The sequence below is a fragment of the Petromyzon marinus genome, unplaced genomic scaffold (genome assembly GCF_048934315.1).
Source record: "Petromyzon marinus isolate PM22_M1 ecotype Great Lakes invasive population unplaced genomic scaffold, UKy_Petmar_22M1.pri1.0 PM_G_Scaffold_4, whole genome shotgun sequence".
Taxonomy (NCBI): Eukaryota; Metazoa; Chordata; class Hyperoartia; order Petromyzontiformes; family Petromyzontidae; genus Petromyzon; species Petromyzon marinus.
In genome coordinates, this window is record NW_027422983.1 from 2,972,181 (window position 1) to 3,104,444 (window position 132,264).

The 132,264-nt window shown below is 45.1% G+C and overlaps 1 protein-coding gene and 1 long non-coding RNA gene across 4 annotated transcripts; one reads left to right on the forward strand and one right to left on the reverse strand.

Annotated features, from left to right (window-relative positions):
- Nucleotides 1-17,235: 17,235 nt before the first annotated feature.
- On the reverse strand, nucleotides 17,236-60,341 carry LOC142916601 (uncharacterized). Of its 3 annotated transcripts, XM_076061737.1 has the most exons (14): nucleotides 59,943-60,341; nucleotides 57,625-57,665; nucleotides 51,739-51,913; nucleotides 46,458-46,674; nucleotides 41,143-41,374; nucleotides 36,657-36,745; nucleotides 35,835-35,900; nucleotides 29,751-30,093; nucleotides 27,070-27,120; nucleotides 23,608-23,758; nucleotides 23,313-23,434; nucleotides 20,215-22,748; nucleotides 19,600-19,713; nucleotides 17,236-18,735 (listed from the first exon to the last, which is right to left on the reverse strand). In XM_076061737.1, the coding sequence occupies exons 3-12, from the start codon at nucleotides 51,900-51,902 to the stop codon at nucleotides 22,651-22,653; spliced, it is 1,533 nt and encodes a 510-aa protein (XP_075917852.1). In that variant the 5' UTR covers nucleotides 51,903-51,913; nucleotides 57,625-57,665; nucleotides 59,943-60,341; the 3' UTR covers nucleotides 17,236-18,735; nucleotides 19,600-19,713; nucleotides 20,215-22,650. The 3 variants fall into 3 exon arrangements, with proteins under 3 accessions (XP_075917852.1, XP_075917853.1, XP_075917851.1); XM_076061738.1 differs by lacking the exon at nucleotides 57,625-57,665; XM_076061736.1 differs by lacking the exons at nucleotides 23,313-23,434; nucleotides 23,608-23,758; nucleotides 27,070-27,120; ... (6 more) ...; nucleotides 57,625-57,665; nucleotides 59,943-60,341 and having other exon boundaries at nucleotides 20,215-22,646.
- An 11,276-nt stretch (nucleotides 60,342-71,617) lies between these two features.
- LOC142916534 (uncharacterized) lies at nucleotides 71,618-75,482 on the forward strand. Its single transcript, XR_012936536.1, has 4 exons — nucleotides 71,618-71,686; nucleotides 71,980-72,045; nucleotides 72,659-72,758; nucleotides 73,121-75,482. It is a non-coding gene; the product is annotated as an uncharacterized LOC142916534 (long non-coding RNA).
- The last annotated feature ends 56,782 nt before the right edge of the window (nucleotides 75,483-132,264 follow it).

Consider the following 132,264-nt stretch of genomic DNA (forward strand, 5'->3'; position numbering starts at 1 on the left):
CATTGACCAGAGTGGTGAAGTATGGTCAGGTCACATTGACCAGAGTGGTGCAGTATGGTCAGTCCACATTGACCAGCGTGGTGAAGTATGGTCAGTACACATTGACCAGGGTGGTGAAGTATGGTCAGGTCACATTGACCAGAGTGGTGAAGTATGGTCAGGTCACATTGACCAGAGTGGTGCAGTATGGTCAGTCCACATTGACCAGCGTGGTGAAGTATGGTCAGTACACATTGACCAGGGTGGTGAAGTATGGTCAGGTCACATTGACCAGCGTGGTGAAGTATGGTCAGTACACATTGACCAGGGTGGTGAAGTATGGTCAGGTCACATTGACCAGCGTGGTGAAGTATGGTCAGTACACATTGACCAGGGTGGTGAAGTATGGTCAGTACACATTGATCAGGGTGGTGAAGTATGGTCAGGTCACATTGACCAGCATGGTGAAGTATGGTCAGTCCACATTGACCAGAGTGGTGAAGTATGGTCAGTACACATTGACCAGGGTGGTGAAGTATGGTCAGGTCACATTGACCAGCGTGGTGAAGTATGGTCACTACACATTGACCAGCGTGGTGAAGTATGGTCAGTACACATTGACCAGGGTGGTGAAGTATGGTCAGGTCACATTGACCAGCGTGGTGAAGTATGGTCAGTACACATTGACCAGGGTGGTGAAGTATGGTCAGGTCACATTGACCAGCGTGGTGAAGTATGGTCAGTACACATTGACCAGGGTGGTGAAGTATGGTCAGTACACATTGACCAGGGTGGTGAAGTATGGTCAGGTCACATTGACCAGCGTGGTGAAGTATGGTCAGTACACATTGACCAGGGTGGTGAAGTATGGTCAGTACACATTGACCAGCGTGGTGAAGTATGGTCAGTACACATTGACCAGGGTGGTGAAGTATGGTCAGTACACATTGACCAGCGTGGTGAAGTATGGTCAGTACACATTGACCAGGGTGGTGAAGTATGGTCAGGTCACATTGACCAGCGTGGTGAAGTATGGTCAGTACACATTGACCAGGGTGGTGAAGTATGGTCAGTACACATTGACCAGAGTGGTGAAGTATGGTCAGTCCACATTGACCAGGGTGGTGAAGTATGGTCAGTACACATTGACCAGCGTGGTGAAGTATGGTCAGGTCACATTGACCAGGGTGGTGAAGTATGGTCAGTACACATTGACCAGCGTGGTGAAGTATGGTAAGGTCACATTGACCAGCGTGGTGAAGTATGGTCAGTACACATTGACCAGCGTGGTGAAGTATGGTCAGTCCACATTGACCAGCGTGGTGAAGTATGGTCAGTACACATTGACCAGGGTGGTGAAGTATGGTCAGTACACATTGACCAGCGTGGTGAAGTATGGTCAGTACACATTGACCAGCGTGGTGAAGTATGGTCAGTACACATTGACCAGCGTGGTGAAGTATGGTCAGTACACATTGACCAGCGTGGTGAAGTATGGTCAGTACACATTGACCAGGGTGGTGAAGTATGGTCAGGTCACATTGACCAGGGTGGTGAAGTATGGTCAGGTCACATTGACCAGTGTGGTGAAGTATGGTGAGTACACATTGACCAGGGTGGTGAAGTATGGTCAGGTCACATTGACCAGGGTGGTGAAGTATGGTCAGTACACATTGACCAGGGTGGTGAAGTATGGTCAGTACACATTGACCAGAGTGGTGAAGTATGGTCAGTACACATTGACCAGCGTGGTGAAGTATGGTCAGTCCACATTGACCAGCGTGGTGAAGTATGGTCAGTACACATTGACCAGGGTGGTGAAGTATGGTCAGTACACATTGACCAGCGTGGTGAAGTATGGTCAGTACACATTGACCAGCGTGGTGAAGTATGGTCAGTACACATTGACCAGCGTGGTGAAGTATGGTCAGGTCACATTGACCAGGGTGGTGAAGTATGGTCAGTACACATTGACCAGCGTGGTGAAGTATGGTAAGGTCACATTGACCAGCGTGGTGAAGTATGGTCAGTACACATTGACCAGCGTGGTGAAGTATGGTCAGTCCACATTGACCAGCGTGGTGAAGTATGGTCAGTACACATTGACCAGGGTGGTGAAGTATGGTCAGTACACATTGACCAGCGTGGTGAAGTATGGTCAGTACACATTGACCAGCGTGGTGAAGTATGGTCAGTACACATTGACCAGCGTGGTGAAGTATGGTCAGTACACATTGACCAGCGTGGTGAAGTATGGTCAGTACACATTGACCAGGGTGGTGAAGTATGGTCAGGTCACATTGACCAGGGTGGTGAAGTATGGTCAGGTCACATTGACCAGCGTTGTGAAGTATGGTCAGTACACATTGACCAGCGTGGTGAAGTATGGTCAGTACACATTGACCAGAGTGGTGAAGTATGGTCAGTACACATTGACCAGCGTGGTGAAGTATGGTCAGTTCACATTGACCAGTGTGGTGAAGTATGGTGAGTACACATTGACCAGGGTGGTGAAGTATGGTCAGGTCACATTGACCAGGGTGGTGAAGTATGGTCAGTACACATTGACCAGGGTGGTGAAGTATGGTCAGTACACATTGACCAGAGTGGTGAAGTATGGTCAGTACACATTGACCAGCGTGGTGAAGTATGGTCAGTCCACATTGACCAGCGTGGTGAAGTATGGTCAGTACACATTGACCAGGGTGGTGAAGTATGGTCAGTACACATTGACCAGCGTGGTGAAGTATGGTCAGTACACATTGACCAGCGTGGTGAAGTATGGTCAGTACACATTGACCAGCGTGGTGAAGTATGGTCAGTACACATTGACCAGCGTGGTGAAGTATGGTCAGTACACATTGACCAGGGTGGTGAAGTATGGTCAGGTCACATTGACCAGGGTGGTGAAGTATGGTCAGGTCACATTGACCAGCGTTGTGAAGTATGGTCAGTACACATTGACCAGCGTGGTGAAGTATGGTCAGTACACATTGACCAGGGTGGTGAAGTATGGTCAGGTCACATTGACCAGGGTGGTGAAGTATGGTCAGGTCACATTGACCAGAGTGGTGAAGTATGGTCAGTCCACATTGACCAGCGTGGTGAAGTATGGTCAGTACACATTGACCAGCGTGGTGAAGTATGGTCAGTACACATTGACCAGCGTGGTGAAGTATGGTCAGTACACATTGACCAGCGTGGTGAAGTATGGTCAGTACACATTGACCAGAGTGGTGAAGTATGGTCAGTACACATTGACCAGCGTGGTGAAGTATGGTCAGTTCACATTGACCAGTGTGGTGAAGTATGGTGAGTACACATTGACCAGGGTGGTGAAGTATGGTCAGGTCACATTGACCAGGGTGGTGAAGTATGGTCAGTACACATTGACCAGGGTGGTGAAGTATGGTCAGTACACATTGACCAGAGTGGTGAAGTATGGTCAGTACACATTGACCAGCGTGGTGAAGTATGGTCAGTACACATTGACCAGCGTGGTGAAGTATGGTCAGTACACATTGACCAGCGTGGTGAAGTATGGTCAGTACACATTGACCAGAGTGGTGAAGTATGGTCAGTACACATTGACCAGAGTGGTGAAGTATGGTCAGTACACATTGACCAGAGTGGTGAAGTATGGTCAAGCAAATCGCTCCTCAACCTCTCACCGGGAGACTAGCATGATGTTTTGTGTTTCTCACTCGTGATGGGACTTTGTAGTATCAACGCTGAGATGTATAAGGGGCACCGAGGGGTGATCAATAAGTTCTGAATTACTCATTGGTTTTGTCGGTAAAGTCACGTATGTAGAAATATAAAATTATATTAAAACAAAAAAACACAATCACGACGTTTCGATCACAACGCAAGCGATCTTCATCAGGTGTCAAGAACAAATCGCGGAGGTAAATACAGCAAAAAGATGAGAGACGAGAATTCAACAAACCTGAAAAACCATTATGTGAAGCACATCGAGTCAGGCCAACGACACAGTTAGACACTTCCTGGCAGACCACGAATTTCAGAAGAGTGTTACATTTCGTGTTCAACCTTTGGATTGCACATACCACCTGATGAAGATCGCTTGCGTTGTGATCGAAACGTCGTGATTGTTTTAATATATTTTTATTGTATTTCTACATACGTGACTTTACCGAAGAAACCAATGAGTAATTTCATGCAGTCACGAAAGCTTTAATACTTTATTAAGTTCTGAATTGGCCCGTAGTAAGGTAGGGGCAACTGATGAGCGGTTGACAGCTGCGCCATCGAGAGGGAATCTTGATGGTGACGGTGTTTGTCTTTGTGGGTGAAGGACGCCAGTGGGAGAGCCTCGCCATGGACACGTCAGGTGGCGAACTTGGCCGTGGTGGCAGCAGCAGCAGCAAGGCCGCTTCTGACAGCCGGTGATGGCTCTGTGGTGATCGTGATGGGGTTGGTGGTGGTGATTGTGAGGGTGGTAGTGATGGGTGGTGATCGTAATGATTGTGGTAATGGTGGTGATCGTGAGGGTGGTTATCGTGATGGGGTTGGTGGTGATCATGATGATGGTAGTGATGGTTGGGGATCGTTATGGTGAATGTGAGGATGGTAGTAATGTTCATAATAAAGGTTTTTGGGTTAGATCGCGTTTATTTATGAATGTGTCGTAACCCTCCACCACCCGACATGGCCAATCAGCAAAAAAAAAGTGTGACGTTGACAAAAGACAAATAGTTCACTACTTTAGCCCACCGGTGTGTTGAAGAGTGAATCCACATTTACAGTTTGAGTACGACGTTTCGCTGGTAAATACATCCAGCATCATCAGGCAATTCGCCAGAATGGTAAAGCCCTCGCTTGCTCACGGTTTTATATAGAGCAGCAGGGTGACGTCATCACTTAACTCATATCAGGTGCAGTGATTAGAGGCGGGGGGGGGGGTATTGTAATTATATAATCGATTAGTAATCAGTCATTGGTTATGATTAGTAATGAGTTGTAGATTAGTAATTCTTTAAATCAAAATGTAATGTGTATTATTTAATAATACGCTTCCAGGCCGCACTAAGCCGGTAGCTGTCAGAGCGATTAAAGTTATTCTTGTTCCTCTCAATTTCAATGGATTCTCTAATTAGTCTTTGCCAGTAATAATTAGTTTTACACACCACTGCAACATTGTCAAAATCAATTGAGTGTCCTTGTTGACAAGCATGTTCTGCCACTGCCGACAGTTGTGTTTGAGATAATTTAATATTTCTCTGATGTTCTTTTAGTCTTACGCTATGTTACGTCCCGTCTGCCCAATGTAGCAGCTGCCACATGAACAATTAATCCGATATACACCTTCTGTTGATAGTTTAGGTAATGCGTCTTTAGTGCAAGATACTAGTTTTTGAATTTTGTGTACTGTACCAAATCTTACTGTAATGTTTTGCTTTTGCAAAACACGGGCTAATTTGTCAGTTACTCCTGAGATGTATGGAATTTTTATTGTTTTAACAATCAGGTCGCTTTCAGCAGTATTGCTTTGCGATCGTGATTTGGCATTCAGTGCTCTGTTAATTTGAGCATTATTGTAGCCATTCTGTCGTAGTGCGTCTTTAACGTGTTTAATCTCTCTCACTAGACTCTCACCATCTGACACTGTTTTAGCCCGATGTCAGATGGTGAGAGTCTAGTGAGAGAGATTAAACACGTTAAAGACGCACTACGACAGAATGGCTACAATAATGCTCAAATTAACAGAGCACTGAATGCCAAATCACGATCGCAAAGCAATACTGCTGAAAGCGACCAGATTGTTAAAACAATAAAAATTCCATACATCTCAGGAGTAACTGACAAATTAGCCCGTGTTTTGCAAAAGCAAAACATTACAGTAAGATTTGGTACAGTACACAAAATTCAAAAAACTAGTATCTTGCACTAAAGACGCATTACCTAAACTATCAACAGAAGGTGTATATCGGATTAATTGTTCATGTGGCAGCTGCTACATTGGGCAGACGGGACGTAACATCAGCGTAAGACTAAAAGAACATCAGAGAAATATTAAATTATCTCAAACACAACTGTCGGCAGTGGCAGAACATGCTTGTCAACAAGGACACTCAATTGATTTTGACAATGTTGCAGTGGTGTGTAAAACTAATTATTACTGGCAAAGACTAATTAGAGAATCCATTGAAATTGAGAGGAACAAGAATAACTTTAATCGCTCTGACAGCTACCGGCTTAGTGCGGCCTGGAAGCGTATTATTAAATAATACACATTACATTTTGATTTAAAGAATTACTAATCTACAACTCATTACTAATCATAACCAATGACTGATTACTAATCGATTATATAATTACAATACCCCCCCCCCCCGCCTCTAATCACTGCACCTGATATGAGTTAAGTGATGACGTCACCCTGCTGCTATATATAAAACCGTGAGCAAGCGAGGGCTTTACCATTCTGGCGAATTGCCCGATGATGCTGGATGTATTTACCAGCGAAACGTCGTACTCAAACTGTAAATGTGGATTCACTCTTCAACACACCGGTGGGCTAAAGTAGTGAATTATTTGTCTTTTATATTCTTAGTTTTTTCGGTAAAGTCACGTTGAAGAGAAACAAAAAATATATATAAAACAATAAAAAATTCTCACGACGTTTCGACCATAACTCAAACGGTCGTCTTCAGGTGTGTTGGTTCGCATAAATTTATTTTTAAACGGCGCATTTATTTATTTATAAAAAAACGTTAGCGCCACACGCAACGATTTGGCAGTTTACCCAGGACTAGTCCATCTATATTCTGAAAAGAGGAGGGGGGAGACGAAAATTTTTATAATGTATGCTGTCTGAAAGCCACTGTAAGCATGAACAATCAATTATAAATAAATAAATGCGCCGTTTAAAAATAAATTTATGCGAACCAACACACCTGAAGACGACCGTTTGAGTTATGGTCGAAACGTCGTGAGAATTTTTTATTGTTTTATATATATATTTTTTGTTTCTCTTCAACGTGACTTTACCGAAAAAACTAAGAATATGAATTACTGCAGTCACGAAAGCTTTAAATCAAAATTTATTTGTCTTTTGTCAACGTGACACTTTTTTTTTGCTGATTGGCCATGTCGGGTGGTGGAGGGTTACGACACATTTATAAATAAACGCGATCTAACCCAAAAACCTTTATTATGAATAATATTGGTCGCGAAAGCCTACGTGTTAAACTGATGGTAGTAATGGTGGTGATCGTGAGGGTGGTTATTGTGAGGGTGGTTATCGTGATGGGGTTGGTGGTGATCATGATGATGGTAGTGATGGTTGGAGGTCTTTATGGTGATTGTGAGGGTGGTAGTGATGGTGGTGATCGTGAGGGTGGTTATTCTGAGGGTGGTTATTGTGAGGGTGGTTATCGTGATGGGGTTGGTGGTGATCATGATGATGGTAGTGATGGTTGGAGATCTTTATGGTGATTGTGAGGGTGGTAGTGATGGTGGTGATCGTGAGGGTCGTGGTGATGGTGGTGATTGTGAGGGTGATGGTGGTGATCGTGATGATGGTGGTGATCGTGATGGCGATGATGTTCATGACGATGGTGCACGTGATGGGGATGGTTATGATCCCGATCGTGGTCATCAGGGCCATAGAAAGTCATAGACGACAGTTAGGCAATACAAAAAAAGATGTATTCCTGACCAGGGAGTATACATTTTGTGAAGTATAATTACCTTCTCAGGGAGTATAATTTCCAACAGTTTTGCACTATTGGACATTGTGCTCCCTAGTTGGATCGTATTCTCCCCGTACAGAAATTCACGATCACATTGTGTCTCGTACATTTTCTCTCCCACCTGTCACAATCCCAACACCAGGTACGATTCCAACACCAACTATGACCCTTCCACCCAATTATCTTCAGCCGCCGAGGAAGCCTCGACCCTGCTCTCAACCCCCTTGGGCAGGCCCACCTCTGACGATCTGACAAACGAGCTGGAAGCACTGGTGCAGGAGATTAACGATAAACGCGCCAGGGACTTGGAGATGTTGAACGAGTTCCAGAATTCACTATTATTCGAGGTGAGAGGATGTTACTACGACCCAGGGTCGCCTTAATCTGGCTCTCTTGAGCCTCTGGGGCTTAACACCTGGGTCCTTAGGCGCCCTCATTCTGGCTTTGAAACTGTGCGAAGGATTTATGAAACAAGCCTCAGAGTTGTAACACTGAACCTGACGGGGAGCCTTCAGACCAAATTGAACGAGGGCCATTTTCAGGAAACGGTTGGCAAAAATCATCAATGATGATTGCATGTGAAAGAAATGCTGTATCTTTTAAAAAAACGGACTCAAATCTGATGACTTGATCTCCCTTTTGTACATTTGGGTAAGCAACTTCCGTTGAGATCTTAGAAGTCACCGTTCTTGAGGTGCGCTCTTCAGATACCCAGTGGTCGCTCATGGAACCCAAGTAGCAACAAACTCGTTTTTTTTTACCAGCTAGACCAGGGGTGGGCAAATTTGTTGACTCGCGGGCCACAGTGGGTTCTAAAATTTGACAGAGAGGCCGGGCCAGGAACAGATGGAGTGTTTGTGTGAACTAAATATAAATGACGTTAAAAATCATTACGTGAAAGGATTTGGCCTTTAACAGGTAGCAAAGCATTCGTTTGCAAGGCAATTTAACAAGTTGCACGAATATAAACAATACAAAAACATAAATTTTGATTTAAAGCTTTCGTGACTGCAGTAATTCATATTCTTAGCTCTTTCGGTAAAGTCACGTTGAAGGGAAACAATAAAATAATAAAATATATATAAAACAATAAAAATTCTCACGACGTTTCGACCATAACACAAACGGTCGTCATCAGGTGTGTCGGTTTGCAGTAATTTACTTATTTTGAAATATATTTCATTATTTTATTGTTTCCCTTCAACGTGACTTTACCGAAAGAGCTAAGATTATGAAATACAAAAACGTGTCGTAACTCGCGGTCAAAGTGCGCCATCTAGTGGGAAAATGGGGGCATTACAGGAGAAGGAAAATTTAATATAATAATATTTGGACAAGTTCGGCGGGCCGGATTAAAACGCCTGTTGGGCTGTACACGGCCCACGTCTGAGCTAGACACAACTCTTTCACCATACGGCAGGATTCCTCACGTTGGCTATTAGGCCACGTGACATCACGCACGTTATCTCTGTCTTGGGGGAGCTTGGCTGCAATCTCGCTTTATCTCTTATCTCCAGCTATTTAACAACAACAAAAACACTCAGTGGGACACTCCAAGAGCATTTGACTTACAGCCCACCGGTTGCGCATTTACTTACCGTAACAATGTGTGTTTCCCTCAAGTTTAGTTCAAATAAATGTTTAACGAGGTGAGAACTCAAGGGACCAGGATAGTCTCATTATTCAAAATCGATCCCCCGAGTCCAAGGTTGACAAAAGAGTAAGCAACAAAGAAAGTACAGAAATTATCAAATAAAAAATCGGAAGAAAAAATACAACAGCCGCCATTCACCGCTCCGCCACTAACTGGTGGTAATGTCACCAAATAGCTTGCGCCTTTGAATCCATGGTGCCCGTTTCGAAGGCAAGAGGTCATTGGACAGGCCCAGATCATTGTGGGTTAACTGACAGAGGTAAATGGCAGATGCACGGCCTGTGAGCCCCACTGTGCCAACTTGTGTGTTTTAGCCACCCACTGCTCCACTCTTGAGCGTCGCTCCTCCACCCTATGTTGATGCTTGCAGAGCGACTGCCTCCAACTGCCCAGTAGCATCCTTCATGAGCCTCCTCCACAGAGGCCGATCTTGACAACGCTGGTACCAATCCTTGGCAAGTCCAATCAGCTTTATATTCTCCTGTACCACAGCAGCCCCTGTGTTCTGTAGCTTGTACCATGACCATTCAGTCCCTTCTATCTGGCTAGACAGAAACTGATTGGGCATGCGGTGGCTGGGCATGTGGGCTATGTGACCCAGCTAACACACAGTCTAGCCTCATTGAGGAAGTCACTGGTGTGACTTTGTCCAGATCTTTCAAGAACATGTGAGTTCCTCACAACACAGCAGGGTGGATTGGAGGCAGGCCAGCCTGAATGTTTCAAACCGATGCAAAATGTTCCTTTAAATGTGTTCAGTTCCACGAAAACAAAACACGATCATATGAGGAATTGAAAACATTTCCCTCCATTATTGCTTGTAAAATTGCCCTTTCGCCCCCCCCCTCCCCCCACTGTAGGTGTCTCAGGTGTGCGATGCTATCTGCTCCTCCATCATGTCACGTCACGAAGGCTACAATATCCGCTTGACCATGCAGTTTGGGGAAATGGTGACGGTGCTGCAACAAGCTCGACAACAAGAGGTAGCCCTCGCCACCTCGTGGCAAGCCCTGGACTCAATCATGCAGTTACAACAGAGGCCCTAGAGGGCATCAGTAATGGTCGTGTCAGACATGAGCCCTGGGGTGTTTATTTACAGAGAGAAAAAGCAACGTTGGAAGTTCACAACGCCCATGGCGGATTAACAACGGATTTGTTGGTTAAGTCACGTAAAATAGAAATAATAATAAAAGGAAATGAATAAAAATAAAACCTACGACGTTTCAATCGTAGCACAAGCGGCGATCGTCATCAGGGTTCATATTGGCCATGCCATGTTCTGACTGAGTTCGTACCAGATTGAGGCTTCACTTGAGCCTAATGAGGTGCAGAGTAATGGGAGAAAACTGGCAGAGGAAAAAAACCCTATAGAGGAATCGAGCCGGAGGACTCCACCATTTGTGGAGGTGCAGATGTGCGTGTTTGGCAGGGGGATTACACGAGGCCAGTACTTAAAAACATTCATATGCCAGGTTCCAAAACTTAAATACAAATTGTTGGCTAATCCTTCACGCACAACGCTCCTCCACACATGGAATTATATCACATTTGTATAACATCTAAACATGATCCTGGCCCACTTATTTTTTTAAATTATCAAGTCAAAGTTGATTTCCTGCTCAAATGTGCAATGGTGTTGTGTTTACAGCCCTTAGCCAGTGTTAGAAATGTCACATTTCAATGATGGGTGTGAGTCGACCCATAGGACAACCACTGTTTACTTCCGTACTTAGTGGTACTAATTGTATTGGCCCTTGAGGGCTCATAGGCTGAGTCAACCCCCAACCTTAGGATTTTATTTGTTTTTAATAAGCTATTAATTCCATAATTGGATGTTATAAATTTGAGCGCTTTTCAGATTTGTTGCATAGATAGTATGAGTTTTCAGATTTTAGTTAGACCTTTTCGGCAATGTTAATTGTAAAATGTTGTGAAATGTATTCTAATATATTCTTAGCTGTTACTGCAACCGCTTTTAAAATTGCTTTGTACTTGCTGTGCTTTCGTGATGTTTCATGAGTGTTGACCCAGGGCTCACTGAAATAAAATACATCGAGACTCTGGGCTTACACTTGGTTATAAAGTTAATACTGGTAGGAACCTCCTGGTTATTACACCACCAGCCCACAGGGGATTATTGTTGTGTCAGTCCGTCGTGCATCCAAAAATGGGAGGGGTGTGGCTGGGTGGAGATGGGAGGGTGGGGAGGGGCTGGGTGGGGAGGGGAGGGTGGGGAGGGGAGGGTGGGGCTGGGTGGGGTGGGTAGTGGAGGGGCTGAGTGGGGTGGGTGTGGCGGGGTGGGGAGGGGAGGGAGGGGAGGGTGGGGCTGAGTGGGGATGGGTGGGGCTGGGTGGGGAGGGGCTGGTCACCCCGTGGTGCCCTTATAAAACTCAACGTGTAACCTACTCACGCCGGCTCATGCCCGCCCTCACAGAATCAGGCCAGCAGCAGATGGGAAGAAACTGTTTTTATGGCGTGAGGTTTTGGTCCTGATGGACCGAAGCCTTCTGCCGGAGGGGAGTAGCTGAAACAGAGAGTGTCCAGGGTGGGAGGAATCGGCCATAATCTTCCTCGCTCGCCTCATGGTCCTTGTCGTGTGCAGGTCCTCGAGGGTTGGTAGATTGCAGGCAATTACCTTCTCAGCAGTGTGGATGATACGCTGCAGTCTGCTCTTGTCCTTGGCAGTGGCAGCAGCGTACCAGACGGTTATGGAGGAGGTGAGGATGGATTCAATGATCGCTGTATAGAATTGCACCATCATTGTCTTTGGCAGGTTGAATTTCTTCAGCTGCCGTAGAAAGTACATCCTCTGTTGAGCTCTCTTGGTGAGGGAGCTGATGTTCAGTTCCCACTTGAGGTCCCGGGAGAGAATAGTGCCCAGGAAGCGGAAGGACTCTACAATTTTGACTGGGGAGTCTAACTGGGTGATGGGGGGGGGGGCTGTATTCTTCCTGAAGTCCACAACCATCTCAACTGTCTTTAGAGCATTTAGCTCTAAGTTGTTCTGGCTACACCAGGTCACCAGGTTTTCAGCTTCCCACCTATAGTCAGACTCATCCCCACCAGAGATCAGCCCAATGAGGGTGGTGTCGTCCGCAAACTTCAAGAGTTTGACGGACAGATGATTGGAGGTGCAGCTGTTGGTATACAGGGAGAAAAGCAGTGGGGAAAGGACGCAGCCCTGAGGAGTTCCGGTGCTGATGGACCTGGAGTCAGAGATTTGTGTTCCCAGCTTAACGCACTGCTTCCTGTCAGACAGGAAGTCTGTGATCCATTTACAGGTGGTGTAGGGCAAGTTCAGCTGGAAGAGCTTGTCCTGAAGCAGGGCAGGGATGATGGTGTTGAAGGCAGAGCTGAAGTCCACAAACAGGATCCTGGCGTAGGATGCTGGGGCGTCCAGATGCTGTAGGGTGAAGTGGAGGGCCATGTTAACTGCGTCGTCCACAGACCTGTTGGCTCTGTAGGCGAACTGAAGGGGGTCCAAGAGAGGCTCTGTGATGGCTTTGAGGTGTGCCAGGACCAGGCGCTCAAAAGACTTCATTACCACAGATGTAAGGGCGACCGGTCTGTAATCATTTAGTCCTGTTGGCCTTAGCTTTTTGGGCACAGGGATGATGGTGGAGGACTTGAGACAGGCTGGTACATGGCATGTCTCCAGGGAGGTGTTAAAGATGTTGGTGAACACCGGAGACAGCTGGTCAGCGCAGTGTCTAAGGGTCGCTGGAGAGACAGAGTCCGACCCGGCTGCTTTGCGTGGATTCTGCCTCTTGAAAAGTCTATTAACTTCTCCCTCCTGAAAGGAGAGAATCGTCTCTGTAGTATGGGTGGGGGGTGGGGCCTCTCGGGTGGGAAGGGGTGGTTCAGGATAGTCCAATTGTCTTTCAAATCTACAGTAGAACTCGTTCAGGTCGTTGGCTAGACGGGAGTCGTTAGTGGTGTGGGGGGCTCTGGGTTTGTAGTTGGTGATCTGCCTGAGCCCTCTCCAGACAGAAGCAGCGTCGTTAGTAGAGAACTGGTGTTTTAGTCTGAGTACAGTCGTTTAGCCTCTCTCACCGCTTTGCTAAACCTGTTCTTCGACTCCTTGAATCTGTCTCTATCCCCACTCCTAAACGCTTCCTCCTTCTCCAACCTCAACCTTCTGAGCTTTGCTGAGAACCAGGGCTTATTGTTGTTAAAGTTCACCCTGGTACGTGTTGGGATACAGCAGTCCTCACAGAAGCTGATGTCGAGCATATTTACGGAATACACCACGTGGTGGTGCCGCCGTTGACCCTGGCCATTGACCGAGCAGCCCAACGTTCCTACTACCAGCTCCCTCCGCAGGAGAATGTGTTATGTTATCTTATCTCACACCACGGTTAATGGTATGGTTTACAAAATGGAGTATAATAGCGCCTCGCAGCTGTCTCTCACCCCTCCTCTGTTCCGACCATGGATGAACTCGTCCGTCTGAACGGGGCCCGTAGCTATCCGTGGTGCTAAAGTTGAGGGTAAGAATCCACCCATTTTTTCGCCATATAGCATTGTGATATATAACGACTTATTGTTGGTAGCTTAGCTGATTGGAGAATATAGAGTTTATTGATAACATTAAGGTAATTTATATTTTAGTTTTTTATTGGTTCACTATATAGTACTGTGAATAGCTCGGATGTGTAGGCCTTGACTTCAACATAGTCATTTCTGTGACCAGTCACTAGCTAATCACTCAGTTATTTCAATGCTAAATTCGCCTAGTTATTTCAATGCTAAATTCTCCTGTTTGATTTGTACTAAGTGCCTCGGTGAATGTGTATGCTCTGACTTTAACGTAGCTATTTCTGTGACCAGTTACAAGCTAATCACTCAGCTATTTCAATGCTAAATTCTATGCTAATTCCTTTGTCAAGAGGTGCCTCTGCGGATGTGTATGCTTTAACTTAGATATTTCAATGCTAAATTCTATGCTAATTCCTTTATCAAGGGGTGCCTCTGCGGATGTGTATGCTTTAACTTTTAACATAGCTATTTCTGTGACCAGTCACAAGCTAATCATTCAGCCATTTCAATGCTAAATTCTATGCTAATTCCTTTGTCAAGGCGCTTTGTTTCCTCTCACACAGCTTAAAGGTCGTGATCTGAACGTGGCTCTTTCACTCCAGCGCTGTCCTACCAGACAGTCTCGTCCCTTCACCTGATGAAGGCCGCTTGTGTTGTGGCCGAAACGTCGTGAGAATATTATTGTTATTTTATTTTATCAATTTATTATTTTATTCTCATTCTACGTGACTTTACCGAAAGAACCAAAGAAGAAGTATGTGTTAGCTAGAGTAGGTCGGTGGTCACCACCTTATGTGCAGTGTTATATTACTTACCGTTCTAATAAATCAGCGTTGCCTCCCAAGGAGTCGTGTGTGCACCTAATTCGCACCCACTACAAATGCAATACTACTGTAGAATTCAGTGGTAAATGCAATACTACTGTAGAATTCAGTGGTAAATGCAATACTACTGTAGAATTCAGTGGTAAATGCAATACTACTGTAGAATTCAGTGGTAAATGCAATGCAACTGTAGAATTCAGTGGTAAATGCAATAATACTGTAGAATTCAGTGGTAAATGTAATACTATTGTAGAATTAAGTGGTAAATGCAATAATACTGTAGAATTCAGTGGTAAATGCAATAAAACTGTAGAATTCAGTGGTAAATGCAATACTACTGTAGAATTCAGTGGTAAATGCAATACTACTGTAGAATTCAGTGGTAAATGCAATACTACTGTAGAATTCAGTGGTAAATGCAATACTACTGTAGAATTCAGTGGTAAATGCAATACTAATGTAGATTTCAGTGGTAAATGCAATACAACTGTAGAATTCAGTGGTAAATACAATAAAACTGTAGAATTCAGTGGTAAATACAATACTACTGTAGAATTCAGTGGTAAATACAATAAAACTGTAGAATTCAGCGGTAAATGTAATAAAACTGTAGAATTCAGTGGTAAATGTAATACTACTGTAGAATTCAGTGGTAAATACAATAAAACTGTAGAATTCAGTTGTAAATACAATACTACTGTAGAATTCAGTGGTAAATACAATAAAACTGTAGAATTCAGTGGTAAATGCAATAAAACTGTAGAATTCAGTGGTAAATGTAATACTACTGTAGAATTCAGTGGTAAATGCAATACCACTGTAGAATTCAGTGGTAAATGTAATACTACTGTAGAATTCAGTGGTAAATGCAATAAAACTGTAGAATTCAGTGGTAAATGCAATACTATTGTAGATTTCAGTGGTAAATGCAATACTACTGTAGAATTCAGTGGTAAATGCAATACTATTGTAGAATTCAGTGGTAAATGCAATAAAACTGTAGAATTCAGTGGTAAATGCAATACTACTGTAGAATTCAGTGGTAAATACAATACTAATGTAGAATTCAGTGGTAAATACAATACTATTGTAGAATTCAGTGGTAAATGCAATACTACTGTAGAATTCAGTGGTAAATGCAATACTGTAGAATTCAGTGGTAAATGCAATACTATAGAATTCAGTGGTAAATGCAATACTACTGTAGAATTCAGTGGTAAATGCAATAATACTGTAGACTTCAGTGGTAAATGCAATACTATTGTAGAATTCAGTGGTAAATGCAATACTATTGTAGAATTCAGTGGTAAATGCAATACTGTAGAATTCAGTGGTAAATGCAATACTACTGTAGAATTCAGTGGTAAATGCAACACTACTGTAGAATTCAGTGGTAAATGCAATACTGTAGAATTCAGTGGTAAATGCAATACTACTGTAGAATTCAGTGGTAAATGCAATACTATTGTAGAATTCAGTGGTAAATGCAATAATACTGTAGAATTCAGTGGTAAATGCAATACTACTGTAGAATTCAGTGGTAAATGCAATACTACTGTAGAATTCAGTGGTAAATGCAACACTACTGTAGAATTCAGTGGTAAATGCAATACTGTAGAATTCAGTGGTAAATGCAATACTACTGTAGAATTCAGTGGTAAATGTAATACTACTGTAGAATTCAGTGGTAAATGCAATACAACTGTAGAATTCAATGGTAAATACAATAAAACTGTAGAATTCAGTGGTAAATGCAATACTACTGTAGAATTCAGTGGTAAATGCAATGCTACTGTAGAATTCAGTGGTAAATGCAATAATACTGTATAATTCAGTGGTAAATGCAATAATACTGTATAATTCAGTGGTAAATGCAATAATACTGTAGAATTCAGTGGTAAATGCAATACTACTATAGAATTCAGTGGTAAATGCAATAATACTGTATCATTCAGTGGTAAATGCAATAATACTGTATAATTCAGTGGTAAATGCAATAATACTGTATAATTCAGTGGTAAATGCAATAATACTGTAGAATTCAGTGGTAAATGCAATACTACTGTAGAATTCAGTGGTAAATGCAATAATACTGTATAATTCAGTGGTAAATGCAATAATACTGTATAATTCAGTGGTAAATGCAATAATACTGTATAATTCAGTGGTAAATGCAATAATACTGTAGAATTCAGTGGTAAATGCAATACTACTGTAGAATTCAGTGGTAAATGCAATAAAACTGTATAATTCAGTGGTAAATACAATACTACTGTAGAATTCAGTGGTAAATACAATAAACCTGTAGAACTGCACACGCTCTTGTGTGCCGGTTACCTAACATTTACAAACGGAAGCACAGTTAAATAAACATCCCCAATATCTGCATTACCGTATATGTTCAACAGTATGAACATGCAACTCTTTGTCGCTTAATGCAGATACTCTGCAATGGGTATACGGCACAGCGCTCGTACGTGCTGGTTTCTGTATGCACCGACACACAGGGCATAAAACGAAACAGGCTGCATCAAGTGTTTATTCGTATATCAACACGAAACGCATCATTAAACCTCCAAAATGTAAAAAGGGACAAACGCTCCCAACATTTTCTATTGAACACATGAGTACAGTATAACGTAATGGACACATCTTCCATTTTCTTTGGTTCTTTCGGTAAAGTCACCACCACGTACAATGAGAATAATAAAATAATAAAATAACACGATAAAATTCTCACGACGTTTCAGCCACAACGCAAGCGGCCGTCTTCAGGTGAAAGGAACAGACCCGTCGGGACGACAGAGCTTCAATGAACGTTGTTAAGATTCGAAGCGACTTTTTAGCTGGTTGGGGGAAGTGAGGCACCTTGACAAAGGGGTTTACATATCAAACAGGAGAATTTAGCATTGATATGTAAACCCCTTTGTCAAGGTGCCTCTCTTCTCTAAACCAGCTTAAAAGACGCCTCGAATCTTAACAACGTTCGTTGAAGCTCTGTCGTCCCGACAGGTCTGTTCCTTTCACCTGAAGAAGGCCACTTGTGTTGTGGCCGAAACGTCGTGAGAATTTGTTATTTTATTTTGTTAATTTATTATTTTATTCTCATTCTACGTGGTGGTGACTTTACCGAAAGAACCAAAGAAGATGAATCCTTGCAGTCACGAAAGCTTTAAATAGAAACATCTTCCATTCTTTCTTAGCTTTCTTCTTTTATATACGCGAGGGATTTGCCTCTCGAACGGTGGGGTTCACGTCGAAAAATATTTGACGCCTGGCACGCCCTAAGCCCCGCGGTGGGAATAGGCTATTCCTTTTTCACGTCCGTCACATTAAACTTTGGTTTTTGCACCACAGGTTTTGACTTCAGCATCGGTCCAAACGGACAGCTGTCTTCACCTGATGGTTTCCTCTGCTCGTGAATGAGACTGGGACTTCCCGGTGCAGTTCCAGTGGTATTTGAAACTGTGGGAGGCTGATGGAAAGGACTTGCGACCGCGGATTTTGGAGAACTGAGAACGGACTGAATTTGAGACGAGTTAGACGCTGATTTTACATTAAAAGGGTTTCCACTACTTGGTTTAGGACTCCCCGGAGGTGGTGACTTGACAGGAAAAACGGCGTTCTTAGTCTCTGAATGACTCGACGCCACACTCACGCTAGATGGCTCGTCATCTTTGAACAAGACGCTTGGGAAACTGACTGGTCTGAATGGTTTCGGCTTCCACTGGTGAACTCGTGGTGGCTCAGTTACAATCACCTTCTTAGGCATGCCAGCACAACTGCCAGATCGGATGGCATCAAGCATGGCCAGACGTGCATCCTTGGGCCTACGCTCTGTACCTGTGGCCCCGTTACCCACGAGGATGACAGGAGGTGGTGGGGCTATGGGGACTGGAGGAGAATGCACAGGTGCAAGCCGTGGCCGCACTGTGGCTGAGTCGCCCGAGTCGGCTTCTCTCAACTGCTGAGACACCAGTTCTTCGTCTTCTGCTGCTGCCGCTGCTGCTGCAGATGGGGTCTATGGAAACCAGAAGACAGTAGAACACAGCAGTCAACGAGACACCAAGACTTGTGCTACCTGGGGTAACAACACTTCAAGTTCAGACAAATCACGCCATTGTTCGATGCCGTGCAAACGTACATCCTCAAGCTCAAAGAAAATTATGTTGAAGGACGTTTTTGTTAATGTATTAATGGGAGCAAGACAAATAGGCCCTAATATGCGTGATTCGTGTAATTTGCAACAGCTGTCAGGTTCACAAAAGTTCCATTATCCACGGCCCTATTCTTCCTATTATCCTCGATTATCCCCGACTTTCTCATTAGTCATTGCGGAATGGCTTCCTATGATCTGAGATTTTTGAAGGTAAGTGTCCCACGCGGGCACATACATCCCTATCGTACAGAAACTTTTAATTAAAAAAATCACTTTGGCCAAAGCAAATGAACGGATGGCACTTGCTTTGTTTATACACTGCATGGGAAATCAAAGACACAAAGACGAGACACACACACACACGAGACACAAATATCCCCACCCTCCCCCACCCTGTACAGCTGTCACTGACTCTTGGAGCAAGTGATGTTAGCACGTGCTAATGTTTACACACCGCACCGGGTACTCATTTGAGGCCGAGTCACGTAGAAGGGAAACAATAAAATAATAAAAAACAAAACAAAATTCTCACGACGTGAAAACCACACCTGATGATGATTGCTTGTGTTGCAGTCGAAACGTCGTGAGAATTTTATTGTTATTATTCATTGTTTCCCTTCTACGTGGTGGTGACTTTACCGAAAGAACCACGAATGTGAATCCCTGCAGTCACGAAAGCTTTAAATCAAAATTAAATACACAGCTGTCACTTGCATTCCCACTTACTTTTCTCAGTCGTTTCCCTCCTGCGCCTGATGGAACAGCGACAGAAATGCGAGCATCTCTCTCTGCCTCACTGTCTACAGCTGCCAGCATTGCCTGCAGATGTTCACCCGAAACCTAGAATATAACGGAACAGCGACCAGAACATTTACGGAAATGTTGTACAACGTTTCACGTTAGCAAGGTAAATGTTTAATATAATATTGTTAGCTCTTTCGGTAAAGTCACGTTGAAGGGAAACAATAAAATAATAAAAAAAATATATATAAAACAATAAAAATTCTCACGACGTTTCGACCATAACACGACCGTTTGTGTTATGGTCGAAACGTCGTGAGAATTTTTATTGTTTTATATATATTTTATTATTTTATTGTTTCCCTTCAACGTGACTTTACCGAAAGAGCTAAGAATATGAATTACTGCAGTCACGAAAGCTTTAAATCAAAATGTTTAAGATAACTTTAATTATACATGTGCAATCATGGTTAACAATGCAGGTTCTACAAATACTTTTTTTTTTAAATAAACGAATCACATTTAATTTAGGCTATACACAACATTTTCCATATTTATTACAATATTTTAAATGTGACGATGTAGACAAAGCAGGCTGACCTTTCTCAATGTGCCCACGTTGTCTGTAGACTGAAGCGCTTCCATTAGGGAACCATGTGCATTGTTATCCTTCACAATTGGTGTTTGCACCACAGGTTTTAACTTCAGCATCGGTCCAAACGGACCGCTGTCTTCACCTGATGGTTTCCTCTGCCCGTGAATAAGACTGAAACTTTCCAGTGCAGTTCCAGTGGTATTTAAAACTGTGGGAGGCTGATGGAAAGGACTTGCGTCGGTGGATTTTGGAGAACTGAGAACGGACTGAATTTGAGATGAGTTAGTGGCTGATTTTACATTAAAAGGGTTTCCACTACTTGGTTTAGGACTCACCGGAGGTGGTGACTTGACAGGAAAAACGGCGTTCTTAGACTCTGAATGACTCGACGCTACACTCACGCTAGATGGTTTGTCATTTTTGAACATGACGCTTGGGAAACTGACTGGTCTGAATAGTTTTGGCTTCCATTGATGGACTCGTGGTGCCTCGGTTATAATAATCACCTTCCCCGGGTCACCTGGAGCATTTGGAATGTTGGCATTTTCTTCCGTAGAAAACTGTGGTGGTGGTGGAATCGTGAGCTCATCCTGTTCCCAATTTACCTGAATTGGTGGCAAAGCATGTACAGGTGTTGTATTTGTTGTGGTTGTGCCACTGTAAGTTTCATTCGGAGCATCAATGGCCTTGTAGGCTGTTCTCTTGGCAATGGCAGATGCCACGTAGATGCTGGAGGCCCTCCTGCCGGGACGGAAAAATGCATCTTGCTTTGAGCTCGATGGTGGTGGTGGTAGTGGTGGTGGAGATGTGGCAGTGCTGGCAAGTGGCTCGGTGGCAGAGTGTTGCTGAGATATTGCCTCCGTAGTACACTGGAGGGAATGGGACCTCTGGAATGGGCGAGCCACAATTGAGAGCCCTGATAAATGAGGAATCATTGGTGGAGGAATCACTGGTGGGGGAATTAATGGTGGAGGAATCACTGGTGGAGGACTTAATTGTGGAGGAATCACTGGTGGGGGAATCAATGGTGGAGGAATCACTGGTGGGGGAATTAATGGTGGAGGAATCACTGGTGGGGCAATTAATGGTGGAGGAATCACTGGTGGGGGAATCAATGGTGGAGGAATCACTGGTGGGGGAATTAATGGTAGAGGAATCACCGGTGACTGATGTGCTGTATGCTGTTGTGGATTGGTTGTAATGTCACCGATCTTCGCTGTTGAGTAGTATTTCAACGTTTCTTTGATTTCTTTTGTAGCATTGGTTGCAGTAGCATTTTCAGTCTTGCCGGGTTCTGTTTTATAAGCTGGTAGAAGGAATGGGACATCAGCTGTTCCAGGTTTTGGTCTTATGACTGGCTTGGAAGGAACAATTCTGTAAGTGGTCAATCCCACTTTAGGAAGGTAATCTCTGGTGATTTCATTTGTGGACCTCCACCGATCTGAAGGCTGCTTACAGACAGGAAAAACTGGAGAAGATGTTTCAGCAGAATGATTTTGACATTCAACTTCAGGTGCACGTCGCTCTTTTGAAATTGATCGAGTCTTGTGAAAAATTCTGTTTTGCATCGAAGCCCCAGGCTCATTTGACTGGTCCATTACTGGCTGTGAAGTTTCATTTATTTCGGATACTTTTTCACTTTTAGTTAGCCTTGCTTCTGCAATAACCTTGCAAACTTTGTCTGGCTCAACTATTTCTTCTCTAGCGCCGGCAATTTCTTGACGGATTTCCACTGGCTGGATCAATACAGACTCTTCCACGTGCGTCTTGTGTTGGCGTGTTACCAGTTGTTCCGTATGCTGTTCGGATGATGCATCCTGTCGCTCCACAGGTATACTCTTTACTTGCTTGTCCACAGATTTGGCATGCACTACGGGGATTTTCTCCACGTGCGCATTTAGACAGGTTTCGTTTTTAACGGGCATTTTATCCAGGCACTTTAGACTTCCTCCACCACGCCTTCCTGCCCTGCTTAACTCACTATTGGGTTTGGTGGACGTGTCAGGGAAAGCCACGGGTAACCTTTTACGTCCGGGGTCTTGTTCACCCACGACACAACCAGACACTTCTGCGGTGGCCCCAGTAAAAGACCCACAAAGGGCAGGTTTGGATTTACGGTCAAGTTGCTGGGCCAAGGCAGATTCCCGAACCTTGGCAAGGAAGTCGACTTTCGCTTCATTACCATTCTTTGTCTGAGTAACGGGTGGCTCGGCAGAAACCTGCGGCGCGTTTCCAGCCTCGTTTCCATCGGCTGCTTCCATTCTTTGCACATCATCGCGAGCTTTGAGAAACTGCAAAGGTTTTTCTGAAGGTCCTCTGTTGACATCTGTTGCCACATTGGCATTTGTCTCATCGTTCACGTCGACTTTATCAGTTTTATCGGAGCTGCTGTCCGCAGTGGCTTTCATCACTGTTGAATCTGGAAGGGCTGGTTCTGGCTTTTAAACCGGCTCTACAGTAGAATCAACGTCAGCCTCTGTTTTATTTATTTTTACAGTTTCCACGTTGCGGGGACCACTCTTAGACCTCGAGTCATCATCTGCAAACAAGACAAAAGCATATTTTTTACATAATGTTTAAATCACAAATGCCACACCCCAATTATTCCACGTATTTTTTTTTTAATGGTGATATTATCACTCATTTGCTTTTCGCTCATTGCACGCTTTATGAAACAACACTGAATTTTATCACACGTTAAGTAGTCTTCTTTGGCTCTTTCGGTAAAGTCACCATGTAGAATGAGAATAAAATAATAAAATAAAATAACACAAAAAATTCTCACGACGTTTCGGCCACAACACAAGTGGCCTTCTTCAGGTGAAAGGAACAGGTTTGTTTTGTTCCTTTCACCTGAACAGGTCTGTTCCTTTCACCTGAAGAAGGCCACTTGTGTTGTGGCCGAAACGTCGTGAGATATTTTATTGTGTTATTTTATTTTATCATTTTATTATTTTATTCTCATTCTACGTGGTGACTTTACCGAAAGACCCAAAGAAGATGAATCCTTGCAGTCACGAAAGCTTTAAATCGAAATTGTTAAGTATTGTGCTACGTTATTCTTATTTCCGCGACTAACCGTTTTGTGTGTGAAAGCGCTCACCCGTCGTCAGCCCCATTTCAAGTTCATCAATTAACTCGTCCAATTCAGCCGTTGCTGCGGCACCGGCGTCAGCCTGCGCCAGGTCTGACGGGCCTCCTTGCACCGCGTTATCAGCTACGGCCCTGCGCCGACATTAACAGACGGCACAGACCGACGTGGGGAACGTGTTCTTTTAGCGTGACAGGACGCGTGACGTGGCAGCGTTTTCAACGCATCTAAATTAAAATGAAAGGAGTGTGTCGCGTGTAAAAAAAGAGCAAATCTGCCCGAAGAGGAATGGGTTGCGACGCCTTACCCAGCTTGTTGAGATGTGACGCAGAAAGTCTTCTGCGTCTCAGACTTGGCGGTGGGTCCTTGTTCGAGCGTACGGGGCGACGACGCTTCGGGCTGTTGCCTTGTGACATCGGGATCGCCGCCCATTCCAGCACCCTCGTTCAAAGATGTTTCTGCGGCGGTAATCAACGTCCAACGACGTAGATGAACGAGGTCCGTTAAACATTGCGGATATGAACACCGTGACGTACTTCAGAACGTTGAGCAATGTTTTTTATATTCTTGGTTCTTTCGGTAAAGTCACGTTGAAGGGAAACAATAAAATAATAATATATATATAAAAAATAAAAAAATGTTTTTATAAATACACCGTTTAAAAATAAATAAATTTATGCAAACCGACACACCTGATGACGACCGTTTGTGTTATGGTCAAAACGTCGTGAGAATTGTTTTTATTGTTTTATATATATTTTATTATTTTATTGTTTCACTTCAACGTGACTTTACCAAAAGAACTAAGAATATGAATTACTGCAGTCACGAAAGCTTTAAATCAAAATTTAATGTTTTTTTATTTTTTTCAACGAGTGACGTGAATCCATTTTCTCTGACAAAATCGTTAAAGTTCGCGCAAACTATCACGCTGTGTAAGAGCACTTGGGGGGTGAAAAAAAAATCGGGTTCTTTTCATTTACATCTTCAACACCACAAAGATGTCTTATTAAAATCCACAAAACGCAAAGCGTAGAGTAATTTTTGAACGCGGACGAATGGCACTCTTTCGCCGTGCTGTTCGGCATCTCCACGAGCAAGCAATTTGCAAACCAACGGATTTTCTCCGACGTGAACGTGTCATCAGTGCGCGGGTTGCTTCGAATAAAGGCAAACAGCGGGGCAGCGTTTACACTATGAGACCTCCTTTGCCAGGAACAAGATATAGCAATAGGTTTTACCCTTTTAACTGGCACAAAAAACTGACACCTGTATTCAAGGCATCGTGTCTGCAATAACCACAACACAAGCAGTCAAAATGCAAACAAAAAAGACAACTCTGAAAATAATATTGGCACTGTCCTTGAAGTTGATTGGTCCACACCCGAGACGGCTTTCTTTAGAGCCTAGTCTCCACTGGTATTGTACGCCTTTTGGCGTCTTCTGGTCCAACACCAGTGGAGACTAGGCTCTAAGAAAAGCCGTCTCAGGTGTGGACCAATCAAATTCAAGGACAGTGCCAATATTATTATCAGAGTTGTCTTTTTGTTTGCATTTTGACTGCTTGTGTTGTGGTTATTGTAAACATGATGCCTTGAATAAAGGTGTCAGTTTTTTGTGCCCGTTAAAAGGGTAAAACCTATTTCTATAGCGAGGCAGTATTTATACTGCGAGGCCGTGGGGCTCCATGAATGAGGAGGCATAAAAGGCGTTCCCATCGTGATCTCAGGGCATCTGCTCTGGGGGTTTCGTGTGAAGTTTTTGTTCAACAAAAAGAGCTTTTGGCCAAGTGTGCTGTACAACAACCAGAATAAACACCGTGGCCAATGATGACATCTGGTCACCGTTACATTGCATTTATGGCTTTTATTTTGGTGATTTCGAAAAGTTTTTTTTTGTTTTGGCCATGTTTTTGTTTATTGTAGTACGGAGTTAGACTGATGGCCTTAATCTAAGTTGTCTTGTGGTTGTTGTTGTTGTTTGACTTGCATCCCACTGGGATTTTTGCACACAGCGTTGGTGGTGTACGGTGCTATTTCAGGAATATTTTGATGTTTTTTTCCTGGATTTTCTGTTTGCAAAGTCACACACAAAGTCACTTTAAGATGTTTTCTTGTTCATGTTTTTGTTTGTTGCGGTTGCACCCGATTCAAGAGCCGGATGGCTCACAGGGCTATACCACATAAATGAAACTATGGAACTAAATGAACTATGGAGAACAGACTTGCTGAAATGTACAAATTGTGCATGAAAAGAGTCAACTTATACGAACGGTAAGCAAAAGTACGAGTCCAACATTGGCAGAAGAAATTGCTTGTGAGTTTTTTTGACGTAATAAACATCAACTTGTATGCGCATTTGAAATTTAAATTTGTGCAAGCTTTCAGAATTTACGTGTATTTTAAATCAATAATGCTTCCATCAAAAGCGCAATTGATTAGCACCTCACATTATCACGTCTGGCTACGTACGGTGCGAAATAATTGCAACATACATACATTAAATATTGTTTGGATTCAAACAGAACGTCACGTTAATGTCAATCACGTATGGCTACGTACGGGGTGAAATAATTTCAACATACATAGATTAAATATTGTTTGGATTCAAACAGAACGTCACGTTAATGTCAATCACGTCTGGCTACGTACGGTGTGAAATAATTGCAACATACATACATTAAATATTGTTTGGATTCAAACAGAACGTCACGTTAATGTCAATCACGTCTGGCTACGTACGGTGTGAAATAATTTCTACATACATACGTTAAATATTGTTTGGATTCAAACAGAACGTCACGTTAATGTCAAACATACAATGCTTGACCTGTTTGTCCATTGGAAATCCAAATTCCAGTTTTACAAAACATCATCAACAACCAAACAATAAGGTAATGGTGTCGTTTAGAACATAGGTAGCCAATGAAATAAAAAATAGAGCACTTGGTGGAGTATCCAAGAGCTTTCATTCCGAAATCTATAACGTACACTCACACTACCACTTTAAACGAGTTGAATATGTTACGTTACAAGCACCACAACTGCCCTTTAAACAAAGATTCACAGCTCAAACACAGGTTGAAAACATAACATACGTACGTGTTCAACATATGTATGAGCAGTTGTGTAAGATGATATATCTTATGAGATTCCACAAGAGATGTTTGACAGCCAGTTATATGTGCCAGCCAAATAAAAGATTTTAAAAAAATCCAATTGGTTGTCCTTGTTAAAGAGCCGCTGAGCTCAATTGGCTTTGCCAGCTGGAATAAAGTTAGTCTGAAATTGCATGGAACATATGTAAATTAACAATATGTAAATCACTAATTCGAATGTTTTTTTTGTTGGTATTTTGGCAGGCTGTTTGCTCCACAGCCTGTCAACATTTTCGTGGAAAAATGAGGACCGGGAAGGTTAAAGGACTTTCAAAAGATCCTTCAATTAATCCACACACTTTCAAAGGAAATGGTGCCCCTGCTGCAAGGTTATGCAGTTGTTTTACCTTGTAAGCATTATTCTGCAGTATGAAAGTCAATTTTATATCTGAATTAACATGCCCTAAAAAAACTCTTAATAAATTACATATTTTATCAAAGTAGCGTAATAATTAGCCAATTGTCGGAACACGATTACAATTTTGATCACAAGATATCTAAATGAACAACCATTTAAAGAAACAGTTTATTGGATTAAAATTACTTCTGGCCTCCATACTGCTTATACAGAGCCATCTATTCCAATGAAGCCGTGCATTTTACAATATTTACCTTCTTCATTTTCATCCTTTAACGGTAAGCGCCCAGAACTTTGAGCGGAGGCTGAGAAACACAAAACAACATTTCCATACATGTGAATGCCATTCATTAGCATCAGCACATTTGACTTACCCATAACCGGTCAAGTGAATTCTTTAAGGTTCAAACAGCAGCTGGCTGTTAATATAAAACATGTTCGTCACATGCATGCACGCACACACACATACACATAAGTACTCACATACACTCACTCACAATCAAATATATACATATACACACTATGTACATGCTCACTGGACCAACTTGCTCACTGATTGGATGACTGTTGGATTGTGATGCCACCTGACTAACAAGAACACAACTGACAGCATGCAACTCCCATCACAACACATTGCACGGTACGATGCCATAGTGCGGCACATTTCTGTGTAATCTATCACAAGACAAGATTTAATCCATATAGTAATAGGTTTTACCCTTTTAACTGGCACAAAAAACTGACACCTTTATTCAAGGCATCATGTTTGCAATAACCACAACACAAGCAGTCAAAATGCAAACAAAAAGACAACTCTGATAATAATATCAGAGTTGTCTTTTTGTTTGTTGTGGTTATTGCAAACAAGATGCCTTGAATAAAGGTTTCAGTTTTTTGTGCCAGTTAAAAGGGTAAAACCTATTACTATATCTTGTTACTGGCAAAGGAGGTCTCATAATGTAAAATATTTCATCCCTTTTACTGGTCATCTGTGAAAATGAGCTTCACAGTTCATCAGATTTCTCCAGTCTAAATAAAGATTCTGATGGCACCCCAAAATTGCAAAATGTCTCTCTTCACAATAATAAAAAAAATAATTTCGTTTGGTCGATGAACAATTCATCCCGGCCAAATCTCTTAAACATAATTCACTATTGCTTCGCGAGGACATTAAACCCCGGAAACATTACTGGGTTAGGCACTTTAACATTCCACGACTTCAACCCTTCATTAAGCGTAACAATGATGATACATTCTGTGTTGATGTCCTCAAAAATAAGTCGCCAATTAAATATTTCACCTTGTCATCATATTACAAACGGTGCTTTGACTGACGACAGACATCGTGGGGCTCATAGACTCTTTGTGTTTCTTCGGTAAAGTCACGACGTAGGTAAAATAAAATAAATAAAACAACTACATTAAATCACGACGTTTCGGGGGCAACACCAAGCTTCCGTCTTCATGGGGAAACCGTCACGGCAAAATTGCTGCATCAACTCGATACATAAATTCAGGTGGAAACCGTCACGGCAACATTGCCGCATCAACTTGATACAGAAATTCAGGTGGAAACTATCACGGTAATATTGCTGCATCAACTTGATACAGAAATTCAGGTGGAAATCGTCACGGCAACATTGCTGCATCAACTTGATACAGAAATTCAGGTGGACACAGGTCACGGCAAAATTGCTGCATCAACTCGATACAGAAATTCAGGTGGAAATCGTCACGGCAACATTGCTGCATCAACTCGATACAGAAATTTAGGTGGAAACCGTCACGGTAAAATTGCTGCATCAACTTGATACAGAAATTCAGGTGGAAACCATCACGGTAAAATTTCTGCCTCAACTTCATACAGAAATTCAGGTGGAAATCGTCACGGTAAAATTGCTTGATACAGCTGTGACGGTTTCCACCTGAAGAAGGGAGCTTGGTGTTGCCTCCGAAACGTCGTGATTTAATTTAGTTGTTTTATCATTTATTTGTTTTTTAACTACGTCGTTACTTTGCTGAAAAAGTGTGGTGAATCCTTGCAGTCACGAAAGCTTCAAATCTGGAAATAGTGGGGCTCACAAGGTAAATGTGTAGCAGCAGAGGTCTTGTTGAAAGAAGACAGTTGAAGCCAAACAAAACCGCATGCACGATTGGAACGTGTTCGCTTACCGTCTCCCCTGTGTAAACATGATGTTGACAAATCGGCTAGGTGATGATACTGTGTAGGAACCTCCTGGTTACTACACCACCAGCCCACAGGAGATTATTATTGTGTCAGTCTGTCGTGCATCCAAACATGGGAGGGGTGGGGCTGGGTGGGGAGGGGAGGGTGGGGAGGGGCTGGTGGGGAGGGGCTGGGTGGGGAGGGGAGGGTGGGGAGGGGCTGGGTGGGGAGGGGCTGCGTGGGGGGGTGGGGCTGGCTGGGGAGGGGCTGGTCACCCCGTGGTGCCCTTATAAAACTCAACGTTTAACCTACTCACGCTGGCTTGTGCCTGCCCTCACAGTCGGGCATATTTACGGAACACACCACGTGGTGGTGCCGCCGTTGACCCTGGCCATTGACCGAGCAACCCAACAACGTTCCTACCAGCTCCTCCCTCCGCAGGAGAATGTGTTTAAGTTTAGGTATTGTGCCTAAGCAGTTCACTGCACTAAAAGCAATGGAATTTCACTTTTTGCTCCCCGAGATGCTTGCAGGTTGTTACCAAGACGAAACGAACAGAAGCTTTTTTTAGACATACTTTTTCGCTTAAATCAAAACGTTTGCCCGATGGCACAGCTTAAATTCCCGCATTTTGAACAGGGCCAAAAAGCGCCGCTCCGTCGTAAAAAAAAAAAAATCGGCCTTGAATCGATAGAACTATAAAGGGCACTTGATAAAAATAAAAAAAATGGAAAATGTGAGCACGTGAGAGCCCTCTCTCTCTCTCACGTGCGGAGCTGCTCCGCCTTCGACGCTCGTTCTCCACGCCGGGCTGCACAGGAGGAGTGGATCCAGGCTGCGACAACAACAACAACGCCGCCGGCCGCGCCTGTTCTGGGGCAGATCTCGGAAGCGGAGGCGGCGGCTCGGGGCCGGCAGCCTGCGTATCCCAGGCGGTGGTGCATGGGGGGGGAGGAGGAGGAGGAGGCGCACGGGGCTTGGTGCGACGCCGCAGCGTGCCGAGCGGCGACGTGGCTCCAGCGGCCCGGGTCGAAGGCGAGGCCAACGGTGCGGGAGGGGGTGACCGGCTTCTTCCGGTCTCCTGTGCGAGGCGCGGCTGGCCTGGAGGGCTCTGAGCAGGAGACACAAGGTTTACATCGTTAGACCTCCTTTGCCAGTAGCCAAAATGTAATAATAATAGGGGGTTTTTCAACCTTTTTTCTGGCAACAAAACTGAAACCTTTTACATTATGAGACCTCCTTTGCCAGAAACAAGATATAGGAATAGGTTTTACCCTTTTAGTACGCCTTTTGGCGTCTTCTGGTCCAACACCAGTGGAGACTAGGCTCTAAGAAAAGCCGTCTCGCGTGTGGACCAATCAAATTCAAGGACAGTGCATATTATTATCAGAGTTGTCTCTTTTGTTTGCATTTTGACTGCTTGTGTTGTGGTTATTGCAAACATGATGCCTTGAATAAAGGTGTCAGTTTTTGTGCCAGTCAAAAGGGTAAAACCTATTCCTAAAACTGAAACCTTTTTACGAGGATTCATGTCGCTGCATTAACCACAATGCACGCCTTTTGGCGTCATCTGGTCGAGCACCAATTTGGGTCGAGGCTCAAAAGAAAGCCGTCCCTTGGCGTGGACCAATCAGTTTCAAGGACAATGCTACATATTATCATAGTATTTTTTTCGTTTGCATTTTGACTGCAAGTATTGTGGTTAATGCAGTAGACATGAATCCTTGTTAAAAGGTTTCAGTTTTGTTGCCAGAAAAAAGGGGAAAAACCCCTATTAAAACACAAAGTTGTTAAGAGATATCCACCAAAGCCAAACCTATCTCCGGCACAATACTGTACAACTATTTAATACATTTTGATTTAAAGCTTTCGTGACTGCAGTAATTCATATTCTTAGCTTTCGGTAAAGTCACGTTGAAGGGAAACAATAAAATAATAATATATACAAAACAACGTGACTTTACCGAAAGAGCTAAGAATATAACTATTTACTAATGGTGGTGTGTTATGTAACAAAGAACTTTATTGAAATCCAAAAACTAATTCGTTGAATTTTTTTTTTTTACAGCTATTGGCCAAACATCCCTGTGCAGGACCCTCTTGAATAGGAGTCTTCAGACTCAGTGCAACTTTCCTGAACATGTAATTATTCTTACGGGTGTAACACATTGCCATGCTGGTCAGTGGGAGATTGTTGAAGTATGATTAACTTAAGTGCAATTTTAATTTTTGAATGACGTGAAATATTAGGTAAAGAGGTATATAAGAAATAATCGATTTCAAGGAGCATCTTCATGATACTCAGCTCGAGTATCATGCCAATAATGGAAACTATTTATATTCCAGATGCTACGTCATTGGTTGGCTATGCACGATGTGAAAGACGTTCAACATACTGCCAATGCATTAAACATATGCAGTATCACAATAAAACAGCATGTAAATGCCACAAAAACTTTGAAGGAGCCTGAAAAGGCTTCATAATTTTGTTTTTGAAGTGTGGTTGCTATAACAATTTTGTTAACAAAGAGATTAAGTAACCAAAGCCTTAGGTTTATTTTATCTCCATATATATGTAAAAGACAAAAAGGTGTGAGTATGTGTCTGTTCAAAATGTTTAGCGAACTTCCCGACATGCAACAAACTTTAAATTTGCCATGTGGGTACTTTACAGACTGTACACCGTGCAAACCTTATACAAATACACTTTTGTTTTAGTTTTTTGGTGGGGGGGGGGGGGAGCTCAATAATGTATTTGTTTTTGCACGGCAAAACATAAATGCTGTGACGTCAAATCTGTCACGTGACCCGCGCATGTGGAAGCCTAACGCATTGTAGTGTAGCATAGCCTGGCACAAGCGTCGTGGTGACGTCACCGCCACTTAGTGGCGAATGGCGGTTGTTGTTGTTGTGTATGTGTGTGTATGTGTCTGTGTCTATGTGGAAGCGTAAAGCATTGTTGTGTAGTGGTTAGCGCGCTGTGTATGTGTCTGTGTGTATCTGTGTATGTGTGTGTGTCTGTGTGTATGTATGTTTGTGTGTGTGACTGTATGTCTGTGTGTGTATGTGTGTGTGTCTGTGTGTCTGTGTATGTGTGTGTGTATCTGTGTGTATGTGTGTGTATCTGTGTGTGTCTATGTGTGTGTGTGTGTAAGCCTAACGCATTGTAGTGTAGTGGTTAGCGCTACGCCGCGCTACGAACCCGGCGACCCCCAGTTCGATTCCCGCTCACTGCCACCGCCGGCGACGATTATTTCAACCGCTCCTGGGCCTCCCCTAGGTCGACTCAGCCTCAAACGAGTAACTGCCGTGTTGTGTGTGTGAACATCGCCACCGGGGAGACAAAGGCGGCCGGGCGTGGTGGACCCAAGTCCCGGGCGAAGCCGGCTAGTGACAGCTCAGCCCGTGACGTGTATATCCATGCCGTGACCGTACAGCTCATGCAGGCCAACGATGCCATTACCCTCTCATATCCCGACCTGCATCGCGTTGGCACAACGGTGCACAGTAAAGTTCACGCCAAAGGCCCCTCGTGACGCGGTGCTGCCCAACGGGCGTTTGCCGATGTGCTGCTCCACCCATTCAGTCGCCTGCACGTGTTCACCTACACGTGTTCACCTACACGTGTTCGCCTACACGTGTTCGCCTACACGTGTTCGCCTACACGTGTCCGCCTACACGTGTTCACCTACACGTGTTCTCCTACACGTGTTCACCTACACGTGTTCACCTACACGTGTCCGCCTACACGTGTTCACCTACACGTGTCCGCCTACACGTGTCCGCGCAGCGTCAGTAGGCTCCGAACGTTACTGAGCACGACATAGGTTGCAGTATTGAGAGGGGGGATATTGTTGAAACAGCACAATAAGTTGTGTCACGCTTTCTACAGGGTTGGGTGTGGGTGGGGTTGCACGTTCCTCCAGGGATTCAAGCGCTGTTCGTTCGGCCAATGCACACGGTGAAAGCAGACAAAGATACTGCTGCGCACTGCACTTCCATTTACTTCCTTTAGGTCACCGTCGAAAAAGTCTTGCTGGAGGGCAAATAAATAAAGAGGTTTCGATTTTAACCGAACATTAAACTAATTTTCAATGGTACAGTATCTTTTTTCCAAGTAGTGGTATCCCAAACTTTTCGCGGCTGCTTAAATTCCCTTTTCACACCATCGATATGTAAACTCCCCCTCGCCCCCTCGCCGGTCTGCACATGTTCACCCTCTCTACACCGTTCATCGTGCTAAGTCTGCCAATTAAATGCTAAATTCTATGCTAATTCCTTTGTCAAGGCGCTCTGTTTCTTCTCACACAGCTTAAAGGTCGCGGTCTGAGCTTGGCTTTTTCACTCCAGCGCTGTCCTCCAGACAGTCTTGTCCCTTCACCTGATGAAGGCCGCTTGCGTCGTGGCCGAAACGTCGTGAGAATTTTATCGTGTTATTTTAATTTATCAATTTATTATTTTATTCTCATTCTACGTGGTGGTGACTTTACCGAAAGAACCAAAGAAAATAAATGAGAGGCGTTTTTATTAACGGCTCGCAGCATTTAACAAAAGTCAGCTCACAACTCATCTATGGGATGTAGGGAAATAAAGATTCCTTTTCTGCTGGTGGACCCGTGCACGTTTTTTGTTTACAACCTTACTTTTAAGAGCAGCGCAACTGTAGCGTAAGGTTATTAATAATTTCTGGAAAAAAAAAACAGCAAAGGGCTATCACTTAAAACGGTTCACCACAATGGATGGTACAAAAAAACCTTGATTGAAAGCTTTCGTGACTGCAGTAATTCATATTCTTAGCTCTTTCGGTAAAGTCACGTTGAAGGGAAACAATAAAAAAATAAAATATATATAAAACAATAAAAATTCTCACGACGTTTCGACCATAACACAAACGGTCGTCATCAGGTGTGAAAAAACCGTTTGTGTTATGGTCGAAACGTCGTGAGAATTTTTATTGTTTTATATATATTTTATTATTTTATTGTTTCCCTTCAACGTGACTTTACCGAAAGAGCTAAGAATATGAATAAAGAAAACCCTCATTAAACAAACACTTAACGTCATATAAATCGACAACAAAAAGCTTTAAGAACAGGATTTGCCAGTGGTCAGCGATAACATCGACAAAAATATTACTCACCAGCTCACTTTATTTTCCGATGGGTGTGGAGGGCAAGCGGCACCTGGCCACGTGGTCCCTACCCTACAACTCAAGTGCCAAGGCCTACGTGCTATGGTGTAGCGCGCAGGGAGACGTGCCGCTAACAAGTCTCCTGCTTTTGAACTAAATACGAGAGAGTAAGTTCTAAGAGGGGCAGAGTAACGGCAAATTCAAACGTGTGCTGAAATTTGGACCTAAAACCGCACCGGTCTCAGTCTGTGTCACGTCCTGTAAATCACAAACTGGAGAAGCCACGTTGATCTTGGCATTAAGCCTGCACACGCTTCGAATTGAAATGTACATTGCACTGTATGCACACAACATTACACCTGATGATGACCGTTTGTGTTATGGTCGAAACGTCGTGAGAATTTTTATTGTTTTATATATACATTATTATTTTATTGTTTCCCTTCAACGTGACTTTACCGAAAGAGCCAAGAATTTGAAATACTGCAGTCACAAAAGCTTTAAATCAAAATTATTGGTGTTTTGTTGCTGCAAATATGGCGATGGGGTTCCTCCCCTTGCACATGATAAATGTATCACGCACGGTATTCATGCCACAGCCTGCACCCCGCTTGAAAGTTGTTTGTGCTTCCCATAGAGGGGCATACTTCCCACCCCCCGGGTTGAGAACCACTGTATTAACTTTTTAAATAGTACATTGTAATAACTGTTAACATATATACGCAAAAAACATGTCGCACCAACAATTTAAATGTGTATTGAGTGACACCTACAGCAACCACGATACATCTGCATTAAAATAAACTGATACATTTGAATTTAAATATTTCAAAAGTAAATCAAGGTATGTGATAAATATAAACTTAAAATCGGCTGTAATTTAATCATTCAACAATCCAGTTGTACAGTGATCACTGAATTAACAGTACTTACCCTGAATTTGATGATTCTCAACATCAATGGAATCAGCATGAATCATACTATACAGCTAAATAAATCGCTAATGCTTCCAAAAGGGTGCACTGTCAGCTAAATTGGTCTAAAACATGTTTTACCAGTGAATAATTTCTGGAAAGTTGTTGTTTTGCAGTTTACACCTACACCTGTACAACTTATTCCACCAAGATAACTTACACAAATTCTCAAAATGGCATTAACTGATTTAGTTGATAGCTAAAATTATTTTCCAATACGATTCTAACAATAAAGTGAACCAGAAAACAAAGATAACGAACTATAGGACTACACTGCATAACACATTGATATTTTTGTGGGGACCTTATAAGCTCCCCACAAAATATCAATGCCACATTTTAAAATGTAAAAAGGGTAATTACGAGTGTTGTATTATATTTAAAAAAATGTCTTTCACGTTGAATTATAAGGTCGGCATGACGGAAAATTATCTTTTTCAACAGTTTGATGTGCAAAAAAATGCGTAACATTTTAATGACACAGTCTGCTTTAGCTTTGAAGCTATGAATCATGTTGACAGGTTTCAAGGTTTTTTTGCCAAAGGCAAGCTTTAATTTGAATCATAGCACCATAATTCAAGACAGTTCTTCAAGGGCAACTGAGTATTAAAAGGGAACGGGGTTAGCGCTAAAAAGTGATGGGCCTGTGCGACATTTACCGCTGTGAGCACAAGCATGAGGAATTATTTTCTGTTTAGCACTGCCGTTAGTATCGTTAGCGGGGCTGTAAACAGAGTTAGTACTTACGTCTCTGCTACTGTCACCATGCATTGAGCTGTTGGAACCACGCTCGGAAACATCATCATCATCACTCTGGGAAAGCCACAGCAGCAGAATGAGGACATGACACGCGGGTAAGCAAAGACAGCAAATACTCAACAATGCGCACGGGGGGAAGTTGTTAGAATAACCAAAACAGCTAGAAGTAGCTGGTTGCGTGTGTTAGTATCAACAGCAAGAACATGTCCCAACAGCGTTCAAAGCAAGCTTCTGCACGCAACGTGTTAGTATATTCAAATATAAGCGGAAATATAAAAATAAAAAGCAAATGCCTCCAGAATACATTTGAACTATAAACACACCGACTTGTTACAAATATATATTTTGTTACTGGCAAAGGAGATCTCATAATGTAAATGCTCACCCCGAGCCCTCAATACTCTGATGGTGCGCTGTTTTTGAGTTGTACGCCTTTTGGCGTCTTCTGGTCCAACACCAGTGGAGACTAGGCTCTAAGAAAAGCCGTCTCGGGTGTGGACCAATCAAATTCAAGGACAGTGCCAATATTATTATTATCAGAGTTGTCTTTTTTGTTTGCATTTTGACTGCTTGTGTTGTGGTTATTGCAAACATGATGCCTTGAATAAAGGTGGCAGTTTTTGTGCCAGTCAAAAGGGTAAAACCTATTACTATATCTTGTTACAAACATGTCTCCGTGTATCTACACATGACACTCCTCTCGACAAGAGAATAACACACCGTTTAATGAAGTCACAAGAGAACACCACGGCAAGAAAAAACACCGCTCAATTTCAAATACGCAGGGGTGCAAGTGTGTCACGTACTGACCTTCTTTATCTTTGGCCGCAAAAAGCTCCAAAGCCCTTTGTGTTTTTTCTCCGGGAGGTCTGCGTTGTCGTTCAGGCCATGGCCCAGCTCTGTAACGCAAAGAGAGCCACTCAATACATCCACAGGGTACTCTTTGGTTCTATTCGCTAAAGTCACGTAACAAGCAAAAAAATTAAAAATTCTCACAACGTTTCGGCCACAACGCAAGCGGCCTTCATCAGGTGAAGGGACCGTGCTGTCATGAGGACAGCGTTGGAGTGAAAACAGCCAAGCCCAGGTCGCGTACTTTAAGCTGTGTGGGAGGCTGTTTTCACTCCAACGCTGTCCTCATGACAGCACGTTCCCTTCACCTGATGAAGGCCACTTGTGTTGTGGCCGAAACGTCGTGAGAATTTTTAAATTTTTATTTTGTTGTTGTTTGTGACGTGACTTTACCGAATAGAACCAAAGAGTACGGATCCTTGCAGTCGCGAAAGCTTCAAATCTAGAACATCCACAGGTGAAGGTTTACATTACCTGAGCGTTAATGTGCATATAGCAACAGGGATGACACGCAGCGAATTCGCTTCACAGTGAACGGTCCGTAGTTTTTGCAGATGCAACACAAAGTTAAATTATCATTAGACCTCCTTTGCCAGTTCCAAAATGTAATAATAATAGGGTTTTTCCCCTTTTTGATGGCAACAAAACTGAAACCTTTTTACAAGGATTCATGTCTTCTGCATTAACCACAATACCTGTGCACCAATCAGTTTCAAGCACAATGCACCATATATTATCATAGTATGTTTTTTGTTTGCATTTTGACTGCAGGTATTGTGGTTAATGCAGTAGGCATGAATCCTTGTTAAAAAGGTTTCAGTTTTGTTGCCAGAAAAAAGGGGAAAACCCAACTATTATTAAAGTTAAATTAATTAAGCCTTTCAATACGTGGTCTATTTTTTTATTAATTGTACGACGCTTGAAACCCAAGAAACTTCAAATTGCAAAAGGTGTACTATTTTCACGCACGTACCAAAATTATCAAGGTGTTTATTAAATGTTGATATAAACATGCATATTACACCATACTTGTGTATATATATTTTTTTAGGTACACCTCTACGGAGCGTTCACATTGTTCATTGTAACAATACTTCTCCACTAGATGGCAGGATTGTAAAAAAATTAAAATATTTTACACTTACATTTCGATTTAAAGCTTTCGTGACTGCAGTGATTCATATTCTTGGCTCTTTCGGTAAAGTCACGTTGAAGGGAAACAATAAAGTAATAAAAAAGATATATCAAACAATAAAAATTCTCACGTTTTCACAACTGATGATGACCGTTTGTGTTATGGTCGAAACGTTGTGAGAATTTTTATTGTTTTTATATATTTTATTATTTTATTGTTTCCCTTCAACGTGACTTTACCGAAAGAGCTAAGCTTATATATTTTACACTTCTTCAATTTCCCACCGGGTGGCGCTGGTGGCACACAAAATGCAGCAAAGCGCGCAGCAGAGAACGGCGCTGGTTGTGCCAAGGGGTTGAAACTTGCAGCCCGTCACGGTAACCATGGAGCTGTCCAAGCACGGACATTCTAAGCCTCCCAAGCCATTATTAATGCGGCCAAGAAGTCAGTTCACCCACATGGTGGCCGCACACGGGACGTGTGAACATTCCGTGCTCGATTCCAGCAGCCAGCAAGCCCAAACATGCAGCTCATAAACTCGCACGCACGCACGCACAAACAAATAACACGAACAATCCTCTGCATTAGTAATAGGTTTTACCCTTTTGACTGGCACAAAAACTGACACCTTTATTCAAGGCATCGTGTTTGCAATAACCACAACACAAGCAGTCAAAATGCAAACAAAAAAGACAACTCTGATAATAATATTGGCACTGTCCTTGAATTTGATTGGTCCACACCCGAGACGGCTTTTCTTAGAGCCTAATCTCCACTGGCGTTGGACCAGAAGACGCCAAAAGGCGTACAACTCAAAAACAGCGCACCATCAGAGTATTGAGGGCTCGGGGTGAGCATTTATATTATGAGACCTCCTTTGCCAGTAACAAGATATAGTAATAGGTTTTACCTTTTTAACTGGCACAAAAACTGACACCTTTATTCAAGGCATCGTGTTTGCAATAACCACAACACAAGCAGTCAAAATGCAAACAAAAAGACAACTCTGATAATAATATTGGCACTGTCCTTGAATTTGATTGGTCCACACGCGAGACGGCTTTTCTTAGAGACTAGTCTCCATTGGTGTTGGACCAGAAGACGCCAAAAGGCGTGCAACTCAAAAACAGCGCACCATCAGAGTATCGAGGGCTCGGGGTGAGCATTTACATTATGAGACCTCCTTTGCTATGCATGGGTAGCCAAAGGAACGACAGAGAAATCCAATCACGGCGGCTTTAGGTTCGAAGCCAATTCATGCGCTTTGCCTACTGACACAAATTAGCACGAGGCAGAGGCGACTAAATTTCGATTTGAAGCCTTCGTGACTGCAAGGATTCATCTTCTTTGGTTCTTTCGGTAAAGTCACCATCAATAAAATTCTCACGACGTTTCGGCCATTCTACGTGGTGGTGGTGACTTTACCGAAGGAACCAAAGAAGATGAATCCTTGCAGTCACGAAAGCTTTAAATCGAAATTTAACCTCTACGGGGAGGGATTTCACACAACCTTAAGCACCTGAAGACGGCCTCTTGCGTTGTGGCCGAAACGTCGTGAGAATTTTATCGTGTTATTTTATTATCTTATTATTCTCATTCTACATGGTGGTGACTTTACCGAAAGAACCAGAGGCGACTAGACCGAGAGTGAGCAGACTGAGAGAGTTTGCCGGGCGGACTGATTTCAAGCAATGCTCACATCAGCATCTAACTAGAGATATTTGAGCAGGTGCCACGTGCACTATTTACTTTAAAAATGCTAGCAGTTATGAACACTGTCACAAAAGTAGGCACAGCAACTAGAATATACTTGTAAGAGACCTCTACGTGGATAGCAAGGCTATTTATTATAGTGGAGGGGGGGGGGTATCAAAACTGAAAGTCAGATGACCAGGGCATATTTCCAGGACGCTGACAAGTAAAATACCTTGAAACCCAAAAGATATACCGATGTCTGAAAACTTTAGAGGTGAAAAAATGAGTAGAATATCAAAAAATTAAAACTTCAGAAGGTGCACACGGTTTGAACCATCACCACATGGGGGTCCGCGATTCCAAATGAACTGTAATAATGATAAAAGTACGTGAAAGGAAGACAAGTGTCATTGCATTTGGAATCTCAGAAAAAAACCATAAACAGACCATAGACTATTCTTAGCTCTTTCGGTAAAGTCACGTTGAAGGGAAACAATAAGATAATAAAATATATTTTGTTTAAAATATATTTTATTGTTTCCCTTCAACGTGACTTTACCGAAAGAGCTAAGAATATGAATTACTGCAGTCACGAAAGCTTTAAATCAAAATTTAGACAATAGACTGTACATCAGAACGATTGAAATGAGAACAGAATTATTTCCAGGTATATCAGGGTAGTGTGGAAGGCATCAAAATGAAATGTAAAAAAAAATGTATTGCATGATGATATAAGAAACATTTTACGCGTTATATATAGGCCTGTAATGTACAAAATATAGTCGCACATGAACACATACACACATATATACAGACGTCTAAAACAAATTGTTATCTTAAAAGTCATACCGATAAAATAAACAATTCTAGGTCAAATTTCGATTTAAAGCTTTCGTGACTGCAAGGATGCATCTTCTTTGGTTCTTTCGGTAAAGTCACCACGTAGAATGAGAATAAAATAATCAATTAATAAAACACAATAAAATTCTTACGACGTTTCGGCCACAACACAAGTGGCCCTCTTCAGGTGAAAGGAACAGACCTGTCGTCTGACCTTTATTGTGTTATTTTATTTTATTAATTTATTATTTTATTCTCATTCTACGTGGTGACTTTACCGAAAGAACCAAAGAAGATGAATTCTAGTCAATAACCAGGAGGTTCTATTGACAAGTCTAAAAGAAACTGCAGGGAAGGTAGGCTTTAAGCCAGCCTTATAAAGGACCGCCATGATAAAACGAATTTTTTATTCTTTGGTTCTTTCGGTAAAGTCACCACCACGTAGAATGAGAATAAAATAATAAATTGATCAAATAAAATAACAAAATAAAATTCTCACGACGTTTCGGCCACAACACAAGCGGCTCCAGCGCTGTCCTCCAGACAGTCTCGTCCCTTCACCTGATGAAGGCCGCTTGTGTTGTGGCCGAAACGTCGTGAGAATTTTATTGTGTTATTTAATTTTATTAATTTATTATTTTATTCTCATTCTACGTGGCGGTGACTTTACCAAAAGAACCAAAGAAGGATGAATCCTTGCAGTCACGAAAGCTTCAAATCGAAACGAATTTTTTGTTCTTTTCCATCAGCTCAAAAGTAACGTTAAAACAAAACCTCTGCTCCTGTCGACGGCGTACACCTCCTTGACGCCGAGCTCGGACAGCGAGCACGACGTATCGAGCAGCTCCGTCTCGCTGGCGTCCCCGAACAGCGCCGTGTGGTGGACGTCAAGCTCGCACTTGTTGCAGATGTCGGGCAGCAGCGCTTGCAGGGCCACGCGCGGGCTCGCCAGAACTACGGTCTTCTTACGTGCTCGCGAGTAGTTCACCGTCAGCCGCACCGTTTGCTGAAAAACAAATTAAGTGATGTAATACTCTTTGCTTCTATTCGGTAAAGTCACGTAGGTAAAAAAAATCACGACGTTTCAGCCACAACAACACAAGTGGCCTTCATCAGATGAAGGGACCGTGCTGTCACGAGGACAGCGTTGGAGTGAAAACAGCCAAGCCCAGGTCGCGTCCTTTAAGCTGTGTGGGAGGAAGCAAAACGCTTTGACAAAGGAATTAGTATAAACATGAGCACGATGTACGTAGGAGGTGCATGGGCCATGACCTGAGCTTGGCTGTTTTCACTCCAACGCTGTCCTCATGACAGCACGGTCCCTTCACCTGATGAAGGCCGCTTGTGTTGTGGCCGAAACGTCGTGATTTTTGTTATTTTATTTTTTACCTACGTGACTTTACCCAATAGAACCAAAGAGTATGGATCCTTGCAGTCACGAAAGCTTCAAATCTAGAATTAAGAGATTTAAGTAGAGGATCGACGAATTGAACGCTGTCGTTAACAAATCCCCTCTTCGTTTACCCTCTTAGGATCCAGCTGTCAACGTTCATCAAATTTCTCAATTTAAAAATGAAATACTGGGCTAGGCTGTGGATTAAGGGGGACTAAAACTGGGTTACACTTGGTCTGAATTACAGTATAAAACCTCACGATGTGCTGTAGTGGAGGTTCAATGGGACAGGAAGCCCACCTCTTCACACAAATAGCAATGTTATTGTATTTGTCTCTCAGCCAATGGGGCCTCTGCCTTTGCAGGAAAACTCTGCACCAGTTTCGACCTTGTGGATTGCCCTTTTAAACAAATGCTGTTTCCAGCTGTTGAGAACAGCAGCACCATTAAAGCTATGGTGGATTTAGCAGCAGAAAACAGAAAAACTATACACAAACTCAAGTTTGTGGTGGAGGATCATGGGTAATGAATACATAATACACAGACTGTAAAATTATGTTTTGTCTTTCTGTTCCCCCCCTTGTACTGTGACTCTGTACTGGGCTCATGCTCAGTCCCAACAAAAACCTTTTTGTAATGATGTTTCATCCATTCTGCCTATGGACCTTCCAGACCAATATTTTCCAGCAGTGCAGACAAAGCATGATTTCAGAAAGTAAGCTGGTTTCGAATTTCTGGATCACATCACCAGTATATAACCTGCTTAACAAATGATGCTGTGTAATATTCCATATATCCTGGATGACAGGATGCATGCATTTGTACCCCTGGGGAGAGCCTCTAACTAAGCAAATTCATCGTGTAACTTGTATGATTCACGATAAAGGTTTTTGGGTGAGATCGCGTTATTTATAAATGTGTCGTAAAACCCTCCACCACCCAACATGGCCAAAGCAGTAAACATGTGTCACGTTCACAAAAGACAAAATATTCTAGATTTGAAGCTTTCGTGACTGCAAGGATCCATACTCTTTGGTTCTATTCGGTAAAGTCACGTAGTAGGTAAAAAAATAAAACAAGAAAAATCACGACGTTTCGGCCACAACACAAGCAGCCTTCATCAGGTGAAGGGACCAGCCTGTCTAGAGGACAGCGCTGGAGTGAAACACAGCCAAACTTAAAGGTCGTAGTCTGAGCGTGGCTGTGTTTCACTCCAGCGCTGTCCTCGAGACAGGCTGGTCCCTTCACCTGATGAAGGCCGCTTGTGTTGTGGCCGAAACGTCGTGAGAATTTTATTGTTTTATTTTTTTACCTACGTGGTGACTTTACCGAATAGAACCAAAGAGTAAAAGACAATTAGTTCACTACTTTAGCCCATTTGCGCGTAGAAGAGTGAATCCACAACATAATTTACAACATTGTGAATACGACGTTTCGCTGGTGATTAGATCCAGCATCATCGGGCAATTCGCCAGAATGGTGAAGCCCTCTCCGCTTGCTCCCGGTCTTAAATAGAGCAGCAGTAGGGTGACGTCATCATTTAACTCATATCAGGCGCAGCGATTAGAGGTGGATAGGGGGAGGGTATTGTAATTATATAATAGATTGGTAATTATTCAATTGTTATTAATTACTAGTAGTTTCCCCTATAAGGAATTGTAGTTGCAATATATTTAATTTAACAATAAGGGTTACGACACGTTTATAAATAACGCGATCCAACCCAAAAGCCTTTATTATGAATGATATTGGTCGCGAAAGCCTACGTGTTAAACTTGTAAGATGAAAATAAATGCACCAAAGGTTATCGGTCTGTATCCAGCTATATGCCTCTGTGTCTAGTATACAATAAACAACCATCACAAGATAAAATCTAAGACGTTTTGTCATTTGGTAGAATATCAACTAATGTACCATGGCCTCTGGTACAATTGGGCTTTCACAACATTTACATACTCGCTAAACATTCTAAACTAGCCCCTGATCCTGGTGTACAATGCAAAGCCACCACAGGAGAGAAGATCAAGGCCTTGTTCACTGATCCCCAGGATTAAAGCACCTGCAGTTGCTAAGCATGCTTAAATTACATTTCAGACTAAACAATGCAGAGTAGAATTGGAAATACGTAATAGATTTGGATATCATGGAAAACACATGTCTCTAATTACCAATATCTATCCATATCTCTGTTTAAGAGCATTTCATTATTGTAATTTAATTGTACTTGTGTTGGTGTCAATAAAGTAGGAAATATGGAAACAGTTGCATAAAACTATGACAGTATAGGCTGACCTGGCTATAAATCAAAAGTAAACGCATCTATGCCTCTATGTAAGGAACGAGACAGGAAGACTTCTCCACAAATCTGGATGTCGCCTGATGAAGCTGGTTGTAATTACTGGCAAAACGTCGTACTCAGATTGTAAATGTTGTGGCTTGGCTCCCCAACACACCGGTGTGCTGTACTAGTACACTACACTATACACTACACTATACACTACACTACTATACACTACACTATACACTACTAGACACTACACTATACACTACTATACACTACACTATACACTACACACTACACTACACTATACACTACACTATACACTGCTATACACTACACTATACACTACTATACACTACACTATACACTACTATACACTACACTATACACTACACACGAGTGCTGTACTAGTGACGAATCGTCCACGTTCTGTTTACGCGACAGCCCTTACTAGTTGGCTGTGTCGGGTGGTGGCGGGTTTTCACGACACAACATTTATATATTTATACGCGGTCTAACCCAAAAACCTCTATGATGGATATTGGTCGCGAAAGCCTGCTACGTGTTAAACTGACCAACTCCAACTCTGCCTGACCACCACAGTCCTGCTTAAATAGTCACACAAAGTGGCTGCATCTTAGCCCTTCGTATTATTCATAAGACTGCCGGTCTCCTTTTACCAATTGAAATCTTACTCCAACCATTCACATATTTCCAAGAGGAAATTTGACTTCCTCATTACTACCAAGTAACGAGGCAGTCAAATTTAAAAGATTTAACAACAAAAAGCATCGTACGCTTTTCGAAGCAGACTTCAACTTTGCACAGAAGAACGGAACGGTCCAACTCTATCTTCTCAATAAAGCCAAGTATGGCGCGTAAATACTTTGATCTAAAAGCAATCCATCCTTTTCACTGAATGCAAGTGATAAATATAATCACAGCCGGTGAAGTGACGAGAGGGAAATATTTTCCTTTAAAATTAATTAGGTTGCAATGTTTATACAAGATGCTTAAAAGTAAAACATTTTTAAAATAAGAATGTTTGCATAGCATATTCCACCCATGGATAAGTATTATCATCATCATCCGCATCATCATTCAGTATAAATTTTCTACTGGATGAATGCTAAGTATAGCCTGGTAAAAACATGATCTGCAGGCGAACTGAGCCAAAGCAAAATGTAGTTACTCTTTGTTTTTTTATCAGTAAAGTCACGTATAAATAATAAATAATAAAATAACATAATAGCGTACGACGTTTCGGTTGCAACACAAGCAGCCATCATCAGGTACAGAAGAGCTAAGTTTACGAGAGAGAGGGGAGACACAACCTCAGATGTATACACAGATACCCAAGTAGGGGGGAACTAACACAGATACAACAGGGGACACAGAGAGAGAAGCATACCAGACAAACAGGGTTTAGCAACATTTGGAAACCATATAAAGCAACACAGTCAGTCGGTCAAAACACAATCAACGCGTAGTCCGGTTGATCACGCTATTTCAAAGATTGATAAATTGCAAGTTGTAAACTGGCGGGTAACACCAACCGGTGCATCCAGTGAGGCATGATGTGATAATGGCATTTCATCATGTTTCATTAGTCAAGATACCAAAATCCAACCAAATCCAGTCTCACAAATATTTCCATTCATAAGTAGATTTGACCCGAAGGGGTCAAGGTTTCCCGATGATAACTCATCGCGTGACGGTGTAGTCGGCAGCATGCGTGCAAGGTTCAGAAATGAATCCGGCACATTATCACAAAGGTCAAATCGGAGAGCCATGTATATAACATGGTAATCCACAGATGGACCCTAATACAAAACTGTACAAAATCCTTTTACCTGTAACAACACGTGAGACTTTCTACAAAGTGTCAACAAGCACGACACGGCCGAGGAAATGTGTGAAAGACGCCTAATGCAGAAGCTAACCAATTGAGGCAATGACGTCTAAAATGTACTTAAGGAGAATTTAACTAAAATTGTGTACTGACAATGTACACACATGCTGTGTTAACACACACCCATAGCCACACCTAGCTCAAAGTGTAGTTTCAAACTCTTATAATTCATCTAATAATAGTTATTTGCATGTACGCATGAACCGGGCCACTTTGCTTACACGTCCATTTTTCTAATCAGCTTTGTCACTCCGAGATCTCTACGCAGGTTTCAGCGTGTTTCGACTGTACAAAGTCTTGTCTACGACGAGGCCGCGTCAGCGAATCAACGCTTTACCTCCGGGACAACGGGCTGCATCGGCTTCCTGAGTCGGTCATCAGTGGCGGGCCGAGGCTTTTTAGGAGGAAGGCCGTCACTCCAAGATCTCTACGCAGGTTCCAGCGTGTTTCGACTGTCAAAGTCTTACCTACGACGAGGCCGCGTCAGCGAATCAACGCTTTACCTCCGGGACAACGGGCTGCATCGGCTTCTCCAGTCGGTCATCGCCGGCGGGCCGAGGTTTGAGGAGGGCCGTCCCAGCACCGAGGGCCCCCAGCGGTGTGCTGGGCCCGTACTGTAGAGGCGATGCATCGTCCCTCGATAGCAGCTCCAGGGTGTGGCCGTCAGGGCTCAACCGGTAGGGACCGCAGAGTTCAACCAGGAGGTCCGTCACCGTCCTGCTGCTCACACAGCAACACGTGGGCAGCAGCAGCAGCTCCAAGTCAACGTCAAAGTGTGAGTCGTGCGTAAGGACATTTGTTGTTCCCGACTGAGGCCCGACTCGTAATTTAGAAACCAGAAAATTGTTCAAAAGATGCAGCGTGATATTCTTACAGCATGGCTATGAACGCTCGCGGATGCGTTTGTGTCATGTTTACATTCGATGTGTGGAGTGTAATTTAAATTACTGTTTACGGGGCCGTAGCAATGAGTATGGAATGTAAGTAAAAAATTGTACACAATGCATCTTCAAAACACTCACCATCCTAACGTATTACAAGGAGGGGGATCAATCATACGTCTTGTTCACACTCATGGATTTCAAACACGGCTTAACAAGTTAAAACGTGTTGCATGGATACAAAATATACTTTTAATGTTGTATTCAAAATGACCGTAAATGTTTTCCAAGAAATAAAATGGCGTGTTTATTATATCCATAGCGATTATTTGCGCATTTAACAAATCCCAAAAAAAATAACACACCGGCAGATGCAATCACCCAAAAGATGACCACATTACAGACAACTGGAAATAGCTCATTATAAAATTGCTTGCAAAGAGGGCAATTTGACCTCGCGGCCATGAAGATTTATGCTTCGTGAAAATAACACATTTATTTTAATGCATTTAAAACCACTCTCATTAAACTCCACTCACCACTCTTATTAAACTCCACTCACCACTCTTATTAAACTCCACTCACCACTCTTATTAAGCTCCACTCACCACTCTTATTAAACTCCACTCACCACTCTTATTAAACTACACTCACCACTCTTATTAAACTCCACTCACCACTCTTATTAAACTCCACTCACCACTCTTATTAAACTCCACTCACCACTCTTATTAAACTCCACTCACCACTCTCATTAAACTCCACTCACCACTCTTATTAAACTCCACTCACCACTCTTATTAAACTCCACTCACCACTCTTATTAAACTCCACTCACCACTCTTATTAAACTCCACTCACCACTCTCATTAAACTCCACTCACCACTCTCATTAAACTCCACTCACCACTCTTATTAAACTCCACTCACCACTCTTATTAAACTACACTCACCACTCTTATTAAACTCCACTCACCACTCTTATTAAACTCCACTCACCACTCTTATTAAACTCCACTCACCACTCTTATTAAACTCCACTCACCACTCTCATTAAACTCCACACACCACTCTCATTAAACTCCACTCACCACTCTTATTAAACTCCACTCACCACTCTTATTAAACTCCACTCACCACTCTTATTAAACTCCACTCACCACTCTTATTAAACTCCACTCACCACTCTTATTAAACTCCACTCACCACTCTTATTAAACTCCACTCACCACTCTTATTAAACTCCACTCACCACTCTCATTAAACTCCACTCACCACTCTCATTAAACTCCACTCACCACTCTTATTAAACTCCACTCACCACTCTTATTAAACTCCACTCACCACTCTTATTAAACTCCACTCACCACTCTTATTAAACTCCACTCACCACTCTTATTAAACTCCACTCACCACTCTTATTAAACTCCACTCACCACTCTCATTAAACTCCACACACCACTCTCATTAAACTCCACTCACCACTCTTATTAAACTCCACTCACCACTCTTATTAAACTCCACTCACCACTCTTATTAAACTCCACTCACCACTCTTATTAAACTCCACTCACCACTCTTATTAAACTCCACTCACCACTCTTATTAAACTCCACTCACCACTCTTATTAAACTCCACTCACCACTCTCATTAAACTCCACTCACCACTCTTATTAAACTCCACTCACCACTCTTATTAAACTCCACTCACCACTCTTATTAAACTCCACTCACCACTCTCATTAAACTCCACTCACCACTCTTATTAAACTCCACTCACCACTCTTATTAAACTCCACTCACCACTCTTATTAAACTCCACTCACCACTCTTATTAAACTCCACTCACTACTCTTATTAAACTCCACTCACCACTCTTATTAAACTCCACTCACCACTCTTATTAAACTCCACTCACCACTCTTATTAAACTCCACTCACCACTCTTATTAAACTCCACTCACCACTCTTATTAAACTCCACTCACTACTCTTATTAAACTCCACTCACCACTCTTATTAAACTCCACTCACCACTCTCATTAAACTCCACTCACCACTCTCATTAAACTCCACTCACCACTCTCATTAAACTCCACTCACTACTCTCATTAAACTCCACTCTCACGCCTTTCCAAATTGACATTTCAATGCTTGTGTAGCACCACAGATGGTACTACGGTACCACGTAGTGTAACACCACAGATGGTACTACGTAGTGTAACACCACATATGGTACTACGTAGTGTAACACCACAGATGGTACTACGTAGTGTAACACCACAGATGGTACTACTAGTGTAACACCACAGATAGTACTACTAGTGTAACACCACAGATGGTACTACGTAGTGTAACACCACAGATGGTACTACGTAGTGTAACACCACAGGTGGTACTACTAGTGTAACACCACAGATGGTACTACGTAGTGTAACACCACAGATAGTACTACTAGTGTAACACCACAGATAGTACTACTAGTGTAACACCACAGATAGTACTACTAGTGTAACACCACAGATAGTACTACTAGTGTAACACCACAGATGGTACTACGTAGTGTAATACCACAGATGGTACTACGTAGTGTAACACCACAGATGGTACTACGTAGTGTAACACCACAGATGGTACTACGTGGTGTAACACCACAGATGGTAATACGGTACCACGTAGTGTAACACCACAGATGGTACCTCGTAGTGTAACACCACAGATGGTACTACGGTACCTCGTAGTGTAACACCACAGATGGTACTACGGTACCACATAGTGTAACACCACAGATGGTACTAGGGTACCTCGTAGTGTAACATCACAGATGGTACTACGTAGTGTAACACCACAGATGGTACCTCGTAGTGTAACACCACAGATAGTACTACGGTACCACGTAGTGTAACACCACAGATGGTACTACGGTACCAAGTAGTGTAACACCACAGATGGTACTACGGTACCACGTAGTGTAACACCACAGATGGTACTACGGTACCACGTAGTGTAACACCACAGATGGTACTACGGTACCTCGTACCGTCGGGGTGAAGGGCTACGGGGCTTCTAGGATCCCAGACAGCTGAGCCCCTCACTGGGCAAGGGGCATCAAAGGGGACCTCCCCCAGCCGATCTGGGACCAGTTGAAGACCGAAGCCGAAGACCGGTAGCAGCCAGACAGGACCCTGGGGCCCCTTGCAAGGGCCCCGGGGACGCCGTGCGGGCCGGTGGTGAGACTCTGGGCCGGTGGTGGGACTCTGGGCCGGTGGTGGACTCTGGGCCGGTGGTGGGACTCTGGGCCGGTGGTGGGACTCTGGGCCGCTGGTGGGACTCTGGGGCCAGTGGTGGGACTCTGGGCCGGTGGTGGGACTCTGGGGCCAGTGGTGGGACTCTGGGCCAGTGGTGGGACTCTGGGCCAGTGGTGGGACTCTGGGCCAGTGGTGGGACTCTGGGCCGGTGGTGGGACTCTGGGGCCGGTGGTGGGACTTTGGGCCGGTGGTGGGACTCTGGGCCAGTGGTGGGACTTTGGGCCGGTGGTGGGACTCTGGGGCCGGTGGTGGGACTCTGGGCCAGTGGTGGTGGGACTCTGGGCCAGTGGTGGGACTCTGGGCCGGTGGTGGTGGGACTCTGGGGCACTGGTAGTGGGACTCTGGGCCAGTGGTGGGACTCTGGGGCCAGTGGTGGGACTCTGGGCCAGTGGTGGGACTCTGGGCCGGTGGTGGGACTCTGGGGCTAGTGGTGGGACTCTGGGCCAGTGGTGGACTCTGAGGCCAGTGGTGGGACTCTGGGCCAGTGGTGGGACTCTGGGGCCGCTGGTGGGACTCTGGGGCCAGTGGTTGGACTCTGGGGCCAGTGGTGGGACTCTGGGCCAGTGGTGGGACTCTGAGGTCAGTGGTGGGACTCTGGGGCCGCTGGTGGGACTCTGGGCCTGTGGTAGGACTCTGGGGCCAGTGGTGGGACTCTGGGACTCCCCGGCCCTACGCCCTTATAAGGGCGAGGTCAGAGGAAGCCAGAGTGTAGACCCTGGGTCGGGGTCAGGGGTCAGCCCCCCCTTAGGGTGATCACAGCGGAGGAGCCGAGAGCGTTGCCAGCGTCACGGCACGCCGGGAGTAGGCCGTGTCCCTAGGGCTGTAGCAGCCCATCAGGACTGTCGGGGAGCGCTGTGTTGTAATAAAGGAGTTGTCTATACGAAGGTGTGTCTACGGAACCCATTACGCCTGTGCCAAACTTGGGCGGCCATAAAATGCTTACCCATCCATCGCTTGATCCCCGCAGGAATGGAATGAGTGTGCGTGTGTGTGTAGCGGTTAGCGCTACGCTGCGCTATGAACCTGGCGACCCGGGTTTGATTCCCGCTCACGGCCAACACCGGTGACAATTATCTGAACGGGTCCCGGGCCTCCCCTAGGTCGACTCAGCCTCAAATGAGTACCTGGTGCGGTGGATAAAAACATTGCCACTGGGGAGACAAAGGCGGTCGGGCGTGGTGCTGGCCACCCACCCCCTCGTGTACCGTTCCGGCCTTCATAAGTGCTCACTAACAGCACTTGCCCAACAGTCTGTTAAGGCTACACGGGGGATCTTTGTCTTTGTGTGCTGCTCGCTAACAGCACTTGCCCCTACAGTCTGTTACAGGCTACACGGGGGATCTTTGTCTTTGTGTGCTGCTCGCTAACAGCACTTGCCCCTAAAGCCTGTCACAGGCTACACGGGGGATCTTTGTCTTTGTGTGTGCTCGCTAACAGCACTTGCCCCTACAGTCTGTTACAGGCTACACGGTGGGGGATCTTTGTCTTTGTGTGTGCTCGCTAACAGCACTTGCCCCTACAACTCTGTTACAGGCTACACGGGGGATCTTTGTCTGTTTATCTTTGTGTAAATAATCCAAGTGCACGACAGGCACCTCCCGTCGACTCGGGCCACGTGGTGCACCCCGCCCGGCAGGATGACGTTGAGCTCCACATTGTCCACTGGGGGGCCGTCGCCACCGTCCGGTGGGTCTAAGCTGGGGGTCCCAGTCTGGGACTGGGACCGCATCAGCGGTGGTACCGGCGCACGGGGCTTCATCTTCCGGGCTGCTGCGGAACGACAACAAAATAAAGAGCAGTGGGACGTTGCGCTGCTAGGCCGTTTTAAGGATTTATATTGTTACATCAACAAGGGGGGTTGGGTGTGCAGTCAGCGTTGATGCAGGTACATTCGTTAGGTCAAGGCGAAGCCACTCATTCTCCAACGTCGGTGGACTGGCGTTTTGTTAGGAACAACGAATGATCGGCCACTTAAGAGATCACAAGGCAATGGGGATCAATGCGTCAACATTCAACCCTGACTTAAAACTGCAATTAATCAAGTGATAGGCGTGTGACCGCCCTTACACACATCACTTTCAGATCTCGCATGGCCACGTGCACCTATATTCACAAATTGAAAGGAAATTAATGTATTCATTTAGTGGTTAGCAGCAGTAATGGATGATCATGATGCTTTAAATAAATAAAACATTTCATAAAAACGAAGCAGATGGAACCATTATATTACAAACACAGTAGCTCCATGTGATGCTTATGTAAAACGCAATATCTACGTAAATGCAATTGCCAGTTCAACGTAACACGTTTGCTACTTTGTTGCATGCAATTTCACGTTCACTTAAAATTGGGCAGTGCTCTTTGAATACATCTTGCACTGACTGTGCAAGCCCTGTACCGCCATGAAATTACTACACAGAGAAGTGATATTAAATCACTCTTGACAACAGGATGTTGATGAGTGATTAGCACGTGATGAGTCATTCATTGATCCGTTCATTTTTTTTTAAATCATCTATCAGTATGGTGGGGGGGGGGGGGTGTGGTCACTCCGTCAAGTAACCAGTTAACATTATCAAGACACACCTTAGTACATGACTTAAGTGAGTTTAGGGGTGTGATCAGTACGTACGATATAATTTTTGTTTGGGTGAATAATTATCCCGAATGTTTACGATCTGACCACTTACTGCATTCTTGGCGTAATGCAGTAAGAGTGTGAGTGTGTGTATGTGTGTGTATGTATGTGTGTGTCCGGCAAAACAACCCCCTACCTCCTCGCGGTGCCGGACGGGCAACTCTGTCGTGGACAGCGCTGTGGGGGGAGATCCAATTTTGATTGGCTCCTCCCCTCATGGCATATGTGTCCACCACAGGGGCTAAACGGGGGCTCTGGACGGGTGCGAGGGGCTGGTAACCCCTCCACCTTCAATTAATTACCACGAAACCACGAATTAAACTGAAATATGTAACAACTAAGCTTGTGCCGGAGGCCCCGGGGGGCCAGGCGTCTATGACGTCTCCTGGCCAAACCCCAATTGGCGGAGCCAGGAGATTGAATACCTACCCTCGGGGCTACTCCAGAAACAACGAAAAGCCACTACGGGTGGCCACGTGGAATGTTCGAACGCTCACTGCAGAGGAGAGGCTGCCACTCCTCTGTCGGGAGCTGGACCGGTACCGCCTGGATCTATGCGGCATTCAGGAGGTCCGGTGGACCGGCTCTGGCTCCTGCCACCATGAGGGGTGGACAGTCCTCTACTCGGGGCAGCAGACTGCCAAACAACAGGGTGTGGGTCTTCTTTTGAACAAAAGAATGAAGGGGGCGTGGGAGCGTGGCGGTGAGGTGTGGGAAGCTGTAAGCCCCAGGCTACTTTGCGCTCGCCTTCCCATCAACCGGAGGCGAGGAATGGTGGTCGTGGTTACTTATGCCCCCAACGAAGATGAACATCCGTGGAGGGATGCAGGCAAAGCCGATGAGTCAGATGCCTTCTATGACCTCCTGTCACAGGTGCTGGCTAAAGTGGCCCCTCGGGATAGAGTCATCATGTTGGGTGACTTCAATGCCCGAGTTGGTCATGATACTGGCACCTGGTCTGGAGTGATTGGAGGGCATGGGCCAGATCAGCTCAATAACAACGGTAGGAGGCTGCTAGATTTTTGTGCAGCCCATGGGCTTGTAATTACCAACACGCTGTTCCGGCATCGGCGCATCCACACAACATCATGGATGCATGCCGGGTCCAAGCAAGAACATCTGCTGGACTACATAGTGACGGACCAGCGAATGCGAGCCCATGTTCTTGACACCAGGACCTACCGTGGAGCTGATCTGCCCTCTGACCATCGACTAGTCATCTGTAAGATGCGCCTGCCATTCTTCCACTCCGGTGGTGGGTGTACACCCAGGACCCCATTCCAACCTAAAGTGGCCTGGTCTCAGTTATCTGATGAAAGTTGCAAGCGAGAATTTCATCATCGCTTGCGGCTGGGATTGGCATCGTCCCCGACTCCTCCTGATGTCGAGGGTAAATGGGCGAGGTTTAGGACTGTGACTCATGCAGCTGCAATGGCTGCTCTGGGTACGTGGTCCAGACCTCCCCAGACACCCTGGATGACAGAGGAGTTGTTCAGGATGGTTGAGAAAAAGCGACAGGCCCACTGTCATCGGCTACAGAATCCCACGTCAGAGAATGAGGAGGCTTACCGCAGCCTTCGCTCGGAGGTTCGGAGAGCCGTGAGGCGCTGCAAGGATGGGTGGTGGTCGCGGGTTGCTGAGGAGATGGAGTCTGCCTCAGTGGCCCGTGATCACAAATCTCTATTTAACTCCATCAAAAAAGTAACCTGCAGCGCCACACCTATTACCATCATTAGGGGAAAAAACGGTGATCCAATTTCCGACCCCCAGGAACAGGTTCGCAGATTTGCTGAGAATTTCTGTGAGGTCCTGGGGGAGGGAAAATCCCTCAGCCAGGAAAACATCGTGGCACAAAGTGAGGATGACCCTGCTGAGGCTGCGGTGCCTCAAATATTGGATGAAGTCACCCCCTGTGAGTGGCTGGCTGAGGTGCCATCTGCTGAGGAAGTATTGAAGGCGATCCAGAGTCTGAGACCAGGAAAGGCAGCGGGCAGAGATGATCTCCCAAGCGAAATGCTGAGGGAGGGTGGCGTTTGTGCACAGACTGCCCTATATGACATCATAACAACAGTCTGGACCACTGGACGGGTTCCGCAGGATTGGAAGGATGCCCTGGTGGTCCCCCTTTTTAAGAAGAAGGGGGACCGCACAGACTGTAACAACTACAGGGGCATCTCACTCCTCAGTGTGCCGGGAAAGGTCCTGGCAAGGATTATTCAGCATCGCCTTGCCAGGCACGCTGAGGAGAGGCTTGCGGAGCCCCAATGCGGTTTCAGGAAAGGGCGGTCCTGCACAGATGCCATATTTTCTGTCTGTCTGCTACAGCAGAGGTGTAGGGAATTCCAACAAGACCTACATCTCTGCTTTATTGACCTGGTCAAGGCCTATGATACCATCAGTAGGCCTGGGCTCTGGGTCGTTCTTCGTGCTTTTGGAGTACCTGACCCTCTGCTCACGATCATTAAGGACCTTCATGATGGTGAGCGGGCCCGGGTAAAACTACGTGGCCGGGAGTCAGAGCCATTCCCTGTACATCTTGGGGTGCGACAGGGATGTCCTCTGGCTCCCACATTATTTAACATCTATTTTGACCACGTAGTTCGTGAAGCCTTCAATAGCTGTACCGGGGGAATCTCCATATGGTACAGATATAATGGGAGGCTAATCGATGCCCGGGTGCGGTCAAGGGATGGCTCCCTATTGCTCAACCACGTTATGTATGCTGATGATTTGGTAATAGCTGCTCAGTCAGAGGAGGAGTTGGAGACGCTGCTGCTGAGACTGGAGCGTGCCACTAAGAGGTGGGGCCTTACCATCAGCCCCACCAAAACTAAGCACCTGCCTGGGTATTTTGTACCATCGGACACTCCACCCCCACAACTCCCAATCGGTGATGGGGCAGTTGTGGAGAGAGTGGAGAGTTTCCCATACCTGGGCAGTGTGCTTATGACTGGCTCCAGTTTAACAGCAGAGGTCTCACTCCGAATCAGTCGAGCGGCAATATCTTTTCATCGGTTGCGTAACGCTGTGTGGAAGCTACCTGGTCTGTCGCTCCGCACTAAGCTTCAGGTCTTCTCGGCCACGGTCATTCCCTCCCTTCTCTACGCTTGCGAGACGTGGACCCCCCTGGTGTAACATCTTCGCCGGTTAGAAACATTTAGGCTGGCCTGCCTACGATCCATCCTGGGTTTAACCAGACTGGATTGTGTGAGGAGCTCACAAATCCTTGAAAGATCTGGGCAGGGTCCCATCGGTGAGCTCCTCCGGCAGGCAAGGCTGCGATGGCTGGGTCATGTAGCCCGCATGCCCAGCCACCGCATGCCGAAACAGCTTTTGTTTGGCCGGATTGAGGGGGCTGGGCGGGCGCGGCACGGGCTAGAGAAGAGATGGAGTGATGTGGTACAGGAGGACGTGGAGCTGAGTGGACTTGCCGATGACTGGTACCAGCGGTGTCAAGATCGGCCTCTGTGGAGGAGGCTCGTGAAGGATGCTACTGGGCAGTTGGAGGCAGTCGCCCTCCAACAACAACGGAGGGCGGAGGAGCGACGCTCACAACAGCGAGCGGAGCGCCGGGTGGCTAAAGCACAGCAGGTTGGCACAGTAGGGGGCACAGGTGGTGCATCAGCCAATCATCTCAGTCAGTCGACCCGTGGCACCTGGGTCTGCCCCGTGACCTCCTGCCAGCAGGCGTTCGACACTTCACGTGGCCTCAGGGTGCACATAGCCTGGCACAAGCGTCGTGGTGACGTCACCGCCACTTAGTGGCGAATGGCGGTTGTCGTTGTATGTGTGTATGTGAGTGTGTATGTGTGTATGTGAGTGTGTATATGAGTGTGTATGTGAGTGTGTATGTGAGCGTGTATGTGTATATGAGTGTGTATATGAGTGTGTATGTGAGTGTGTATGTGAGTGTGTATGTGAGTGTGTATGTGAGTGTGTGTATGTGTGTGAGTATGTATATGAGTGTGTATGTGAGTGTGTGTGTATGTGAGTGTGTATGTGAGTGTGTATGTGTGTATACAGTCTGTTAAGGTAATATGGGGGATCTTTGTCGTTGTTGTGTATATGAGTGTGTATGTGTATGTATGTGAGTGTGTATGTGAGTGTGTGTGTATGTATATGAGTGTGTATATGAGTGTGTATGTGAGTGTGTATGTGTGTATGTATGTGAGTGTGTATGTGAGCGTGTATGTGTATATGAGTGTGTATATGAGTGTGTATGTGAGTGTGTATGTGAGTGTGTATGTGAGTGTGTATGTGTGTATATGAGTGTGTATATTAGTGTGTATATGAGTGTGTATGTGTGTATGTATGTGAGTGTGTATGTGTGTATGTATATGTGTGTATGTGAGTGTGTATGTGAGTGTGTATATGAGTGTGTATATGAGTGTGAATGTGAGTGTGTATGTGAGTGTGTATGTGAGTGTGTGTGTATATGAGTGTGAATGTGAGTGTGTATGTAAGTGTGTATGTGAGTGTGTATGTGTGTGTGTATATGAGTGTGTATATGAGTGTGAATGTGAGTGTGTATGTGAGTGTGTATGTGAGTGTGTATGTGTGTGTATGAGTGTGAATGTGAGTGTGTATGTGAGTGTGTATGTGTGTGTGTATGTGAGTATGTATGTGAGTGTGTATGTGTATGTGAGTGTGTACATGAGTGTGTATGTGTGTGTGTATGTCAGTGTGTATGTGAGTGTGTATATGAGTGTATATGAGTGTGTATATGAGTGTGTATGAGTGTATGTGAGTGTGTATATAAGTGTGTGAGTGTGTGTGTGTTTGTACAAGGATGTTGCAACCTGCTGTGTACGGTGTACACTGAAGTTATTCTATGTGTAAGCACCTTGGCAGGAGTTTCAAAGGGGGAGGAACAACAACAACAACCTGCTTGCACACACACGGACACACACGGACACACACACGGATACACACACAGACATACACACACAGACACACACACACGAACACACACACACGGACACACACACGGACACACACACACAGACACAATACAACAATGAGTACACACGTGTCAGCCAGAGTGAGCGGACACTGCTCAGATGGATCAACGTTTTCCATCATTAGACCTCCTTTGCCAGTACCAAAATATAATAATAGTGTTTTTTCCCCTTTTTTCTGGCAACAAAACTGAAACCTTTTAACAAGGATTCATGTTACTGCATTAACCACAATACCTGCAGTCAAAATGCAAACAAAACACATACTATGATCATATATGATGCATTGTCCTTGAAACTGATTGGTCCACACCAAGAAAGCCATCCCTTGGTGTGGACCAATCAGTTTCAAGGACAATGCATCATATATTATCATAGTATGTTTTTTTTTATTATCATAGTATGTGGTTAATGCAGTAACATGAATCCTTGTTAAAAGGTTTCAGTTTTGTTTTGCCGAATCGATTGTTAAAAAGCCACTCGCCATAACAATTACGTCATCCATTGTGATTCACAGCATCTCAATACTACATTGTTCAAGCGTTATGTAACATGCCCGTATTTGTATTCAGCAAGTTATTTAAACATGCGCTTGAGTGTCATAGATTTTACACGTATGTAGAAAATGCAAAGAAATGTGTCAGGCATATTATCACACGTCCTATTAAACCGCTCCCACCGTCTGTACACACACACGGTGGTGGTGGTACTTTATACTGTAAAACACAGCACTTATAATACACCTTTATAAATGACCGCAGTCGTAAATCGGCCACGTGTATTAACCACGTGGAGCTCATTAACACAGCCACGTTAGCCACGAAAAATCAGACACAGTCGTTCACTCGTAACTTAGAACTTGTAAAATCTATACACGTTACTTTTAAACTACGAATAAGAGTACTGTAATTACGGCAAAAATACATTAGAGGTGCTGTATATCAGAACAATAAATCAAACAATAACACAGCCACGTAAACCACAAACGCCAAAGGCCCCGTTCACCACCACAACTTGTGCTAAAATATTCTTGGTTCGTTCGGTAAAGTCACCACGTAGAAGGGAAACAATAAAACAATAAAAATATAAAACAATAAAATAATAAAAATATAAAACAATAAAATTATTATTCTTGGTTCTTTCGGTAAAGTCACATAGAAGGGAAACAATAAAATAATACAAATATAAAATAATACAATTCTCACGACATATCGACTGCAACACAAGCAATCATCATCAGGTGTGAAAACCACAACAAAATATTCTTGCTGTGGTTTTCACACCTGATGATGATTGCTTGTGTTGCAGTCGAAACGTCGTGAGAATTTTGTGTTATATTTTTATTATTTTATAGTTTCCCTTCTACGTGGTGACTTTACCAAAAAGAACCAAGAATAAGAATCCCTGCAGTCACGAAAGCATAAAAATCAAAATGTAACTTGTGCCAAGTTATCAGAGTTACTCATCAATCCGACTTGTTCAACGTATAGCTGCTACGGCTTCAAAGATTATCACAAACAACAATCATTAAACATAAATAAGGGAGCCCAGAACACCCCACCACCAACAACCACAACAACCACGCCATCATCAACGTATAGCTGCTACGGCTTCAAAGATTATCACCAACAACAATCATTAAACATAAATAAGGGAGCCCAGAACACCCCACCACCACCAACAACCACACCACCATCAACGTATAGCTGCTACGGCTTCAAAGATCGTCACAAACAACAATCATTAAACATAAATAAGGGAGCCCAGAACACCCCACCACCAACAACAACCACACCATCATCAACGTATAGCTGCTACGGCTTCAAAGATTGTCACAAACAACAATCATTAAACATAAATAAGGGAGCCCAGAACACCCCACCACCACCACCAACAACCACAACAACCACACCATCATCACGGACGACATAAACTTGTTTACTTCACACCACGCAACAACTTTACAAACTGTTGTTGTTGTTTACGAATGCGACCTCGCAGAACCGCAAGAGTTTGTGACGCTGTGCAAGCAAGCAGCAGCATCACCATCTATTTATAATTAATATCGTGAACAAAACAAGTACAAACTTCTCCGTCTCTCTCCACTTCCACACTTGCAACCAACCCCACTTCCTCCACGTGCTGCTGCTGCTCACACAGACAGCGACAACAGCAGCAGCGTGCGACAAAAGGTAGCCATTACCACGTGCTGGTGATCACGTGCTGGTGGTGGTGGTGCTGGTCACGTGGTTGTTTGTAGTCGTGGATTTTGTCTTAACGGGGTCTCCAGACAAAACCTTGTAACTCCACAGGCTGCTGGCTGCTGCTGCTGCTGGCTGCTTGCCGTCTCTCACTCCTCCCTGGAAGCCGGGAGGCGGGCGGGCGGGGCGGGCGGGAGCGTGAACAGAACTCGACGGCAGTGTGGCCGGGACCTCGGTTACGGTCGGTCTCAGACGGGCCCCGTCACCGCTGCGTAGTCCCGTCGTCGTGTGCGCGAAGGGGCCCACGGAGCGGATGAGCGAGAGAAGGGGAGAGAGAAGGAGAGAGAGATTATGGGAGCTGTGAGAGAGAGAGCGAAGTGGAGTTGATGAGAGCGGCAGGAGGAGGGGGAGGGGAGGGACGAGGAGGGGGCGGTGCCGTAGTGGGCGGGGTCACACTACGGCACCGCCCCCTCCTCGTCCCTAGTGTGACCCCGCCCACTACGGCACCGCCCCCTCCTCGTCCCTAGTGTGACCCCGCCCACTACGGCACCGCCCCCTCCTCGTCCCTAGTGTGACCCTGCCCACTACGGCTGAGACTTGAAGCCAACTCGGTGTGTGGGGGTGGGTGGTTACTAAAACAAACATTCAGATTTATTAGTGCAGCAAAGCGCTTCATAAACTCAAGCCGTGTTTAATTTTACCAGGGTAAGGCTCACTGGGCTCTGTTAAATCTGCTTTAATTTATTTATCTTTCCAGAAGAGATCTGCATATCGTCGCAAATGATGGGTCAACCAAATTGGCTTATCGTGGGTAAATTTGTAAGACGCTAATGCAGGGTGGTTTAAAAAAATGTGGACCCAATTTCAAAGCGGTATATTTCACGATGGCAACAACACGTTACAATTACACAACAAGTTACAAACGTAACAGTAGGGGTCTTCCCCCTTTTTTCTGACAACAAAACTGAAACCTTTTTAACAAGGATTCATGTCTACTGCATTAACCACAATACCTGCGGTCAAAATGCAAACAAAAAACATACTATGATCATATATGATGCATTGTCATTGGTGTGGACCAATCAGTTTCAAGGACAATGCCACATATATTATCATAGTATGTTTTTTGTTTGCATTTTGACTGCAGGTATTGTGGTTATGCAGTAGACATGAATCCTTGTTAAAAAGGTTTCAGTTTTGTTGCCAGAAAAAAGGGGAAAACCCCTATTGTTACATTTTGGTACTGGCAAAGGAGGTCTAATGAAGTTACAAACGCTTTAATGAGTTATCAAGATTTACTAACCATTTTATAAATTCTCTATGTGCCCTCCACCAACATCGAGACGATAGTTGAATTCGTCCCAAACGCCTCTCAAAGCGAAGTCTTCTCTCTAGCGGTTATCATTTTAAACTCTATGCCCCGCCGTTTCAAGTGGTATTGCCCGATGACGCTGGATGTAATTACCAGCGTAATGTCACAGTACTAATCAAACTGTAAATGTTGTGGATTCACTCTTCAACCACCACCGGTGTGGGGCTAAAGTAGTGAACTAATTGTCTTTTTTCAACGTGACGCTTTTTTTTTGCTGATTGGCCGTGTCGGGTGGTGGAGGGTTACAACACAGTTATAAATAACACCATCTAACCCAGAAAACCTTTATTGTGGATTATTATGAAGAGTTCGTGGTTTGCAGAGATGTAGCGATTTCAAATCGGGTCAATGTATTTGAAACACCCTGCTCTAAAATCCTGACCCGAACCTTAATAACAATACGATTGTATTAAAACATTATAGCAATGCATTGATTAAAATTACATATTTACAGTGGTGGTAAATATTCAACATGCAAAAATAATGTGCGGTGCTTCGAAAAGTATTGCATTTATATCTTCCGGCATAATTATGAAGACAACCTAGACTGGATCAGCCCATCATCTGTTGGGGGTAGATACAATAGGTAACACACTGTGGAGGAGAAGTCAACAGTGGTTGCCTTTATGTGTTTACTTGCCCCCGCCATAGTAACGTCGAATTTCCACCACGTGGCTCAGAGCTCTTAAACGGGAGATGAGCACCGCCTAAATGCTCACTTTGTAAAAAAAATATTTTTGAGATCAGAACGCATCAGTACAAATACAATATTACAGTAGAGTTCACATTACAGCAGTACACAGACAAGTCACAATCATTCATTGTTATTATTTTATCCAGGCGAGATTGCAGGATTTAATCCATGCAACCTATCTTGGCCACGGATCAGTAACGAAGGGATGGGGAACCTTACGACTTCGGCTGATTGTTGATCCTTCAACAACAGCCTTGTGCCATTGTAATGTGTTTTATTTAACGTAAAGGCATTTATAATGTTTTTTAACTTTATATCTTGAAAAGTAATGTCCGTTTGTGTTGACCCTGCAACCACAGCCTTCCGATTAATTATTAGACGGTTGGATATTTTATCATTCGTTATTTTACGATAATTAACTTTACTTCTGAACAATCACTTCGCTGTCTCCTGTAAATCGTTCATTGAATGTTTTTGATCTTTTTATTCTGAATCTGCTCGTATAAAATCGATGTTTTCATTTTATTAAAAAATTTGAGCGATGCATCAATGCGTTTGTTTTTGTCAATTTCCCCGTGTCTAATCGGCACCAGTAATTCTGTCAAATTCGCTTCAGAACGATGGACCCACAAATCAACTTTGGTTACAGCCTGCTTTGTCGAGTCTTAGAAGATGTGCAGTTTGTGGATTAACGCTCCACGATTAATTGGTGATGTACAGTGGGATGATGTATGAAGAAATATTTCATACTGTGGGAATTGCAGGTTAAACTTCAGAGACTGTACCCAGTCTTTGGGGGGTAGGGGAGGGAAAATGTCCTTCCTTGTTATAGTAATAGGTTTTACCCTTTTAATTGGCACAAAAACTGACACCTTTATTCAAGGCATCATGTTTGCAATAACCACAACACAAGCAGTCAAAATGCAAACAAAAGCGACAACTCTGATAATAATATGCACTGTCCTTGAATTTGATTGGGTAAAACCTATTACTATATCTTGTTACTGGCAAAGGAGGTCTCATAATGTAAATCTTTCCTTGTTGTTAAACTCCAACCCTCGCTGCGACCCTGTTGAAGCAACGCTGGATGGCGCCCTATTCCCATTGTAGATCCTGAACTCGCGCTGTGCAGAGTGGTCCTGATGTCTTGTGACTCCCAAAATTAATTGACCCCTAACATATTTGTCATTTGCATGTTAAATGTTGGGTTTTAAATAAAGCCTCCCATTATAATATTAAGCTTTAGAGAATTCAATTGAGAACGCGAGACATTTGGACCACCCTGTATCTGTAGCCTGGAATTCCACGTTGCTGATGGTGGCCAGTTTACATTGGTTGGCTTCTCACAAAGTGATGCTCAATATACACAATAAATATGAAAATAATGGAAGATGAAAACATCTCGCATTCTGAAGGATTTCAGCTCAAAGTTCAGCTTTAAATGTGACCTGTTTTGCTGCCAGAAAAAAATGGGAAAACCTATTCTCATATAAATCAGCTAATGAACTGTCATTCCACTGAATTTGTATCTGAGATATAGACAGGGTTTTCATAATAAATTGATGGTGGATAAAACCAGCAAGTGGCAAATTCCGCAACAGGTTACTTTATAAATTTCTATAAATCTCGGAATGAAATGTGTGTGTGTTGCGTTTTTTTCTGTTTAATTTTTGTTTTAAAAAAATTGTTACTTATTAACTTTGTACCCAGTGGTGTTGACAAGAATCAATGATCAAAGTTAATGACACACCCACAAATGAAAAAAACGGCTGATAAGTTAAAGAGCCAAGCTCCATACTCTTTGGTTCTATTGGGTAAAGTCACGTAGGTAAAAAAATAAAATAACAAGCCAAGCTCCATTGGAAGTCGACAGTGACCAGTCATTTTATTGTCGAGATACGTTACGCAAGTGCGCTACTTGGCGGGCTGCAGGCCAACAGTAGCCGTTCAAGATGAGATCAGATTGCTTCATTGATGTTTTGTTTCATCATTAGACCTCCTTTGCCAGTACCAAAATATAATAATAGGGTTTTTCCTCTTTTTTTTCTGGCAACAAAACTGAAACCTTTTTAGCAAGGATTCATGTCTGCATTAACCACAATACCTGCAGTTAAAATGCAAAAAAAACATACTATGATCATATATGATGCATTGTCATTGGTGTGGACCAATCAATGTCTATGGGAACCTTTAACATTGAAGTCTATGGGAGCCTTTAACATTGAAGTCTGTGGGAGCCTTTAACATTGAAGTCTGTGGGAGCCTTTAACATTGAAGTCTATGGAAGCCTGTAACATTGAAGTCTATGGGAACCTTTAACATTGAAGTCTATGGGAGCCTTTAATATTGAAGTCTGTGGGAGCCTGTAACATTGAAGTCTGTGGGAGCCTTTAACATTGAAGTCTATGGGAGCCTTTAACATTGAAGTCTGTGGGAGCCTTTAACATTGAAGTCTATGGGAGCCTTTAACATTGAAGTCTATGGGAGCCTTTAACATTTAAGTCTATGGGAGCCTTTAACACTGAAGTCTATGGGAGCCTTTAACATTGAAGTCTATGGGAGCCTTTAGCATTGAAGTCTATGGGAGCCTTTAACATTGAAGTCTATGGGAGCCTTTAACATTGAATTCTATGGGAGCCTTTAACATTGAAGTCTATTGGAGTCTTTAACATTGAAGTCTATGGGAGCCTTTAACATTAATGTCTATGGGAACCTTGAACATTGAAGTCTATGGGAGCCTTTAACATTGAAGTCTATGGGAGTCTTTAACATTAATGTCTATGGGAACCTTTAACATTGAAGTCTATGGGAGTCTTTAACATTGACGTCTATGGGAGTCTTTAACATTGAAGTCTATGGGAGTCTTTAACATTGAAGTCTATGGGAGCCTTTAACATTGAAGTCTATGGGAGCCTTTAATATTGAAGTCTATGGGAGCCTTTAACATTGAAGTCTGTGGGAGCCTTTAACATTGAAGTCTATGGGAGCCTTTAACATTGAAGTCTATGGGAGCCTTTAATATTGAAGTCTATGGGAGCCTTTAACATTGAAGTCTGTGGGAGCCTTTAACATTGAAGTCTATGGGAGCCTTTAACATTGAAGTCTATGGGAGCCTTTAACATTGAAGCCTATGGGAGCCTTTAACATTGAAGTCTATGGGAGCCTTTAACATTGAAGTCTATGGGAGCCTTTAACATTGAAGTCTATGGGAGCCTTTAACATTGAAGTCTATGGGAGCCTTTAACATTGAAGTCTATGGGAGCCTTTAACATTGAAGTCTATTGGAGTCTTTAACATTAATGTATATGGGAACCTTTAACATTGGAGTCTTTAACATTGAAGTCTATGGGAGTCTTTAACATTGAAGTCTATGGGAGTCTTTAACATTGAAGTCTATGGGAGTCTTTAACATTGAAGTCTATGGGAGTCTTTAACATTAATGTCTATGGGAGCCTTTAACATTGAAGTATATGGGAGCCTTTAACATTGAAGTCTATGGGAGTGTTCTATGTTGAACTTCTTTCGCTCCGTACGTGGCCAGCCATGCAAACCCGCTGGCGGCATTCACAAAACAGACTCAACTCCCGTACCTCTGATTAGCACGGTTGGCCACGTAGGGTGCGAAAGAAGTTCAGGGCACGTACACATACAGAGAGTCCCACGGACACCCAGATCCACGGAGGCACAGATTAGCACGGTTGGCCACGTAGGGTGCGAAAGAAGTTCAGGGCACGTACAGCCCTCGCGACAGGGAGCTTCGAGGCGCGATGACGGAATGCCGAATGAACGAGGAGCCTCTTCGTCGTCAGGGCTGTCGTTTGCGACATGGCCGGGTAGCTTCTGAAAAACAGCTGCACGGCTCGGTGGGCATCAGGCGGTGAAATAAACAAAAAAAGTCTCCAGCGAGCGGAGAGCGAGAGGAGAGGCGGAGAGGGACGGACGCTCAGGCGCGGCGTTCGGTCTCACCACAGGATGGTGGCGGGCGGCCACACCGAGCACTCCATGTACACCGCCTCTCCCTCTCTCGCCCTGTACATCCTGTCTGGCTCCGACAGCATCGATGGGGGGCTGTGTTGTATATATAGGTGTTATGAAAATTGATGAAAATAATGAAAATTAAATGAAATTTGAGATTTGCATAATTTATCCGAAATTATGTTAATCAGTGTAATTATGCACATAAATTATGCTGCTTTGAGAGATAATCGTTTTAATTTTTGCGAGTGGGCGTGGTTATGATAATGCAGGTCGTTATGGATTATAAGGTCGAGCCTCGGTGACGTGGATTGTGTTTTGAATTGGAATAACGCAATTAATCGTATGCAGTGACGCAGGCGTTGTGAGCGTGAATGAGAGAGAGTCGATTCGACTCTGCTCTTTAATTCCATATTATCGATAAGGATACGATTACTCTCGATTGAACATCATGAATTATGTGTGTTATGGATTATGTGTGGTGATAGTGTGCTTATGATAGGTCCCCAGGATTCAGATCTCATACGCAGAGCAATATTATGCAGAATTTCAGGAAGAATCACACAAACCTTCTGCTTTGATCAATTTCATTTTCTAGCTAACTTTAATTTTTGGATAATATGAAAACTCAATCTCGGGATGTTGGAATTTCAACACAGCGTTAACATGATACCATCACGATTGCGTTGTTTCACCTCGATAGTGGCACCTGTGGTTAATTCCCGACGCGTAACGCAATCGATCGGTTGTTGAGAGAGAGATTAAAAACAAGCGAACTATTCTATCAAAACCTTAAACTTATAATATGCAAACTCGTATTCTTGAATGATTACACAACACGGCACTTGGTCTTTGATTCGTATCCAATCCTTAACACATTCTGATATGCGAAATGATTATGCTTGAAATCGTCAGCACAGTACCACGGCGATGTTCGTTCATTGATTTATCAACGATTATGCAATTAAAGTGTTCGACTGAAATAATTCTGATTGCCTCATCAACGTAACTCAATGGGTGGCGATGTTTTTCGTTATCAGCTAATAGTTGACGCAGTTATCATGAGTCTTGTATGTTTAATGGGAGGGTTGTTGATTTCTTGCGTTGAGCAAACGCCTAGGTTGATTTCCTTGTCAAAAATTTTTTTGTTCGTTGTGTAGCGGTGGGGGAGTGAGAAGGGAGTGTGGGGGAGGGGCATACAAACGACTGCCAGTTTCTGTTCACCGCTGGCTGGATGAGTCAGCACGACGCTCGCCGTCGTCGCGCCGATGGGTGTTGAGTGCGGGGCCGCTTCCCTCTCAGCCCTGGTGACGCGAAGTTGCGTGCTGTAGCACGCTGGTGGCGCACTGTTGGCACGCGCTGGTGCTGATGCTGGTGCTGATGGCACGCTGGTGGCGCGCGCTCCCTCTCCTTGAAGATGCGCGAACGCGCCCGTGCTGGTTCGCTGATAGCAGTTTCTCTCCACTGCTGGCTGAGCTGCTGCACGCTCTTGCTTGGCGTTGCTGGCCGCGCTCTTTCTCCTTGAAGATGCGCGAACGCGCCCGTGCTGATTCGCTGACAGCAGTTTCCTCCACTGCTGGATGAGCTGCGCCGGTGCGTGCTCTTTCCGCTGCTGTAGTATCTGACGCTGCGCTCGCGGGCGACAGGTCAAGTTTTTCTTCTGCTGAGTGAGCCGAGTCGCACGCGCTCTCTTTGTTGAGGTTGTTGGCGGCTCTCTGACAGCAGGTTTCCTCCACTGCTGTATGACTCAAGTCGCACGCGCTTGGTCACTGGTTTGCTGAAGTTGTTGGCGGCTGCTCGTGCTTTTCCGCTGCTGGTTGAGCCACGTTGCACGTGCTTTCTTTGTGGAGATGCTCGAGCGCTCTCAGCGCTGATTCGCTGATACTTTGTTGGTGGCTGGCCAAGCTTTTTCTTCAGTTGAGTGAGTTGAGTCGCACGTGCTCTCTCTGTTGAAGTGCGCGAACGCGCCCGTGCTGGTTCGCTGACAGCAGGTTTCCTCCACTGCTGTATGACTCACTTTTGTTGATACATCGCGACTCAGCGATCCTCGCTACTCAGCGAGGCTCGGAGCCAGCCGCTCCATGCGACTGCTCATCCTGTGGACGTCTTGACTCGCTGATCTGTCTTGACTCTTGACTTAACTTCACTGACTTTTGAAAATGCAGCTGACCTTATATTCAAAGACAATTCTCTCTTGCGCAGTGGAAAAGGGGGGGGCGGGGTCTGTGTGTGTGAGTTCGTGTGTGTGTACAGATGGCTCCTGCGATAACGATCTGTTTGCCCTGGCGTGAAATTCCTCTCTCGCGCTCTTCGGGAGAGACAAAGGTGGTCGGGAGTACCTATCTCTTTATACTTTCGACTTTATATTTCTCAAATACCATTTGGTCCCATGTTCGCCAAGACTCGTGTTTGTAACTACGTCCTCCCGACACCCCTCTTGGGTTACCGAGGTTTGCATTGATATGATGGAGTTATTAGAAAGAAAAATAATTTTCATCCTGAGTTTAAGAGGTCCGTTTCCAGATTGTTGGAATCCATATCCCTTGGTTCTGTAAGGTTCTATAATGGAATATCGTTTAAGGTTAACACGTTGTTATTATTAATATTATATTGCAAATTTCTTTAAAACTTTGTTTGCCTGGTTGCCATGTGTGGGGTGGGGTGTGTCTCCTCATCAAACCCGGCTGGCTTTTCCAGATGGCCCCTTGTGACAAGGTGTAATTCCTGCTTCTCCGCGCTGTGAGAGAGACAAAGGTGGTCGGGGTTGCTTGGGATATTGTTTAAACTCTTTCGTAAGTTTGCCCGTTCGCCTCATTCCTTCTCGATAACCTTTGATGTGACTCGGTATTTTGTCTCCAAGCTTTGTTTTAACAGTAAAAGTATTAAAGGTGAAAATCATTTGATAGCGAATTAATTATTGGATAATAATTCACTAATGTATCTGGTGGCCTGGTCTTGATTGGAGTGAGCGCGAGGACCGCTAACTTTAGCTTATTCTTGATATTGCATTTTAAATTTGAACCGTTGTTTTAATGACAAAGGGAAAAAATATATATGGTTTAACCCGTGGGTGTCCTCGTTTCTGGCTTGCGGAGGGCTTCCCTCTGCGTGACCTCCCTTAGGGCACATCAAACTCTTGTTCATCTGGAGATCTTCGCAGATAGCTGCTAACATCCTCGCCTCGAGAGTTTTATTATTTCTTTATTTTTTAATGGTCTGTTTATGATCGACATCTGGTTTTTCGTGTGCCTGGCTTACGGGTTTTATTGATTATTATTTTTGTTTGTTAAAAAATATATATAACGCAAATATTATTGTTAATATCAATTTTGGAAAAGGCTCATATACTACAATAGAGCCCAATGCATATCCGACCTGGAACACATAGCCAGTGAACTCAAGCACGTACACCAAGCTCTTAAGGCTAATGGTTACTCCGACTACACAATCCGCAAAGCTATCACTCAAACCATGAAGAAGGACCCTCTTGAGGAGCTTTTCAAAACCATCACTTTACCCTACATTGCGGGGATCACAAAAAAATATCTCCAAAATCTTGAATAAACACAAGATCCAGGTCCGTTTCAACACATTACATAAAATCCGTGATCTGGTTCCGTCTGTAAAAGATGTGATTCCGGACATACAATACCCTGGTGTCTACAAACTAAGTTGCCTCTGTGGTAGTAGTTACATTGGAGAAACCAAACGCCATGTCTCGGACCTCATTCGTGAACAGAATGCAGACCTGAAACACGGTAGGACCAACACCTCGACCGTGGCAGATCACTGTTATAATTCAGTAGGCTCACATGGCATTGACTTCTCCAAGACGGAGGTTCTTTGCAATCCATCTGGCTACCATGAGAGATTCGTTCATGAGGCTATCCACATATACAAACACAGAGACAATTTCAACCGAGAGGAAAGAATTCTGGCTTAGCAATCATTGGAAGGATTTGATAAACCATTTCGGGTCTTAATTGATTGTTCACGCTTACGGTGGATTTCAGACAGCATACATTAATTTTTCGTCTCCCCCCTCCTCTTTTCCAAACATAGATGGAGTCGTCCTTCTAAATAAACTGCCAAATCGCTATCCGTGGTGCTGACGTTTAAAAATAAATAAATACAAACCGCCACTTCTTTAAAATGTTTCTTGCTGTTGGTTTTCACACCTGATGATGACTGCTTGTGTTACAGTCGAAACGTCGTGAGAATTTTATTATTTTATATATTTTTTATTGTTTCCCTTCAACGTGACTTTACCGAAAGAACCAAGAATATAATTCATTGTTTGTTATGTTCGTGTTACATTTTAAACAGAAAATGTTTACGTTTGCGGGACCTCTTTGGCCCAGAATTAAAATGGTGACAGAGAAAGGGACGTGGCGTGAACACCTACACACAGTCATTGTACACACACACACAGAGTGTACACACACAGAGAAAGGGATGTGGCGTGAACACCTACACACACTCAGTGTACACACACACAGAGTGTACACACACAGAGAAAGGGACGTGGCGTGAACACCTTCTGCCTATAAACAAACAGCAGCAGCAGCAGTGGCTGTGAAGGTGTTGATCTGACTGGTGTCAGAACATCACAACAACAACCACCACCACCAGGGTGATGGGGGGTGGTGGTGAAGGGTGGTGGTTAAGGGTGATGGGGGTTGTGGTGGGGGTTGTGGTGGGGGTGGTGGTGGGGGTTGTGGTGGAGGGTGGTGGGGTGGTGGTGGGGGGTGGTGAAGGGTGGTGGGGGGGGGGAGGACTCCCCGGGACTGCCAAGTGTACACACACACACAGTGTATACACACACAATGTACACACACAGTATACACACACACAGTGTACACACACACAGTGTACATACAGACACTATACACACACACAGTGTACACACAGACACTGTACACACACGGTGGACACACACACAGTGTACACGCACACAGTGTATACACAGTGTACACACACACAATATACACACACACAGTGTACACACAGTGTACACACACACACAGTGTATACACACAGTGTATACACACACACAGTGTACACACACACAGTATATACACACAGTGTACACACACACAGTGTATACACACACAGTGTACACACACAGTGTACACACACATAGTGTATACACACATAGTGTATACACAATAATGTCCACGTTGTTGTTGTAGCTGAGCCCACGCACCCAAGGGAGGGAGCAATGGAAAATGAATCTAAATCAACTTAAACTCCAATCCCGCTCTGTGACGTCACCACTCAGCATTACTTCATCGGCGTGAACCGCCAGGGGGAGGTGTACCTCGATAGTGACGTCATGTCACCAAGGTATTCACCCCTCCCCTGTCCACCGCGCTCCTGAGCATGACGTCATCTCCGCGTGGGTTACTGCCGATATCGTTCCAGTGCCAATCCTTATTTGGGCAAAGCTACGCCCAGTAACTGGCGGCTCATTAACATAATGTGTTCGTTAAAGCCGTCGCGAGTTTATTGCGACGGGTTCAGCACTCACGACGTAACGGACGGCCACATTAGCATAATTTATTCATTCTTTAATTTATTTATTTACGGAGCTGCTCATTGTGGGAGGAGCGTGTCTCGTACCCCGAAAGTGACGTCACGTCACCTGCTGCCGCGTGACCGCACGAGGTAACAGGAAGCTATCGCTTCCTGCACTGAAATCCGATGTGAGAAATTCTCATTGCGATTGTGGTTGTTGTGGTGGTGGTTGTTGTTGCTTACCAAGGTAGAGCCTCTCTCTCTCAGGGATGTCAGTTGAGTAGCAGCGAGCACAGGAATCGATGTCCAGGTTGGAACTTTACAACGCGGGGCCTAGCCACGCGGGGCCTTGCCTCTTGCCCTCGCCTGATTGCGTTTACTTTAATTATCTCGCTTAAGTTTAATTTGTCTTCACCCGGCTCGCCACTTTGTAACTTTGTTTTATTGTCAATATTCACGCAGTTTTTATTTTTTTCACCAGGCCAAGCCCGCTTGAGCTGCTATACCGCTCTTGTTATCAGAAGCAACCTGCCCACAACAATACAAGGTGAGGCTTTGTCAACGTGTGTGAATGTTTTGACTTAAAGCTTTGGTGACTGCAGGAATTATTATTCTTGGTTCTTTCGGTAAAGTCACGTAGATAGAAAATTAAATATAACAATAAAATAAATGAATAATTCCAAATAAAGAAAAGCAACTCACGTCGTTTTGATCGCAACACAAGTAGTCTTTATTTAATGTAATTGTATTATCAGTTATTGTTATTTTCTATCTACGTAACTTTACCGAAAGAAACAAGAATACGTGTGTCAATGTCTATCGGTCAAAGACGCTAAACGGAGTGACGCGCAAACTCCAAATATACAGCAGGCGTCAGGGTCGGGATCGAACCCACGACTTCCTGTTTACCCGGTGAGGTAGTTAACATCTCACCAGTTAGTCTCGGCTATGTTCATTGATCCTCGATTAATTACTTGGTGTAGTGAGGAAGCATTAATGCCGAGCAGATGAAGGTGGCCAGAAATGATTCTAGACACGCCACTGCCAGTGTGTGACAGTGTCAAGTTTGTGTTTGAAGTAAAGTCTATTAACTCTATTGAACACGGAAGTTATATCAAAACAATAGTTTATTTTTGTTTTCCTCTGGAACTCTTTGTAAGAATGGAAACAGGATGTGAACACAGAACACACATTCAGCTGAAGTCGGAACTGTTCATCCCCAGCATTCAAGGACATCTGAGCCTGGATTCACACCTCTAAGTTGCGATTGAACATTAATTTATGCATAACACAAATGGTATTGTTTTCAACACCCTTTGCTATGTCAGCTGAATTTAGCTCTTATAAATATTCCTTTTGTAGCCAGACAGCCAAAATTGTGTACTCGGAGTTTTGAGTTAACATTCATTTTGAAGATACGAAGACTTCCAGGCATGTTTATAACCATTTTCCCTCTCATTGTGTGCCATAACAGCCCTGTGATGAATTTGGGAAACTTTTTCACTACATGAATATATAAATAAGTATAGACGTTTAAGTCACATGTGACTGTATATATGCATTTCTCTGTGCCTTGATACTGACGTGAAGATGGTGTGGATATTCTTATTTTTTGTCTGCAGCTGACGCTGGTCTGATGGAGCAAAGGCCCTCAGCACAGCAGCTCGGTACGACAAGTCAACAATGCGACCAGCGTGCATACAGCACGGATCGGACTGGAAATTTGACACAGCACCAGAGAACTCACACAGGAGAGAAACCCTTCAAGTGCACTGTGTGTGACAAGGCATTTTCATGGCCATCAGTTCTTGAGACCCACCAGAGAACACACACAGGAGAGAAACCCTTCAAGTGCACTGTGTGGGAAGGCATTTTCACAGTCACCTACTCTTGTAAAACACCAGAGAACACACACGGGAGAGAAACCCTTCAAGTGCACTGTGTGTGGGGAGGCATTTTCACATTCATATAATCTTAAAGTACACCAGAGAACACACACAGGAGAGAAACCCTTCAAGTGCAGTGTGTGTGGGAAGGCGTTTGCACATTCATCTGCTCTTGTAGTACACCAGAGAACACACACGGGAGAGATACCCTTCAAGTGTACTCTGTGCAGGCAGATGTTTGCAAATTCATCAAATCTTCAAGTACACCAGAGAACACAAGCATCAGAAGATCCACAAGGAGTGGAGTCTGAAATCAGCTTGTGAAAGTCAAAGTGCTGCCATGAGCCCATCCCTCATGAAACAGTAACCGGAAATCCCAGCTTGGACACTTTTAAAGTTATCAAGGTGAAATATGAAGAGGTGAAGGTGAAGAGGGAAGAAGTGATGGTGAAGAGCAAAGAAGTGAAGGTAAAATGTGAAGATGAAGATTCAACTCCAAAATGGGACCTTCACATCGGAAAGCAGGAGGAGAATTCTGACTGAGGCAGAGCGAGGCAACTCCCAGCAGTTTGTGGAAGTGGAGGTGTGGGTGGACTTCCTCCGAGACAATCCAAAGTCAAGTGGAGACCCGGTAGATGTGTAAGCCAGAGACGATGTCGCTCCAATAGATGCACCTTTGTCAGAGGCCTTTAATGACAAGAATGTGAAGTTGAACACTCAGCTCCTAGGTTCAACTTGCAGAGTAAGAGTGGCCAGTCTTTGTGGACCTGTGGGTTGGGTCAATCTCTCACCAGGAGCGAGAACCAATAAGCTCCCAAGCATTCACGATGTTCTAATGATAATTGCTTTTACATGGTGCTTACTTAATCGCCTCGGCAACTCGGAGTTTTGTATCTCGTCTGAAACTCTCGAAGAGCATCCCCAAGTAGCAGCTGTCCCTGTGTGGCACAGGGTGGTGGCCCTGTACCGGCCTGCATGTGGACAAGAGCCTGTCAGTAGGGGGCGATGATTGATGCGTCATCTCAGTTGTGTAGTTTGTAGGCAATCTTTATTCGAAGCTTTCGTGACTGCAGGAATCCACACTCTTGAGTTATTTCGGTAAAGTCACCACGTGGGTAGAAACATAACGGATCACGGCGTTTAGATCACAACACGCATAATCGTCATCAGGTGGGACAACCACAGAAATAGAAACTGCTGAAGTAGTAGGTGCCTACTCCAGCAGTTTCTTCTCATTGCTGCTGTGCTTGTCCCACCTGATGACGATTGCTTGTGTTGCCATCGAAACGCCGTGATTTATTGTTTGTAGCGTAATGTTTAAAATTTGCTACATTTTGACTCAGACGCCAGCATGCAACGGCCTATTCGTTTTGAATGACGCAACAATAGTACTGTGTACATACACTGTTAAGCAGACGGTGCGTATTTGTAAAATAACTTCTTGTTAATACGATGTAACGTGATGCAGTCAATTTCGCTGCAGTAATCCAATGTTAATATGCCCGTCAATGATTTAGAATGAATACCGTGTCTGATTGTGCGTGTACATGTAACATTTTGTATGAGGAACAAACATTGAATAAGTGATGTTAGGACAAAGTGTGTGTGTGTTTTGGAAGTAACCTGTACAGAGAACTCAGGTGAGACCCGTTGTTCTTGTGATACAGGTCAAAGGGTACTTTTGTGTTTCACGAAGCATCTGCCTCGGGAGCAACTCATCGTCTTTGAAATAGGGAGCACGCTCGGATCATTCATCAGTTACAAGGCATACCACTTGAAAGTTACACGTATAGGAGGAGGTACATTCTCTACAACACGAATTGTAGTTTTGTCTTACGTGTTATCGTAGATTTTGTCTAACTGGGACTAGAAATGCTCCTTGCTGATTCACGTCTGGATGTTCGTAACCATCGGTTGAAGCAAACCCCACTGCTGTTGAGACGCTGTGCATCATTTAATGGTCCAACACATTGACGGCCTTCAGGCCAGGAAAGTCACAACATTTGCACACGAAGGACGCATTCACATAAGCACCCCATGCTCCGTTTTGAAGTTTTAAAATGGAACATCTTTGAATTGTGTTGTGTTTTGAATTAGATGATTTTATTTCTTCATTAAAAGCTTGTATCAATTTACATCTGGAAGACTTCATTGAAAAGGACATTTCGTGTGAATTTTCTCTCGTCATTAAGTAGATGGCCTTGCCGGGGGTTCGGTTCAATGCGGACACAAAGTGTACACACAGTGTACACACACAGTATACACACACAGTGTACACACACACAGTGTACACGCACTGTACACACAGTGTACACACACAGTATACACACAGTATACACACAGTGTACACACAGTGTACACACACAGTGTACACAAACAGTGTACACACACAGTGTACACACAGTGTACACACACAGTGTACACACAGTGTACACACACAGTGTACACAAACAGTGTACACACACAGTGTACACACAGTGTGTGTACACACTGTATACACATAATGTATACACAGTGTACACACACAGCGTATACACAGTGTACACAAACAGTGTACACACAGTGTACACACACACAGTGTACACACAGTGTACACACAGTGCACACACTGTACACACAGTGAAACAGTGATACAGTGTACAGACAGTGTACACACACACAGTGTACACACACACACAGTGTACACACACGCACAGTGACACAGTGACACAACAACAATCGCCATTCGCCACTAAGTGGCGGTGACGTCACCACGAAGCTTGTGCCAGGCAGTGACACACACAGTGACAGTGACACACACAGTGACAGTGACACACAGTGACACACAGTGTATACACATAGTGTACATACACACAGTGTACACACACAGTTTATACACATAGTGTACACACACACAGTGTACACACACACAGTGTACACACACACACAGTGTATACACAATAATGTCCACGTTGTAGCTGAGCTCACACACCCAAGGGAGGGAGCAATGGAAAATGAATCTAAATAAACTTAAACTTCAACTCTGTGACGTCACCACTCTGCATTACCTCATTGGCGTGAAACGCCAGGGTAAGGTGTACCTCGCTAGTGACGTCATGTCACCAAGGTATTCATCCCTCCCCCGTCCACCGCGCTCTTGAGCGTGACGTCACCTCCGCTCGGGTCACTGCCGATATCGTTCCAATGGCAATCCTTATTTGGGCAAAGCTACGCCCAGTGACTGGTGGCTCATTAACATAATATATTCGTTAAAGCCGTCGCGAGTTTATTGCGACGGGTTCAGCGCCCACGCCCCCATCGCTCGACATATGGGCCGGCCTCATTAACATAATTTATTCAATTTTGATTTAAAGCTTTCGTGACTGCAGTAATTCATATTCTTAGTTTTTTCGGTAAAGTCACGTTGAAGAGAAACAACAAAATAATAAAATATATAAAACAATAAAAAATTCTCACGATGTTTCGACCATAACTCAAACGGTCGTCTTCAGGTGTGTTGGTTCGCATAAATTTATTTTTAAATAAAATCCGTGATCTGGTTCCGTCTGTAAAAGACGTGATTCCGGACATACAATACCCTGGTGTCTACAAACTAAGTTGCCTCTGTGGTAGTAGTTACATTGGAGAAACCAAACGCCATGTCTCGGACCGCATTCGTGAACACAAAGCAGACCTTAAACACGGTAGGACCAACACCTCGGCCGTGGCAGATCATTGTTCTAATTCAGTAGGCTCACATGCCATTGACTTTTCCAAGACAGAGGTTCTTTGTAAGCCATCTGGCTTCCATGAGAGATTCGTTCATGAGGCTATCCACATATACAAGCACAGAGACAATTTCAAGATGGATTCTATCTTAGCAATCATTGGAAAGATTTGATAAACCATTTCAGGTCTTAATTGATTGTTCACGCTTACAGTGGCTTTCAGACAGCATACATTATAAAAAATTTCGTCTCCCCCCTCCTCTTTTCAGAATATAGATGGACTAGTCCTGGGTAAACTGCCAAATCGTTGCGCGTGGCGCTAACGTTTTTTTTTATAAATAAATAAATGCGCCGTTTAAAAATAAATTTATGCGAACCAACACACCTGAAGACGACCGTTTGAGTTATGGTCGAAACGTCGTGATAATTTTTTATTGTTTTATATATATTTTATTATTTTGTTGTTTCTCTTCAACGTGACTTTACCGAAAAAACTAAGATTATAATTTATTCAGTTACAGAGCCGCTCGTGGGAGGGAAGTGACGTCATGCTACTTCCTGCAGTCGCGAGGCAACAGGAAGCTGCCGTGCGCGCGCTTGCACTGAAATCCGAGGTGAGAAATTCTCATCGTTGTGGTGGTGGTGGTTGTGGTTGTGGTGGTTGTTGTTGTTGTTTACCAAGGTAGAGCCTCGCTCTCTCTCGTAGGGATGTCAGTTGAGTAGCAGCGAGCATGGGAATCGATGTCCAGGTTTGAACTTTACAACGCGGGGCCTAGCCACGCGGGGCCTTGCCTCCTGCCCTCGCCTGATTGCGTTCACTTTAATTATCTCGCTTAATCTTCTTTGGTTCTTTCGGTAAAGTCACGTAGAATGATAATAAAATAATAAAATTGATAAAATAAAATAACACAATAATATTCTCACGACGTTTCGGCCACAACACAAGCGGCCTTCATCAGGTGAAGGGGGGCGAGACTGTCTGGTAGGACAGCGCTGTCCTACCAGACAGTCTCGCCCCCCTTCAGGACAGCGCTGTCCTACCAGACAGTCTCGCCCCCCTTCACCTGATGAAGGCTGCTTGTGTTGTGGCCGAAACGTCGTGAGAATATTATTGTGTTATTTTATTTTATCAATTTTATTATTTTATTATCATTCTACGTGATTTTACCGAAAGAACCAAAGAAGATGAATCATTGCAGTCACGAAAGCTTTATCTCGCTTAAGTTTAATTTGTCTTCACCTGGCTCGCCACTTTGTAACTTTGTTTTATTGTAAATATTCACGCAGTTTTTATTTTCTTTTGTTACCAGGCCAAGCCCGCTTGAGCTGCTATACCGCTCTTGTTATCAGAAGCGACCTGCCCACAACAACAGAAGGTGAGGCTTTGTCAACGTGTGTGAATGTTTTGACTTTAAACTTTGGTGACTGCAGGAATTAATATTCTTGGTTCTTTCGGTAAAGTCACGTAGATAGAAAATAAAAGAAAAATAAAAAAAAAATTCTTTTTTAACTGAAGCAAAAAACCCCACAACGTTTCTATGGCAACATTAATGTTGAAGATGCGAGGGCTTACAGGAATATTTATTACATTTGCCCTCTCATTGCGTGCCATGACAGTGCTGTTTGCACAGTCACACATAGTCACTGTAAGATGTTTCTCTTGGTCGTGTTTTTGTTTTGTCGCTTGTTGTGGTTGCACTCGATTCAAGAGCCGAATGGCTCACGGGACTATAACCAAAATAAATCAAACTGAAAATCAAAAACTGAAACTGCGTGATGAATTTGGGAAAGTTTTTCACTACATCTCCAAATATATATAAAAGGCAAAGTTGTGATTGTGTGTGTTGTCTGTTCAAAATGTTTAGCGTACTTCCCGACATGCAACAAACTGGAAATTTGCCATGTGGGTACTTTCCAGACTGTACACCATGCAAACATTATACAAATACACTTTTGTGTTTTTTTGGGGGGGGGAGGGGAGCTCAATAATGTATAGATTTTTTGGACGGCAAGTGAGCTGTGACGCCAAATCTGTCACGTGACCCTCGCATGTGGAAGAGTAACGCATTGTAGTGTAGCGGTTAGCGTTGTCTGTGTCTGTGTGTCTGTGTGTGTATCTGTGTGTGTCTGTGTGTGTGTCTGTGTGTGTGTATCTGTGTGTGTCTGTGTGTGTGTGTCTGTGTGTGGAAGCGTAACTCATTGTAGTGTAGCGGTTAGCGATACGCCGCGCTACGAACCCGGTGACCCTAGTTCGATTCCCGCTCACGGCCACCACCGGTGACGATTATTTGAACCGCTTCTGGGCCTCTCCTAGGTCGACTCAGCCTCAAACGAGTAACTGTTGTGGTGTGGACATCGCCACTGGGGAGACAAAGGCGGCCGGACGTGGTGGATCCAAGTCCCGGGCGAAGCCGGGTAGTACAGCTAGTCATGAATACATAAATGAATATAGACGTGTAAGTCACGTGTGACTGTTTATATTCATTCCTCCATGGCTCGTTACTGACGTGTAGATGGTGTGGATATTCTTATTTTCTGTCTGCAGCTGACGCTGGTCTGATGGAGCAAATGCACTCAGCACAGCAGCTCGGTACGACAAGTCAACAATGCGACCAGCGTGCATACGGCACGGATCGGACTGGAAATTTGACACAGCACCAGAGCACTCGCACAGGAGAGAAACCCTTCAAGTGCACTGTGTGTGACAAGGCATTTTCAGATTCATTGACTCTTAAAAAACACCAGAGAACACACACGGGAGAGAAACCCTTCAAGTGCAGTGTGTGTGTGAAGACATTTTCAGATTCATTTGCTCTTAAAACACACCAGAGAACACACACGGGAGAGAAACCCTTCAAGTGCAGTGTGTGTGGGAAGGCATTTCCAGATTCATCTAATATAAAAAAACACCAGAGAACACACACGGGAGAGAAACCCTTCAGGTGCAGTGTGTGTGGGAAGACATTTTCAGATTCATCTACTCTTAAAACACACCAGAGAACACACACAGGAGAGAAACCCTTCAAGTGCAGTGTGTGTGGAAAGGCATTTTCAGATTCATCTCATCTTAAAAGACACCAGAGAACACACACAGGAGAGAAACCCTTCAAATGCAGTGTGTGTGGGAAGACATTTTCAGATTCATCTACTCTTAAAACACACCAGAGAACACACACAGGAGAGAAACCCTTCAAGTGCAGTGTGTGTGGGAAGGCATTTTCAGATTCATCTACTCTTAAAAAACACCAGAGAACACACACGGGAGAGAAACCCTTCAGGTGCAGTGTGTGTGGGAAGGCATTTCCAGATTCATATAATATAAAAAAACACCAGAGAACACACACGGGAGAGAAACCCTTCAAATGCACTGTGTGTGGGAAGACATTTTCAGATTCATCTACTCTTAAATCACACCAGAGAACACACACGGGAGAGAAACCCTTCAGGTGCAGTGTGTGTGGGAAGACATTTTCAGATTCATCTACTCTTAAAAAACACCAGAGAACACACACAGGAGAGAAACCCTTCAAGTGCAGTGTGTGTGGGAAGACATTTTCAGATTCATCTACTCTTAAAAAACACCAGAGAACACACACGGGAGAGAAACCCTTCAGGTGCAGTGTGTGTGGGAAGGCATTTTCACAGTCATCTGCTCTTAAAACACACCAGAGAACACACACGGGAGAGAAACCCTTCAAGTGCAGTGTGTGTGGGAAGACATTTTCAGATTCATCTGCTCTTAAAACACACCAGAGTACACACACGGGAGAGAAACCCTTCAAGTGCAGTGTGTGCGGGAAGGCATTTGCACATTCATCAAATCTTCAAGTACACCAGAGAACACAGAAGCATCAGAAGATCCACAAGGAGCGGAGTCTGAAATCAGCTTGTGAAAGTCAAAGTGCCGCAATGAGCCCATCCCTCATGAAACACGAACCGGAAGAAAATCCCAGCTTGGACACTTTTAAAGGTATCGAGGTGAAATTTGAAGAAGTGATGGTGAAGAGGGAAGATGTGAAGATGAAGAGGGAAGAAGTGACGGTGAAGAGTGAAGAAGTGAAGGTGAAATATGAAGAGGTGATGGTGATATGTGAAGAAGTGAAGGTGAAATGTGAAGAAGTGAAGGTGAAATGTGAAGAAGTGATGGTGAAGAGGGAAGAAGTGAAGGTGAAATGTGAAGATGAATATTCAACTCCAAAATGGGACCTTCACATCGATGGAGGCAACGTGAAGCAGGAGGAGAATTCTGACTGTGAGGCAGAGCGAGGCAACTCCCAGCAGTTTGTGGAAGTGGAGGTGTGGGTGGACTTCCTAGACAATACAAAGTCAAGTGGAGACCCGGTAGATGTGTAAGCTTGAGATGATGTCGCTACAATGGATGCACCTTTGTCACAGGCCTTTAATGACAAGAACGTGAAGTTGGACACTCAGTTGCTAGGTTCAACCTGCAGAGTAAGGGCGGCCAGTCTTTGTGGACCTGTGGGTTGGGTAGATCTTTAACCAGGAGCGAGAGACAATAAGCCCCCAAGCATTCACTATGTTATAATAATTGCATTTACACGGTACTTGCTTAACCCCCTCAGCAACTCGGAGTTTAGTGTCTCGTCTGAAACACTCGGAAGAGCAACCCCAAGTAGCAGCTGCCCCTGTGTGGCACAGGGTGGTGGCCCTGCACCAGCCTGCATGTGGACAAGAGCCTGTCAGTAGGGGGCGATGATGCGTTATCTCAGTTGTGTAGTTTGTAGGTAATGTTTAGAATTTGCTACATTTTCACTCAGACGCCAGCATGCAATGGCCTACTCGTTTTGAATGACACAATAATGGTTTACATACACTGAAGCAGACTGTGCAACTTTTTTTAAAAAGCTTCTTGTTAATACGATGTATCGTGATGCAGTATATTTAACTGCAGTAATCAAATTTTGTTAATATGCCTGTCAATAATTTAGAATGAATACTTATTTGATTTTGTGCATACTTGTAACATTTGATCTGTAAGGGTCAAACATTGAATAAGTGATGTTAGGACAAAGTGTGTGTGTGTGTTTGAAAGTAACCTGTACAGAGAACTCAGGTGAGACCCGTTGTTCTTGTGATACAGGTCGAACGGTGTTTTTGTGTTCCACGAAGCATCTGGAGCAACGCATTGTCTTTGAAATAGGGAGCACGCTCGGATCATTAATCAGTTACAAGGCATACCACTTGAAAGTTACACGTATAGGAGGAGGTACATTCTCTACAACACGAATTATAGTATTGTCTTACGTGTTGAGGCCACGTGATATGTCGAAGGCTCTCTGCCAGCTGACAGGACAGACCCAAGTTGCCATGTGCTCAATAAGATGACTGACAGGCACCACTGCACCGACTTGGTGTGGTAGACGCTCCGCTCGTAGTCGTGAGCGTCGCTCATCCGCCCTCCGTTACTGGAGGGCGACTGCCTCCAACTGCCCAGCAGCGTGCTTCACGAGCCTCCTCCACAGAGGCCGATCTTGACACCGCTGGTACCGGTCATCGGCAAGTCCACTCAGCTCCACATCTTTATGTACAGCATCAGTCCATACATCTTTAAGAGGGTTATCGAAATGCCATGCAACAGACAGATGGGCAGATATGAACGAACAGAGCTAATGCATGAACATCTCAACCTTGGTTGGAAAGCGTTAAAAAGGAATGTCTTATTTGACCTGAACTGCATATTGTTTGATTTGAGTTAAGGACAATAAAAAAACTAATACAGAGATCGTGCACTCACATCAGTCTGGGTTAGCGCGTGAGAGGACCTCCTGTAATACTATGATCTTACCAGATACGGAGACAAATTGGCATTAATGCAGATTTGAGGCTATGCGGATGGTTTTGAACCCAATGCACCCTTCAATGGTAATGCACATAATAGAGACATGCTTTGTTCACTTTTCTAAACCCATGCTTTTAAAATAATCTCAAGCAATTTTCTCTGCCAGTCATGTTGCCTGATCTTTTTGCACTCACACAAAGACAAAGATCCCCCATATAGCCTTAACAGACTGTAGGAGCAAGTGCTGTTAGCGAGCACCTATGAAGGCCAGAACGGTACACGAGGTGGTGGGTGGCCAGCACCACGCCCGACCGCCTTTGTCTCCCTAGTGGCAATGTTTACACACTGTACCAGGTACTCACACACACACACATAAAGAGCCCCCGTACAGCCTTCAACAGACTGCTGGGGCAAGTGCTGTTGGTGAGCTCCTATAAACGCCGGCACGCACGGCACTCGAGGGGGAGGGTGGCCAACACCGCACCGGGCCGCCTTTGTCTCCCCTGATATTTGCACACCACACTAGGAAGTCATTCAAGACTACATCGATGTAGGGAAAACCCAGGACTGGTTTAAATATCTGCCACTGTTGTGTCTCATGAGCAGGAATCCAATTTGGGTCACCGAGTTTCGGAGTGCAGTGCGATAGCCACTAAATTACCGCTCCCCACTCGTACACAACGACAAGAACAAAGATCCCCGGTAGAGCATTAGCAGACTCTAGGGGCAAGTGCTGTTAGCGAGCACCTATGAAGGATGGCACGGCACACGTGGGGGGTGGGTAGCCAGCACCGCGCCCGGCCGCCTTTGTTTCCCGAGTGGCGATGCTCACATCACACGAAGTACTCATTTTTAGGCTGAGACGACCTAAGGAAGGCCCAGGACCGGTTCAGATAATCGTCACTGGCGATGTTGGCCGTGAGCGGGAAACGAACCCGGGTCTCCGGGTTCGTAGCGCAGCGTAGCGCTAACCGCTGCCCTACCGCTCGTACAAAGATACGTTTAAACACGCGCACGCAAATACACATTCTGTTTGACTAACACTTCTTTCAAACCTTACGTAGCCAAACATTTCCATTGTACAGTTTCTGGATAATGTCTGGAATTAACCACAGTTTTGACTGTGACACCAGCATGCAATGACCTGTGCGTTGTGAGTGACACAATACTCTGTTTTACATCCGCCGTGAAGCAGAACAGCGCATGTTGTGGTGAATGTTACTGGGGTAGCCAGGTGTGCCTCTCGGATTTGAACTTTGAACCTCTGCAACAAATAGAGAATGCGCTACCATATTCCTGGTTCTTTCGGTAAAGTCACGTAGATAGAAAACAAAAAATAAACAATAAAAGATTAAAAAGATGCAAATAAATAAAAAATAATACATTTTTTAAAATAAATTGATGAGAAGATGCCATGGGTCGACTGACTGAGATGACTGGCCAATGCTCCGCCTTTGCCCTCCACTACACACACACAGTGTGTACGTACACACACACTGTGTGTGTGTACGTACACACACACATAGTGTGTGTGTACGTATACATAATAATGTCCACGTTGCTGAGTTCACACACCCAAGGGAGGGGGCAATGGAAAATTAATCTAAATCAACTTAAACTCCATCCCCGCTCTGTGACGTCACCACTCAGCATGACCTCATCGCCATGAAGTGTTAGCGGGAGGTGTACCTCGCTAGTGACGTCATGTCACCAAGGTATTCACGCTACCCCCAACCCCGTCCACAGCGCTCTTGAGCGTGACGTCACCTCCGCTTGGTCACTGCCGATATCAATCCAGTGGCAATCCTTATTTGGCCAAAGGTACGCCCAGTGACTGGCGGTCATTAACATAATGTATTTGTTGAAACCGTCGAGTGTTCATTGCGACGGGTTCAGCAGCCACGCCCCATCCCATGGACATATGGCCTGGACTCATTAACATAATTTATTCTGTTACAGAGCCGCTCCTTATGGGAGGGGCGTGTCTCTTACCCCGGAAGTGACGTCATGTTAGCTGATTTACGCGCGTGACGTCGCGAGGTAACAGGAGGCTGCCGATCCACGCTTGCACTGAAATCCGAGGTGAGAAATTCTCATGGTGGTGGTGGTTGTTGTGGTGGTGGTGGTTGTTGTTTACCAAGGTAGAGCCTCTCTCTCTCGTAGGGATGTCAGTTGAGTAGCAGCGAGCATGGGAATCGATGTCCAGGTTGGAACTTTACAACGCGGGGCCTAGCCACGCGGGGCCTTGCCTCCTGCCCTCGCCTGATTGCATTCGCTTTAATTATCTCGCTTAAGTTTAATTTGTCTTCACCCGGCTCGCCACTTTGTAACTTTGTTTTATTGTAAATATTCACGCAGTTTTTATTTTCTTTTGTTAGCAGGCCAAGCCCGCTTGAGCTGCTATACCGCTCTTGTTATCAGAAGCGACCTGCCCACAACAACACAAGGTGAGGCTTTGTCAACGTGTGTGAATGTTTTGACTTAAAACTTTGGTGACTGCAGGAATTAATATTCTTGGTTCTTTTGGTAAAGTCACGTAGATAGAAAATTAAATGAAAATAACAATAAAATAAATGAATAATTCCAAATAAAGCAAAAAAACGTCGTTTTGATCGCAACACAAGTGGTCTTTATTTAATGTAATTGTATTATCAGTTATTGTTATTTTCTATCTACGTAACTTTACCGAAAGAAACAAGAATACGTGTGTCAATGTCTATCGGTCAAAGACGCTCAGCGTAGAGACGCGCAAACTCCAAATATACAGCAGGCGTCAGGGTCGGGATCGAACCCACGACTTCCTGTATACCAGGTGAGGTAGTTAACATCTCACCACGGAGAGAGACACGCAAACTCCAGTTAGCCTCGGCTATGTTCGTTGATCCTCAATTAATTACTTGGTGGAGTGAGGAAGCATTCATGCTGAGCAGATGAAGGTGGCCAGGCATGGTTCTGGACATGCCACCGCCTCTTGACCCGTGCCAGTGTGTGACAGTGTCAAGTTTGTGTTTGCAGTAAAGTCTATGCTAAATTAGCCTGTTATGTAAACCCCTTTGTCAAGGTGCCTCACTTCTCTCAACCAGCTTAAAAGACTCTGCGAATCTTAGCGTTCATTGTAGCTGTGTCATCCCGACAGGTCTGTTCCTTTCACCTGAAGAAGGCCACTTGTGTTGTGGCCGAAACGTCGTGAGAATTTTATTGTTTTACTTTATTATTTTCTCATTCTACGTGACTTTACCAAAAGAACCAAAGAAGATCTATTAACTCTGTTGAACACGGAAGTTATATCAAAACAATAGTTTATTTTTGTTTTCCTCTGGCACTCTTTGTAAGAATGGAAACAGGAGGTGAACACAGCACACACATTCAGCTGAAGTCGGAACTGTTCATCCCAGCATTTAAGGACATCTGAGCCTGGATTCACACCTCTAAGTTGCGATTGAACATTAATTTATGAATTTCTGCATAACACAAATAGTATTGTTTTCAACACCCTTTGCTAGGTCAGCTGAATTTAGCTTTCATAAATATTCCTTTTGTAGCCAGTCAGCCGAAATTGTGTGCTCGGAGTTTTGGGTGAACATTCATTTTGAAGATACGAGGGCTTCCAGGCATGTTTATAACCATTTGCCCTCTCATTGTGTGCCATAACAGCCTGTGTGATGAATTTGGGAAACGTTTTTACTACATCATGAATATATGAATAAGTATAGACGTGTAAGTCACATGTGACACTATATATGCATTCCTCTGTGCCTCGATACTGTCGTGTAGATGGTGTGGATTTTTTTTCTGTCAGCAGCTGACGCTTCCTCTGACGCTTCCTCTGCAGAATTGGTCTGATGGAGCAAATGCACTCAGCGCAGCTCGGTAGGACAAGGCAACAATGCGACCGGTGTGCATACAGCACGGATTGGACTGGAGATTTCACACGGCACAAGAGAACTCACACGGGAGAGAAACCCTTCAAGTGCACTGTGTGTGGGAAGGCGTTTTTACGGTCATCTGTTGTTAAAAAACACCAGAGAACACACACAGGAGAGAAACCCTTCAAGTGCACAATGTGCGGGAAGGCGTTTGCACAGTCATCACATCTTCAACTACACCAGAGAACACACACGGGAGAGAAACCCTTCAAGTGCAGTGTGTGTGTGAAGGCATTTGCACATTCATCAAATCTGCAAAGACACCAGAGTACACACACGGGAGAGAAACCCTTCAAGTGCACTGTGTGTGGGAAGGCGTTTTTACGGTCATCTGTTGTTAAAAAACACCAGAGAACACACACAGGAGAGAAACCCTTCAAGTGCATTTTGTGCGGGATGATGTTTGCACAGTCATCACATCTTCAAGTACACCAGAGGACACACACAGGAGAGAAACCCTTCAGGTGCACTCTGCAAGAAGGTGTTTGCACATTCATAAAATCTTCAAGTACACCAGAGAACACAGAAGTATCAGAAGATCCGCAAGGAGTGGAGTCTGAAATCGGCTTGTGAAAGTCAAAGTGCCGCAATGAGCCCATCCCTCATGAAACACAAACCGGAAGAAAATCCCAGCGTGGACACTTTTAAAGGTATCGAGGTGAAATATGAAGAGGTGATGGTGAAGAGGGAAGAAGTGATGGTGAAAAGCGAAGAAGTGAAGGTGAAATGTGAAGATGAAGATTCAACTCCAAAATGGGACCTTCACATCGATGGAGGCAACGTGAAGCAGGAAGGAGAATTCTGACTGTGAGGCAGAGTGAGGCAACTCCCAGCAGTTTGTGGAAGTGGAGGTGTGGGTGGACTTCCTCCGAGACAATCCAAAGTCAAGTGGAGACCCGGTAGATGTGTAAGCCAGAGACGATGTCGCTCCAATAGATGCACCTTTGTCAGAGGCCTTTAATGACAAGAATGTGAAGTTGAACACTCAGCTCCTAGGTTCAACTTGCAGAGTAAGAGTGGCCAGTCTTTGTGGACCTGTGGGTTGGGTCAATCTCTCACCAGGAGCGAGAACCAATAAGCTCCCAAGCATTCACGATGTTCTAATGATAATTGCTTTTACATGGTGCTTACTTAATCGCCTCGGCAACTCGGAGTTTTGTATCTCGTCTGAAACTCTCGAAGAGCATCCCCAAGTAGCAGCTGTCCCTGTGTGGCACAGGGTGGTGGCCCTGTACCGGCCTGCATGTGGACAAGAGCCTGTCAGTAGGGGGGGATGATTGATGCGTCATCTCAGTTGTGTAGTTTGTAGGCAATCTTGATTCGAAGCTTTCGTGACTGCAGGAATCCACACTCTTGAGTTCTTTCGGTAAAGTCACCACGTGGGTAGAAACATAACATCACGGCGTTTAGATCACAACACAAGCAATCGTCATCAGGTGGGACAACCACAGCAAGAGAAACTGCTGAAGTAGTAGGCGCCTACTCCAGCAGTTTCCTCTTATTGCTGCTGTGCTTGTCCCACCTGATGACGATTGCTTGTGTTGCCATCGAAACGCCGTGATCTATTATTTGTAGCGTAATGTTTAGAATTTGCTACATTTTGACCCAGACGCCAGCATGCAACGGCCTACTCGTTTTGAATGATGCAACAATAGTACGTTGTACATACACTGTTAAGCAGACGGTGCGTATTTTTAAAATAGCTTCTTGTTAATACGATGTAACGTGATGCAGTCAATTTTGCTGCAGTAATTCAATGTTAATATTCCCGTCAATGATTTAGAATGAATACTTGTCTGATTGTGCGCGTACATGTAACATTTTGTCTGTGAGGGTCAAACATTGAATAAGTGATGTTAGGACAAAGTGTGTGTGTGTGTGTGTTTGGAAGTAACCTGTACAGAGAACTCGGGTGAGACCCGTTGTTCTTGTGATACAGGTCAAAGGGTACTTTTGTGTTTCACGAAGCGTCTGCCTCTGGAGCAACTCATTGTCTTTGAAATAGGTAGCACGCTCGGATCATTAATCAGTTACAAGGCATACCACTTAAAAGTTACACGTATAGGAGGAGGTACATTCTCTACAACACGAATTGTAGTTTTGTCTTACGTGTTGACGTTGATTTTGCCTAACTGGGACTAGAAATGCACCTTGCTGATTCACGTCTGGATGTTCGTACCTATCGGTTGAAGCAAACCCCACTGCTGTTGTTGAGACGCTGTGCACCAATAAGGGTCCAACACATTGACGGCCTTCAGGCCAGGAAAGTCACAACATTTGCACACGAAGGACGCATTCACGCAAGTACCCCATGCTCCGTTTTGAAGTTTTAAAATGAAACATCTTTGAATTGTGTTGTGTTTTGAATTAGATTATTTTATTTCCTCATTAAAAGCTTGTATCAATTTACATCTGGAAGACTTCATTGAAAAGGACATTGCGTGTTAATTTTCTCTCGTCATTAAGTAGATGGCCTTGCCGGGGGTTCACACACACAGTGACACAGTGACACAACAACAACCGCCATTTGCTACTAAGTGGCGGTGACGTCACCACGACGCTTGTGCCAAGCACAGTGACACACACAGTGACACAGTGACACACACAGTGACACACAGTGACACACAGTGTATACACATAGTGTACACACAGTGTACACACACAGTGTACACACAGTGACACAGTGACATACACACAGTGACATAACAACCGCCATTCACCACTAAGTGGCGGTGACGTCACCACGCTTGTGCCAGGCACAGTGACACACACACAGTGACACAGTGACACACAGCGACACACAGTGACACAGTGACACACACAGTGTACACACACACAGTGTACACACAGTGTAAACACACGCAGTGTATACACAGTGACACACAGTGTACACACACAGTGTACACACAATGTATATACGTACACAGTGTACATACACACACTGTACACACACAGTGTACACACACAGTGACACACAGTGACACACACAGTGACACAGTGTACACACACATAGTGTACACACACAGTGTACACACACACACAGTGTACACACAGTGTATACACAATAATGTCCACGTTGCTGAACCCACGCACCCAAGGGAGGGAGCAATGGAAAATGAATCGAAATCAACTTAAACTCCAACTCTGTGACGTCACCACTCTGCATTACCTCATCGGTGTGAAACGCCAGGGGGAGGTGTACCTCGCTAGTGACGTCATGTCACCAAGGTGTTCACCCCAACCCCGTCCACAGCGCTCTTGAGCGTGACGTCACCTCCGCTTGGGTCACTGCCGATATCGTTCCAGTGGCAATCCTTATTTGGGCAAAGCTACGCCCAGTACTCTTTGGTTCTATTGGCTAAATTCTAGATTTAAAGCTTTCGTGACTGCTAGGATCCATACTCTTTGGTTCTATTGGGTAAAGTCACGTAGGTGAAAATAAAATAAAAAAAATAACAAAAAATCACGACGTTTCGGCCACAACACAAGCGGCCTTCATCAGGTGAAGGGACGAGACTGTCTCTAGGACAGCGCTGGAGTGGAAGAAGCCACGCTTAGATCACGACCTTTAAGCTGTGTGAGAAGAAAAAGACCAAGCGCCTTGACAAAGGAATTAGCATATAATTTAGCATTGAAATGGCTCATTGAAATAGCTAAGTTAAAGTATACACATCCGCAGAGGTACCCCTTGACAAAGGAATTAGCATAAAATTTAGCATTGAAATAGCTGAGTGATTAGCTTGTTAAAGTCAGAGCATATACATTCACCGAGGCACCTAGTACTCATCACGTCCAGTGACTGGTGGCTCATTAACATAATGTATCCGTTAAAGCCGTCGAAAGTTTATTGCGACTGGTTCAGCGCCCACGCCCCCATCCCTCCACATATGGGCCGGCGTCATTAACATAATTTATTCAGTTGGAGAGCAGCTCTTGGGAGGGAAGTGACGTCATACTACTTCCTGCTGTCGCGAGGTAACAGGAAGCTGCCGTGTGCGCGCTTGCACTGAAATCCGAGGTGAGAAATTCTCATCGTTGTTGTGGTGGTGGTTGTGGTGGTGGTTGTGGTGGTTGTTGTTGTTTACCAAGGTAGAGCCTCTCTCTCGTAGGGATGTCAGTTGAGTAGCAGCGAGCATGGGAATCGATGTCCAGGTTGGAACTTTACAGCGCGGGGCCTAGCCACGCGGGGCCTTGCCTCCTGCCCTCGCCTGATTGCGTTTACTTTAATTATCTCGCTTAAGTTTAATTTGTCTTCACCCGGCTCGCCACTTTGTAACTTTGTTTTATTGTAAATATTCACGCAGTTTTTATTTTCTTTTGTTTTCACCAGGCCAAGCCCGCTTGAGCTGCTATACCGCTCTTGTTATCAGAAGCGACCTGCCCACAACAACACAAGGTGAGGCTTTGTCAACGTGTGTGAATGTTTTGACTTAAAACTTTGGTGACTGCAGGAATTAATATTCTTGGTTCTTTCGGTAAAGTCACGTAGATAAAAAATAAAATAAGAAAAATAAAAAAAAAGTAATACACCCACGACGTTTCGATCGCAACACAAGTGGTCTTTATCTTATTGAATTTAATCTGTTATTTTTATTTTCTATCTACGTGACTTTACTGAAAGAACCAACAATACGTGCGTCAATGTATCTATCGGTCAAAGACGCTAAGCGCGTGCCGCTGTTGACTCTGAATGTGTGGAGGGGAACACCTTCACCACGGGGATAGAGAGACAGAGACACGGATAGCCTCGGCTATGTTGATTGATCCTCGATTCATTACTTGGTGGAGTGAGGAAGAATTAATGCTGAGCAGATGAAGGTGGCCAGGCATGGTTCTGGTCACACCACCACCTGTTTACCCATGGCAGTGTGTGACAGTGTCAAGTTTGTGTTTGCAGTAAAGTCTATTAACTCTATTGCACACGGAGGTTATATCAAAACAATAGTTTATTTTTGTTTTCCTCTGGAACGCTTTGTAAGAATGGAAACAGGAGGTGAACACAGCACACACATGCAGCTGAATTCGGAACTCTTCATCCAAGCATTCAAGGACATCTGAGCCTGGATTCACACCTCTAAGTTGCGATTGAACATTAATTTCTGCATAACACAAATAGTATTGCTATGTCAGCTGAATTTAGCTCTCATAAATATTCCTTTTGTAGTCAGACAGCCGAAATTGTGTGCTTAGAGTTTTGGATTATCATTCATCTTGAAGATATGAAGGCTTCCAGGCATATTAATGACATTTGCCCTATCATTGTGTGCCCTAACAGCCCGTGGAGAGAAACCCTTCAGGTGCACTCTGTGCGGGAAGGCGTTTGCACGTTCATCAAATCTGATGAATTTGGGAAACTTTTTCACTACATCATGAATATATTAATAAGTATAGACGTGTAAGTCACGTGTGCATTCCTCTGTGCCTGACGTGTAGATGGTGTGGATTTTCTTTTTTTTCTGTCTGCAGCTGACGCTTCCTCTGCAGAATTGGTCTGATGGAGCAAAGGCACTCAGCGCAGCTCGGTACGACAAGTCAACAATGCGACCAGCGTGCATACAGCACGGACCGGACTGGAAATCTGACACGGCACCAGAGAAGTCACAAAGGAGAGAGACCCTTCAAATGTACTGTGTGTGGGAAGGCGTTTGCATTGCCATCAGTTTTTCAGAACCACCAGAGAACACACACGGGAGAGAAACCCTTCAGGTGCACTGTGTGCGGGAAGGCGTTTACACAGTCATGTAATCTTGTAATACACCAGAGAACACACACGGGAGAGAAACCCTTCAAGTGCAGTGTGTGTGGGAAGACATTTTCAGATTTATCTACTCTTAAAAAACACCAGAGAACACACACAGGAGAGAAACCCTTCAAGTGCAGTGTGTGCGTGAAGGCATTTGCACAGTCATCTGATCTTGTAAAACACCAGAGAACACACACGGAAGAGAAACCCTTCAGGTGCACGATGTGCGGGATGGCGTTTGCACAGTCATGTAATCTTGTAACACACCAGAGAACACACACGGGAGAGAAACCCTTCAAGTGCAGTGTGTGTGGGAAGGCATTTTCACATTTATCTACTCTTAAAACACACCAGAGAACACACACGGGAGAGAAACCCTTCAAGTGCAGTGTGTGTGGGAAGACATTTTCAGATTTATCTACTCTTAAAAAACACCAGAGAACACACACAGGAGAGAAACCCTTCAAGTGCAGTGTGTGCGTGAAGGCATTTGCACAATCATCTGATCTTGTAAAACACCAGAGAACACACACGGGAGAGAAACCCTTCAGGTGCACGATGTGCGGGATGGCGTTTGCACAGTCATGTAATCTTGTAACACACCAGAGAACACACACAGGAGAGAAACCCTTCAATTGCACTGTGTGTGGGAAGACATTTTCAGATTCATCTACTCTTAAAACACACCAGAGAACACACACGGGAGAGAAACCCTTCAGGTGCAGTGTGTGTGGGAAGACATTTTCACATTTATCTACTCTTAAAAAACACCAGAGAACACACACAGGAGAGAAACCCTTCAAGTGCAGTGTGTGTGGAAAGGCATTTTCAGATTCATCTCATCTTCAAAGACACCAGAGAACACGCACGGGAGAGAAACCCTTCAAGTGCAGTGTGTGTGGGAAGACATTTTCAGATTCATTTGCTCTTAAAACACACCAGAGAACACACACAGGAGAGAAACCCTTCAAGTGCAGTGTGTGTGGAAAGGCATTTTCAGATTCATCTGCTCTTAATACACACCAGAGAAAACACACGGGAGAGAAACCCTTCAAGTGCAGTGTGTGTGGGAAGGCATTTGCACAGTCATCTGCTCTTAAAAAACACCAGAGAACACACATGGGAGAGAAACCCTTCAAGTGCACTGTGTGTGGGAAGACATTTTCAGATTCATCTGCTCTTAAAACACACCAGAGAACACACACGGGAGAGAAACCCTTCAAGTGCACTGTATGTGGGAAGGCATTTGTACAGTCATTTGCTCTTAAAACACACCAGAGAACACACACGGGAGAGAAACCCTTCAGGTGCAGTGTGTGTGGGAAGACATTTTCACAGTTATCTGCTCTTAAAACACACCAGAGTACACACACGGGAGAGAAACCCTTCAAGTGCAGTGTGTATGGGAAGGCATTTTCACAGTCATCTGCTCTTAAAACACACCAGAGAACACAGAAGCATCAGAAGATCCACAAGGAGTGCAGTCTGAAATCAGCTTGTGAAAGTCAAAGTGCCGCAATTATCCCACCCCTCATGAAACACGAACCGGAAGAAAATCCCAGCTTGGACACTTTTAAAGGTATCGAGGTGAAATGTGAAGAGGTGATGGTGAAATGTGAAGAAGTGATGGTGAAGAGGGAAGAAGTGATGGGGAAGAGCGAAGAAGTGAAGGTAAAATGTGAAGATGAAGATTCAACTCCAAAATGGGACCTTCACATCGATGGAGGCAACGTAAAGCAGGAGGTGAATTCTGACTGTGAGGCAGAGCGAGGCAACTCCCAGCAGTTTGTGGAAGTGGAGGTGTGGGTGGACTTCCTCCGAGACAATACAAAGTCAAGTGGAGACTCGGTAGATGTGTAAGCTTGAGATGATGTCGCTCCAATAGATGCACCTTTGTCACAGGCGTTTAATGACAAGAACGTGAAGTTGGACACTCAGTTGCTAGGTTCATCCTGCAGAGTAAGAGCGGCCAGTCTTTGTGGACCTGTCTGTTGGGTAGATCTTTAACCAGGAGCGAGAGACAATGAGCCCCCAAGCATTCACTATGTTATAATAATTGCATTTACACGGTGCTTGCTTTATCGCCTCGGCAACTCGGAGTTTTGTGTCGTACCTCGTCTGAAACACTCGAAGAGCATCCCCAAGTAGCAGCTGCCCCTGTGTGGCACAAGGTGGTGGCCCTGCACCCGCCTGCATGTGGATAAGAGCCTGTCAGTAGGGGGCGATGATTGATGCGTCATCTCAGTTGTGTAGTGTGTAGGCAATCTTGATTCGAAGCTTTCGTGCCTGCAGGAATCCACACTCTTGAGTTATTTCGGTAAAGTCACCACGTGGGTAGAAACATAACAGATCACGGCGTTTAGATCACAACACAAGCAATCGTCATCAGGTGGGACAACCACAGCAAGAGAAACTGCTGAAGTAGTAGGCGCCTACTCCAGCAGTTTCTACTTATTGCTGCTGTGCTTGTCCCACCTGATGACGATTGCTTGTGTTGCCATCGAAACGCCGTGATCTATTATTTGTAGCGTAATGTTTTAAATTTGCTACATTTTGACCCAGACGCCAGCATGTAATGGCCTACTCGTTTTGAATGACGCAACAATAGTACGTTGTACATACACTGTTAAGCAGACGGTGCGTATTTTTAAAATAACTTCTTGTTAATGCGATGTAACGTGATGCAGTCAATTTCGCTGCAGTAATTCAATGTTGGTAATATGCCCGTCAATGATTTATAATGAATACTTGTCTGATTGTGCATTTAACATTTTATCTGAGGGTCAAACATTGAATAAGTGATGTTACATTCTCTACAACACGAATTGTAGTTTTGTCTTACGTGTTAACGTAGATTTTGTCTAACTGGGACTAGAAATGCTCCTTGCTGATTCACGTCTGGATGTTCGTAACCATCGGTTGAAACAAACCCCACTGCTGTTGTTGAGACGCTGTGCACCAATAATGGTCCAATACATTGACGGCCTTCAGGCCAGGAAAGTCACAACATTGGCACACGAAGGACGAATTCACACAAGCACCCCATGCTCCGTTTTGAAGTTTTAAAATGGAACATCTTTGAATTGTGTTGTGTTTTGAATTAGATGATTTTATTTCTTCATTAAAAGCTTGTATCAATTTACATCTGGAAGACTTCATTGAAAAGGACATTTCGTGTGAATTTTCTCTCGTCATTAAGTAGATGGCCTTGCCGGGAGTTCGGTTCAATGCGGACACACACAGTGTACACACACAAAGTGTACACACACACAGTGTACACACAGTGTACACACACACAGTGTACACACAGTATACACACAGTGTACACAAACAGTGTACACACACAGTGTACACAGACAGTGTACACACACAGTGTACACACACACAGTGTACACAAACAGTGTATACACACAGTGTACACACACAGTGTACACACACAATGTACACACACACTGTACACACACAGTGTACACACACACACAGTGTATACACAGTGTACACACACAGTGTACACAGTGTACACACTGTACACACTGTATACACATAGTGTACACACACAGTGTACACACACAGTGTATACACAGTGTACACAAACACAGTGTACACACACTGTACACACAGTGTACATACAGTGCACACACTGTACACACACAGTGACACAGTGATACAGTGTACACACAGTGTACACACACACTGTACACACACACACAGTGTACACACACGCACAGTGACACAGTGACACAACAACAATCACCATTCGCCACTAAGTGGCGGTGACGTCACCACGAAGCTTGTGCCAGGCAGTGACACACACAGTGACACACAGTGACACACACAGTGACAGTGACACACAGTGACACACACAGTGTATACACATAGTGTACATACACACAGTGTACACACACAGTTTATACACAGTGTACACACACACAGTGTACACACACACAGTGTATACACAATAATGTCCACGTTGTAGCTGAGCTCACACACCCAAGGGAGGGAGCAATGGAAAATGAATCTAAATAAACTTAAACTTCAACTCTGTGACGTCACCACTCTGCATTACCTCATTGGCGTGAAACGCCAGGGTAAGGTGTACCTCGTTAGTGACGTCATGTCACCAAGGTATTCATCCCTCCCCCGTCCACCGCGCTCTTGAGCGTGACGTCACCTCCGCTCGGGTCGCTGCCGATATCGTTCCAGTGGCAATCCTTATTTGGGCAAAGCTACGCCCAGTGACTGGTAGCTCATTAACATAATGTGTCCGTTAAAGCCGTCGCGAGTTTATTGCGACGGGTTCAGCGCCCACGCCCCCATCCCTCGACATTTGGGCCGGCCTCATTAACATAATTTAACCAAATTTTGATTTAAAGCTTGCGTGACTGCAGTCATTCATATTCTTATAATATAAATATGAAATATATATTATTATTATTTTGTTGTTTCTCTTCAACGTGACTTTACCGAAAAAACTAAGCATATAATTTATTCAGTTAGAGAGCCGCTCGTGGGAGGGAAGTGACGTCATACTACTTCCTGCTGTCGCGAGGTAACAGGAAGCTGCCGTGTGCGCGCTTGCACTGAAATCCGAGGTGAGAAATTCTCATCGTTGTGGTGGTGGTCGTTGTGGTGGTGGTTGTTGTTGTTTACCAAGGTAGAGCCTCTCTCTCTCGTAGGGATGTCAGTTGAGTAGCAGCGAGCATGGGAATCGATGTCCAGGTTGGAACTTTACAACGCGGGGCCTAGCCACCCGGGGCCTTGCCTCCTGCCCTCGCCTGATTTGCATTCACTTTAATTATCTCTCTTAAGTTTAACTCGTCTTCACTCGGCTCGCCACTTTGTAACTTTGTTTTATTGTAAATATTCACGCAGTTTTTACTTTCGTTCTTTTGTTAGCAGGCCAAGCCCGCTTGAGCTGCTATACCGCTCTTGTTATCAGAAGCGACCTGCCCACAACAACACAAGGTGAGGCTTTGTCAACGTGTGTGAATGTTTTGACTCAAAACGTTGGTGACTGCAGGAATGAATATTCTTGGTTCTTTCGGTAAAGTCACGTAGATAGAAAATTAAATGAAAATAACAAGAAAAATAAATGTAAATAAAGCAAAAAAACTCATGTCGTTTTGATCGCAACACAAGTGGTCTTTATTTAATGTAATTGTATTATCAATTATTGTTATTTTCTATCTACGTAACTTTACTGAAAGAAACAAGAATACGTGTGTCAATGTCTATCGGCCTGGTATACTTCCTGTATACCAGGTGAGGTAGTTAACATCTCACCACGGAGAGAGACACGCAAACTCCAGTTAGCCTCAGATATGTTCGTTGATCCTCAATTAATTACTTGGTGGAGTGAGGAAGCATTCATGCCAAGCAGATGAAGGTGGCCAGGCGTGATTCTAGACACGCCACTGCCTGTTTACCCAGTGACAGTGTACAGTTTGTGTTTGCAGTAAAGTCTATTAACTCTGTTGAACACGGAGGTTATAGCGTAACAATAGTTTATTTTTGTTTTCCTCTGGAACTCTTTATATGAATGGAAACAGGAAGTTAACACAGCACACACATGCAGCTGAAGTCGGAACTGTTCATCCCAGCATTCAAGGACATCTGAGCCTGGATTCACACCTCTAAGTTGTGATTGAACGTTAATTTATGCATTTCTGCCTAACACAAATAGTATTGTTTTCAACACCCTTTGCTATGTCAGCTGAATTTAGCTCTCATAAATATTCCTTTTGTAGCCAGACAGCCGAAATTGTGTGCTCGGAGTTTTGGGTGAACATTCATTTTGAAGATTTGAGGGCTTCCAGGCATGTTTATGACCATTTGCCCTCTCATTGTGTGCCATAACAGCCCGTGTGATGAATTTGGGACACTTTTCCACTATATCATGAATATATGAATAAGTATAGACGTGTAAGTCACGTGTTACTGTGTATATATGCTTTCCTCTGTGCATCGATACTGATGTGTAGATGGTGTGGATATTATTTTTTTCTGTCTGCAGCTGACACTTCCTCTGACGCTTCCTCCGCAGAATTGGTCTGATGGAGCAAATGCACTCAGCGCAGCTCGGTAGGACAAGGCAACAATGCGACCGGTGTGCATACAGCACGGATTGTACTCGAGATTTGACACGGCACGAGAGATCTCACACGGGAGAGAAACCCTTCAAGTGCAGTGTGTGTGGGAAGGCGTTTGCACATTCATCTACTCTTGTAGAACACCAGAGAACACACACGGGAGATAAACCCTTCAGGTGCAGTGTGTGTGGGAAGGCGTTTGCACGTTCATCAAATCTTGAAGTACACCAGAGATCTCACACGGGAGAGAAACCCTTCAAGTGCAGTGTGTGTGGGAAGGCGTTTGCACATTCATCTACTCTTGTAGAACACCAGAGAACACACACGGGAGATAAACCCTTCAGGTGCAGTGTGTGTGGGAAGGCGTTTGCACGTTCATCAAATCTTGAAGTACACCAGAGAACACACACGGGAGAGAAACCCTTCAAGTGCAGTGTGTGTGGGAAGGCGTTTGCACATTCATGTACTCTTGTAATACACCAGAGAACACACACGGGAGAGAAACCCTTCAAGTGCAGTGTGTGTGGAAAGGCGTTTGCACAGTCATCTGCTCTTGTAATACACCAGAGGACACACACAGGAGAGAAACCCTTCAGGTGCAGTGTGTGCGTGAAGGCGTTTGCACATTCATCTCTTCTTCAAGTACACCAGAGAACACAGAAGCATCAGAAGATCCACAAGGAGTGGAGTCTGAAATCAGCTTGTGAAAGTCAAAGTGCCACCATGAGCCCATCCCTCATGAAACACGAACCGGAAGAAAATCCCAGCTTGGACACTTTTAAAGGTAACGAGGTGAAATATGAAGAAGTGATGGTGAAGAGGGAAGAAGTGATGGTGAAGAGGGAAGAAGTGATGGTGAAGAGGGAAGAAGTGAAGGTGAAATGTGAGGAAGTGATGGTGAAGAGGGAAGAAGTGAAGGTGAAATGTGAAGCTGAAGATTCAACTCCAAAATGGGACCTTCACATCGATGGAGGCAACGTGAAGCAGGAGGAGAATTCTGATTGTGAGGCAGAGCGAGGCAACTCCCAGCAGTTTGTGGAAGTGGAGGTGTGGGTGGACTTCCTCCGAGACAATACAAAGTCAAGTGGAGACCCGGTAGATGTGTAAACTTTGCGTTTTAATAATTGTGTTTTTTAATTTTATTTTGGGCACCTTTATAATACACGCCACAGGACCCGCACGAGCTTAATCCGGCACTGTCCGGGATACCGTTCCAGTGGCCAACCAGGCTGTTGAAACCACCGCGGGTGGAGTTGAGGGTGACGGTGGAGGGCGCGAAGGGGGCGAGTGATGCCGATGGGCGGCGAGGGGGTCACCCGAGAGGATGCCCAGTGGGGAGACGAAACAATGAAATCGCTCCACGTGTCAGGTGATGTTGATATCGAAAACTGACATATAACTGGCATGCCATAAATAGGAAATTAACTCTGCTTATTCGAATCAATGTATTCATATATGTTGATAAACTGTTTTCAAGCAGATTGTCTCTAACGGCGACTACAGGGACCACGTGATTGTTTAAAAATGTCTTTGATTATAACTATAATTGCCTACAATTCGTCATGTGTAGCTTATTTAGACTATAATTTATTCACTACCCAAACTGTATTTACTTGAAAACATAGAGCTGATATTTGTAAGCAGTCTTTTTTATTTATACGTTAAGTGGAATTGGTAAAAAAAATATTTGTACACGTAGAGGCGTTGTGGTCCATAAGTCTGGTGACACAGAGGCGTTGTGGTCCATAAGTCTGGTGACACAGAGGCGTTGTGGTCCATAAGTCTGGTGACAAAGGCATTGTGGTCCATAAGTCTGGTGACACAGGCGTTGTGGTCCATAAGTCTGGTGACAGAGGCGTTGTGGTCCATAAGTCTGGTGACAGAGGCGTTGTGGTCCATAAGTCTGGTGACACAGAGGCGTTGTGGTCCATAAGTCTGGTGACAGAGGCGTTGTGGTCCATAAGTCTGGTGACACAGAGGCGTTGTGGTCCATAAGTCTGGTGACAGAGGCGTTGTGGTCCATAAGTCTGGTGACAGAGGCGTTGTGGTCCATAAGTCTGGTGACACAGAGGCGTTGTGGTCCATAAGTCTGGTGACACAGGCGTTGTGGTCCATAAGTCTGGTGACAGAGGCGTTGTGGTCCATAAGTCTGGTGACACAGAGGCGTTGTGGTCCATAAGTCTGGTGACACAGGCGTTGTGGTCCATAAGTCTGGTGACACAGAGCCGTTGTGGTCCATAAGTCTGGTGACACAGGCGTTGTGGTCCATAAGTCTGGTGACACAGAGCCGTTGTGGTCCATAAGTCTGGTGACACAGAGGCGTTGTGGTCCATAAGTCTGGTGACACAGGCGTTGTGGTCCATAAGTCTATGGGCTGTGTTGAGTCTATGGCAGTGTTGAGTCTATGGAAGTGTTGAGTCTATGGGTAGTGCTGAGTGTGTAGACAGTGTTGAGTCTGTGGGTAGTGTTGAGTCTATGGCAGTGTTGAGTCTATGGGTGGTAGTGTTGAGTCTGTGGGTAGTGTTGAGTCTATGGCAGTGTTGAGTCTATGGGTGGTAGTGTTGAGTCCATGGGTAGTGCTGAGTCTATGGGTAGCAGTGTTGAGTCTATGGGTGGCAGTGTTGAGTCCATGGGTAGTGCTGAGTCTATGGGCAGTGCTGATTGTATGTGCAGTGTTGAGTCTATAATAGTGTTGTGTCTATAGTAGTGTTGAGTCTATGGGTGGTAGTGTTGAGTCTATAGTAGTGTTGAGTCTATGGTAGTGTTGAGTCTATGGGTGGTAGTGTTGTGTCTATGGTAGTGTTGTGTCTATGGGAGTGTTGAGTCTATGGTAGTGTTGAGTCTATGGGTGGTAGTGTTGTGTCTATGGTAGTGTTGTGTCTATGGTAGTGTTGAGTCTATGGGTGGTAGTGTTGAGTCTATGGGTGGTAGTGTTGAGTCTATGGTAGTGTTGTGTCTATGGTAGTGTTGAGTCTGTGGGTGGTAGTGTTGAGTCTATGGGTGGTAGTGTTGAGTCTATGGTAGTGTTGAGTCTGTGGTAGTGTTGAGTCTATGGTAGTGTTGAGTCTATGGTAGTGTTGAGTCTATGGTAGTGTTGTGTCTATGGTAGTGTTGTCTACAGTGAGGGAAAAAAGTATTTGGTCCCCTGCTGGTTTTGTACGTTAGCCCCATGACAAAGAAATGATCAGCCTATAATTTTAATGATACGTTTATTTGAACAGTGAGAGACAGAACAACAACAACAACAAAATCCATAAAAACGATTCGCTACGTGGCCACGAGTGACGGTGAAATATGAAGAAGGGGCGACCTTGAAGCGTGAAGGTCAGGAATCTTCTCCGGGTGCTCCTCCCACGTTTGCAGGCGCCTATCAACGTCATCACAGCATCCCAATGGCAGTATTCTCGACACGAATATCTCGAGACTCAAGAAGGCTATTCTGGATAAAAATCATTCGCGTTATTCTCATGATTATTGTAATCCTCATGTGTGTATGTTGAACTCCTTTCGCACAGTACGTAGCCAACCTTGCTATACATCCTAAAAATAATAGAAGAGTCATCCTATGCAGAGACCGGTGCCTGCCAATAAATGTGTAACTTCCACCCTCGAGCTCAGATAAGAGCCGTCAAATGTATATTTGACAATGGTGACACTTTGCTTTGTGTTTCTGGATAAGGTTAACATATAGGTTGCATTTTGCATTCAAACAGATGACTATACAGGAATACAGCTTCTGACCTTCAAGTGTGCATAACGTTCATTTTATTTAAGCCGAGATGCCATTCATTAATGTGAATGGAAATAAGCTCAAATATGTTTTATGAAAGTATACCACATTGATGAAATTTATGGTGTGCATTATTGAAGGTCTGTGAACTTTATAACAGTCTTCCCAGCAAGTGAAGAAACTTGTCAAGCATTTCTAAAACACTTTATATAAACAAGGTTAATGTTTTAATGGTATCTGTGAAAGCAGAGGATGGAGCTCTTTTTTCATCAGCGGAGTACGGTGCCACACTCTTACACAGCAACTCTTTGAGTTTATGGATCACGCAATGATCGTAAAACTCTGCACGCCCGACTTGCAGGGCAGCACTGTGGTGTCTGTCAGAGCGTTCATTTTGATCTATGCACGTAGTCTTCAGTCTCGGTGGTGCTTTCCTGGGTAAATATTCTAATGAAATATGGATGATGAATGTTAGCAACTGCTCAATCTGCTGTGTGTGTATATATTTACATTTCTGCTCTAATTTGATGCGTGAGAAGGGGAGATCCATTTTTCACTTAATGGGAACCAGTCTTTCCAAAAAAAGACTGCAATATAGTGGCTGTACAAATATACTTACAGCTTTGTTGAACAGCACCGCTCACCTTCATTACAGTGGAGATAACCCATGTATATCTGTTCACCAACATTGATCTGTTGTTCACACATTACTAAGCTTGTGGTTATGGTGGTGGAGGCAGAAAAATACATTCTCATCCCCACAGTCCACAATTGTAATGCGAGCTTGTGATCTTTGCAGGTCTTTCTCCGGGTCAGACCACCTTGCCTTGCACATGAAGAGTGTTGTATGTGTAGAGGTGTTACGGGAGGGTGACACGCGGTTGTGTAACGGTGGCCACACAAACACGTGTAGAGGTGTTACGGGAGGGTGACACGCGGTTGTGTAACGGTGTCCACAAACACGTGTAGAGGTGTTACGGGAGGGTGACACGCGGTTGTGTAACGGTGGCCACAAACACTTGTAGAGGTGTTACGGGAGGGTGACACGCGGTTGTGTAATGGTGTCCACAAACACGTGTAGAGGTGTTACGGGAGGGTGACACGCGGTTGTGTAACGGTGGCACACAAACACGTGTAGAGGCGTTACGGGAGGGTGACACGCGGTTGTGTAACGGTGGCACACAAACACGTGTAGAGGCGTTACGGGAGGGTGACACGCGGTTGTGTAACAGTGGCCACACAAACACGTGTAGAGGTGTTACGGGAGGGTGACACGCGGTTGTGTAACGGTGGCCACACAAACACTTGTAGAGGTGTTATGGGAGGGTGACACGCGGTTGTGTAACGGTGGCCACAAACACGTGTAGAGGCGTTACGGGAGGGTGACACGCGGTTGTGTAACGGTGGCCACAAACACGTGTAGAGGTGTTACGGGAGGGTGACACGCGGTTGTGTAACGGTGGCCACAAACACGTCCGCTACGGCCACCACCCTGGGGGACTGGGGGACGCTGTGATCACTCCCAGCCCCGCCCCTCAGTGAGGGACAGTATAAAAGGTGGGACCCGGGGAGCTGAGGTTTAGTTCGACTCAAGCAAGATGAAGAGCCAGTGAAGAACGAAGATCGACTAGCCAGACCCTGGAACTCCTTTGGCCCACTGCCCTTCTGAGGGCCGGGCACAGCAAGCCAGGGTGTGACCCCAGAGCCACGAGGGCCGATGTCCTTCCGAGGGCCGAACTCGTGTGGCTGGTGATCGGGACCTGCGCCGAAGCTGGGCCAGGTCAGACAGCCTCCTGAGAGAGGACCAGGATAGAGGGAACCAGGGAGCTGGCGTGGGCTAAGGCTCGGGGAACGTTCCCTCTGTATAGTACGGGTGAAGAGGCCGTTACCTCTTCAAGTATCAGATTAGCCACTGTAGAGTGAAGTGTCTGTAATAAATACGTGTTGCCTCCGAAGAATAAGTCTCCGTCAATAAGGCCACTACACTTGCACAGCTGCTTCTGAAGTTGCTTGAAAGAGCCATTCTTACCCAATAGACAGTTTTTCACCATGACACAGGGGGTTATTTTGGGGGGTTATATATAAATGTTGTCGTTAAATCTGCCACCACCCGGCGCAGCCAACTAGTAAGGTTTTTCACTTAAACAGAAGACGCCAATTCGTCACTAGTACAACTCACGCCGGTGTGTTGGGGAGCGAAGCCACAACATCTGAGTACGACTTGGCATGTTCTGTTTGTGACGAACCTTACAAATTGGCTGTGTCGGATGGTGGCAGGTTTCATGACACAGTTACGTGTTCACGCAATCTAACCCAATAAAACCTACGAGGATGATATTTTGATTTAAAGCTTTCGTGACTGCAGGGATTCATATTCTTGGCTCTTTCGGTGAAGTCACCACCACGTAGAAGCGAAACAATAAAACCAAGAATAAGGATGATATTGGTCGCGAAAGCCGACGTGTTAAACAGTTCTTCACATTTCAATAATTCAGCAATGTATTTTGATCGCTCAAAGGTAAACTACCATATATGTAAATGCAGAAATAAATGTTTTACAAGACTTTGTTTGAGCTCTTGTTGGTGATTTGGCTAAGATCTTCAACTTGGCTACACTTGAGAATATGGTTTAATTTTGCACGCTCGCCTGGGTTTGAATCCAGGATCGGCGGTGCTGGGCTCAGTCATTTGACGCAGCATTACACCTCCAAACCACCTGTCGACTTTCTCATTTATTTTTCTTTATTTTTCACCTACGTGACTTTACCGAACAAAACCAAAGAGTATGAATCCTTGCAGTCACGAAAGCTTCAAATCTAGAAGAAAAAAATGTCTATATTTGTGCCTTCAAGAATAATACTGGTTGGAGTGCCCTTTCAACGAGTAGCGTTGCATAATAATCAGTCATCCTATTGTTAACAACGTGACAATAATTGCATTAAGGGGCGCGCATGATCAATGACCGAATGCTGTGTTGTGTGACAATTCAAGTAACGAAACATTGCGGCCATTGAGTGGTATTGATAAGGCAATTAGAAGTATTTCAGTCGAACGCTTTTAATTCATAATCGTTATGAATCAATGAACGAACATCGACGTGGTACTGTGCTGAAGATTTCAACCATAATAACTTCGCATATCAGAATGTGTTAAGGATTGGATACGAATCAAAGACCGAGTGCCGTGTTGTGTAACAATTCAAGTATACGAGTTTGCATATTATAAAGTTAAGGTTTGATAGAATAGTTCGCATGTTTTTAATCTCTCTCTCAACAACCGATCGATTGCGTTACGCGTCGGGAATTAACCACAGGTGCAGCTATCGAGGTGAAACAACGCAATCGTGATGGTATCATGTTAACGCTGTGTTGAAATTCCAAAATCCCGAGATTGAGTTTTCATATTATCCAAAAATTAAAGTTAGCTAGAAAATAAAATTGATTAAAGCAGGTTTGTGTGTGATTCTTCCTGAAATTCTGCATAATATTGTTCTGCGTATGAGATCTGAATCCTGGGGACCTATCATAAGCACACTATCACAACACAATCCATAACACACATAATTCATAATGTTCAATCAAGAGTAATCGTATCCTTATCGATAATACGGAATTAAAGAGCAGAGTCGAATCGACTCTCTCATTCACGCTCACAACGCCTGCGTCACTGCATACGATTAATTGCGTCATTCCAATTAATAACACAATCCTAGTCACCGAGGCTCGACCCGATAATATATAACTACCTACATTATCATAACCACGCCCACTCGCATAAATTAATACGAGTATCTCTCGAATCAGCATAATTTATGCACATAATTACACCAATTAACATAAATACAGATAAATTATGGAAATTTCAAATTTCATTTAATTTTCATTATTTTCATCAATTTTCATAACACCTATATATACAACAGTGTACACAGACACAGTGTACACACACACACTGTACACACACACAGTGTACACACACACTGTACACACAGTGTAAACACGCAGTATAAACACACAGAGTGTACACACACACAGTGTAAACACACACAGAGTAAACACACACAGTGTAAACACAGTGTAAACACACAGTGTACACACACAGAGTGTACACACACAGTGTACACACCTAAACAGTGTACACACACATTGTGTACACACATTATGTACACACACACATTGTGTACACACACAGTGTACACACACAGTGTACACACTGTGCACACACAGTGTACACACACAGTGTACACACAGACACATTGCGTACACACACAGTGTACACACAGACACATTGCGTACACACACATTGTATACACACACAGTGTACACAAACACTGTACACACACAGTGTACACACACATATTGTGTACATACACACAGTGTACACACACACAGTGTACACACACACACGGTGTACACACAAACAGTGTATACACACAGTGTACACACACACATTGCACACACACAGTATATACACACAGTGTGCACACACAGTATATACACACACACAGTGTACACACACACAGTGTACACACAGTGTACACACACACTGTCCACACACACACAGTGTACACACACACAGTGCGCACACACACATAACATACACACAGTGTACACACACACAGTGTACACACACACACACTGTACACACACAGTGTACACACATACACACAGTGTACACACACAGTGTACACACACACAGTGTACACACACACAGTGTACACACACACACGGTGTATACACAATAATGTCCACGTTGTTGTAGCTGAGCCCACACACCCAAGGGAGGGAGCAATGAAAATGAATCTAAATCAACTTAAACTCCAACTCTGTGACGTCACCACTCAGCATTGCTTCATCGGCGTGAAACGCCAGGGGGAGGTGTACCTCGCTAGTGACGTCATGTCACCAAGGTATTCCACCGCGCTCTTGAGCGTGACGTCGCCTCCGCTTGGGTCACTGCCGATTGCGTTCCAGTGGCAATCCTTATTTGGGCAAAGCTACGCCCAGTGACGGCAACTCATTAACATAATGTGTTCGTTAAAGCCGTCGCGAGTTTATTGCGACGAGTTCATTGCCCACGACAAATGGGACGAGTGACATTAACATAATTTATTTATTCTCTAATTTATTCAGATACGGAGCCGCTCATTGTGGGAGGAGCGTGCCTCGTACCCCGGATGTGACGTCATGGCACCTGCAGCTGCGTGACGTCATGAGGTAACAGGAAGCTATCGCTTCCTGCACTGAAATCCAAGGTGAGAAATTCTCATTGCGATTGTGGTTGTGGTGGTGGTTGTTGTTGTTTACCAAGGTAGAGCTTCGCTCTCTCTCGTAGGGATGTCAGTTGAATAGCAGCGAGCATGGGAATCGATGTCCAGGTTGGAACTTTACAACGCGGGGCCTAGCCACGCGGGGCCTTGCCTCCTGCCCTCGCCTGATTGCATTCACTTTAATTATCTCGCTTAAGTTTAATTTGTCTTCACCCGGCTCGCCACTTTGTAACTTTGTTTTATTGTAAATATTCACGCAGTTTTTATTTTCGTTCTTTTGTTAGCAGGCCAAGCCCGCTTGAGCTGCTATACCGCTCTTGTTATCAGAAGCGACCTGCCCACAACAACACAAGGTGAGGCTTTGTCAACGTGTGTCAATGTTTTGACTTAAAACTTTGGTGACTGCAGGAATTAATATTCTTGGTTCTTTCGGTAAAGTCACGTAGATAGAAAATAAAATAAAAATAACATAATAAACATAAAAATATATTAAATAAAGCAAAAAAACCCCGCGTTTTGATTGCAACTCAAGTGGTCTTTATTTAATGTAATTGTATTATCTGTTATTGTTATTTTCTATCTACGTAACTTTACTGAAAGAAACAAGAATACGTGTGTCAATGTCTATCGGTCAAAGACGCTAAACAGAGATACGCGCAAACTCCAAATATACAGCAGGCGTCAGGGTCGGGATCGAACCCACGACTTCCTGTATACCAGGTGAGGTAGTTAACATCTCACCACGGAGAGAGACACGCAAACTCCAGTTAGCCTCGGCTATGTTCGTTGATCCTCAATTAATTACTTGGTGGAGTGAGGAAGCATTCATGCCAAGCAGATGAAGGTGGCCAGGCATGATTCTAGACACGCCACCGCCTGTTTACCCAGTGACAGTGTACAGTTTGTGTTTGCAGTAACGTCTATTAACTCTGTTGAACACGGACGTTATAGCGTAACAATAGTTTACTTTTGTTTTCCTCTGGAACTCTTTATAAGAATGGAAACTGGAGGTGGACACAGCACGCACATGCAGCTGAAGTCGGAACTGTTCATCCCAGCATTTAAGGACATCTGAGCCTGGATTCACACCTCTGCCTAACACAAATAGTATTGTTTTCAACACCCTTTGCTATGTCAGCTGAATTTAGCTTTCATAAATATTCCTTTTGTAGCCAGACAGCTGAAATTGTGTGCTCGGAGTTTTGGGTGAACATTCATTTTGAAGATACGAGGACTTCCAGGCATGTTTATAACCATTTGCCCTCTCATTGTGTGCCATAACAGCCCTGTGATGAATTTGGGAAGCGTTTTTACTACATCATGAATATATGAATAAGTATAGACGTGTAAGTCACGTGTTACTGTGTATATATGCTTTCCTCTGTGCATCGATACTGACGTGTAGATGGTGTGGATATTATTTTTTTCTGTCTGCAGCTGACGCTTCCTCTGACGCTTCCTCTGCAGAATTGGTCTGATGGAGCAAATGCACTCAGCGCAGCTCGGTATGACAAGGCTCCAATGCGACCGGTGTGCATACAGCACGGATCGGACTGGAAATTTGACACGGCACCAGAGAACACACACAGGAGAGAAACCCTTCAGGTGCACTCTGTGCGGGATGGCGTTTGCACAGTCTCCACATCTTCAAGTACACCAGAGAACACACACGGGAGAGAAACCCTTCAAGTGCACTGTGTGTGGGAAGGCATTTGCATGTTCATCTAATCTTGTAGAACACCAGAGAACACACACGGGAGAGAAACCCTTCAAGTGCAGTGTTTGTGGGAAAGCATTTTCACGGTCACCTGCTCTTGTAATACACCAGAGAACACACACGAGAGAGAAACCCTTCAAGTGCACTGTGTGTGGGAAAGCATTTTCAGATTCATCTGCTCTTAAACCACACCAGAGAACACACACGGGAGAGAAACCCTTCAAGTGCAGTGTGTGTGGGAAGACATTTTCAAATTCATCAAATCTTCAAGTACACCAGAGAACACAGAAGCTTCAGAAGATCCACAAGGAGTGCAGTCTGAAATCAGCTTGTGAAAGTCAAAGTGCCGCAATGAGCCCATCCCTCGTGAAACACGAACCCGAAGAAAATCCCAGCTTGGACACTTTTAAAGGTATCGAGGTGAAATATGAAGAGGTGATGGTGAAATGTGAAGAAGTGATGGTGAAGAGCGAAGAAGTGATGGTGAAGAGCGAAGAAGTGAAGGTGAAATGTGAAGATGAAGATTCAACTCCAAAATGGGACCTTCACATCGATGGAGACAACGTGAAGCAGGAGGAGAATTCTGACTGTGAGGCAGAGCGAGGCAACTCCCAGCAGTTTATGGAAGTTTAGGTGTGGGTGGACTTCCTCCGAGACAATACAAAGTCAAGTGGAGACCCGGTAGATGTGTAAGCTTGAGATGATGTCGCTCCAATAGATGCACCTTTGTCAAAGGCCTTCAATGACAAGAACGTGAAGTTGGACACTCAGTTGATAGGTTCAACCTGCAGAGTAAGGGCGGCCAGTCTTTGTGGACCTGTGGGTTGGGTAGATCTTTAACCGGGAGCGAGAAACAATAAGCTCCCAAGCATTCACTATGTTATAATAATTGCATTTACACGGTGCTTGCTTAATCGCCTCAGCAACTCAGAGTTTTGTGTCGTACCTCGTCTGAAACACTCGAAGAGCATCCCCAAGTAGCAGCTGCCCCTGTGTGGCACAAGGTGGTGGCCCTGCATCGGCCTGCATGTGGACAAGAGCCTGTCAGTAGGGGGCGATGATTGATGTGTCATCCCAGTTGTGTAGTTTGTAGGCAATGTTTATTCCAAGCTTTCGTGACTGCAGGAATCCACACTCTTGAGTTATTTCGGTAAAGTCACCACGTGGGTAGAAACATAACAGACCACGGCGTTTAGATCACAACACAAGCAATCGTCATCAGGTGGGACAACCACAGCAAGAAGAAGACGCTGAAGTAGTAGGCGCCTACTCCAGCAGTTTCTGCTTATTGCTGCTGTGCTTGTCCCACCTGATGACGATTGCTTGTGTTGCCATCGAAACGCCGTGATCTTTTATTTGTAGCTAATGTTTAGAATTTGCTACATTTTGACCCAGACGCCAGCATGCAACGGCCTACTCGTTTTGAATGACGCAACAATAGTACGGTGTACATACACTGTTAAGCAGACGGTGCGTATTTGTAAAATTACTTCTTGTTAATACGATGTAACGTGATGCAGTCAATTTCGCTGCAGTAATTCAATGTTGTTGATATGCCCGTCAATCATTTAGAATTAATACTTGTCTGATTGTGCGCGTACATGTAACATTTTGTCTGAGGGTCACACATTGAATAAGTGATGTTAGGACAAAGTGTGTGTGTGTGTTTGGAAGTATCCTGTACAGATATCTCAAGTGAGACCCGTTGTTCTTGTGATACGGGTCAAAGGGTGCTTTTGTGTTTCACGAAGCGTCGGCCTCTGCAGCAACTCATCGTCTTTGAAATAGGGAGCACGCTCGGATCATTCATCGTTACAAGGCATACCACTTGAAAGTTACACGTATAGGAGGAGGTACATTCTCTACAACACGAATTGTAGTTTTGTCTTACGTGTTGACGTAGATTTTGTCTAACTAGGACTAGAAATGCACCTTGCTGGTTCACGTCTGGATGTTCGTACCTATCGCTTGAAGCAAACCCCACTGCTGCTGCTGTTGAGACGCTGTGCACCAATGAGGGTCCGAGCATTTTAGGGCCTTCGGCCAGGAAAGTCACAACATTTACGGCACACGAAGGACGCATTCACGCCAGCGCCCCGTGCTCCGTTTTGAAGATTTAAAATTAAACATCTTTGAATCGTGTTGTGTTTTGAACCGCCTCAGCATCTCGGAGTTTTGTGTCGTACCTCGTTTGAAACACTCGAAGAGCATCCCCAAGTAGCAGCTGCCCCTGTGTGGCACAGGGTGGTGGCCCTGCACCGGCCTGCATGTGGACAAGAGCCTGTCAGTAGGGGGCGATGATTGATGCGTCATCTCAGTTGTGTAGTTTGTAGGCAATCTTGATTCGAAGCTTTCGTGACTGCAGGAATCCACACTCTTGAGTTCTTTCGGTAAAGTCACCACGTGAGTAGAAACATAACAGGTCACGGCGTTTAGATCACAACACAAGCAATCGTCATCAGGGGGGACAACCACAGCAAGAGAAACTCCTGAAGTAGTAGGCGCCTACTCCAGCAGCTTCTTCTTGCTGCTGTGCTTGTCCCACGTGATGACGATTGCTTGTGTTGCCATCGAAACGCCGTGATCTATTATTTGTAGCGTAATGTTTAGAATTTGCTACATTTTGACCCAGACGCCAGCATGCAACGGCCTACTCGTTTTGAATGATGCAACAATAGTACGGTGTACATACACTGTTAAGCAGACGGTGCGTATTTGTAAAATAACTTCTTGTTAATACGATGTAACGTGATGCAGTCAATTTCGCTGCAGTAATTCAATGTTGCTAATATGCCTGTCAATGATTTAGAATGAATACTTGTCTGATTGTGCATGTAACATTTTGTCTGAGGGTCACACATTGAATAAGTGATGTTAGGACAAAGTGTGTGTGTTTTGGAAGTAACCTGGACAGAAAACTCAGGTGAGACCCGTTGTTCTTGTGATACAGATCAAACGGTGTTTTTGTGTTTCACGAAGCGTCTGGAGCAACTCATTGTCTTTGAAATAGGGAGCACGCTCGGATCATTCATCAGTTACAAGGCATACCACTTAAAAGTTACACGTATAGGAAGAGGTACATTCTCTACAACACGAATTGTAGTTTTGTCTTACGTGTCGACATAGATTTTGTCTAACTAGGACTAGAAATGCTCCTTGCTGATTCACGTCTGGATGTTCGTAACCATCGGTTGAAGCAAACCCCACTGCTGTTGTTGAGACGCTGTGCACCAATAAGGGTCCAACACATTGACGGCCTTCAGGCCAGGAAAGTCACAACATTTGCACACGAAGGACGCATTCACGCAAGTACCCCATGCTCCGTTTTGAAGTTTTAAAATGAAACATCTTTGAATTGTGTTGTGTTTTGAATTAGATGATTTTATTTCTTCATTAAAAGCTTGTATCAATTTACATCTGGATGACTCCATTGAAAAGGACATTTCGTGTGAATTTTCTCTCGTCATTAAGTAGATGGCCTTGCCGGGGGTTCGGTTCAATGCGGACACAAACAGTGTACACACACACAGTGTACACACACACAGTGTACACACACAGTATATACACACAGTGTACACACACACAGTGTACACATAGTGTACACACACAGTGTACACACACAGTTTACACACACAGTGTATACGCAGTGTACACACAGTGAACACATACAGTGTACACACACACAGTGTATGTACACAGTGTAAACACACGTAGTGTACACACACTGTATACACAGTGTACACACAGTGTACACACACAGTGCACACACAGTGTACACACACAGGGTACACACACAGTGTACACACACACTGTATACACAGTGTACACACACACACAGTGTACACACACAGTGTACACAGTGTACACACACACAGTGTACACACACTGTACACACTGTACACACATACAGTGTACACACAGGGTACACAGTGTACACACACACAGTGTACACACACACAGTGACACAGTGTACACACACAGTGTATATACATAGTGTACACACACAGTGTGTGCACACGCAGTATATATACACACGCAGTATATACACACTGACACAGTGACGCACACATAGTGACACACACAGTGACACAGTGACACACACAGTGACACACACAGCGACACACAGTGACACACAGTGTATACACAGTGTACACACAGTGAACACATACAGTGTACACACACACAGTGTATGTACACAGTGTAAACACACGTAGTGTACACACACTGTATACACAGTGTACACACAGTGTACACACACACAGTGCACACACAGTGTACACACACAGGGTACACCCACAGTGTACACACACACTGTATACACAGTGTACACACACACAGTGTACACACACACAGTGTACACAGTGTACACACACACAGTGTACACACACTGTACACACTGTACACACATACAGTGTGCACACAGTGTACACACAGGGTACACAGTGTACACACACACAGTGTACACACACACAGTGACACAGTGTACACACACAGTGTGTGCACACGCAGTATATATACACACGCAGTATATACACACTGACACAGTGACGCACACATAGTGACACACACAGTGACACAGTGACACACACAGTGACACACAGTGTATACACACAGTGTACACACACAGTGTATACAAACGGTGTACACACACTGTATACAAACAGTGTACACACAATTCTAGATTTAAAGCTTTCGTGACTGCTAGGATCCATACTCTTTGGTTCTATTCTATTAACAGACAACGGGAAAAGAAGTCGCAACTCATCGAGACGCTGACCTTCCTCAAAAGATGCCGCGATCACAAGCTTAAGGGTCGTGATCTAAGCGTGGCTTCTCTCACTCCAGCGCTGTCCTCCAGGCAGTCTCGTCCCTTCACCTGATGAAGGCCGCTTGTGTTGTGGCCGAAACGTCGTGATTTTTATTTTATTTTCACCTACGTGACTTTACCCAATAGAACCAAAGAGTATAGTGTACACACACACAGTGTATACACACAGTGTACACACACACACAATGTACACACACACGCAGTGTACACACAATGTACACACACAGTACACACACACACAATGTACACACACAGTGTACACACACACAGTGTACACACACACAGTGTACACACACAGTGTATACACATAGTGTACACACACAGTGTACACACACACAGTGACACACACAGTGTACACACACAGTGTACACACACACAGTGTACACAAACAGTGTACACACACACAGTATACACACACAGTGTACACACACACAGTGTACACACAGTGTATACACAGTGTACACACACACAGTGTACATACAGTGTGCACACAATGTACACACACATTGTACACACACAGTGTACACACACAGTGTACACACACATTGTACATACAGTATATACACAGTGTACACACACAGGGTACACACACAGTGTATATATACACACTGTACACACACACAGTGACACACAGTGTACACACACACAGTGACACACAGTGACACACACAGTGTATACACAATAATGTCCACGTTGTTGTTGCTGAGCTCACACACCCAAGGGAGGGAGCAATGGAAAATGAATCTAAATCAACTTAAACTCCAACTGTGTGACGTCACCACTCTGCATTACCTCATCGGCGTGAAACGCCAGGGGGAGGTGTACCTCGCTAGGACGTCATGTCACCAAGGTATTCACCCCTCCTCCGTCCACCGCGCTCTTGAGCGTGACGTCACCTCCGCCGTGTCACTGCCGATATCGTTCCAGTGGCAATCCTTATTTGGGCAAAGCTACGCCCAGTGACTGGTGGCTCATTAACATAATGTCCGTTAAAGCCGTTGCGAGTTTATTGCGACGGGTTCAGCGCCCACGCCCCCATCCCTCGACATAGGGGCCGGCCTCATTAACATAATTTATTCATATTCTTAGTTTTTTCGTTGAAGAGAAACAACAAAATATATATTTTGTTATTTTGTTGTTTCTCTTCAACGTGACTTTACCGAAAAAACTAAGAATATGAATTACTGCAGTCACGAAAGCTTTAAATCAAAATATAATTTATTCAGTTAAAGAGTCGCTCGTGGGAGGGAAGTGACGTCATACTACTTCCTGCTGTCGCGAGGCAACAGGAAGCTGCCGTGTGCGCGCTTGCACTGAAATCCGAGGTGAGAAATTCTCATCGTTGTGGTGGTGGTGGTCGTTGTGGTGGTGGTGGTTGTTGTTGTTTACCAAGGTAGAGCCTCTCTCTCGTAGGGATGTCAGTTGAGTAGCAGCGAGCATGGGAATCGATGTCCAGGTTGGAACTTTACAACGCGGGGCCTAGCCACGCGGGGCCTTGCCTCCTGCCCTCGCCTGATTGCATTCACTTTAATTATCTCGCTTAAGTTTAATTTGTCTTCACCCGGCTCGCCACTTTGTAACTTTGTTTTATTGTAAATATTCACGCAGTTTTTATTTTCATTTTTTTCACCAGGCCAAGCCCGCTTGAGCTGCTATACAGCTCTTGTTATCAGAAGCGACCTGCCCACAACAACACAAGGTGAGGCTTTGTCAACGTGTGTGAATGTTTTGACTTAAAACTTTGATGACTGCAGGAATTAATATTCTTGGTTCTTTCGGTAAAGTCACGTAGATAGAAAATAAAATAAAAATAACAGATAATCATTTTTCTTTTTTTACAATGAAGCAAAAAACCCCTCAACGTTTGTATGGCAACATTAATGTTGAAGATGCGAGGGCTTACAGGAATATTTATGACATTTGCCCTCTCATTGCGTGCCATGACAGTGCTGTTTGCACAGTCACACATAGTCACTGTAAGATGATTTTCTTGGTCGTGTTTTTGTTTTGTCGCTTGTTGTGGTTGCACCCGATTCAAGAGCCGAATGGCTCACGGGACTATAACCAAAATAAATCAAACTGAAAATCAAAAACTGAAACCGCGTGATGAATTTTGGGAAAGTTTTTCACTGCATCTCCAAATATAAAAGGCAAAGTTGTGATTGTGTGTGTTGTCTGTTCAAAATGTTTAGCGTACTTCGCGACATGCAACAAACTGGAAATTTGCCATGTGGGTACTTTCCAGACTGTACACCGTACAAACATTGGAAGTAAAACTTTGTGGGAAAAGTCCACGATGTTTTTTTGTATTTACCGAACAGCTTCAACGGAGGCGGATGGATCGTTGCGCAAAAGACGTTGATGGCTTGTTGAGTCTCCAGGGGGGGGGTTCGTGTATCAGTAGATGGGTCGTGGCTGCTGATTATGAAAGAGAAACCAATCCCACGGGGTCAGCACTGCACTCTGTCGGCAGGGTTACCAAGGCAGTGGAAATATATCTGGTCCAGTTTTTTATGGAGATCAAAGGTCAAAGGTCGCGTCATGGGTGACCTATAATGTTCGCCGCCGCCGCTGCTACTGCTGCTGCACTCTCCTCTGCTCTCGTGACCCCCCTCCCTGCCAGCCTGCTCCTCGTCAGAAGAGGGGACGGTCGCCGTGATTGAGCGCCCCTTCGTCAGGTCTGATGGGCGTGGCGTCGCTTACGTTGGGGCCATTCGTGGTGTGCTGCACTGCGTGGCGGCGTGCGCTGCGTGGTGCGCGCTACGTGCCGGGGCGGAAGCGGCAGCAAGCCCCCAGCTGTGACTGTAAATCGAGCCGCGTGGTGATATCATACCAAAAAAATAAGCCACTGAAAGAACCCAGGCTTGGTTATTTTTTTCACGTAGGAACATTCAACAGAAGCGACGGTGAGCTCCTCGGGTTAGGTTTGCCGTCCGTTGGTGTCGGCAGCTGCAACAAATATTCTCCTGAATTGTTACAAAGGAGATTGTGAATAAACAAGGCCTGATTAATTATTCTTGCGACCGTGAAGGGTCGTTAGCCCCTGCTTCTTTGGACAGGTCTCAATGTTGCGTTTTATAAGAGGCGTCCAGAGCAAATCTCAGAGCAGAATGATATATAGGGTTGAGCTTAATGAACGATGTATTGGGAGGCACAATGATAAATAATATCGCAGTAATCAAATTAAGACATTACGGTAACCCTTACCAACTCTAAATGGAGTGTAGCTGGGAAACAATGTTTGTGTCTAAAGAGAGACAGTTTTTATTTTTTCAGTCTTCCCAGCGTGGTCATTGGATTATTAAAAACAACATTTAGGGAGTCTGTATATTTTTCATGGAAGCCTGATTGTTTGGGATGTAACAGCTTATTTTCTGAAAGTTAACCAATTTGCATATTTAGTAAATATTCAGGTAGTTTTAACAATGGTGATAATATCGTAGTCTATTTTGGATTCATACAGCGCCCTTTCCAGGCCACTTTACAACGTGAGCTGACGGCAGTCAGTAAGGACGGTGACTGAATGGGAACGGAGCCGATGTCCGGGGTAGCAAAGGTGGAACAAAGTGGAAGTGTAATGGCGAGTGAGGGTGTCCGATCGGTGCCGCAGCGTAGACGAGCGAGGTGCGGGGTACGTGCGTGAAGCGGTGACACGTGCGTGGGTGAGAGGAGGCGAAGGGTGATCGTGGCAGAGGTCTGGCGGCAGGATAGTTGAGCTTTTCGATTTAAAGCTTTCGTGACTGCAAGGATTCATCTTCTTTGGTTCTTTCGGTAAAGTCACCACCACCACGTAGAATGAGAATAAAATAATAAATTGATAAAATAAATTTCGATTTAAAGCTTTCGTGACTGCAATGATTCATCTTCTTTGGTTCTTTCGGTAAAGTCACGTAGAATGAGAATAAAATAATAAATTGATAAAATAAAATAACACAATAATATTCTCACGACGTTTCGGCCACAACACAAGCGGCCTTCATCAGGTGAAGGGGGCGAGACTGTCTGGTAGGACAGCGCTGGAGTGAGAGAGCCACGTTCAGATCACGGCTCACACAGCTTAAAAGCCGTGATCTGAACGTGGCTCTCTCACTCCAGCGCTGTCCTACCAGACAGTCTCGCCCCCTTCACCTGATGAAGGCCGCTTGTGTTGTGGCCGAAACGTCGTGAGAATATTATTGTGTTATTTTATTTTATCAATTTATTATTTTATTCTCATTCTACGTGACTTTACCGAAAGAACCAAAGAAGATGATAAAATAAAATAACGCGATAATATTCTCACGACGTTTCGGCCACAACACAAGCTTCCCAGTGTGGTCATTGTCCTCCAGACAGTCTCGTCCCTTCACCTGATGAAGGCCGCTTGTGTTGTGACCGAAACGTCGTGAGAATATTATTGTGTTATTGTATTTTATAAATTTATTATTTTATTCTCATTCTACGTGGTGACTTTACCGAGAGAACCAAAGAAGATAGTTGAGCTTATGGAGGTGCACAGCGTAGGGCTGGGGAGGGAATGTGGTCTGGTGCACATAGAAAGTCACGTGGGAGCCGGGTCAGGAATTGGAGTTGGAGGAGGAGGGAGGAGGAGGAGGATTGCAAGTGGGTTTGAGGTTCGGGTGGAGGCACCGGTGTAGGGGTGGAGGCAGCGGAAGAGAGGAAGCAGTCGAGAAGAGGAGGGACGTGAGGGCCGAGTGAAAGGTGTCAAGTGAGAGTCCCGTGGTGGAGGAGTTTCTTCTGCGCTGCAACTGGGCTAGAAGGGGGAAAGAAGAGAAGCAAGGAGGTGAAGGAAGGGCGAGGAAACGGAAATATTCACATCGAAGGGACACATTTAAAGAAATATTGGCCGATTTTAATGTTGAGGATAATTTGTAGGCGCTCTTTTGCGAAGGTGGCGAACAAATTCAGTTGTTCATTCAACAGGGTAACTGAGGCTTCTGCAATGGACAAATTAAATATACGGGTTAGGGGCCTGAAAATGAAGTCACCCACAGCGATTAAAGCAAAAGGCAGGTAATTTATCAGCTCCAGAACTATTTATTCTTGGTTCTTTCGGTAAAGTCACGTTGAAGGGAAACAATAAAATAATAAAATATATAAAACAATAAAAATTCTCACGACGTTTCGACCGCAACACAAGCAGTCATCATCAGGTGTGAAAACCACAGCAATAAAATTTGAAAAAAAATTATAAAACACTTTCCTAAAAGTCATATTTATTAAGTGCGCCACCACCGAACAGATTTTATCCATCCTACAAGTATCGTCGCCCAATGTAAACATTGAGTCTTCATGTTGTTCTTCATAGGAGATATGGAACTGCATCCTGGTCCTGACTCACTACTACAAATGTTCTTGCCGTTGATTGTGTTGCAGTCGAAACGTCGTGAGAATTTTATTGTTTTATATATTGTATTATTTTATTGTTTCCCTTCAACGTGGTGACTTTACCGAAAGAACCAGGAATATGAATCACTGCAGTCACTGCAGCTTTACATCAAAGCTCCAGAACTGTTGAAGGAATGGAGCTCTGTAATGGTCTGAAAATGAGCCGCATCGAATTGATTGTTGATGGTTATGAACGCTTTGTTTTGGATCTGTTGAGCCCACGGGAGATGGTTACTTGCTACTGCAACGTATTATCTCCACACATATAAAAGGCAAAGTTGTGATTGTGTGTGTCTGTTCAAAATGTTTAGCGTACTTCCAGACATGCAACAAACTTTACATTTGCCATGTGGGTACTTTCCAGACTGTACACCGTGCAACAATTATAAAAAATACACTTTTGTTTTTTTTAGGCGGGGGGGGGGAGCTCAAAAATGCATTTAATTTTTGCAAGGCAAGTGAGCTGTGACGTCAAATCTGTCACGTGACCCGCGCACGTGGAAGGGTCACGCATTGCTGCGTAGTGGTTAGCGCGCTGTCTGTGTGTGTGTGTCTGTGTGTGTGGGGAGCGGTAGTGTAGCGGTTAGCGCGCTGCGCTATGAACCTGGCGACCCGGGTTCGATTCCCGCTCACGGCCAACACCAGTGACGATTATCTGAACCGGTCCCGGGCCTCCCCTAGGTTGACTCAGCCTCAAATGAGTACCTGGTGCGGTGTGTAAACATTGCCACTAGGGAGACAAAGGCGGTCGGGCGTGGTGCTGGCCACCCACCCCCTCGTGTACCGTTCCGGCCTTCATAGGTGCTCGCTAACAGCACTTGTCCCTACAGTCTGTTAAGGCTATATGGGGGATCTTTGTTGTGTGTCTGTGGAGGAGTTGGAGGAGTTGGAGACGCTGCTGCTGAGACTGGAGCGTGCCACTAAGAGGTGGGGCCTTACCATCAGCCCCACCAAAACTAAGCACCTGCCTGGGTATTTTGTACCATCGGACACTCCACCCCCACAACTCCCAATCGGTGATGGGGCAGTTGTGGAGAGAGTGGAGAGTTTCCCATACCTGGGTAGTGTGCTTATGACTGGCTCCAGTTTAACAGCAGAGGTCTCACTCCGAATCAGTCGAGCGGCAATATCTTTTCATCGGTTGCGTAACGCGGTGTGGAAGCTACCTGGTCTGTCGCTCCGCACTAAGCTTCAGGTCTTCTCGGCCACGGTCATTCCCTCCCTTCTCTACGCTTGCGAAACGTGGACCCCCCTAATGGAACATCTTCGCCGGTTAGAAACATTTAGGCTGGCCTGCCTACGATCCATCCTGGGTTTAACCAGACTGGATTGTGTGAGGAGCTCACAAATCCTTGAAAGATCTGGGCAAGGTCCCATCGGTGAGCTCCTCCGGCGGGCAAGGCTGCGATGGCTGGGTCATGTAGCCCGCATGCCCAGCCAACGCATGCCGAAACAGCTTTTGTTCGGCCGGATTGAGGGGGCTAAGCGGGCGCGGCACGGGCTAGAGAAGAGATGGAGTGATGTGGTACAGGAGGACGTGGAGCTGAGTGGACTTGCCGATGACTGGTACCAGCGGTGTCAAGATCGGCCTCTGTGGAGGAGGCTCGTGAAGGATGCTACTGGGCAGTTGGAGGCAGTCGCCCTCCAACAACAACGGAGGGCGGAGGAGCGACGCTCAGAACAACGAGCGGAGCGCCGGGTGGCTAAAGCACAGCAGGTTGGCACAGTAGGGGGCACAGGTGGTGCATCAGCCAGTCATCTCAGTCAGTCGACCCGTGGCACCTGGGTCTGCCCCGTGACCTCCTGCCAGCGGGCGTTCGACACTTCACGTGGCCTCAGGGTGCACATAGCCTGGCACAAGCGTCGTGGTGACGTCACCGCCACTTAGTGGCGAATGGCGGTTGTTGTCTGTGTGTGTGTCTGTGTGCGCATGTGTGTATGTGTGTCTGTGTGTGTGTGTGTATGTAGTGGTTAGCGCTACGCCGCGCTACGAACCCGGCGACCCGAGTTCGATTCCCGCTCCCGGCCACCACCGGTGACGATTATTTCAATCTCTCCTGGGCCTCCCCTAGGTCGACTCGGCCTCAAACGAGTAACTGGTGTGGTGTGTGAGCATCGCCACTGGGGAGACAAAGGAGGCCGGGCGTGGTGGATCCAAGTCCCGGGCGAAGCCGGGCAGTAACAGCTAGTCATCAATTCTTTCGGTAAAGTCACCACGTAGAAGGGAAGCAATAAAATAATAAAAATATAAAATACATTTTTTATATATATAAAATAATAAAAATATAAAAATAAAATTGTATTGTTTTATATTTGTATTATTTTATTGTTTCCCTTCTACGTGACTTTACCGAAAGAACCAAGAATATAGTCTATAGGCTCTACATAGCCTCAGTAGATACTATCTATATACTATCTATATACATAGCCTCTAGAGAGGCTAAGTAAATAGATAGTATCGACTGCAGGTCGACATTAAATGTCGATGCTGTGTGTGTGTCGATGCTAGCGAGCACCGCTGATGACAGTCTACACAGCGACATGCGATCTGGCTGCGTGACGATGTTAACGAGGCAACGCTCGTGAGCTCTGGCGGACTTCACAGGTGGTGCTCGCTGACAGCACTTGCCCCAACAGCCTGTGCAGGCTATACAGGGACCTTTGCCTTTGTATTTGCTTGTATGTGTGTGAGAGCGGAGCGGTGGTGCAGCGGTTAGCGCCGCGCTACGAACACGTCTACACAGGTTCGTTTCCCGCTCACGGCCAACACCACCGCCGACGATTCTCTGAACCGGTCATGGGCCTCCCCTAGGTCGACTCAGCCTCAAATGAGTACCTGGTGCGGTGTGTAAACATCGCCACTAGGGAGACAAAGGCGGCCGGACGTGGTGCTGGCCACCCACCCCCTCATGTACCGTTCCGGCCTTCGTAGGTGCTGCTCGCTATCAGCACTTGCCCCAGCAGTCTGTTAAAGCTACACGGGGGATCTTTGTCTTATTGCCTCGTGCCATCGTAACGGAGTGTGTCAGACTTTCACCCGCGGATCCAATGTACTCACTTTTTGTTTGGGGGGTCTAATTAAATCGCTCCACGTCACCCACAGAATTTGTAATTCGCAAAACGGACGTGATTGTGGAACACACACGTGTCGCCCGTCACGTGTCAGCAGAGCTCTTCACAACTCGGGCAGCTTTGTCAGAAAACTAAACACTCAACAACATTTGTCAAGTGGCCCTGCCCTGGGACGAGAACACACACGCGGTTAAAATATAGATGCGTCTAAACATGTAATAGGCAACGTTTCGTCCACGTGCTACGATGAAGGGTCACTGCCCGAAACGTCGCCTTTCATACATGTTATTACTATTGCAAGGCCACCGTGCTGTTCACTAATGATTTGCGTGTCTTTGGTTATCACAGTCGCGTGCCATTTGGCAACGATAGACATTTTGCCCCTGACAATTAATTACAACAATAACAAAAACGCGGCTTGCTCACAAGGCGCTACAAATTGCAGCGGGCTGCTCTACGAATAATTAGGCAACGTGACTGCAATTCGTGATCTGACTTGATAGGAACGCGTTAACTCCGCCACGTAATGTAATCACACGGCGCGTTTGGGGACTCCGTGAGAGAAAACAAAACAAACACAAATCCCGTGCCGAAGGAAATCTCTTGCCAAAACGGTGTACAGTAGAGTACAGTCATCGGTACGTTACTTTAGATATATAGAGTCTCACACACTTCCCGGCTTCAAGAGGTAACACAAACTCAACACATTCGCAAATAACGCAGTTGCATTTTAGGCGTTTTCAGCACAGCGAGAGGGCCCATCACGCCACCTGGTGGCATCATGGCGAGAGGGCACATCACGCCACCTGGTGGCATCACGGCGAGAGGACCCATCACGCCACCAGGTTGCATCACGCCACCAGGTGGCATCACGCCGAGAGGGCCCATCACGCCACCTGTTGGCATCACGGCGAGAGGGCCCATCACGCCGCCAAGTGGCATCACGGCACGAACACCCTGGTGCACGTCTCCTGCTCCATGCGAACTTTGCACGACGTCGGGGCCTGCAAACGCCCGAGTAGATCTTCCACACGCACAGACAAAGATCCCCCACCGTGTAGCCTCAACGGGCCGTAGGGGCGAGTGCCGTTAGCGAGCAGCAGCACCTACGAAGGCCGGCACTGTGGCACACGAGCGGGTGGGTGTCCAGCACCGCGCCCGGCCGCCGCGTGCTCGTTTGAGGCCGAGTCGACCTAGGGGAGGCCCGGGACCGGTCCGGATAATCGTCACCGGTGGTTTTGGCCGCGAGCGGGAATCGAACCCGCGTCGCCGGGTTCGTAGCGCGGCGTAGCACCGACCGCTGCACCGCCGCTCCCCACAACACACACACATGTACACACTCACACGTACACACACATGTACACACACTCACAGACACACGCACACACGTACACAGACACACACTCACGCGTACACACTCACACGTACACACACGCACACGTACACAGATACACACTCACACGTATACAAACACACTCACGTACACACACATACGCACATACACACGTACACACGTACACACTCTCTCTTCATGTGGTCACGTGGATTTTTCCCTCCGGGTTCGTAGCGGCGGCGTAGCGCCGACCGCTGCACCGCCGCTCCAAACACCGACGCGATCGCGTTGACAAACCTCGCCTGGTCTACGGGAGGTCGTGGGTTCAACAACCCCTAACCCTCGTGACACTTGCGGCTCCTCCAGGTTTTCCCCTTCGCATTTAGATTCAACGTCGCGATATCGGGGAGCAATTGGGGCCGCGGTGGGTGTCCACGCGGCAATGATGAGCGGTCGCGGTCTGAGCTTGGTTGCGTTTCACTCCAGCGCTGTCCTCGTGACAGTTCGGTCCCTTCACCTGATGAAGGCCGCTTGTGTTGTGGCCGAAACGTCGTGATTTTTGTTTTATTTTTTTAATCTACGTGACTTTACCGAATAGAACCAAAGAGTGTGGATCCTTGCAGTCACAAAAGCTTCAAATCTAGGTTTACCAGATACCCAACCGATACCAGCGGCTGGACAAATGGCTACACCCGCACGTTTGGCCACGTACGGCGCGTAAGAAGTTCACCGTACAAAGCCACTCGCAACAGAGACGAATAAATTAGCACGGGGCCCTTGAAAGTGCGCGGCCCGTAGCTGCACACATAGCAGCTACTTTTGCTACTGGGATAATCCGGCACCTCACCGCGCTCGTTCGCCGCTGCGTCCGTCTCGATGGCAAAGCCTAAACGGAAAAAAATGTAAACGAGCATCTCTTCGACTCGATTCGAAGCTTTCGTGACTGCAGGAATTATTACTCTTTGGTGTTTTCGGTAAAGTCACGTATAAATGAGAAATAATAAAATGACATAATAGCGTACGACGTTTCGGTTGCAACACAAGCAGCCATCATCAGGTACAGAAGAGCTACATTTACGAGAGAGGGGAGACACATAACCTCAGATGCATATACAGACACCCAAGTAGGGGGAACTAACACAGATACAACAGGGGACACAGAGAGAGAATCACACCAAACAGGGTTTAGCAAAATTTGGAAACCATGTAAAGCAACACAGACGGTCGGTCAAAACACAATTAACGCATAGTCTGGTTGATTACGCTATTTCAAAGATTTCTAAATTGCAAGTTAAGTATGAAATTTTAAAATACAGACCGCACACACACACATAGACATCCAAGCAAAGCGAACCAGCACAGAGTGAAGTCGCCTTAAATAGGCAGAGAAGGTAAGGTTAAAATGCGTGCGTAGCGCATCACCACCGTCGTCAACATCATCATCACGCAGAGCGGACACAATGGCGAATGATACGGGCAGCGATCCACCGCATTGAAACAATCACAACATTTTTGCCCATCATCATCACTGTGGCTAAATGTTAACTACCTCGCCTGGTATACAGGAGGTCGTGAGTTCCATCCCGACCCTGACGCCTGCTGCTGTATATTTTGGAGTTTGCGTCTTTCTCTCTCATCATCACCACGGGGGCTAGGGGATGTTAACTACCTCGCCTGGTATACAGGAGGTCGTGGAATCGATCCTCACCCTGACGTCTGCTGTATATTTGTAGTTTGCGTCTCTCTCATCATCAGTGTGGCTAGGTGATGTTAACCCCCTCACCTGGTATACATAATTTTGTCGGATTGATACTGACACCCGCTGTATTTTTGGAATTTGTGTTTCTCTCATCATCACCACGGTGGCTAGGAGATGTTAACTCCCTCACCTGGTATACAGGAAGTCGTGGGTTCGATCCCGACCCTGACGCCAGCTGCTGTATATTTGGAGTATGCGTGTTCTCCCCCAGGTTCTGTTGATATTTCTCCGCGTCCTCAGATTTTCCCCTCCACGTTTGAAGTCAACGTTTGCGCGTTTACAGTATCTGGCCGCTGCTTTACGTTCCCACGTGATGATAACAACGATAAGCCACTAAGTTGAGCTGTCATTTGTGACGGCCATGGTCGTTTCTAAAAAAACGATCTAAACAGCAGCTCAGTGTGGCCTTACACCTGGTGAAATGAAACACATTGCTTTATGTGTTTAGTTTACTGTGTGAGGCCTTACACCGTTAGTGAAGACCTCGTTTTCAAGACAAATCACTTGATGTTCCTGGTACGAGTGAGCATAGTGGTGTGTGGGGGGGAATGGTAAATGTTTTATAGCAATTACTGCGATGAATAATTCATTAAAAAGAACGTTGTTGAATTACCTTTGATGACGAGACGATGGAGGTGGTTTTAGTGATGGCTGGGCCACGCAGTCCACATGCCCAGACACCGCATGCCCAGACACCGCATGCCCAGACACCGCATGACTAAACAGCTTTTGTTCGGCCGGATCGAGGGGGCTAAACGGGCACGGGACGGGCTAGAGAAGAGATGGAGTGATGTGGTACAGGAGGACGTGGAGCTGAGTGGACTTGCCGATGACTGGTACCAGCGGTGTCAAGATCGGCCTCTGTGGAGGAGGCTCGTGAAGGATGCTACTGGGCAGTTGGAGGTAGTCGCCCTCCAACAACAACGGAGGGCGGAGGAGCGACGCTCACAACAACGAGCGGAGCGCCGGGTGGCTAAAGCACAGCAGGTTGGCACAGTAGGGGGCACAGGTGGTGCATCAGCCAGTCATCTCAGTCGACCCGTGGCACCTGCTGGGTCTGTCTGGTGACCTCCTGCCAGCGGGTGTTCGACACTTCACGTGGCCTCAAGGTGCACCTAGCCTGGCACAAGCGTCGTGGTGACGTCACCGCCAATTAGTGGCGAATGGCGGTCGTCGTCGTCGTTATTGGCGAGGATTTGAGGAGGACGACCCTTCAGGAGATGCGGGCGTTTGACAATAACGCACGACCATCGTCGTTTAAGCACTCATAGAGACCCATAGACCACTACTCATAGAGACCCATAGACCACTACTCATAGAGACCCATAGACCACTACTCATAGAGACCCATAGACTACTACTCATAGAGACACATAGACCACTACTCATAGAGACCTATAGACCACTACTCATAGAGACCCATAGACTACTACTCATAGAGACACACAGACTACTACTCATAGAGACCCATACACCACTACTATTGGCGAGGATTTGAGGAGGACGACCCTTCAGGAGACAATAACGCACGGCCGTCGTCGTTTCAGCACTCCGGGCGGCGCTTTTTAGACGGACCTCACGTGGGACTCGCCTCGACCCAAGCCGCAGGAACGAGCGCACCGCAGGAAGTTCGCGCAAAGGAAACCCGGCCGTCGCCTCGCGAAGCTCGTAATCGCACGCGAAAGGTCATACTCGGATTGTAAAACGTCGCGGCATGGCTCTCCGACACACACCACCGGCTAAGTCTTCTTTGGCTCTTTCGGTAAAGTCACCACCACGTAGAATGAGAATAAAATAATAAATCGACAAAATAAAACAACGCGATAAATCCTCACCGGCTGGCGCCGCACTCGTGCAGTGACATCGCGCCGCGTGCCGGCAGGGCGGAGGAACCGGGGCGAGGGTCGCGGCAAGACCTCGCGCGGAAGCCCCTGGAACCCTCCGGTAGGCTCGGGAAGGCGAGGCGCAGGCCGGGGGCCGAGTCGAACCGCGCTGAGAGCTCCGGGCTGCCGGTTCCGGGAGTGGACAAGTCTCCTTGTCTCATCTCCTCGTCTCGTCCTCGCCGCCTTCGCCCGATTATCGCGCGGTCGACCGCCGTGGGCGCGGCGCATAGAGGGCCGTCTCCGGGACGAGGCATGCGGCAGCGGAGAGAGAGAGGGGGGGGGGGCCCCAGCGGTGGCGTGAGCTCGGCAACAACAACAACAACAACGACGACAACGACGACGACGAAGACTAAAGAGGGCGGAGCGGGCGCCTCCTGCGACCGCCTCGTCTCCGGCCTGACCGCGCCATGTGGTGCGACGCCGCGTGGTGCGACGCCGCGTGGTGCGACGCCGCGTGGTGCGACGCCGTGTGGTGCGACGCCGCGTGGTGCGACGCCGCGTGGTGCGACGCCGCGTGGTGCGACGCCGTGTGGTGCGACGCCGCGTGGCTTCGTTGACGCGCGAACGCGACGACGGTTTGTTGCGTGCGCGGACTGACGCGCAGGCGGGCGGAAAAAACATTTTACTTTTAGACGCGAGGTGAAGACGCGACATGAAGGGCCGCGGCCCGGACGTTAACACGGGACGTCAACAACAACTTGCAATGCATCGCCACGGAGTTTGTACAAAGAAATCGCCGTATTTATAAGTTTTTTTAGACGCGGCCTTCGATGATTTTTAGACGCGACAGGGACGATGCGGAACGCACCACGGACACACGGGGGGGGGGGGGGGTTAACGACGTTTGGACGCTGCCCTTCGTGACGCGGAGAGAGCGGTAGGGATCGTGGGTCATGGCAGGAACCGGGGGGGTGGTGGGGGTAAGCGACTTGGAAGTTCATATTCTTAGCTCTTTCGGTAAAGTCACGTTGAAGGGAAACAATAAAATAATAAAATATATATAAAACTATAAAAATTCTCACGACGTTTCGACCATAACACAAACGGTCGTCATCAGGTGTGTCGGTTTGAAGGCCGGAACAGTACACGAGGGGGTGGGTGGCCAGCACCACGCCCGACCGCCTTTGTCTCCCTAGTGGCGATGTTTACACACCGCACCAGGTACTCATTTGAGGCTGAGTCGACCTAGGGGAGGCCCGGGACCGGTTCAGATAATCGTCACTGGTGTTGGCCGTGAGCAGGAGCAGCGTAGCGCTAACCACTACACTATCGCTCTCCACACACACGCCTGCACACACACAAACACACCAGTACACACACACACCAGTACACACACACGCCTGCACACACACACCAGTACACACACACACACCAGTACACACACACACACCAGTACACACACACCAGTACACACACACCAGTACACACACACACCAGTACACACACACCAGTACACACACACACACCAGTACACACACACACCAGTACACACACACACCAGTTCACACACACACCAGTACACACACACACGCCTGCGCACACACACACCAGTACACACACACACCAGTACACACACACACCAGTACACACACACCAGTACACACACACACCAGTACACACACACACCAGTACACACAAACACCAGTACACACACACCAGCACACACACACACCAGTACACACTCACACCAGTACACACACACTAGTACACACACGCACACCAGTACACACACACACACCAGTACACACACACCAGTACACACACACACCTGTACACACACACACCAGTACACACACACACACCTGTACACACACACCAGTACACACACACACCTGTACACACACACACACCTGTACACACACACACCTGTACACACACACCTGATGATGACCGTTTGTGTTATGGTCGAAACGTCGTGAGAATTTTTATTATTTTATATATTTTATTATTTTATTGTTTCCCTTCAACGTGACTTTACCGAAAGAGCTAAGAATATGAATTACTGCAGTCACGAAAGCTTTAAATAAAAATTTAACTTGGAAGTTGACAAGTAGGAAGGAGAGCGATCTGTGTGTGTGCGTGCGTGTGTGCGTGTGTGTGCGTGTGTGCATGTGTGTGTGCGCGTGTGACACTTCACGTGGCCTCAAGGTGCACCTAGCCTGGCACAAGCGTCGTGGTGACGTCACCGCCACTTAGTGGCGAATGGCGGTTGTTGTTGCTGACAAAAACAACTCCCTACCTCCACGTGGTGCCGGACGGCCAACGTTGTCGTGGACAGTGCTGTGGGGTGGAGGGCCAATTCCAATCGGCCTCTTCTCTCAGGGCATTTGCGACCACCATAGCGGCTAATTAATTGAAGGTGGAGGGGCTGGTAACCCCTCCACCTTCAATTACTTAATTGAAGGTGGAGGGGTTACCCACTCACCCACCCACTCACCCAGACACTCACACATCCACCCACTCACCCAGTCGCCCACCCACTCACCCAGACACTCACCCAGACACTCACCACCCACTCACTCACCCGCCCACACACATCCACCCACTCACCCAGTCGCCCACACACCCAGCCACTCACAACAATCGCCACTAATTGGCGGTGACGTCACCACGACGCATGTGCCAGGCTCACGTGGTTAGCAGTAATTAATTAATTAAGCCCCTCTCCACCTTCAATTAATTAACCCCTCCACCTTCAATTGATTACCACTAACCACGTGACCCTGGCACAAGCGTGGTAGTGACGTCACCGCCAATTAGTGGCGATTGTGAGTGAGTAGCTGGGTGAATGGCTGGGTGAGCGAGCAGGTGAGTGAGTGGGTGAGTGAGTGGGTGAGCGTGTGGGCAACTGGGTGAGTGGTTGGGTGAGTGGGTGGTGAGTGTGTGAGCGACTGGGTGAGTGAGTGTGTGGGTGAGTGGGTGAGTGAGTGAGTGTGTGAGGTGAGTGTGTGAGCGACTGGGTGAGCGACTAGGTGAGTGTGTGGGTGGATGAGTGGGTGGGTGACTGTGTGAGTGAGTGAGCAACTGGGTGAGCAACTGGGTGAGTGAGTGTGTGAGGTGAGTGTGTGGGCGACTGGGTGAGTGGGTGGGTGAGTGGGTGGTGAGTGTGTGAGCGACTGGGTGAGTGAGTGAGTGTGTGAGGTGAGTGTGTGAGCGACTGGGTGAGCGACTAGGTGAGTGTGTGGGTGGATGAGTGGGTGGGTTACTGTGTGAGTGAGTGAGCAACTGGGTGAGCAACTGGGTGAGTGAGTGGGTGTGTGAGTGTGTGTGCGACTGGGTGAGTGAGTGGGTGTGTGAGTGTGTGAGCGAATGGGTGAGTGTGTGAGTGAGGGAGCGACTGGGTGAGTGTGTGGGTGGGTGAGTGTGTAGATGAGTATGTGAGCGACTGGACGAGTGAGTGTATGAGTGGTTGGGTGAGTGTGTGGGTGGGTGAGTGGCTGAGTGAGTGGGTGAGTGAGTGGGTGAGCCAGCAGGTGAGTGATTGGGTGAGTGTCTGAGTGAGTGGGTGAGTAAATGGTTGGGTGAATGTGTGAGCGACTCGGTGAGTGAGTGGATGAGTGAGGAGGGGCACTGCGAGGTGGGGGGTGTACAGGGGGTGAGGGGTAATGATTATTTTACAAGGTGGTCCAAAAGTCAGGACACAGTTTTTTGGGTTTCTCTTTAAGTTCATTGTGATTTTTCGAGTTTATAAAGTTTAACACGTAGGCTTTCGCGACCAATATTATTCATAATAAAGGTTTTTGGGTTAGATCACGTTATTTAAAAATGTGTCGTAACCCTCCACCACCCGACACGGCCAATCAGCAAAAAAAGTGTCACGTTGACAAAAGACAAATAGTTCACTACTTTAGCCCACCGGTGTGTTGAAGAGTGAATCCACAACATTTACAGTTGAGTAGTACTGTGACGTTTCGCTCGTAAATACATCCAGCATCATCGGGCAATTCGCCAGAATGGTAAAGCCCTCGCTCCCGGTTTTATATAGAGCAGCAGGGTGACGTCATCATTTAACTCATATCAGGTGCAGTGATTAGAGGCGGATGGGGGGGGGGTATTGGAATTATGTAATCGATTAGTAATCAGTCAATGGTTATGATTAGTAATGAGTTGTAGATTAGTAATTAGTTGTAATGTGAGTTAGTGATTATATGCTATGTTAGTAATCCGTTAATTAGTATGTGTTTCCCCTATAAGGAATTGTAATATGTATTATTTCATAATACGCTTCCAGGCCGCACTAAGCCTGTAGCTGTCAGAGCGATTAAAGTTATTTTTTTCCTCTCAATTTCAATGGATTCTCTAATTAGTCTTTGCTAGTAATAATTAGTTTTACACAACACTTCAACGTTATCAAAATCAATTGAGTGTCCTTGTTGACAAGCATGTTCTGCCACTGCCGACAGTTGTTTTTGAGATAATTTAATATTTCTTTGATGTTCTTTTAGTCTTACACTGATGTTACGTCCCGTCTGTCCAATATAGCATCTGCCACATAAACAATCAATCCGATATACACCTGTTGATAATTTAGGTAATGCGTCTTTAGTGCAAGATACTAGTTTTTGAATTTTGTGTACTGTACCAAATCTTACTGTAATGTTTTGCTTTTGCAAAACACGGGCTAATTTGTCAGTTA

What these genes read in the sequence shown, in the direction of transcription:
- LOC142916601 (XM_076061736.1), bottom strand. Translation starts at nt 22,617, where the DNA reads ATGAAAGCCACTGCGGACAGCAGCTCCGATAAAACTGATAAAGTCGAC. An exon ending in ACGTGGGCACATTGAGAAAG is followed by an intron (nt 19,714 to 20,214) that starts GTCAGCCTGCTT and finishes GTTATATTCTAG; the next exon opens with GTTTCGGGTGAACATCTGCA. An exon ending in GAGGGAAACGACTGAGAAAA is followed by an intron (nt 18,736 to 19,599) that starts GTAAGTGGGAAT and finishes TGGTTTCCATAG; the next exon opens with ACCCCATCTGCAGCAGCAGC.